A 144,179-nucleotide genomic window follows, 5' to 3' on the forward strand; every position below is an offset into this window, starting at 1 on the left:
TATTTGAATTAGAGTAAATTTTAAATTAAGTAAAATATAAATTTTGTTTAAGATAAAGTTAAACATTTAATATTAAAATTGATTTGTTTAAACAAAACTTTAATTTTTATTAAATTTATAATTTTGTAAAAAAAGTTAAACAGTCACAATGCCCATTAACTTTAACAATGGTCCATTGTAAAGTTACAATCCATTGTATTAATATTTACCAAAATAAGTTTTAGTATTTTTCCAGAATCAAATTATTTAAAAATTAAAAGTTTTAAAAATTAATAAATGCAACATGTAACCTAACCACAAGAACAATTTAAATCATCAGAACAAAAAAGTTTAAATTTAACAATTATTACTTATTTAAATATTAAACAAATTCAATTTTAAACATTTAACAATATTTCATTAAAGTTATTCATATACAAATTATAATTTAACAATAAAACTTTATTTAAACTATTGGTGTGCTAATGATAAATTTTAATTAAAGTTTAAATATTTTAGATGAAAAAGTTGGATATTAGCTTTAACAATCTTAGAGATGAGTGTGCTGTTGCTTTCTCATCATGTCTTCACAACATTCAATACTTAGAAGCAAGTTATTGTGGTTTTACTAAGGTTGGGGTAAAACTATTGAGGGAAGCAAGCAAAAAAGTTCCAAATATGGAACTGTAAGTTTTGTTTACTGTACAACATTATTTAAACATATTTACTATAGGACAAACATATTTACTATATTTAAATTTCTTTACTAGAATAAACTAAAGCTAACTACCAATAAAAGAGGTTTTTGACACTTTTAAGACTACCTTTATTTTTGTAGATTAGTTATTACATATTTTGATTTGTTACATTCTATTTTCAAATTTTTTTTTTAAATGGTTGATAATTTTTAAAGCATAAAATGTTGGGGTCACATATGTTGTCCGGTTCTAGACAAAACATAATTACACTACGGCTCTCCTGAATTCTCTCATCTGATTTACGATGCTGGAGAATTGTTACGTATGGAGAACGGTTCGTCAAAATTCTTTGCTATGGTGAACGGAATGTTGTTTTTTCTTCGTTGGCTACTAATTAGCAACAAACGTACTGCCTAATTTGAGACTTAATCGAACTTACAACTGTTTAATTAAACTATATTACACTAGAATGTAGTTATTTATAGTGGATGTATATTATTATTGCATTTTATGTTAATAATTAAACTTTTACGAGTAGAAAGAACAATGGAAATTCAACACAAAACATAATTACACTATGGCCCTCCTAAATTCTTTCCTACGGATTACGGTTTGACAGAATTTTTTCCTATGGTAAACGGCACTTTGTTTTGTCTAGAGCTGGACAAAATATGTGATCCAAATGTTGTTATATTTATACTAAAGGACCCAGTTTAAAAACTGATATTGATTGGGTCATAAGACTTTGTTTAACAATTAACATGACTGGTAATCATTAGAAATGCTTGTAGTTTTTCAAACCAAGTTCTTATTCTTTTTTAGGAACAACCGGAAGAATCACAAACTTTAGATCCATGTGAGGTTGATCCAGAAACAAGAAGAATTCGAAATGAAGGTAAGTTTTATTCTTTTTTATGATATGGAAGTGTTTTTGGTATATTTTTATCTTTGATATAAGTAGACTGACTTCACAGTCCATTCTTGCATCGAATTTAAATGTGTTTATTAAGTTGGTAATTTTAATCTGCTTATGTATTTAGTAATAGCAAAAGTGACTAAGTTTGTCACCAACAAAATAACACTTTAAGATAGATGCAGATGGAATTAAACCTTAAACCTTGTGCGGTAATACCTAAAAATATAACCACTGGTTATATCACTGTTTGATTTTTACTGTTTCCATGTCGAAGTGTTATTGAATAAGATGCTACAAGCAATTCTTTCCTATATTCAATTTTAAGTTCTTTGCTTATATTTTACAAAAACAATCTTATCCAAATAGAATCAAAAAAACAAAAATATATTGAAATAAAACTTAACATAACACTTAAGATCTTATTAACAAAGATTATGCTGTATATGGTTATGCCGGTATTTTGTATTCAATTTTTTTTAATATAATAAATGTAATATATTATTGTGTTGTAGCACAAGCAGTCTATAGAAACATTGTATTTTAACCCAATGTTATTTAAATTAAAGGTTTCATTTCAAATGAAAATGAACAACCACGATCTCCTGCTTCAATTCAGGTTTTGACTTTAAAATTGTTCTTAAGATTTTGGGATATTTACTCGAATAAAAATTAAAAACTGATATTGATTGGGTCATAAGACCTTGTTTAACAATAAATATGACTGGTAATCATTAGAAATCTTTGAAGTTACCAAAGTTTTACTGTTTTTTAAAGGAACAACCTGAAGAATTACAAACTCCAGATCCACATGAGGTTGATCCAGAAACAAGAAGAAGACAAAATGAAGGTAAGTTTTGTTTATTTTATGGAAGTGTTTGTCATATTTTTTTAAGATCCTTGCTTATCTATGGTCTGTCTATGATAATATAAATATATCATCTGGTCAATGACATTATATAATTCTAAACACTGATTTAGTTTGGGTAAAGTCACTGTAGAATTAGGCTGTAAGGTCAACTTTTAATAATGATTAAAATGTTTAATTGTCACGTTTTTAAAAGTGTAGAGTCTAAAGACGTAACGATGGAAACAGGTTTGACTGACTGGTTCTAAATTTATTACGATAGTTGTCTTCTGTAAAATCGTATCGCTTCAAGAGCGACTCTTTTACTAGGGATGGGCTGAAATCCAAATTACTCGGATTCGACGAGCCCGAGTATTTTGTCGCGATACTCGGCCGAGTCCGAGTACTCGGTTATGACGTCATTTAAACGTATATAACTGTTCACGAGAATCTTTCCCGCATAATTTTAAAACTGCAAAATTTGCCAAAAAACACGTATTTATGGATTATAAAAGGTTTAATGTTGGTAAAACTACTTACCGCTGATAGCAATATCATTTTAAGTTCGAGTACTAAAAAATGCTCGACGAGCACGAGTATTAAAATATGCTTAATACTCGGGCCGAGTACTCGGACTCGGATTCAATTGGCCCATCCCTATTTTTTACACGTTCATATTAAATGGCATCATCATTACATAACCTTGAGTATACGTTCAAGGCTTTGCTGGTCAAAAGAGCGCTGAGAGACGTAGCCCAATCTCATTTCTCCCAGCCGCTTGTCACGGCGAACCGTTCAAATCAGAGAGGGTAGCTGTCCAAATCATCTTTGTCATCTACGAAATGCGGCAGCTTTGGCCCTGGCAACTATATCTCCATTTTGTGATCCATTACGTTCTACCAACGCAATTTCTAGTTTTTTTATTTCTAATAAATGTAAATTGGCTTTTTCTTCGGCTTCTCTTGCTTCTTTTCGAGCTTTTTATTCGGCTGCTCTGGCTTCTCTCCGCTTCTCGCGTTCGCAAACTTGTTGTTCATTAACGAACGTTCGTAACTCGACTCCTTTGTAGCCTAGCATCTGTCCAGCTGCTATGTGTTTCTCCATCTCTTCGGTAACTTGCCGATAAAATACGCCTTGTATTTTTGACTTTCTGTAGCTTTCAAACAGTCTGCTCCCGGATGGGCCTCCAGATGTCACGTTTTTAAAAGTGTAGAGTCTAAAGACATAACAGTGGAAACAGGTTTGACTGGCACTACTTAAAATGTCTATAGAAGGCCTTGTAGATTTGAAGTTATAACGACACAGTTTACTTAGCAAAACACGTTTATTAAATAACGGCAATAAGTACCTCAACAATTTCAAACGCTGAATGAATCTTTTAACGGAATGTGCACAGATTTTATAAACAACAATAACAATAGCGTGGCGGGTATTTGCAAGTTTGTCCCACAATCGAACAATATGACAGTGTGATAAGGCTACAAGTCTGATATGGTCAAAGTGCGATAAATCTATTGTTCAATTTTAAAATTGTTAAAGTTGTATTATTGTTTCTACAGGAAAGGTGATTATTGATCACAATTGCAGCTGTTAAGATAAAAACGATTTGTGACACTAATTGTCACTAATCTTATTATTAACATAAAAAAATGCCGGTTGTTGTTAAATATTTATTACCATTCGAAACTAACTGTTCAGGTTTTAATGTAATTATAGGTGGGCACAGCTAACCTAAAAAGTTACTTTGTTAAATGGTTATTCGTTACACAATATATTAACTTGTTATCACTGCTTAGTTATTGATAACCATTAACATTAAAATTTAATTAAAACAAACAAGGAACAATCCTATTTTTAAAAATACAATAATTTAGACCATAGTTGATATTTTACCTAAACAAACGAAATTTTAAAAATTTCTAAAATTAACTTGATTGGCTAATGATGACGGCCAGTTGGCAGTTACATACACTATTACATCATTAAAAAAATGGCACTGTTTAAACCCGATAAACGACCGATTTATTCCACATCACTAATTTCTCAGCATTAAAATCTAATTGATTTTCTTTCACATACCTCTGCTATCGAGTTGAAATTTCACTGCACAATCATTTACTTAAAACTTTGCCATAAGCCTTTTTTCTTGGTCTGCATGTACTTGTTGCAACCACTGTTTTTTGGTTTTCATTGGTTGTTCAGGTTCAGCTGCGGCTACGTTTTTCACTGTTTTAAGAGAATGTATCTTTTTTTTAAACTTTTTTTTAAAGTGATTTCTTCCCAGACACCTTGAACAAGTTTTGCCCCAAGCAGGACAAAAAAGTTTACCCCACTTGTGTGACATTCCACAAAAATTGCAGTTTTTTATAATTTTTTCGTTCATTTCTTCCAGGGTCTTTTTCCTATAGTTTCTGCTAGATTTTGCTACTAGATTTTGCTCCAATTCTTTAATTCAATTTACAAGCTGAGACTGAGATTGCATGCTACTAGACGACAATTCGTTTGCTTGTTTTACAGACATTTCATCTGCACGACATATCTGTACGGTTTTCGTTAAATTTAAGTCCACTTTGCGAAGTAATAATTCTTGCAGTTTTCCAGTGACTGTAAATACAATTTTATCTCTTATCATTCTGTCTTTATCTTGAAAATTGCATGCTTCTGCTTTTGTACGCAATTCATTTAGAAAGGTATCAAAAGGTTCTTGGTAAGCCACATTCCAAAAGCGATATGTTTGTACCACCACAATCTGTCTAGGTGTACAATAGTTTTCTATAGCCTTTATCATTTTATTAGGATCATCTCGATCTTCAGGATCGTCAAATTCAAAATGTTTAGCAATGTCAATTACTTGAGGTCCCGCACAATGTAAAATTATAGCTGCTCGTATCTTTTTGTCTTTTGTTGAAGCTCCACTTGCCAGCATGTAAACATCTAACTGCTGTCGCCAATTTCTAAAAGCTTCCGACAAATTACTATCATTGACATTTAATATAGGCGGTAATCGAATATTAGCTTCTGCTGTCTTCTTAAATTCGAATCCGTTTAGCTGCTACCATGTTAAAAATATATCTTGATTATTCTTGTAAGTTTATTTGTAGTAGCCACGAGGTTTTCAGAACCACAACTAATAAAGTATAACATTAGGAGAAATGCATTATGGGGACAAAGACAATGCATGCGTTATGACGTTAATATAAACACTTTAATCAACAGAACCTCTAAATCTAAATCTTTTACATTTGAACCCCTTTTCTTTAACCTTTTACAATTAAACCTTTTTATCTAATATATATTTAAAGCCCTTTATGTTGACATATTTACATCTAAACCTTTTTTTTAAACCTCTTACATTTGAACTCCTTTCATTTAGCTTTTTACATTTTAAAAAATATTTTGAAATGAAGTAAATCTGTTAGATGTGTTAAAACAAGTGCAGATGTCTAGTTTAAGTTTAACCCCTGATCTGGGGACAAAAGTAAACTAAAATAAGGGTTTCTGATAGCGTATATAATATATAAATAATTCTTTCATAAGTTAGTGAAAAGAGAGTGTTACTTTGGTATGTTATTTAATTTGCTGTCAACATTTAAGTATATATTTTTGTTAAAAAATTGTTTATTTTGAATTGACCTTTTAATCTTTATTGTCTTTATCGGTTTTGTCTCAGTTTTAGTTAAGCAGAAACATTTGTTTTATTAAATTAAATGATGCTTTTAAGTAATAAAAAAGTTTTTTTTTTAAACTAAACAAGAAAATTTTAGAGATAGATTACACCTCGGCTTAACTTTAACTTTTATGAACCAAAGTTATATGGACCTGCCATGAGTTTTGGATAACAGTAAGAAGTTTATATTACTTTTAATCATACATACATGATTTAAGGCATTCTAGTAATATATTAACATGTGGACATTAAATCAACAAGCCGGCCAAATTGTTAAGATTATCTCGGCATTTATTTAGTCTAGATAAACAATAAACATCAGTGCCACGTTGTACTTAGGTTGTGGATTTAGTCCAAAGTCTTTTCCAGCATGAGTTATTGGCTTTATTTTAGTTAAACTTAAGCTTTTATTTCTTGATTTCATGTACTAAAAATGTTATTAAATGTTTTTCTTTTTTTTGATATCATATTCACTAATAAAAATTTAAATACATAACACAATATCACAACATTTGTATACAAATACTAAAAATATTATTAGTTTATTTGCAACACTAAACAGATTACAGTACAAAAAACATTTTATTAATCCCATATTTTCTTTATTCTTTTTATTTTAGTGATCCACCTATTTTTAATAATTATAAAGTTATTTTAAAAGTCCAAATTTAAATTTAAAATTGTTACACTATGAAGGGTTAAGAATAATTTTAAAACTAGTGTAATTAGAATACAACTTATGTGTATATTTTTAGGGCATGTGCTTAAAATAAACTTTTAAACATCATCTTGTTATTTATTGAAATAATTTTCTGTGTTTTCAATATTTTAAAATTTGTAGGAAGTTTTTATCATGGAGGAAACTGAATCAAATGATCCAGAGTTGCCAAACAATAATGACCCAGAGTTGCCAAACAATATTGATCCAGAGTTGCCACGCAATAATGATCCAGAGTTGCCAGACAATAATGACCCAGAGCTTCCAGACAATAATGATCCAGAGTTGCCAGACAATAATGATCCAGAGTTGCCAAACAATAATAACCCAAAGTTGCCAAACAATAATGACCCAGAGTTGCTAAACAATAATGATCCAGAGTTGCCAGACAATAATGATCCAGAGTTGCCAGACAATAATGATCCAGAGTTGCCAAACAATAATAACCCAGAGTTGCCAGACAATAATGATCCAGAGTTGCCAGACAATAATGATCCAGAGTTGCCAAACAATAATAACCCAGAGTTGCCAGACAATAATGATCCAGAGTTTGCACACAATAATGATCCAGAGTTTCCAAACAATAATAACCCAGAGTTGCCAAACAATAATGATCCAGATTTGCCAAACAATAATGATCCAGAGCTTCCAGACAATAATGATCTAGAATCGAATTTAAATACTCAGGTATTTTATTTACTTAAAGTTCCTATAAAGGTTTATAATTAAAATTTTCCCAAACCATCTAATAGTACAAGGTTACTAAATATATTTTAAAAAGGGTTAAAGTGGAACAAATTTAAAACTGTTTGGCGGTTATAATAACATTAATCTTTAAATTTTAATTTTAAGGGTTTTGATGAGGTTGTGTTACTATAGTGATGTTACATTTATTAAAATTTAAATAAATTTTACAGAACTTGCAAGCAGGACCAGTTAATTTAAATATTTCTGGCGGTGATTTTGCTGAAATTTCAAGGAATTTGCCTCCAAGTGAGTTGTTTGTTATTTTTATATGATTGGGTTTGCCTGACTATAGAAACCAGGGCTGACATTACGAAACTTGTTAAGTTAACGATCTTGTTATTATTGGCAAGTGAGAAAATGGGTATTACGAAACAAAAAATATTAAATTTCACAAATGAGATCGGACAAAATTTAGCGAGTAGAATTTACTATTCATTAACTTAGCAAGAAGTATTTTGTCTTGGTTATCACTTTACATCTAAGATATATTTTTAAGTTTATAAATATACTGTCACTTATTAAATTGTTACATATACAATTGGTGTAATAAATGCCTAACATATAATGCCTGGAAACTCTATTAAACTAACATCAGTTACTCCGACCCAGTCTCGAGTTGCTTTTAGCAGTTTGGAACATTATAGATTATAATTGCCTGATAATTATGCTGCTGATTAGGTGCTAGCTCAGCAGGAGTTCATACCGTTTATAGCGCCTTACTCAAGACCACACATGAGGTTGTAGGTTCAATCCCTACTGATCTCGTGCTGTAGTGCCCTTAAGTAAGGCGCTATAAACGGTATGAACTCCTGCTGAGCCAGCACTTACTCACATCGAGGATAAATATATACAAAAAAAAACTAACAATCCGCCATACTCAATTTAATTTAGCATTTAAACTTAAGGATTCGAAGGAAAACATTATTTCGAAATAGATGATATAACCAAACTGTTTAATCTTAAGTCATGGTTTTCTTGTGTGGGTTTCAGTTTTTTTTATAAAACAAGTATATATAAAATAACTATATTTTGTTTTGTAAATGAATGTGTTTTTTAAACATTTATCGTAGAATTGAATTACCATAAAATTTATGGACTATTGCTGGGCTATTCACTATAGCTTTAACTTTTTATTATAAAAATGACAATATAAAAGCACCCCTGTGGATAAAATGTAACATCACCGCTTTGATGTAGCCCCGAGATATCCAGTAAAAATGTAAGAATTGTCCCTTTGCGTAGCACAAAATCCTTTTTTTGTACTCTTTTTTTTAATGAACTAGGTGGTTTCGTAATACCGATTCAGTTAACGAGCAAGATAGCTCGTTAAATTTTGACACATTAGCATTTAACCTAACGAGTTTCATAATGCCGACCTAGGCCAAGTCTTAGTTTATTTATAGACTTAACAAAACATTGTTTTATGTAATATATTAGCAATGCAAATTTTATTAATAATATTAAATTAATTTTATTATAGATGCTGTGATAAACTTTTATAACCCACAAGTCAACGTAATTCGTGATTTTCATCAAAACGAGATCACTCAAAACATCACTCACCTTAAGCAATATGGTGGAGCATTCATGCCTGGGGCTTCAATATACGATTCTACATTTCCTCAAACAGATACTTTCAAGTTATTTTTACAATACAAAATTATTTTACGAAAATTGCATTTTTGATCTGATAGAAGAGTTCAAAACCTTATTTGTGCTAGTAAATTATTAAACTTATATTAAGGGGCTATAAACGATATGAACTTCTGCTAAGGGACTGTAAACAGTATGAACTTCTGCTGAGCCAGCACTTAATCAGCAGCTTAATTATTGGGCAAATATAATCTATAATATTCCAATCTCGCGCATTCGACATTCCCACATTAAGAATAAATATATTTACAAAAAAAAAAATTTGTAATTTTTACTTTCAACACAACATTAGGGGTTTCCCAACTTATTTTTATATTATAAAGTTTTTTTTAGTATTGATCATAGTCTAAAAATTAACTCTATAGTAACCCAATATTGTTTACATTAAAGGTTCCACTTCAAATGAAAATAAACAGCAAAGATCCTCCGCTTTAAATCAGGTTTGAATTTTAAAGGTTTTAATAAAATGTTGGGGTCACGTATGTTGTCCGGTTCTAGACAAAACATAATTACACTACAGCTCTCCTAAATTTTCTCATCTTATTTACGATGCTGGAGAATTCTTACGTATGGAGAATGGTTCATCAGAATTCTTTGCTATGGTGAACGGAATGTTGTTTTTTCTTTGTTGGCTACTAATTAGCAACAAACATACTGCCTAATTTGAGACTTAATCGAACTTACAACTGTTTAATTAAACTATATTACACTAGAATGTAGTAATTTATATTATTTATAGCATTTTATGTTAAATATTTACACTTTTGCAAGTAGAAAGAACACATGGAAATTCAACACAAAACATATTTACACTACAGCCCTCCTAAATTCTTTCCTACGGATTACGGTTTGAGAGAATTTTTTCCTATGGTAAACGGCACTTTGTTTTGTCTAGAGCCGGACAAAATATGTGATCCAAATGTTGTTATATTTATACTAAAGGACCCAGTTTAAAAACTGATATTAATTGGGTCATAAGACCTTGTTTAACAATTAATATGACTGGTAATCATTAGAAATGCTTGTAGTTTTTCAAACCAAGTTCTTATTCTTTTTTAGGAACAACCGGAAGAATCACAAACTTTAGATCCATGTGAGGTTGATCCAGAACCAAAAAGAAGACAAAATGAAGGTAAGTTTTATTCTTGTTTATGATATGGAAGTGTGTTTGGTATATGTTTATCTTTGATATAAGTAGACTGACTTCACAGTCCAATCTTGCATCGAATTTAAATGTGTTTATTAAAGAGATGGTTCGGTCGCAGAGTTTCTTTTTTAATTATGTTCGAATTTTTTCAACTTGCACGAGGATACCATTATTTTAAAAATTGGTCAAGTAGTTTTTGAGCTATCGGGATTTGAAAGTAAATAATGTAAATAGGGAAAGTCCCAACGCTCGCGAGTCACGTGACGCACGACGTCCGTCATCGTCGTAAGATCATGTGCTGGCAGACATAGGAAAATGACCTTATTTTGTCCTCTCTGACCCGTTTGTTGTACTTTTTTTTAAATTTTTTTGCAGAAAACAAACTTAACATAAAAAGCAATATTTAGCCATATTATATAAGACATTTTTTACCTTTAAAGTATTTTTTATTAGGTAGGCTGTATTTGAAAAATTCTAACAAATTAAGGTTATGTTGTTAATTTTGGAAATTTACAAGGCAGAAACGGCCGATATTGGCTGACAAACACTTGGCCGATATTGGCTGAAACAGACAAGTCAACTGAGTGTTACTGAAGCTAAGTTTACCTGTTAGAACAGTAAGTTTTGCTTTAAACTTAATATATCCGACAATTTTGTTGGATATCATATAAAAATAGTTCTAATCACTAAATATCACATGGGTTAAGACACATAAAGTATATAATACATCAATAGACTATAAACTAAATATTCTGGTTAACATCTTTTATAGATTAATTTATAATTCCAAATAATTTTTAATATAACGTACAATATACGTAAGTACTTGTACCCCTGGCAACAAATATGAGTGTTTGCTGCCCTTTTTAACTTTAGTTTGTGCTTTACACTTGTAACAATATACCTAAAATAATTGTTATAGTATAACCAAAATAAAAGTATATATCGTCTATATATATACGCCAATTTGAACAATTTTAAACAAAACTAAGACTGTGTTAACGGTAAACTTTGCTTTAATAAGACTTAGTTGACCTGTCTTTTTCTTGCAAGAGTTTGTAAGCGTTTTTGACTGGTAAATTTTCAAAATTAACAGCATAGCCATAATTTGTTTAAATTTTTTAAATACGGCCTACCCAATTAAAAATACTTAAAAAGTAAAAAATGTCTTATATAATATGGCTAAATATTGCTTTTTATGTTAAGTTTGTTTTCTGCAAAAAAAATTAAAAAAAGTACAACAAAGGGGTCAGAGAGGACAAAATAAGGTCATTTTCCTGTGTCTGCCAGCATATGATCTTACGACGATGACGTCGTGCGTCATGTGACTCGCAAGCGTTTGGACTTTTCCTATTTACAATATTTACCTTCAAATCCCGATATCTCAAAAACTACTTGACAAATTTTTAAATAATGGTATCCTCGTGCTAGTTGAAAAAAATCCAACAAAATTAAAAAAGAAACTCTACGACCGAACCATCTCTTTAAGTTTGGTAATTTTAATCTGCTTATGTATTTAGTAATAGCAAAAGTGACTAAGTTTGTCACCAACAAAATAACACTTTAAGATAGATGCAGATGGGATTAAACCTTAAACCTTGTGTGGTAATACCTAATAATATAACCACTGGTTATATCACTGTTTGATTTTTACTGTTTCCATGTCGAAGTGTTATTGAATAAGATGCTACAAGCAATTCTTTCCTATATTCAATTTTAAGTTCTTTGCTTATATTTTACAAAAACAATCTTATCCAAATAGAATCAAAAAAACAAAAATATATTGAAATAAAACTTAACATAACACTTAAGATCTTATTAACAAAGATTATGCTGTATATGGTTATGCCGGTATTTTGTATTCAACTTTTAATATAATAAATGTAATATATTATTGTGTTGTAACACAAACAGTCTATAGAAACATTGTGTTTTAACCCAATGTTATTTAAATTAAAGGTTTCACTCCAAATGAAAATGAACAACCACGATCTCCTGCTTCAATTCAGGTTTTGACTTTAAAATTGTTCTTAAGATTTTGGGATATTTACTCGAATAAAAATTAAAAACTGATATTGATTGGGTCATAAGACCTTGTTTAACAATAAATATGATTGGTAATCATTAGAAATCTTTGAAGTTACCAAAGTTTTACTGTTTTTTAAAGGAACAACCTGAAGAATTACAAACTCCAGATCCACATGAGGTTGATCCAGAAACAAGAAGAAGACAAAATGAAGGTAAGTTTTGTTTATTTTATATAAGTGTTTGTCATACTTTTTTAAGATCCTTGCTTGTCTATGGTCTGTCTATGATAATATAAATATATCATCTGGTCAATAACATTATATAATTCTAAACACTGATTTAGTTTGGGTAAAGTTACTGTAGAATTAGGCTGTAAAGTCAACTTTTAATAATGATTAAAATGTTTAATTGTCACGTTTTTAAAAGTGTAGAGTCTAAAGACGTAACGATGGAAACAGGTTTGACTGACTGGTTCTAAATTTATTACGATAGCCGTTTTCTGTAAAATCGTATCGCTTCAAGAGCGACTCTTTTACACGTTCATATTAAATGGCATCATCACATAACCTTGAGTATACGTTCAAGGCTTTGCTGGTCAAAAGAGCGCTGAGAGACGTAGCCCAATCTCATTTCTCCCAGCCGCTTGTCACGGCGAACTGTTCAAATCGGAGAAGGTAGCTGTCCAAATCATCTTTGTCATCTACGAAAGGCAGCAGCTTTGGCCCTGGCAACTATATCTCCATTTTGTGATCCATTACGTTCTACCAACGCAATTTCTAGTTTTTTTATTTCTAATGAATGTAAATTGGCTTTTTCTTCGGCTTCTCTTGCTTCTCTCCGCTCCTCGCGTTCGCAAGCTTGTAGTTCATTACCGAACGTTCGTGACTCGACTCCTTCGTAGCCTAGCATCTGTCCAGCTGCTATGTGTTTCTCCATCTCTTCGGTAACTTATCGATAAAATACGCCTTGTATTTTTGACTTTCTGTAGCTTTCAAACAGTCTGCTCCCGGACAAGCCTCCAGATGTCACGTTTTTAAAAGTGTAGAGTCTAAAGACGTAATGGTGGAAACAGGTTTGACTGGCACTACTTTGAATGTCTATAGAAGACCTTGTAGATTTGAAATTATAACGACACAGTTTACTTAGCAAAACACGTTTATTAAACAACGGCAATAAGTATCTCAACAATTTCAAACGCTGAATAAATCTTTTAACGGAATGTGCACAGATTTTATAAACAACAATAACAATAGCATGGCGGGTATTTGCAAGTTTGTTCCACAATCGAACAATATGACAGTGTGATAAGGCTACAAGTCTGATATGGTCAAAGTGCGATAAATCTATTGTTTAATTTTAAAATTGTTAAAGTCGTATTATTGTTTCTACGAAAAAGGCGATTATTGATCACAATTACAGCTGTTAAGATAAAAATGATTTGTGACATTAATTGTCACTAATCTTATTATTAACATAAAAAAAGCTGGTTGTTGTTAAATATTTATTACCATTCGAATCTAACTTTTCAGGTTTTAATGTAATTATAGGTGGGCACAGCTAACCTAAAAAGTAACTTTGTTAAATGGTTATTTGTTACACAATATATTAACTTGTTATCACTGCTTAGTTATTGATAACCATTAATGTTAAAATTTAATTAAAACAAACAAAAACATTTTTATTTTTATAAATACAATAGTTTAGACCTTAGTTGATATTTTAACTAAACAATCGAAATTTTAAAAAATTCTAAAGCTGACTTGATTGGCTAATACTGACGACCAACTCGATAAATGGCAATATTTAAATTAACTTATGTTTTAAATTATTGCAATATAATATCACCTGTAAGAAACATTGTTTTAATCCAATATTATTTACTTTAAAAGGTTCCACTTCTAATGAAAATGTACAACCGAGATCCTCTACTTCAAATCAGGTTTTAACTTTAAAGTTGTCAATAAATATAAGCATGTTTAAAAACAAGTTTAAATATTGTTTATAATAATTAATAAAATTTTGGACTTAGTTTGAATAAAAAATATAACTGGTAATCATTAAAAAATCTTTGTAGTTACATAACCAAAGTTTTACTGTTTATAAAGGAACAACCTGAAGAATCACAAACTCCAGATCCACATGAGGTTGTTCCAGAACCAAGAAGACAAAATGAAGGTAAATTTAAATCTTGTTTATAATATGGAAGTGTTTTTGGTATATGTTTATCTTTGATATAAGTAGACTGACTTCACAGTCTAATCTTGCATCGAATGTAAATGTCTTTATTAAGTTTGATAATTTTAATCTGCTCATGTATTTAGTAAAAGCAAAAATGACTAATTTTGTCACCAACAAAATAACACTTTAAGATAGATGCAGATGGAGTTAAACCTTAAACCTTGTGCGGTAATACCTAATAATATAACCACTGGTATCACTACATAAAGTCCTGTGTTAGATTTTTACTGTTTACATGTCGAAGTGTTATTGAATAAGATACTACAAGCAATTCTTTTCTATATTCAATATTAAGTTCTTTCCTTATATTTTACAAAAACAATCTTATCCAAATAGAATCAAAAAAACAAAACTATATTAAAATAGAACTTAACATAACACTTAAGATCTCATTACAACTAAGCCACTTACATAAAAGTTACAAAACTTACTTAAAATAAGGATAACAAACAAGTAAAAGTTGAAACTTGTTTTCGCTGTAGTAGATAACAACGGTCTATATTTGTTACAATACTCACTTCTACTTAACTAAAAATTAATCAGCTGGTTATTATAACGCAATATTATCGGGTTGAATTTTTTTTTTTTTTTTACGAAATGAAGGTAAATTTTACGAAATGAAGGTAAATTTAACAAAAAGACCAAAACAAGATATTAACAAAACTAACGATACCAAAAACTTTTGTGAAATGCGAAAATAAAGTTATATTAACTTAAACATATTTTTTACTCCTATTTATCTTGAAGTCTTAATTATAAAAAAGAAACAAAGAACAAACATGACAGCGAGTATTACACGCTGTGAAAAATAAAAATATAAAATTTGTGTCATGGCCCCTTTCCTCTTTTAAAATAATTTGTTAATTTCAAACAACACAAATTGGTATATACACAAAAACACTGTTTATAAATTTGACTTTTGTATTCTGCCCCAACATTAACAAAACCCTTTATATACTTGTACTTAATACCATAACTTTGTGAAAACTTTGACCATCGCATAACATGGTCATTAATTAATTGTTCACACTTTTCTAAACCAAGGGCTAGTGGTTCAATTTTAATGTAAATTCTACACCATACAAACTCTTTTAAATGGGCCAAATCCTGGATAAACACTATCAATTAATCGTCAAATATTTTATTACATTTATTAACTAATATGTAATTAATTATGCAAGCACACTTATTGGTCTTATACTAAGTTGTGTGTGCCTGACGTTTTGGTACACTTGTGCACTTAAATTATATTATTTCTGTTACAATGTACAATATGTAAGAACTAATCATCTATTACTACTACGATAAATCATATTAAATAAACTGATTCAGCACATTTATGCACCTGAATGGTATAAAGGGTTACGCAATGCAAGTACGGTTTGACTTTTGGGCATCGACTTGAGTACGGATCGACTAGCAACCACAATAGTTATTCTATATTAAATATTTAAAACAAATAATAATCTATAACTGTGTTGTTTTAGGTAATTTTTTATGTGAATAACTTTCCATAAAGTGTTTTGACCAAGCTAGTAGTTTTGCCAATGAATTCTGCTCTCCTGTCCAGTTAGACAAACAATTAGAATTTGTTGAGTTAGAACTTGCTCAATATTCTTCAACTGATATTAAATATCTAGATTCAGTTGATCACTTTCATACCAGAAAGAAACAATTTGAAAGAATGTCCAAGTTAACTGAACCTGACTATCACTTTGGTACAAAGATTAAAGTAAATGAGGTATTTGAATTAGCAAAAAGAAATGCTGAAGCAGCAGCTAAACGAAAATTCATTAAAACGACAAAAAATGAAGCTGACCGACTTGAATTAGACAAGAAAAAAAGAGATTTTATTAAAATACATTCTAAAGTCATGGCGCTTGTTGGGCACGCAGGGACTGGTAAATCAACTTTTATTAAAATTCTGATTCAGGAAATTTTTTCTGAAAATAGCGACTTTCTTCAGAATATAAAATTTATATTCAGCATTATTTTGCGATCAGTTGATTTTCATGAAAAAATGTCGATTTTCAGGTTTCTTGTTGCAAATTCATCTATAGATTGGAATCAACCAGAGTCTACTGATGTAGAATCATTTAATTGCATTAAAAACAGTTCTGACACTATCCTCATCTTTGATGGACTGGATGAAGCTGATAGTACTACTTTAGGGAAAGCACCTAAAAACTTGGTATCTACAAATGGCTCTGCTGAAGATTTTCTAAAAAACATTTTTACTGGAAAGTTATTTCCCAATGCTTATAAGTTTATCACTTCTCGACCAAGGCAAATGTATGAGTGGCATCCTTCTTGCAGACCTATCTTAGTGTTAAAACTACTTGGTTTCAATAAGGAAGCACAAGAAAACATTTGCGTGCAAATATGTGGGGAAAATTCACCTAAAGTCTTAACCTACTTACAAGATCATCCAGATACAATTATGTTCCTGTCAACTGTATTCTATCCATGCACTGCATCAATCAAGCAATTTTGTCTGGCTCTGAAGTTAATCTAAGAACTATGACAAATGTTATGCTTACTTCTTTAAAGCATTATATGAGATCGGATCATTTTCCTGACAACACAGACATTCTTGAAAACGAATTTAAAGGTCTAGCTTATCTTGCCTGGAATGGGTTTGAGCAGAAAAAAATTATTTTTGATCAAAAAGACATTAAAAAGGCTGGAATTACAAAAGAAATGCTTTTTATGATTCGTCAAACATGAAGTCAAGATATTAGAAGGAGACAAACGAAGCAACTTCAGTCATCTCACCTGGCAAGAACTGTTTGCTGCCATGTATTTATTCTTATGGGCAAGTCTGGATAAATTTCAAAAATGTGTTCCTAAGTTTTCCACTAGTCGATGGGAAGTAGTCACAAAATTTCTGTTTGGGTTTTACAGTTCCAAGGATTTGTCTGAATTTCAATTTGGTTCTTCAACAGCTTTTGATGAGAAACAAGCTGTTCTAGAAACATATGCTAAAGATTTGTGTAAAAAGATTGGGACTCTTTTAACAAGTAATAACCCAGAAATGAAAGCCACTGCAACCCTGGTTGAACTCAGCAATTATTTGTATGAATCCAACGATGATGACCTCAACCAGTCTGTTCTAAGTCTTCTACCTGATCATTTATACCTTGAGTTTGAGGAATCTTTGTTGCCGAGTGACTACATCCATCTTGGCTACTTGTTTGAACAATTAACCAAACCTCTTTCTTTAAAGATGCGGTTTGGAAGAAGAGTAGGTGACTATTCTCAACTGCTTAGTATCTTTAAAGGTTTAAAAGTGAAGGTAAGCAAAAACATTATTGTTATTTTGAATATGATGCCCAGGTTAAATTTAAACAGGAAATCTATTCACTAAAGTAGATAAAATCATCAAAATTTATAGATTTGTATTCAATATTATTTTAATAATTCTGTAGTTATAATAAAACTTTTTGTTTGAATAAGTAATTTGCAATTTTGTAAAAAGTAAAATGATAACAATGCTCATATTGTTTAACAATGGTTCATTGTTGAGATACAATCCCCCATTTTGTATTTTCTCCAAATTACTTTATTCAATAAATAAAAGTTTTAATTAAGTTTTGAAAGCAAAACTTAACATTCTTTACCTGAATACAAAATAAATTTAGAATAATAAATAAAAAATAATGTAAAAACTTAAACTTTTAGTATTTAGTATGCCTACTTAAAGCAGGCAGCTTTATATTACTATAAAGGTAGGTTACAAAACTACACAAGCATTTTAGGTTTACGTAACAAGTCTTATTATTTACAATTATAACAAAAAAACAGAAATCGATGTTAACTTTAAATTTGTTTCACATAAAAAACTCTCATAAAATATTGATCCAAACAAAGCTTAAAATAATTTGTTTCATAAACTAAAACATTGGGTTAAAATAATATTTACCCCCATATTATTGCTGGGGGTTTTATTATTACCCCTAAATATTTTTGTACTCACTGGGGTAACTGCAAAGTATTGTTATATAAATATCTGGGCTTAAATTATTTAAAGTTATCAAAACTAAATTTTAAATTTATTTAAACTAGCTTTAAATAAGAATTAAAATGTTGGTAATTATTATTTTAATTCAAAATGCTCATAATTACTATTTTATAAAGAATATATTTTTTAAACTTTTTCTTAGGTAATTAAATTAAAGTAATCTTTAAATTAAGTAAAATATAAATTTTGTTTTAGATAAAGTTGGACTTATCATCGAACGAAATTAGTGATGAAACTGCAACATTACTGGGTGAGGTTATTGACAAGTTTGAGGAACTTAATATTATGTATTGTCGCATCACAAAAGTTGGTGGATTGGCCATTGCTAGAGCTTGTTCAAAACTAACACATCCTGTAAGTATATTACTTTATTGCTTGGTATTTTTAAAATTAATTATTTAAACAAGCACTAGATTTAAATAACATTTATTATTAAAATTACTTTATGTAAAAACAAAACTTTTTTATTTAGTTTATAGAAATATAAACAAAAATTTATTTTCAATTTTATAACAAAAGTCACAATGCCCATTAACTTTAACAATGGGTCATTGTTAAGTTACAATTTATTGTATTATATTTAAATAAAATTATTTTTTGTATTTCCTCAGCATTAAATTATTTAAAAATTAAAAGTTTTAAAGAAATATTTAAAACAAAATTTTACTTTATTAACTTTGAGAGCAATTTTAAACTTAAAATAAACAAAAATATTTGAATTTAACAATCAATACATTATTTTTAGTGACATTAAACAAATTCAGTTTTAAACATTTAAATATTTTGGCTCATTTATTAAAAAACGATTTATAAATTAACAGTAAAATTTTATTAAAACAATAAGTCTGGAGTTATTAAAGTCGAGTTAACTTAATCCTCAGTTAACTTTTTATTTTTTTTGTGTTATTAAAGTCGAGTTAAACTCGGATTAACTAATCCTAGTTTAACTTGCGATTTTTGTTTAAAAACTGGTCTAAACCGGTTTGAAATCGCTATAGCGAATCAAAACAGCGACAACAATTTTTGTTGATTTTCGCTGTAACCAAGGACGCTTTGTTCACTTTTTTGCACGAGATTTAAGTTTTTGTAAATAATAAGCCTAAACATGATTTTGAAGGGTTTCAGTAATAATTTAACATTTTAATTTCTTTATTAAGTTACCCTTAGTTAAGATTAGTTACTGTTAGTAAACAAAAAACAGACCTTCAGCCTATTCAGGCTTAAGACTACTATCATAAAAAAATGTACTCTATACAAACTTTTTACACAAATTGTTCTTAAATATTGTCAATAGGAATAAACGATTGTTAAGTAATTTTTTATTAAAATGGATACTTTGGAAATCATTGAAATAACAAATACAAATTACGAAATTCCCAAAAACGATTAAAAGATATCACAAATCCCCTGGAAAAATATACAGAAAGAGAAATAGTCCAGCGTTACAGATTTAATAAAAATAGCATTTTACAGCTTTATAACATTATTGAAAAAGATTTAGGTTTAAAAATTAGAAGCCATGGTGTTCCAGCATTATTGCAGCTTTTGGTAACCCTTAGGTTTTATGCAACAGGGAATTTGCAACGTAGTGATGAAGACTTAGTTAGGGTACATAGATGCACGGTGTGCCTTATCGTACATTGGATTTCTAAGTGTATAGCTTCGCGCAAACACTTATTTGTAACATTTCCTCATGGATTGGCTCTGCAAACATGCATGGAGGATTTCGGGCAAGTTTCAGGGTTTCCCAACGTAGTTGGAGCAATAGATGGCACACATATCCTCATTGTTTCACCTGGTGGTGATTCTCCTAAGGTGTTCAGAAACAGAAAAGGATTTTTTTTCGTTAATGTTTAGGCCATCTGTGATGCTCACCGAGTATTTACCAACATTGTTGTGCGTTGGCCAGGATTGACTTATGACTCCCAAATTTTTAAAAATTTAAGAATTCGGGACCATTTTGAAGATTGATTTGTGTCTGGTCTGTTGTTAGGTGACAATGGTTACCCCTGTAAAAATATTTAATGACTCCTTTACTTCATCCCTTCACATTACCACAAAAAAATACAATAAAGCTCACATAAAAACAAGATCAAGAATTGAACAGTCTTTTGGCATTTTAAAACAAAGGTTTCGGGTCCTTACAATTCCACTTCGAACCTGTCTGGACAATTCAATAATTATAATAGTTGCAATTATGTGTCTTCATAATTTTGCACTAAAAACAAGGCAAGAGAAACTGGCACCTTACGATGCTGAAATCCCAGTAATTGAAACAAATAGAGAAGCTGGTCATTCATTGGCTGGGTGAGCTGTGCGAGACCAAATAATAAATAACTATTTTCAGTAATATTTAAATTTAAGAAGAAATTTTTACGTTAATATAGTTAGACTGCATAAAAATTTTTGTTTATGTGTTTTATGTAATCTTTTTGTAGCTAGGAATCAAATGAATAAAAAAAATTAGAACTTTTAACTACGATCAAAGCGAAAGAGAACTGTTGGAATTGGTAAAATCTTATCCAGTTAAAACTTCAAAATTAACAACTTCTTCTACCACAACTGCAAAAAAAAAGCTTGGGTTGATTTAACTAAAAAATTTAGTTTAATCAATACATGATGCAATAGAACACCAGAAAATTTACAAAATTCATACAAAAATATTAAAAAGAGGCCAAATCAGCTAATACAGAACAAAAAAGAGAAATTAGAAAACAGGAGGTGGCCACCACTTAATCCCATTAGCTCTTTTACGCAGAAAGTCATTTGTGAGTAACAATTATATTTTTATGATAAACCAAATAATACACAACGATAAATTTACTACAAACCTGCAAAACTTTGTTTTAAATAATAGCTTTAATTCCCAATGAAATTAATTTACTGCATAACAGTTTTGATGATGATGCCTTGCTGATTCTTGATCTTACTGGTAGCACCCCAGTCATGATCAAATTGTTACTGAATGTTCTTCAAATGGAGAAATTTTTATAGCCTGTAAAGAATGACCAGGTTAAATTTTATGTTGTGAATATTATTACCAATGAAGAGTTCTAGTTTTAAAAAAGAAGTTACAAAAATTTAATTTTAATTCATGTTGTAAAAAAGGTAATACCAGTCTGTTCATAGATGTTGTAGTACAAGATTCACCTGAGAAAAAAAAAATAGTGTCGATCAAGTACTAAGTAAGTCAATGCAAAAAAATGAATATAGTTGTTACTTTTAAGTTTATTAATTTTTGTAATGAAGTTATTTAAATAATTTTAAAGAAAAAAGGGTCTTTAAAAAGAAAAAGCGATTCTGGTGATGTAAGGGAGGCAAAAATGTTACTACTTAGGCAGGAAATAGGAAATAAAAAAGAAATTCATATACTAACCAAAAAGTTACTAATAAAGAACCAAGAAATGAAAATAAATAAACATGATTTAAAAATTAAAGAACTTGAGATAAAAATAGAGCAAACACAAAAAATTTAAAAAATTACCGAGCAGTAAAGCATGTTTAAACAACTTTTATGAAATTTAATAGTTTGCATATTTATTTGTTGTATTATTTATGTTTTTATATTTTGTTACTCAAAAAAATAGGTATCAATAAAATTTAAATGGAAGGGTTTAGTTTTTACTTCGCATGAATATAATAACAAAGCTTTTCTAGATTAAAAATATGATACCCTGTCCAAAATAGGTATTTACCGAGAGCAAAATGCTTAAAACCATCATTGCACATTTCCTTGTTTAGCCAAGCCAGGGTGGACGGTTTTTAACTTCAACGACATAAAAGTATTCTCTAAACTTTGTGACCTGCCCATTGTTAGGGATTGACAGGATGTTTGTAATTTCTAATTTCAATAACTACAATAAAGGTTAAATATATTGCCCTTGTGACAACTTAATAAAATACTACTTAATTAGTTAATTATAAATCTTTTAACTAAATTTATTTGGCAGAGCCCATATAAAACTTAGGTTGTAACTGACTATACACATTTTATATGCATTTAACAGGAGACAAAAATGAGTAAAATACCTTGCAATGATATGTCCGGTACATCACTGACGGATTGACTGACTGACAGACTGACTAAAGCCATTACAACCAGTACTATTTGAGGTTGCCAGAAGCTTCGGCCGTGAGAAGCTTCGGCCAGAAGGTTCGGCCTGCAAAAAAAGACGCGGGGGGTCGGTGACGAAATTGCCGTGTAAAAAACGTTTCTGTAATTTCGTTTTAAATATTGATAATATAAGTTTAAAATCAATGGGATGTACGCTAGCATGAATTTTTTACCTCAAAAGCGTTCGTCTTTAATGCGTTTCAGAATTACGTTTTTGAAAAAAGAATCTTTAAAAAAATAAATATTTTAAAAACTAACATATATATTTATCGTAACAACCAATTAAAATTTTTTTATATACTATATTTTTTGTCAAATTTTTTCTTTCAGTTTTGATAAAATACGGTCTTACGTTGACATCAAACGCGGGCTTTATGCCGTGGACTTCCCGCAGTTAAATGAAAAATTATGCAGGCCATAATCGCCCTTCTTTAATCCGTTTTAAAAATACATTTTTGGAACAAAAATTTAAAAAAAAATAACTATTCTAAAAACTAACATATACATTTTCCGTAACAACTTTTTAAATTTTTTTTATGTATTATACTTTTTGTCAAATTTTATTTTGAATATCGGTAAAATATGGTCTTAAACTGACATTTTACGCGGCAATTTCGTCACCGACCCCCCGCGTTTTTTTTGCAGGCCGAACCTTCTGGCCGAAGCTTCTCACAGCCAAAGCTTCTGGCAACCAATAAAATACTACTTAAATAGTTAATTATAAATCTTTTAACCAAATTTATTTGGCAGAGCCATAAAAAACTTTTGACGATTTACGGACTGACTAAAGCCATTACAACCAGTACTAACTTACTAATTATACAACTTTGCTTTGCTGTTGTATTGTTTTCCATAGGCTACCTATGAATAACCTATTGACTCTGTCCAAACGATCACAACAACTTTTAGGCCAATCTAGTTTTACTATTGGACTATTGCCATAATTTTTTTTGATAAAGTAGCTAATTAATTTTAAGTTAATCTGAGTTTAAACTACCTTAGTTTGCGGGTTAAATTTTAGCGATTTAACTCGAGTTTAATCTGCAATTACCGTTAACTCGACTTTAATTACTCCACCCTAAGTGTGATAATAAGTAAATTTTAATTAAAGTTTAAATATTTCAGATAAATCATAAGTTAGTAAAAATTAAAATTGTTCATTTCTGTGTTACTTCAAAATTTTATTTATTATTATTTTTATAAAGTGTTTTGTTAAACTGTTTTTTATCCTAGTTATTTTAATTCAAGTAATCTTCAAATTAGATAAAATATAAATTTTGTTTTAGATAAAGTTGGACTTAGCAATGAACGAAATTGGTGATGGAATTGCAACATTACTGGGTGAGGTTATTGACAAGTTTGAGGAACTTGATATTTGGAGGTGTAACATCACAGAATTTGGTGGATTGGCCATTGCTAGAGGTTGTTCAAAACTAACAAATACTGTAAGTATATTACTTTATTGCTTGGTATTTTTCAATTTTTTTATTTAAACAAGCACTAGATTTAAATAACATTTATTATTAAAATTACTTTATGTAAAAAAAAAACTTTTTTATTTAGTTTATAGAAATATAAACACAAATTTATTTTCAATTTTATTACAAGAAGTAAAAACGGTCACAATGCCCATTAACTTTAACAATGGGTCATTGTTAAGTTACAATTTATTGTATTATATTTAAATAAAATTATTTTTTGTATTTCCTCAGGATCAAATTATTTAAAAATTATAAGTTTTAAAGGAATATTTAAAACAAAATTACTTTATAAACTTTTGAAGCATTTTAAACTTAAAATGAACAAAAATAATTAAATTTAACAATTAATACATTATTTTTAGTGACATTAAACAAATTCAGTTTTAAACATTTAAATATTTTGGCTCATTTATTAAAAAACATTTATAAATTAACAGTAAAATTTTATTAAAACAATAAGGGTGATAATAAGTAAATTTTAATTAAAGTTTAAATATTCTAAATAAATAACAAGTTATTAAAAATTAAATGTTGGTCATTTTTGGGTTACTTTAAAATTTTAGTTATTATTATTTTTGTAAAGTGTTTTGTTAAACTGTTTTTTATCCTAGTTATTTTAATTAAAGTAATTTTTAATTAAGTAAAATATAAATTTTGTTTTAGATAAAGTTGGACTTATCAGTGAACAAAATCGGTGATGAAGCTGTAACATTACTGGGTGAGGTTATTGACAAGTTTGAGGAACTTAATATTAGTGATTGTCACATCACAGAAGTTGGTGGATTGGCCATTGCTAGAGCTTGTTCAAAACTAACACATCCTGTAAGTATATTACTTTATTGCTTGGTATTTAAAGATTAATCATTTAAACAAGCATCAGATTTAAATAACATTTATTATTAAAATTACTTTATGTAATAACAAAACTTTTTTATTTAGTTTATAGAAATATAAACACAAATTTATTTTCAATTTTATAACAAGAAGTAGAAACGGTCACAATGCCCATTAATTTTAACAATGGGTCATTGTTAAGTTACAATTTATTGTATTAAATTTAAATAAAATTATTTAAAAATTTAAAGTTTTAAAGAAATTAAAAAAATTACTTCATTAACTTTATAAGCAATTTAAATTTAAAATAATCAAAAATAATTAAATTTAACAATTATTACATTTTTTTAGTGACATTAAACAAATTAATTTTAAACATTTAAATATTTTGACTGATATATTAAAAAACGATTTATAAATTAACAGTAAAATTTTATAAAAACAATAAGTGTGGAGTTATTAAAGTCGAGTTAACTTAATCCTCAGTTAACTTTTTATTTTTTTTGTGTTATTAAAGTCGAGTTAAACTTGAATTAACTAATCCTAGTTTAACTTGTGATATTTGTCGAAAAACTGGTTTAAACCGGTTTGAAATCGCTATAGCGAATCAAAACAGCGAACAACAATTTTTGTTGATTTTCGCTGTAACCAAGGACGGTTTGTTCACTTTTTTGCACGAGATTTAAGTTTTTGTAAATAATAAGGCTAAACGTGAATTTGAAGGGTTTTAGTAATAATTTAACATTTTAATTTCTTTATTAAGTTAGACTTAGTTAAGATTAGTTACTGTTAGTTAAGAAAAAACAGACCTTTAGCCTATTCAGGGTTAAGATTACTATTATAAAAAAAATATGTACGCTATAGAAACTTTTTTTGCAATTTGTTATTAAATATTGTCAATAGGAATTAACAATTGTTAAGCAATTTTTTATTAAAATGAATACTTTGGAAATCGTTGAAATAACAAATACAAATTACGAAATTCCCCAAAAACGATTAAAAGATATTACAAATCCCTGGAAAAATATACAGAAAGAGAAATAGTCCAGCGTTACAGATTTAATAAAAATAGCATTTTACAGCTTTATAACATTATTGAAAAAGATTTAATCTCAAAAATTAGAAGCCATGGTGTTCCAGCATTATTGCAGCTTTTGGTAACTCGAAGATTTTATGCAACAGGAAATTTGCAACGCAGTGATGGAGACTTAGTTGGGGTACATAGATGCACGGTGTGCCTTATCGTACATCGGATTTCTAAGTGTATAGCTTGGCGCAAACACTTATTTGTAACTTTTCCTAGTAGATTGGCTCTGCAAACATGCATGGATGATTTTGGGCAAGTTTCAGGGTTTCCCAACGTAGTTGGAGCAATAGATGGCACACATATTCCTATTGTTTCACCTGGTAGTGATTCTCCTGAGGTGTTCAGAAACAGAAAAGGATTTTTTTTTGTTAATGTTTAGGCCATTTGTGATGCTCACCGAGTATTTACCAACATTGTTGTGCGTTGGCCAGGATCGACTTATGACTTCCGAATTTTTAAAAATTTAAGAATTCGGGACCATTTTGAAGATTGATTTGTGTCTGGTCTGTTGTTAGGTGACAATGGTTACCCTTGTAAAAAATATTTAATGACTTCATTACTTCATCCCTTAACATTACCACAAAAAAGTACAATAAAGCTCACATAAAAACAAGATCAAGAATTGCACAGTCTTTTTGCATTTTAAAACAAAGGTTTCAGGCCCTTACAATTCCACTTTGGACACATCTGAACAATTTAATAATTAAAATAGTTGCAATTATGTGTCTTTATAATTTTGCACTAAAAACAAGGCAAGAAGAACTGTCACCTTCTGATGCTGAAATCCCAGTAATTAAAACAAATGGAGAAGCTGGTCATTTATTGGTTGGTCGAGCTGTGCGAGACCAAATAATAAATAACTATTTTCAGTAATATTTAAATTTAAGAAGACATTTTTGCGTTAATATAGTTAGACTGCATAAAAATTTTTGTTTATGTGTTTTATGTAATCTTTTTGTAGCTAGGAATAAAATGGATAAAAAAAAATTAGAACTCTTAACTATGATCAAAGCGAAGGAGAACTGTTGGAATTGGTAAAATCTTATCCAGTTATAACTTCAAAATTAACAAATTCTTCTAACACAACTGCAAAAAAATGTTTGGGTTAATTTAACAAAAAAATTTAATTTAATCAATATATGATGCAATAGAACACCAAAAAATTTACAAAATTTATACAAAAATATTAAAAAGAAAGCCAAATCAGCTAATACAGAACAAAAAAGAGAAATTAGAAAAACAGAAGGTGGCCACCACCTAATCCCATTAGCTCTTTTACACAAAAAGTCATTTGTGAGTAACAATTATATTTTTATGATAACCAAATAACACACAACGATAAATTTACTACAAATCTGCAAAACTTTGTTTTAAATAATAACTCTTATTCCCAATGAAATCAATTCACTGCATAACAGTTTTGATGATGATGCCTTGCTGATTCTTGATCTTACTGGTAGCACCCCAGTCATGATCAAATTGTCACTGAATGTTCTTCAAATGAAGAAATTTTTATAGCATGTAAAGAATAACCAGGTTAAATTTCATGTTGTGAACATTATAACAAATTATAAGTTCTAGTTTTGAAAAAGAAGTCTTTAAAAAGAAAAAGCGATTCTGGTGAGGTAAGGGAGGCAAAAATGTTACTACTTAGGCAGGAAATAGAAAATAAAAAAGAAATTCATATACTAACCAAAAAGTTATTAATAAAGAACCAAGAAATAAAAATAAACATGATTTAAAAATGAAAGAACTTGAGATAAAAATAGAGTAAAAATAGAGCAAACAAAAAATTTAAAAAATTACAGAGGAGCATGTTTAAACAACTTTTATGAAATTTAAAAGTTTGCATATTTATTTATTGTATTATTTATGTTTTTATATTTTGTTACTCAAAAAAATAGTTATCAATAAAATTTAAATAAAAGGGTTTACTTTCCACTTTGCATGAATATAATACCAAAGCTTTTCTAGATTGAAAATATGATACTCTGTGCAAAATAGGTATTTACTGAGAGCAAAATGCTTAAAACCATCATCGCGCATTTCCTTCTTTAGCCAAGCCAGGGTGGACCGGTTTTAACTTCAACGACGTAAAAGTATTCTCTAAACTTTGTGACCTGCCCATTGTTAGGAATTGACAGGATGTTTGTAATTTCTAATTTCAATAACTACAATAAAGGTTAAATATATTGCCCTTGTGACAACTTAATAAAATACTGCTTAAATAGTTAATTATAAATCTTTTAACTAAATTTATTTGGCAGAGCCCATTTAAAACTTAGGTTGTAACTGGCTATACACATTTTATATGCATTTAATAGGATACAAAAATAGGTAAAATACTTTACAATGATATGTCCGGTACATCACTGACGATTTACAGACTGACTAAAGCCATTACAACCAGTACTAACTTACTAATTATACAACTTTGCAGTGCTGTTGTATTGTTTTCCATAGGCTACCTATGAATTACCTATTGACTCTGTCCAAACGATCACAACAACTTTTAGGCCAATCTAGTTTTACTATTAGACTATTGCCGTAATTTTCTAAACTACAAACTCAAAATGAAACATTGCTGTTCCAGCAAAGAATGCACCACACGTATTAACAAGTTACTAAACCGATTAGACCTAAAAACTAATAAACCATGAAACAACTAAAAATTTATTTTTGATAAAGTAGCTAATTAATTTTAAGTTTATCCGAGTTTAAACCACCTCAATCGGCGGGTTAACTTTTTAGCGATTTAACTCGACTTTAATTACTCCACCCTAAGTGTGATAATAAGTAAATTTTAAGTTTAAATATTTCAGATAAATAACAAGTTATTAAAAATTAAATATTGGTCATTTTCATGTTACTTCAAAATTTTAGTTATTATTATTATTTTTATAAAGTGTTTTGTTAACTATTTTTTATCTCAGTTATTTTAATTAAAGTAACTTTTAATTTAAGTAAAATATAAATTTTGTTTCAGATAAAGTTGAACTTATCAGAGAACAAAATTGGTGATGAAACTGCAATATTACTGGGTGAGGTTATTGACAAGTTTGAGGAACTTGATATTAGTCGTTGTAACATCACAGAAGTTGGTGGATTGGCCATTGCTAGAAGTTGTTTAAAACTAACAAATACTGTGAGTGTATTACTTTATTGCTTGGTATTTAAAGATTAATTATTTAAACAAGCACTAGATTTAAATAACATTTATATTAAAATTACTTTATGTAAAAACTAAACTTTTTTATTTAGTTTATAGAAATATAAACACAATTTTATATTCAATTTTATAACAAGAAGTAAAAAAGTCACAATGCCCATTAACTTTAACAATGGGTCATTGTTAAGTTACAATTTATTGTATTAAATTTAAATAAAATTATTTTTTGTTTTTCCTCAGGATCAAATTATTTAAAAATTAAAAGTTTTAAAGAAATATTTAAAACAAAATTACTTTATAAACTTTTGGAGAATTTTAAACTTAAAATAAACAAAAATAATTAAATTTATCAATTAATACATTATTTTTAGTAACATTAAACAAATTCAGTTTTAAACATTTACATATTTTGGTTGATTTATTAAAAAAAATTTATTAATTAACAATAAAATTTTATTAAAACAATAAGTGTGATAATAAGTAAATTTTAATTAAAGTTTAAATATTCTAAATATATAACAAGTTGGTAAATATTAAATGTTGGTCATTTTTGTGTTACTTCAAAATTTTAGTTATTATTATTTTTATAAAGTATTTTGTTAAACTGTTTTTTATCCTAGTTATTTTAATTAAAGTAACTTTTAATTAAGTAAAATATAAATTTTGTTTTAGATAAAGTTGAACTTATCAGTGAACAAAATTGGGGATGAAGCTGCAACATTACTGGGTGAGGTTATTGACAAGTTTGAGAAACTTAATATTACGAATTGTCGCATCACAGAAGTTGGTGGATTGGCCATTGCTAGAGGTTGTTCAAAACTAACGAATACTGTAAGTATATTACTTTATTGCTTGGTATTTAAAGATTATTTATTTAAACAAGCACTAGATTTAAATAACATTTAATATTAAAATTTCTTTATATAAAAACAAAACTTTTTTATTTAGTTTATAAAAATATAAACACAAACTTATTTTTCAATTTTATTAACAAAAAGTAAAAATCGTCACAATGCCCATAAATTTTAACAATGGGTCATTGTTAAGTTACAATCTATTAATATGTTTTTTAAAATATTTTTGTATTTTTCCTATGTTGAAATAATTAAAAATTAATAAAATGGTTATTATTAAATTTGTGGTATAATTTAAGAAAATTGATGAATTTATTTTATTAATATTATTTTTAATTTATGTTAATTAGTAGTTTAAGTTATTTTATTTAAACTTAAAGTTTAACTTCACTTACTAAAATTAACTACAACAATTAAATTTATTGTTTCGAAAATAATTGGATTAATAGTTGTTTTAAATTAATTATTTGAATTAGAATAATTTTTAAATTAAGTAAAATATAAATTTTGTTTAAGATAAAGTTGAACATTTAAAATTAAAATTGATTTGTTTAAACAAAACTTTAATTTTTATTAAATTTATAATTTTGTAAAAAAAGTTAAACAGTCACAATGCCCATTAACTTTAACAATGCTCCATTGTTAAGTTACAATCCATTGTATTAATGTTTGCTAAAATAAGTTTTAGTGTTTTTCCAGAATCAAATTATTTGAAAATTAAAAGTTTTAAAAATGAAAAAATGCAACATGTAACCTAACCACAAGAACAATTTAAATCTTTAGAAAATGTTTAAATTTAACAATAATTATTTTTTATAGTTATATTAAACAAATTTAATTTTAAACATTTAAAATATTTGAATCAATAAAATTTATCAAAAAGCAAATTATAATTTAACAATAAAACTTTATTTAAACTATTGGTGTGCTAATAACAGATTCTAATTAAAGTTTAAATGTTTCAGATGAAAATGTTGATTATTAGCTACAACAATCTTGGAGATGAGTGTGCTGTTGCTTTCTCATCATGCCTCCACAACTTTCAATGCTTATGTGCATGGGATTGTGGTTTTACTGAGGTTGGGGAACAACTATTGAGGGAAGCAAGCAAAAAAGTTCCAAATATAGATCTGTAAGTTTTGTTTACTATACAACATTATTTAAACATATTTACTATAGGACAAACATATTTACTATATTTAAACCCCTTTACAAGAATAAACTAAAACTAACTTTTAATAAAAGAGGTTTTTGACACTTTTAAGACTACCTTTATTTTTGTAGATTAGTTATTAAATATTTTGATTTGTTACATTCTATTTTCAATTTTTTTTTTAAATGGTTGATAATTTTTAAGGCATACATTTACATTTTACTACGCAAAAAGAATAACTTCAAATTTAAAAACAAATACAAACCCCTAAAACACGTTAGTTTAAACCCTCTAAAACATGTTATTTCAACTGTCGATTTGTTTTATTTAGGTATTTATAATCAACCATCTTCCAGTGACAATGTAACTAAAGCAACAAATATTGTGAGTTTTCACCTTACCATAAATATTAGTGATTTAATAAATTTTAAGTATTTGTTAAAATTATTTTTAAAAATGTTAATAATTTTACTCAATAATTAAATTAGATTTTAATAAAATTACACCCACTTTTAACTAGGTTGTGGCTCTGAAATCATGGAAGCTTTGTTCATTTTGTTTGAAAAAAAATTTAAGTTCAAGAATAATTTATTTAAGTTCAAGAATAATTTCATTGTTAAAAAATGCATTTTAATGAGGAAGTGTGCACTTGCTTTACTAATATGTAGTTTTGTGTAGTTTTTAGTAATGATCTTTAGGTTTTAATGTTGTTATTTTCTATATATATTAAATGTTGGCAGGGAACCTCTCCTAATATAAAACTTTTGCATAAATGACAATATTAAACATTATTTTACTTGTATTTTATTAACCTATAAAAACATTCAACTTCTTTAATGCTTTATATGTGCTACAATAGAGGCATATAGGGCATGGCTTTAAACTTTTCTTGTATTTGACCAGTTAAAATGAATTTTAAAGATGTATGTCAATTAGTACAAATACTATTTGAATGAAATTTTGAATCTTTTCTATTATTTGAAACCACGACATTATTTGACTTGTCACCACTGTTGTATGTTAACCTGAATCTTATGTAATTATTATAGATGTGCTTTTAAATGTTTGTATTTTATGCAAATATTAATTCTTAACCGCTTGCTAAACAATTTGTAGAAGCGATTAAAGTTCCTAGTTATTCAGTAATATTGTGTTTTATTTGTACAATGCTTATAAGATCATGTTTAAATATCCAGCAATGTTAAATATTATTTAAAGTACTTTACTGGAACAAGTACAGTCTTAACAACCCCTTCTTTTTCCCCTTTCTTTGTCCAGTTTTTTTTCTTTATTTTCCCCCTATTAATAATTATCCCACAAAATGACCTAAACCCATATTTGGACAAATAACTTAAATTTAAGAAAAGTTGCCCACAAACAATTTGTCTCCTAGTAAGTGTATAGGGTTATCTTTAAAACAAAAAATTTACTCTTGACAAGCCTTTAAATTACATTTACAAGCCTACACCTATACACTTCCTTTTTAATAATATTAATCTCTTAAAATGTTTTGAGGATAAACGTTTACGCAACAACAGATGTTTTAACAAAAAAAAGTAAACACAAAACAGCGTAAACTTTTGCTCGTACAAAATTTTGGATTTTTAGTTTTGCGAAAAATTTTACGAAATTGCACGAAATAATAAAATCAGTTTAAAAAGTTGTATTTAACTTATATATTTGGTCGTGGTCGGTGTAGTTGAAAGGTAACAATGTCGTACATGCTTCCCCATCTTACAAACGGCTGGCAAGTCGATCAATCGATCTTAAACGAGCAAGAAAAAGTTGTTGTGATTCGGTTCGGTCACGATTGGGACCCGGCCTGCATGAAAATGGACGAGGTATTTAATGATTTTAAATACAAATAAGTTCAATAATGTTTAAGTTTTGTTACGGCGTCGAATTTTAATATTTTCACGTATCAAGAAACGATATTTTAGACAAAATTTTAGGTAAACTAGGCATAAGTTTAATATTTTTTGCTGAAAAAGTGGATTTGTAATATTTTCTTAAACTTTTTTCGAAATATATTTTTTACATTTAAAGAAAGTTTAATTAAAATTAATTTATTAAAGAAAATTAAGTTTCTATAGAATAATATGCTGTGTAGTGTTAAGGTGCCATAATTTTAAAACAAATTTTAAAAAACAAAATGTTTTATTGATAAAATTAAGTTTTTTTGATCATTCTGCGAAATATTTAATTTTGACGTTTATACAACACAAATATTTTGCTTTAGAATTCTGTATGTGACATTTTAATAAATCTACAATTTTTAATCTTTAGACCTTGTATAGTATAGCTGACAAAGTGAAGAACTTTGCTGTTGTTTACTTGGTTGACATTACTGAGGTGCCAGACTTCAACAAAATGTACGAATTATACGACCCCTGCACAACTATGTTCTTCTACAGGTTGTTATTTACAGAATGTAATTTTGATGGTTTTGTTTTAGTATTGGGTATATTGTTAAGCATTAGGATGACTAACTTCTGGTTTGGGGTTCAATTCCCATTGGTTCTGTGAACCGACAACATGGGTAATGGTCAAAACACTTGGCTTCCCTACATGAGGTCCTAGGTTCAATTCATACTGCTCTCATGCTGTAGTGCTCTTGAGTAAGGAGCTATAAATGATATAAACTTCTGCTGAACCAATGAAATTTAATCAAAGCACATAAACTTTAATAATTTAACTTTATGCAAAGTATTTATATTCGGTATTTTCTACTAAAATTTGTAATTATATTTTTTTTTTGTATAAATATTAGAAAATTTTTTAAATCTTATTTTGTTTATTTTTTTAGATGCCAACATGAAAGTTGAATGGATCAAGTGTGATGTCATAGATCGTAGTAGTCTCATCTGTGCCGTACAAGGTTGTCATGTGGTTTTGCATAAGGCCAGTGTTGTCACTTACAAGGAATTAATTCCTTGCCAAAAATTTTGGAAAATAAACGTTGGAGGTAAGTATTGTGATGTCATAAGTGATGGGATTGTTATAACAGAATCTGACAACATTTGTTTAAGAACTTAAATCGTGCAGATTTTTGTTGTTAAATATATTATGATGTCATATAGGTCAGGAACAATGAATGTGTTAAAGGCTTGTTGTGCAAACAATTTCGGTTATTGTCTCTACACGAGCTCAATCGAGGCTTTTGGACAGAACTATGGAACCACTAGTGGGCGGTAGTGAAGACACTATTTACTGTTACTCTTCTGTGACATCATACAGAAGTACAAAGAAACCGCGAAGGAGCTCGTACTGGAGTGGAACGAAAAAAAAGATGAAAAATGGAAATATTTTAGGTAAAGTCACGTTTTTATATTTGTTTTTTTTTCACATTTTTATCCTCGATGTGGAAAAGTCGAACAAGTGTCCCAAACATAGAGTAACAAAATTTACCAACCCAGTTTCGAGTTGCCTGTAGCAGTTTGAGATATTATAAATAATAGTTGTCCAGTATTTATGTTGCTGATTAAGTGCTGGCACAGCATGAGTTCATACCGTTTATATCGCCTTACTCAAGGGCGGTAGGGATTGAATCCACAACCGCATGGTAATGTAGCAAGTGTTCTTACTACTTTTTTTTTATTATTGACGTCATAATGTTTTGTAGAAATTGGTCACATGTGCACTTAGAGGTTCTGGTATTTATGGCAAGAATGACAAAGTCACCAAATCGATTCTTTTGCGCCATCTTGCGACTAAAGTGATCAAATCTCTCACTCCACCAGAGGCGCTACAAACTCGAATGTACATTGAAAACGTGGCTTGGTGTCACATGATCGCGGCCACGAAAATTCAGGTAAGGTGCTATAAACAATATGAACTCTTGCTGAGCCAGCACTTAATCAGCAGCACAATTATCAGGCAATTATAAACAATAATATCTCAAACTGCCACAGGCAACTCGAGACTGGGTCGGAGTAACTGATGTTACTCTATGTTTAAGTCGTGCTTTAGACTTTTCCACATCGAGGATAAAGATAGATACAAAAAAAAAATATTCCGAACTACCAAAGGCAACTAAAGACTGGGTGGGGTAACTGATGTTGCTCATAGTTTAGGTCATGAAGTCAATCTTCCCATATCAAGAACGAATAAATACATGAAAGTTTAACAAATCAAATATTAAAATTAGGTTTAAAATATTTACAAATTATTAACTGAATAAAATTGTTTTCAGGAACAAGCACATAATGATCGATCTTGTGACGGGAAACAACAACAAGATTAACTGGCCGATGGAGGATAAACAAGAAATGATTGACATTCTAGAGACAATATTTAGGAGGGCAAGAAAGGGGATGGGGTTGGTGGTTTCCCCAAAGGATTACTAAACAAAATATCAATATTAACGAGTAGGAATATTCTAAAATTTATTGGTTTGTTGTCAGTTTAAAAAAATGAAGTTTATTTAAAACACAAGATTTTAATAATTTAATTTTATGCGTGGTATTAAGTATTTATATTCGATATTTTTTATAAAATTTTTTTTTTTTTTTTAAATCTTATTTTGTTTATTTTTTTAGATGCCAACATGAAAGTTTAATGGATTAAGTGTGACATCATAGATTGTAGTAGTCTCATGTCAGTCGTACAGGGATGTCATGTGGTTTTGCATATGGCCAGTGTCATCGATTACAAGGAATTAGTTTCTTGCCAAAAATTATGAAAAATAAAGGTTAGGTATTGTGATGTCATAAATTACGTCGTTGTTATATTAGAATTCGACAACATCGTTTATTTATTCTAGAACTTAAATGGTGGAGATTACTACAGCCTATTCTTTAATATATTATGACGTCATATAGAAACAATGAACGTGCTGGAGGCTTGTTGTGCAAACAATGTCGGTTATTGTCTCTACACGAGCTCAATCGAGGCTTTCGGACCAAATTGAACCATGGAACCACTAGTTGGTGCTAGTGAAGACACTATTTACTGTTACTCTTCTGTGACGTCATACAGAAGTACAAAGAAACCGCGAAGGAGCTTGTGCTGGAGTGGAACGAAAAAAAAGGATGAAAAATGGAAACATTTTTGGTAAAGTTACATTATTTTTATTTTTTTTTTATGTTTTTATCCTCGATGCGGGAAAGTCGAACAAGTGTCCCAAACATAGAGTAACAATAGTTAGTTCAACCCAGTCTTAAGTTGCCTGTGGTAGTTTGAGATATTATAAATAATAATTGTCCGATAATTATGCTGCTGATTAAGTGCTGGCTCAGCAGAAATTTATATTGTTTATAACACCTTACTCAAGGGCGCTACAGCATGAGAGTAAGGGGGATTGAATCCACGACCTTATGGTGGTGTACCAAGTGTTCTTACTACTACACCACGCTGTCGGTCTACTCGGCATATAATTGTCTGCTTTTGTTCTTTTTATTATTGACAGCATAATATTTTGTAGAAACTGGTCACATGTGCACTTAGAGGTTCTCATATTTATGGCGAAGATGACAACTTTACCAAATCGATTCTTTTGCGCCATCTTGCGACTAAAGTAATCCAGTCTCTTATTCCACCAGAGGCGCTACAAACTCGAATGTACGTTGGTAACGTGACTTGGTGTCACGTGATCGCGGCCACGAAAATGCAGGTAAACAAAACTTAGTTGTTCACTGCTTTATTATTGGGTTAGCGTGCAAAAGGTTTCTGGTTCGAGCACCACCACAGCCGTATATAGCTCCAGTTGTAACTAATATGTCTCCGCATGTTCTTACTGAAAATTAGGTTTTAAGTTTAGTGAAAAATATTGGTTTATATTTTGGTTATATTAAAAAATTCTAAGAAATTAACTTGTACTCTGACTATAACTTATATTGTACAGGAGTCCCCTTCTTTGGTTGGGGGAAACACCTACTTTTTGTGTGACGAAACTCCAGAATTATCTTACCTGAGATTAAATTGGAAATTCTAGAAGCATTTGGGTTTTACCTTCCACAAGAGGGAGCCATTGTTGCCGTTTTGGTTGTTTATCCTCATTTCAACGTTGGTTGTTTGGTGTTGTCAGGTGCTGGGTTGGTTTGGGATCAAAAAAGAGGTAAATATTCAGTTTATTGAGTAGTTTTTAGCTGGGTTACTGTCATAAAGGTTTTACTTAAAACATATTCGCAAAAACGCCATTTTACCAAAAACATCGACCTAAATTTTGGTTAAATGTCGTGGTCTAAAACTTATCGCTTTGAAATAAACCTCATACCTATTTGGATAATACTTTGGTTACGAGGGTCAGTATGTTAAGTTATTGCAAGTGTTAAACATTTATTTCATGTATAATACTTTTAATGACAACTATTTTGTGATTTTTAGCCCAATATTACACCAAACATGGCCAAGTTGTCCTGCACAAGATTCACCGTCTCCAATCAAAAGTTTGTGGAACATTTTGGCTACAAACCAAAGTATAGTTGGCCTGAATCGTTGAATATAATGAAGGAATATGTGAACAAGATTGTAAATGAAGTAGAAAATAATAATTTGAAAAAAATAGATTAATTTATATTTATGTGATTCAATTTTGTTGGTATGTTTGTATTAGAATTTTTGTTGTGAAATAAAATAAAGACAACGTGCAATAAACTTATAGTTTTTAGTCGAGAATAAATTATATAGATATGTTTTGCCAGTTATGACGTTGGTCGGGAATACAATATCGTAAAACGTCCTAAGAAAAAACAGATATTGAAATTTATTTAATTAGAAAGTTAATACATTTTTTGTTGTTTTAAATATGTTGATTTTGTTACATTACTTAAATTTTCTAAAATAATAAAAAGTGCTACCAATTTAAATATTTAACATAGAAAAGCGTCACAAAACGGTTACCACTATTAAAAACAACGCTATTTATTATCGTAAAACGTCCTCAGAGGAACCTTTGAAGGATAAACTGCCAAAGTTAGGAATCAACAAGAATGGACAGGAAATTTAATGTCATAAGCTAATGTTAAAATATTAAGTATTTTTTATTTAAGTTTGAGTATTGCTACTGTAGCGAATTTGTTAATTTTAAGAACTGTCCTAAGTCGTTGGTTGTTTACAAGAATTTAAAATTCCGGCTAATTCTTACGGAAATAAACTCTGAATTTAAGTTAAGTCAAAATCCATATTTATTAAGTGGCGTCCGTTCAGCAGAACGAAATTGCCTAACTGTTTTTGAAAACAAATATTGCATTTAATAAAAACGGATATAAATCGTTGAAAAAATAATTTAATACCAGAAAAATGAGATTAGAGTTTCCAGGTAAAAAGAGTTAAAATTCGATAAACAAGTTAAAGTTAAAAGCATTAAAACTTATTATTTAAATAGGGAGAAAAAATACGTCAAAGTTTGTCAGCAAATAAATAACAATTCCATTTTAAATTAACATCAAAAAAATTTTTGTTTATGAAATTTAAAGTTAGCTTATGTGGATTTATCCAGAAAAAGCTACAACACACCACAGTTTAATATATCTGTAACCTGTCTATCAGGAAAAAAAATTTAAATTGTAAAAAAAAACATTCTAACAACTAACATATGTATTTATCGTAACAATTTATCAAAACTCATATATAAATAGTATATACTTTTATTTTTTTACGCTGACATTATACATAAAATTTCAGTTTTTGCAGGCTGAATCTTATTGCTAAATCTTCTGGTCTCCCTAACAAAACCAAAAAAAACAAAAGTGTACGGAAAAAAGGAGAATTTTGACACATTTTACTTACAATAAAAATAAAATTCTATCGCTGTTGGTAGTAGTTACAGTGTAAAAAAAAATAAAAAAAATAACTACATTTCATATAACCCAGTATAGCTCTAGTAGGAAAGTAAATTGGATGTTATAAAGGGACTAACCGAAATAAACCTACCTAAAGAAAGACTGTCCCAGAATGGCCTTTTAAAATGTATTTCACATTAACTAGTGAAAGTTTACATATATATATATGGAATAAGTGAAAATAAATGATTAAAATAATTTAAGAATAACAGAAAAAGCAAGGAGATAAATTTAAAAAAAAAAAATGTAATATTAAAGTGGTGTAATGTAGTCTAAATCCTTTTTTGTTTATCTTTTAGGGAATCCACTTTAAATCCCCTTTAAACATCTGCTTGTTTTAGTGAAATGATTTTATGTGTTTTCGAATTTTTTAAACTTTTATCATGGAAGAAACTGTTGAATCAAATGATCCAGAGTTGCTAGACAACAGTAATCCAGAGTTGCCAAATCTTAATGATCCAGGGTTGCCAATTAATAATGATCCAGAGTTGCCAGATGTTAATGATCCAGAGTTGCCAGATGTTAATGATTCAGAGTTGCCAGATGTTAATGATTCAGAGTTGCCAGATGTTAATGATTCAGAGTTGCCAGATGTTAATGATCCAGAGCAGCCAGATGTTAATGATCAAGAGCCAGGTTTCAATTCCCAGGTATTTTATTTTAAAAAAAATTCTTTTTAGTTTAAACTTTTAAAGTGGGTTTAGAACCTAAATACTAGGAATGTGCCAAATTGTAAAAAGCTCGGCTCGTACGAGCATCTTAACTTTAAAAAAAGCTCGGCCGAGCAATACGAGCTTTTAAATAGCGAAAATAAATACATAAATTTTTGTTGTGGACACGATTTTTCACAAGTTTTTTTTTTAATTATTTGAATTAAATGTTATATTGCTGCAAGCTTGCTATAGATAAATAATTTAAGATTATATTGCTTTATTTAAAGAAGCGATTTAAAATCGTTAAAACGTGCAGTGAAACGCCGAACAAATTTTACTGGTTTTAAGAAAATTGAAATAGGCTGAACTTAGGTTAGTGTTGTACTTTGTATTAAAATGCGAAAATTTACTTAAGCTTACGTAAATTCACATGAAGAAATGTAAGTATTTCGACATGTTCAGGAGTTAACCGGTTACGAAGCGGGCTAGTAATACAACAATTTGAATAACAACGTCATATCTCGCGTGATATAATTAAACCATAGAGATACTAATATGTATATATTAGTATATTTATCGGTGAACCGACGAATTTTCGCAGTGTGAATTATAACACTATTGTATTTAAAAAGTTATAACACTGCACGGCGTTCGATTTGCATTATAATTTACCGAAAAGAAAAAAATTAATTTAGTTGATATTGCTCGGATAATTTAACGTGAAAGCTCAGCAAAAACCGAGCCTTTAAAAATGCCTAGGCTCGTACACGAGTACGAGCCCGAGCACTCGGCTCGACACATCCCTACTAAATACCTCTTAAAAATGTTTAACCTCTTTACATAAAACTATTAAATAAACATTGATCTTGTGGTGATCATCGTATATAGTCAATGGAGGTATTTATTGGACAGTTAAAATTTGGAGGTAATTAGTGGACAACATTCCAAATATTTTTAGGGTTGCCACTTTTTACCTATAATTTGCCAGAACATTGTCTATATCATAAGGTTTAAATAAATGTCACTTTTTTTAATCTAAATTGCCTGTAAAAAAAATACGCACTTTTAAAATTTCAAAAAAATTTGATTTTTTCGAAAATAAAGGCAAAAAGTAAGTTGTTAAAATTTACAAAATTTTTAAATTACTAAATTTTCAGATTGGCAACACTAACTAAAAATGCACTGATGTTTCTATAAGGCTCTAATTTAAGCTTCTATCTTCATCACAGTCTATACAAAATGCGTCCAATGTTTACCTCCATCCTATTATTGTAAATGGGGGTAATTATTGGACACTTTGAACACATTTTATTTGCTTTTAAAGGCAAAAAATAAGCCTTGTAGTCAATTTTAGTCACACTTATTACAAAAACATAAACATATTTTAATTTGTTAGGTTTTTGCAATAAGGTGTATTAATAATTTGGGGTAGAAATAAATTTAAAATAAAAATGCCAAGAAAATATATACCCCCCCTCTAAAGGCTTAAAAAAAGTGCAATTCAGGAATTATTAAAGGAACACAAACAAATTTATCCAAAGAATATAACATACCAAAATCAACAGTTTAATATTATCTTAGTAATGAAGGTACATTTCCCTCAGAACATGGTGTAAAGCCTGTATTTAACACCGTTCAATACAAACAATTAAAAGCTAAATTTGTTTTGGCGCTAAATTTGCTTTAACTTTAAATGATATTAAAAGTTTAGCCTGCAGGTATATAACCTACAATGAAATGGAAGACGCTAAAAAAGACTAAAATTTATGTAGGCAATTCTTTAAAAAAGGGAAATTTTTACTAGGGTAAGGCACTTAAGCAGTTTCTTAAAGATTCTGATAGTCCTACAAAAGGTTTGCGTCGAGACTGCCTGAAGTCTAAAATTATCCAAAAGACCTCTTTATCACAAAATTTTTTTTAAATGTGGCCTTGTTAACATTAGTCGACAATTACCCCCACGGTGTCCAGTAACTACCCCATTTGTGTAGGTAATTTTTGGACATTTTTAATCTAGAATTTTAGGCAAACATGTGTAGATTGAGATTTAAATAGTATTTTTTCTTAATAATGAATGATAACACTAACTTGAGAACAAAAAATATTTGATTTAAAGTTAAAATAAAAAAGTTATGACCAAGTTTGTCAAAATCGTCCAATAATTACCTCCATTGACTATACCAGAACTTTTGGACAGTGTTTAACCCGGGAAGTTTGGGTCGTATAGCCAAAGTGTAATACCAAATTTTATTAATATTTAAAAAAAAAATTTAAAGTTTAATCTATAAATAAGTTTTGATCTATATATGCTGGTTTTTAGAATATATAAATTTACTTTGATTTACGCCTCAAAATCAAAATTTAAGGAAAAAAGACCGGTGCTTTCAGTAAAAATTTGGAACTAATTGTTTTTAGCTTGCAAAATTATTAGACTACGCTTCTTAGTGTCAACCAAAGTAATGCTAGCGGGCTTTTTTTTTTTCAAAGTGCTAGTTTTTATTCCGATCTAAACTTTGTATTTCTAAAAAACTTATATATTTCTTTATTTTAACAACCGATCAAAACTTTTATATGCATAGTATTTTTTGCAAAATTTTATTTTAATATTGATAAAATATAGTCTTACATTTACACTATACATAAACTTTATATTCAGTTATTTAAATTTTGTAGTCGAAAAGTGTCTTTAATTTAAAATTTCTAGAATTTTAAAAAATTGAGGAAAAATTTGAATTTTAAAGACACTTTGTGCATTAACTAAATCATTTTTAAAAACAACTTGTACAATAAATTATTGTTTTAAAAGTGGTGTACATATAAACATGAAAAATATCATCTTTTTTATTATAAACTTTAAAGGTTGTAAATAATGTTGTGTATTATATAATATTACATCAGTAAAACTACCTGTGTAAAATATAAAACTTTTATTTACTCACCTTCTAAATTATATATTCTTTTTAACAATCTAGGCGGTTATAAATACAGTGACTTTTCGTACAAATGTCTACGAGATCAAAATCACTGATTTACTCATTTTAAAACGGTATATTTATTAAATGTTCTCCTTACATTTATTTTACAGAACTTGCAAGCAGAACCTTTTAGTTTAAATGTTTCTGGCGGCGATTTTGCTGAAATTTCAAGGAATTTGCCTCCAAGTAAGTTATTTATTAATTTTATATGATTGGGTTTGCCTAATTATAAAAACCAGACCTCTATTTATAGACTAATTTATTTATAGACTAATTTATTTATAGACTTAACAAAACATTATTCTATGCAACATATAAACAATGCAAATTTTATTATTAATATTAAATTAATTTTATTATAGATGTTGTGATAAACTTTTATAACCCACAAGTCAACGTAATTCGTGATTTTCATCAAAACGAGATCACTCAAAACATCACTCACCTTAAGCAATATGGTGGAGCATTCATGCCTGGGGCTACAATATACGATTCTACATTTCCTCAAACAGGTATTTTCAAGTTATTTTTACAATACAAAATTATATTCCGAAAATTGCATTTTTGATCTGATAGAAGAGTTTAAAAACACTTATTTGTGCTAGTAAATTATTAACCTTATATTGTTAAATTATATTTGATTTTTAAAAATTTATTAAATAATCAGAATTAAAAGATATGTAAATGGGGTTGTGTATAAAATATAAAACAATTTAAATATAAACAAGGTGTTAACTGTTATACCGCCTTTTAAATATTTCATCAAACTGATTGAATTTTTTACCTAACTAAAGAAATTTCAGTTGTTTGTGATGCAAAATTAAATGATAATTACAATCAAGACTGTTAGAATGTGCAGTTAGAGCCAGTTTGTTTCCTTTTACGATGTCTGGCTTTATTTTAAATCGGCAGCGTGGTGTACTGGTCAAAACACTTCCTACACTACATGAGGTCCTGGTTTCGGTCCTCGATGTTCTCATGCTGTAGCGCTGTTAAGTAAGGGGCTATAAACGGTATGAACTTCTGTTGAGCCAGCACTTAATCAGCAGCTTAATTATCGGGCAATCATAATCTATAAGATTCCAATCTCGCGCATTCGACCTTCCCACATTAAAAATAAAGATATTTACAAAAACAAATTGTAATTGATTTTTACTTTCAACACAACATTAGGGGTTTCCCAACTTATTTTTATATTATGAAGTTTTTTTTAGTATTAATCATAGTCTAAAAATAAACTCTATATTAACCCAATTTTATTTACATTAAAGGTTCCACTTCAAATGAAAATAAACAGCAAAGATCCTCTGCTTTAAATCAGGTTTGAATTTTAAAGTTATTAATAAAATGTTTGGGTCACGTATGTTGTCTGGTTCTAGACAAAACATAATTACACTATGGCTTTCTTAAATTCTCTTCTAATTTACGATGCTGGAGAATTCTTACGTATGGAGAACGGTTCGTCAAAATTCTTTGCTATGGTTAACGAAATGTTGTTTTCTCTTCGTTGGCTACTAATTAGCAACAAGCATACTGCCTAATTTGAGACTTAATTGAACTTACAACTGTTTAATTAAACTATATTACACTAGAATGTAGTTATTTATAGTGGATGTATATAATCTATAGCATTTTATGTTAATAATTACACTTTTACAAGTAGAAAGAACACATGAAAATTCAAATTCTTTCCTACAGATTACGGTTTGAGAGAATTCTCTCCTATGGTAAACGGCACAATATTTTGTCTAGAGCTGGACAACATCCGTGATCCAAATGTTGTTATATTTATGCTAAAGGACCCAGTTTAAAAACTGATATTGATTGGGTCATAAGACCTTGTTCAACTGCTTGTAGTTTTTCAAACTAAGTTCTTATTTTTTTTTAGGAACAACCTGAAGAATCACAAACTTTAGATCCATGTAAGGTTGATCCAGAACCAAGAAGAAGACAAAATGAAGGCAAGTTTAAATCCTGTTTATAATATGGAAGTGTTTGTGATATTTTTTAAAGATCCTTGCTTGTCTATGATAATATAAATATATCATCTGGTCAATAACATTATATAATTCTAAACACTGATTTAGTTTGGGTATAATCACTGTAGAATTAGGCTGTAAAGTCAACTTTTAACAATAATTAAAATGCTTAATTGTCACTAATCTTATTCTTAACATAAACTAACTGCTCAGGTTTTAATGTAATTATAGGTGGGCACAGTTAACCTAAAAAGTTACTTTGTTAAATGGTTATTTGTTACACAACATATTAACTTGTTATTATCGCTTAGTTATTGATAACCATTAATGTTAAAATTTAATTAAAACAAACAAAAAACAATCCTATTTTTAAAAATACAATAATTTAGACCTTAGTTTATGTAAGTTTAAAAATATTTAAAGCTGGCATGGAGGTCAGATAACAACAACCAGTTGGCAGTTACATACACTGTTACATCATTTAAAAAATGGCACTGTTTAAACCCGATAAACAACGATATTTTGCATATATTCCTCCCCTATCTTAGCATGGTTTATCAGTAAAAAAATTAGATTAATGAACTTATATTAATAAAAGCGTAATGCAACGGAGATTAATAAGTTTAATATCGATTTTCAAAGTTAACTTTGTTAATTAACAGTTAACAGATTATTGGGATTTTTAAGTATATTAAACTAGTGGACCCGCCACACTTCGTGTGGCACTTATGTTGTACAGTTGTCTACTAAGACCAGTCCAATTTTACCACGGCCTATATAAAATATTCTTTTTGGAAAATTGCTCTTATCAGTCCGCCCTATACTAATAACATTTTTATTATAAAATTTGATTAAAAATAAATTTGCCCTTATTTAAATTTAACGCACAAGTCGTCAATTATCGAACGTGGCCTGCTTTCACCTGGTAAAAGTCTGCTTTAAATAAATTTAAACTTTTAAAAAATGAGGTTTTTGCTATCTTTATTTAAGTAACTATTCAAACACGAAAGTACTAAAAAAAGATTTTGTTTTAAAAAAGCTCGGTTAAAACCGACTACAATTTAAATGAGATACAGTTAAAACGAAACTAAAGGGGCAATTCTTTAAAAAAAAGTAATTCAAATAGACACCACTTATCATAAATAAAAGTATTTTAATCAGGCATTCAAAATTTCCGGGGTTAGATCCCCTAAAAGTTCTTCCGACATTGAATTTGCTAATTCTTGAGAAAGTACCAGCAAGTTTTCATCTTTGTCTTTAATATCTATTTTCATTTTCTTTTTATTTTCATTTAAATTTTTTAATTCTTTATTTAATTTAGTGATGATGGCTTGATTTTGATTATGCTGAGATGCTATAAATCTTTTAATTGTTCCAAATTCTTCCATAACGGTTTGCAAAATTTCGTTTGAAATTTGAATGCCTGTTTCGTTTTTATTTGTTAAAAACGCAACCATGGCTCTGTTTATATCCAGTTCTAACTTATTCTTTGTTTGATTAATCCTCTGAAGCATTTCTTCCATATTCAACAATATTTTGAATGTAAATTATTTGTTAATTGATTATTTACTAAAAAAAGGATAAAAAATATTATTATTATTTGCAAAAAAATAAATACCAAATAATTGGGCACTATTTACAATAATTCGTGTCAAATCGAACAGTCCAATTAAAAAGTATTTTACATATTGAAGGTTTATTTATTTAAATATTTTCAGCAAAATTGTTTAAAAATTCATTAATCTACTAAATTTCTCGATACACAATGTTTCGTGTTGCTGTTGGGGGAAACCCAGATTTGCTTTTAATAGAAAATTTTATTTTATTTGGGTTGCCTACCCTTGTGGCAGCAACAAATAACTGCCCATGCGTAAAAACTGGTTCCTCCAACCAGATACCAATTTTTTTTAATGTTTGACCCTGACTTTTGTTTATAGTCATTGCAAAAGCAACCCTTATTGGGAATTGAGGGCGTTTCCATTGGAAAGGAAAATCGTGATCTGATGGTTGCAATGTTACTCTAGGTATAAAAACCTCTCTACCAGCATTTTCCCCTGAAGCAATTTTGGCTATTAATAAATAAGTTTTTTGAACTCCCCGTACGATTAGTTTTGTTCCAATGCATAGACCGTCTTTAGGATTAAGATTTTGTAACAAAATACCCGGCATACCTATTTTTAAATGTAATTGATGTGGTGGTAGTCCACTTATATTTAAAGAATTAAGATATTCTGTTGGAAATCTTGTACAATGATTTACTTCTTCTGTACTGTCTGCACTTGTACAAACAAACATATTGCCAGGAAATAGATTTGACACGACGAAGTTTATTTCATCAACTACAGTGTTTTTGGGAGCTAAAATTGATCTTTCTGCCATCCAGTTAAGATCATGGCAATGTTCTAAAAAATTTGGGTAAATCCATTTGATCAGTTGAAGCATTGAATTTTTTATTGTTGTTTTCGTACTATCATCATTTAAAAAGCAAAGCTCAGGGGGTAATTCTATATAATCTGTGTCTTTGAAGTAATTTATATTACCATTACCTAGTCTTAACAGCCAGTCGTCAAATTTAAGTAAAGCAGTGCTACTACTATTAAGTAACACTCTCATGTTTTTTGATAATTGGTGTACGCTGATACTTGGCCATAATTTTGATTTTTTAAATGAGGCGTTAATTATTTGTGCATGTGATCCATGTTCAACTACAGCAAGAATTTGTATATCTTGCAACGTGCGATCAAGTGCCTCTAGCAAACTTTTATTTGCCATTGGTGCCTCATCCCATATTATAACCTTTGCCATGTTTATTAGTTTAGCTGTTGAACTTTGTTTTGAAATGCAAAATGTTGAATTTGGATTGAAATGTAGAGGAGCTTTAAATCTGGAATGAAATGTCCGGCCACCAATAAGCAACGTAGCAGCGATGCCTAGAAGCGACAGCTAATGCTATACCTTTGTCTTCTCTGTTAGAGGTGCGAACTGTTGCCAACAAAGCATTAAGCATATATGTTTTTCCTGCACCTCCCCTAGCGTCAACAAAAATAGCAAGAGGCTCGTTTTTCTTTAGCGACTGTGATACTTTGCTAACAATTTTGCTTTGTTCTGGAGTAAGAGATTGTGAGCTATTTGAACAATTATTCGCAATTCGAAATAAGTGTATCCCAGTCGTAACTTAACTCCTGTTGAATAATTAACGGAAGTTGCAAATCTGTAATAGTGTTATTAAAAATGTGTGTCTTTGCTTGCTCATCCGGAGTAATTATTGGTAGTTCAAAGTCATATAAATTCTTTCCATAACTGTTAAGTCTTTTTTCAAGATCATGCAAGACCAAAACTTTTAAAAAACTTTCAGTAACTTGATCTGATCCATTCTGAAAGTCGTCTATCCAGTATAAATAATGTTTATTGAAAAGATCTGCAGGGTTTGCAGGGTTACAAAACAACAAAATCGTAACAAAAAGTTCTCTTATTTGTGTACACATATTTGTTTGTGCTGCTTTAGTAAGTAAGTTTTCCCACTCATTGTCATCCTGTAAAACACCAAGCTTTCTACACACATTTTGAAAAGTATAACATTTATAAACGATTTTCAAAGCATCAAATAATGATTTACCCTTCCAATGGCTATGATGCAATAAAATTCTTAGGCAAAATACATCCCCTGCGAGTGGGTGGTTAGTATATATTCTGCCTATGGTTGAAGAACGATTTTTTCTTTTTGTCTAAACATTTTTTCTTTTTTTTCTTTTTGCGTTCCAAGACGATTTCGGCTTTTCGGTTTGATGGTCATTAAAGCCGAAAACCCCTGTTCGCACTCCCACAATGATGAAAAAAATCAATAGCCGGTAAACAGCGTGACGTGCTAGGTTCGGATACGATGATGCCATGTTTAAACAGAAATTGATAGGACAGCATTCTTTATGTTTTATTTTTGCTGTCTCATCAGTTTGAAAGTCTATTAATTCTTCTTGTTCACCGGTCCCTACAGGCACATCATTCGGATCAGTAGAAAATGGGTTGATGGAGTAAGCACAACATGCAACATCAGGAAAGTAATTCAATAGCTCTGTCTTTAGTTGCGAAAGATGACCAATAATTTCTTTTGAAACGTCACTATCAGGATTTTTCTCAATGGAAGTAAGGCATTTATACATTCCGTAGCTTTGATTGCTAACATTCTCTGTCCAGAGGTCCAGCTTACGAATAAGTGCTCCCAACTTTGAAATGAACTCTGTTACAGTTAAATTGGGTCCTTGAAACGACAGGTTGAAAGTGTTCAGAACTTCAAAATTGTCCGATAGATATGCCAACCTAGTAAGAAAATCTTTGCTTCCCAGGTCCTTTTGAAAATATTGATTTTTCTCCTTGAAGAAATGCAGAAGCTCATCTCGCAGTTCAAACAGGCGCCTTGTTGCATTGCCACGGGAGAGTTTAAACAAGCGAGTATTCAAGGCTGATGTTTTGACGAAATTTACTAGTTTAATCACTCGGTTTAAGCATAATAACATATTCTGTGGTAACACTTTCGCGCAAAGGGCGAATCTATGAATGAAACAATGAACAAAAATCATGTTTGGTGCCACAGCTGTTACATGAGCTTTGAAGCCCGATTTATGTCCTAACGTTGATGGAGCTCCATCTGTTGTACAGCCAATCAACTTTCCCCAGTCCAGTCTATTTAGTTCGAAAAAATTGTCCAAAGCTTCGAAAATATCCTTTTCTTTTGTGGTACCGCAGAGTTCCTTGTTCATCAGTAATTCAGTTTTTACAGAATTGTCTTGTGCATAACGAACATACACAAGTAACTGTGCGTTATTTGTTACGTCTGTCGACTCGTCCAGTTGAATGGAAAAACCATACTTTGAATCTTTTACTCCTGAAATAACTTGGTCAGCAATATCGACTGACATCTCCTCCATTCGATTCTTAACCGTATTGTTGGAGAGGGAAACACTTTCTGGCTTTGCAGCCGCTTCCTCCCCAAGTACATGTTTTACTAATATCTTTGCCGCTGGCATTATGAGGGACTCTCCGATGGTATGTGCTTTTAGGTTTTTGGCTATCAGGAGAGCGACTTCATAGGATGCCTTGACAGCGCCCTTCTTTCTCTGGTAAATTGTGCCAGTCTTGTCCAAGCGCTATCTCTTCACATGCTCGCCGAGTCGCTGAAAGAAACTCTCATTTTGATCCTTTTTGTCAGGATGATTTGTGATAAGATGCCGTTGAAGTAAGCTTGGTTTTATAGCTGAATTAGCAAGAGTCTTTATGCAAACTACACATTGCAGCAAGGATTCTTCATTATGTTCAATAGCTATGAACCCGTACTTCATGTAGGCTGGACTGTACTTTCGTTTAGACATGTTCCCAATAGTTAAATTGAACAAAATTTAGTTATTGCAATATTCCAATATGATTAAAATATCATTAAACATACGACACTACTCCACTGCTGCTATCAGTTCATTACTACATACATTTAAACCAGCTGACATTTGGTGGTTAATTATCGTGAACAAGAAAAGTGTTACGTCATAAACGTGCGAAACCTAAATTAAAACTAAATAACAAATTTAATATAACATTTAACGGCGAAGTAAAACTTTTTTTTGTTATGTATAAGTCCGATTTAAAAGCTATAGGCTATGCATGAAAAAGTTTATAAAATTGCTTTATTAGAGCAAAGATCCTAATTTTTTTTCTTAGAACAAAATCTTAAAACTATACAAAATGTATACATGTTTTATGCCCAAATACTGTATACTTTTATTCACGTTTATTTAATATTATTCTTTATGCAAGTAATTATAAAATTGTTCATTGACAGTCCCATTTGTTCATTTAACTGTTCACTCAGTCTGTACTTAGCATAATGGAATAAATGCGCACTTAAAAATTGTTAAATTGCACCAGAGCACATTCCACATGTTTTTTAAATCAAAAATTTCAAATTTTTAATTTTCCTTTTTTGCATTTATTTGCAGGCGATTTTTTCTTCTCTATCGTGATATTAAAAAGTAACGGTGCGAAATTTTAAAGAGAAAAATTACATTCACTTTAGTGCATGCGATCGAAGAATAGCGCAGGCGATCGTTTTTTACATTTCTTTCGTTCTCTTTAAGATAATGGAAAGAAACGTAGCGGCAAATTAAAATATAGTTTTGCTTATTACGGCTAACTATCATAAGACATTAAAAAAGTGATAAGCCGATTCCACAAAAGGACATATATCCCAGCTATAGGCAAAAACTTGAGCCACAATTAATTGTAGTTATTCTGTAATGGAACGCACAAAATTTACCCCCTGTAAGAAACAATATTTTAATCCAATATTATTTACTTTAAAAGGGTCTACTTCTAATGAAAATGTACAACCAAGATCCTCCGCTTCAAATCAGGTTTTAACTTTAAAGTTGTCAATAAATATAAGCATGTTTAAACTAAATAACAAAGTTTAAATATTGTTTATAATAATTAATAAAATTTTGGACTTAGTTTGAATAATAAATATAACTGGTAATTATAAAAAAGTCTTTGTAGTTACCTAACCACAATTTTACTGTTTATAAAGGAACAACCTGAAGAATCACAAACCCCAGACCCACATGAGGTTGTTCCAGAACCAAGAAGAAGACAAAATGAAGGTAAATTTAAATCTTGTTTATAATATGGAAGTGTTTTTGGTTTATGTTTATCTTTGATATAACTAGACTGACTCCACAGTCTAATCTTGCATCGAATGTAAATGTCTTTATTAAGTTTGGTAATTTTAATCTGCTTATGTATTTAGTAAAAGCAAAAGTGACTAAATTTGTCACCATCAAAATAGCACTATATATGTTGAAAGCTAGTTTAGTAGTTGATTTTATAATATATATAACATCTTAAGTTTGTTTTAAAATAAAATGATTTTTTTAAACAGTATAGAAAAATTAAATACCCTTTCAAGAGACTTCAAAAAAGCTGGCCTTAGTACTGCTGTTTTTATAATTTCCAAAGCCGGGCTTTGTGAGTTTACTCACTCTTTATTTCTTTGTTCAAAAGTAATCAATGGTGGGTGCTCACAGGCATGGAATTTTTCATAAGATATCCAACTATGTTTATTTTGGATGTGATACACCAAAGAACACCACTTTTCTTTTAATAAGATTGCATCTTTATTACATGTAGAAACTGAATACCATAGGTGATTTATAATTGCTTTTGTCCACTTAATAACCATAGGATTTTTAGATTTCAGTAGTCGCTTTTTTAAATTTTTTGCAATATGCCATAGGTCAAACTGATGGTTTATATGGGAAAACTCATCTCTGAGCATCTTTTGTATTCCAGGATGCATATCAGTAGCAATGCAATTAATTTGCAAACAAGATTCCTAGTACAAAAAAAGTTAAATTAATATTTGTACTAGTAAAGGGGCAATATGTTTACTTACTTTGAGATAATTTAGTGCTTGCTTTAATCTTTCGATCTCAAGCCAATAACTATTTTTTACCTCTGCCACATGAATAGTTTTTTGTACCAATATTAAACGGGTTTCTTGATCAAGAAGGGTGTATGTCCCAAATGTAGCACTATAGCCCGGGCTATCAAATCTGCAATCTCCCGACACTACCCTCACTTTAGAAGCTATCATTGCCAGAAGGTCCATATTGTGCTTTGTCCACATTCGTTTAACAACAGGTATAATGTATAATCGCTGTAGATTGTAGCAGTTTGTTATAGACTCACATTGAATTTTTAGAGTTTGGCAAATGTTCATAAATGCAGAATAGCTGTTTCCAAGCAAAGATGAAGGTATAAGTAAATTACAAGAAAAACGTTTATTTGTAAGAGGTTGTGATCGCCATTTGTATAAATGTCTATCAACGCATTCGGTTATTACTGTCACAGCAAACCCACTATTTGTTACTTTCGGAATTTCATGTAGAGCTTTACCACAACCTTGAAAGTGGCAGGTTCTAAAAAGATCTAAAAGCAGTTGCAAATATACAAGCACTTTCACGCCAGAAAAAACATCTACAGTCTTACTCCATTCCCAAGATTCAGCTGAAGATGTGGTAGATGCTGATGCTTTTGACGGTATGTAATCACTGTGATCTGATGGGGAGGAATCATTTTGACTACTGCTTGAGGGCAAAGGAACCAGGATTTCCATCTGAATGAGGTTGTTCTTCAAACTGTTTTTTATTCTTTTGAAACCTTAGGTTGGGTATAAGATTGATGGTCTGTGTTTATTGCTGTTTCAACACATGTAACCAAATCAGTATTTGTTGAAGCATGAATTTGAGGAATAGTGGGTATTTGCCCAGTTGATAAAGTTTGTGTTGATGCATTACTAAAGGCAGGAGTTGATATTTCCTCATCCTCCTAAAATTCAAAAAAAAAAATTCACCTTTTTGGCTAGTTTAAAAAATACGGAAAAAGGAATTTCTATGAGTTGAGTTAAAGTACCTGTGGCGCATCAAAAATATCTGAATAGTGTACAGTTGACTTCTTACTTTCTAAAAACAAAATTTTTCATAAATTTTTATGTAATTGCCGATAAATGAATACATTTAAAAAAGGATTGGTATTTAATTAAAAAAGTTCCTACTGTTGATTTGGTTTGCCTCGATTTATAACGTGTACTTCGAAGATATCCCAAGCTCTTTAGAAGTTGACGGTCGATCAGATATTTTATAGTTGTATGAAGAAAAATTAAATATTGAGGGTACAGACTCAGGCTTTAACCTATTTGTATATTGAATGACAGCCTTGCCTTCTGAGTTAAATTTTAGTTTTGACACATAATCCTCTTGCACAAAATGCTCACTGCAAATCAAAGAATTTTCCCCAAGGGTTTTTGATCTTTTCATTTTGTGCAGCCAAGCCTTTAACAAAGGTTTTGTGGAAATCTATGAAAATGGACAGGTTGTTCATGATTTTTGGTATTATAAAAGGAGTTTGAACACCCTGAAGCTTCACAGAAATTGCCACTTTTTGTTAATTTTGCTTTCTTAGCTAAAATTTCGCTACTAAATTCCATATTTTTTTTACAATATAAATCTAATTAAGTAAACAAAATAATATTGTGAGATCAATGTTATAGTTTAAATTGATACATATCAGGTTTGGGTATATATTCAAATAACCACCATAATTAAAAATTATACAAATATGAAATTAAGCCTACAAAATGAATATCAGGCCATCTGCCTATCAGCCTATGCAGCTAAGATTATATGGGCTATTTTTTGAATATGCATAGTAATCTGTGTTACATTGCAATCTGGACTTTATCATATTACTTAAATTTTAACCTTCTACACTGTTTCACTATGCAGTAAGTTAAACTAGAGATATTGCTGACAGTCTGAAACCAAAATTAACGTTTTAACAGTCTCACAGCAGGGGTTAGAAAAACTGCTTTTTATTAAAAGAGACCAATTAAAAATACATTACAAAAACTATTAGTTTCTTTACATAAAACTAAACTGTAAAGTTAGTTTATCATATTGGTTTCCGCAACTGTAAATGGACACTATATCGCTGTTTCACCACCTGACTACTAGCTTAAAAACAGGCAGACGGGTGATATTTGCCATGAAATTAAAAGCTAACATTCGCCTAAAGTTTTAAACTTTTGGTTCCCATACTATACCAGTATTAGTAACAGGTATATAAGATAACATTTTTCACGTTTCTACCCAAAAAAATTAAGTTGAACTTGACATTTCACTAATTAAAAATTTATAGCGATAAGAAACAACGATAATGAAAATCGTCTTCCCTTACGATGACGTCACGTCGGTAAACACTTTTTTTTGTGAAAAAGGTAACCCCCTATAACTTTTAAACCAGAACCCCTAGAAAATCTGTTTTTCGAAATTAAATTTAAAAAAATATACTTATTTTTATAAAATAGGCCTAGTTTTGTCTTTAGTTCCCCTTTAAGATGTGCATTGGCCCCCGCACCTATCTTTCATACAGCTGCTCAAACGATAAAACCCGGTAAACTCTTGCAGCACCTCCTGAAATGCGAAAGGTAATGTGTAAAATTTAACGATGCCATTTGTTTAACTTCTACAACAAAGTCGCTTTAGCATGGACTTTACCGAACCATTAAATCTCTCCACAAGGTTATGGCTCATGGAATGATAAGGATTCTGTTTCTTCATGCATTTCGAAAAAACTTTGGTTTCCATGTCACTTAATAACTCTTTAGGTATGTCAAGTCTACACTACGTATTTACTAAAGCTTCAGCAACTCTTTCTGTGGATTTAAATCAACAACTCTCCTGAGTACCATGTTGCGTAATCTTCAAGTGTCAAGATGTACTTGTGTTCCTTGTAACTAGAAGGGTGTATCAGCCCTATTAAGTCTAGTGTTGCAAGTTTAAACAGAATTTCAAATAAAGAAACACTTGCTGCCACAAATTGTTTTTTACTCTAAGGTTTAAAACCCCTTTTCAAGTTTTTTGGTTTAAACTGCTCCGAACTTTTATTGGTTTTGGGTTTTGCTTGTTGCACTTTTTTCTGATCTCTATCTTCAGTTAAGTTGTTTTGCTTTAGGAGCACACTCTTCAAATGCTTATAATTTACAGCGCCTTGGGCCATAAAGAATAACAATGAAAGAACAAGAATAATACTGGTTATTATATATGGTTGCTAGTTAAACCATACTCCGGTTTATGTGACCTAGCAATTCATACTCGAAACAACAAGAATTTAAAAATTTTTTGCGGGAGTTTTTCACTTTGCAAACTGCCTCGCAGGCTGCTGTATCAACGAGCGATTCTACTCGAGTTATTTGTTAATATCTTGTGTCACTAAATATTATCTATGCCTATTTTTAAACCAATAAATATTGGATATATGCATTATTAAATGTGTTATATGTAATGATAAATTATTGTGTTGTTGACATCTTTTTTTATCAGTTGACTTATTTTTTAAAGTTATTGTTACACAGCAATTAACTTTTATGGTTGCCAGCTTACGCTATTTGTTACATAGTAATAGTGACTTAATTACCTCCCTGCTATGCTGACAAAAAAATCAGCACTACTAAAAAAAGAGTAATGCATTTAAGAAAAAATCGGCTTTGTGTATTTATCATCGGTTTGTTTGTGTGGTAGTGGCTCGAACACTTTCTTACCATACACCAGATCCTGGGTTCGATTCCCAGTGATCTTATGCTGTAGCGCTCTTAACCAAAAAAAAGTAAATGTAAATATTTATGATTGCTTTTATGACATTTATTACCTGTTATATAATTCCATTATAGCATTATTAGTTAGGTTTTACAATTTATTATTTAAAAAAATATCATTAATATATGTACTGTTGACAATAAATATTTTTTCAAATATAAAAAACAAATAATAATTTGAGACTTTATTATTTTAGATAATTCTTTATGTGAACAACTTTCCACAAAGTGTTTTGAGCAAGCTAGAAGTTTTGCCCATGAATTCTGCTCTCCTGTCCAGTTAGACAAACAATTAGAATTTGTTGAGTTAGAACTTGCTCAATATTCTTCCACTGATGTTAAAGATTTAGATTCGGTTGATCACTTTCATACCAGAAATGAACAATTTGAAAGAATGTCCAAGTTAACTCAACCTGGCTATCACTCTGGTACAAATATTAAAGTGAATGAGGTATTTGAATTAGCAAAAACAAATGCTGAAGCAGCAGCTGAACAAAAATTCAATAAAACGACAAAAAATGAAGCTAAACGACTTGAATTAGACAAGAAAAAAAGAGACTTTATTAAAATACATTCTAAAGTCATGGCACTTGTTGGGCACGCAGGGACTGGTAAATCAACTTTTATTAAAATTCTGATTCAGGAAATTTTTTCTGAAAATAGCGACTTCCTTCAGAATATAAAATTTATATTCTGCATTATCTTGCGATCAGTTAATTTTCGTAGGGAAATGTCAATTTTCAGGTTTCTTGTTGCAAATTCATCTATAGATTGGAATCAACCAGAGTCTACTGATGTAGAATCATTTAATTGTATTAAAAACAGTTCTGACACTATCCTCATCTTTGATGGACTCGATGAAGCTGATAGTACTACTTTAGGGAAAGCACCCAAAAACTTGGTTTCTACAAATGGCTCTGCTGAAGATTTTCTAAAAAACATTTTTACTGGAAAGTTATTTCCCAATGCTTATAAGTTTATTACTTCTCGACCAAGGCAAATGTATGAGTGGCATCCTTCTTGCAGACCTATCTTAGTGTTAAAACTACTTGGTTTCAATAAGGAAGCACAAGAAAACATTTGCAAGCAAATATGTGGGGAAAATTCACCTAAAGTCTTAACCTTCTTACAAGATCATCCAGATATTGATGCTTACAATTATGTTCCTGTCAACTGTATCCTATCCATGCACTGCATCAATCAAGCAATTTTGTCTGGCTCTGTAGTTAATCTAAAAACTATGACAAATGTTATGCTTGCTTCTTTAAAGCATTATATGAGATCGGATCATTTTCCTGACAACACAGACATTCTTGAGAATGAATTTAAAGGTCTAGCTTTTCTTGCATGGAATGGGTTTAAAAAGAAAAAAATTTGTTTTAATCAAAAAGACATTAAAAAAGCTGGAATTACAAAAGAAATGCTTAAAACTTTTCTTGACACTTTTGTTTATGATTCTTCAAACATGAAAGTCAAGATATTAGAAGGAGACAAACGAAGCACTTCAGTCATCTCACCTGGCAAGAACTGTTTGCTGCCATGTATTTATTCTTATGGGCAAGTCTGGATAAATTTCAAAAATGTGTTCCTAAGTTTTCCACTAGTCGATGGGAAGTAGTCACAAAATTTCTGTTTGGATTTTACAGTTCCAAGGATTTGTCTGAATTTCAATCTGGTTCTTCAACAGCTTATGATGAGAAACGAGCTGTTCTAGAAACATATGCTAAAGATTTGTGTAAAAATGTCAATTCTTCATCAACTATTATTGAACTCAGCAGTTATTTGCATGAATCTAACGATGATGACCTCAACCAGTCTGTTCTAAGTCTTCTACCTGATCATTTAAACCTTGAATTTGAGGAAACGTTGTTGCCGAGTGACTACATCCATCTTGGCTACTTGTTTGAACAATTGACCAAACCTCTTTCTTTAGGGATTGATTTTGTTGCAAATGACATATCTCAACTGCCTAGTATCTGTAAAGGTTTAGTAAAGGTAAGCAAAAACATTATTGTTATTTTGAATATGATGCCCAGGTTAAATTTACACAGGAAATTTATTTACTAAAGTAGATAAAATCACCAAAATTTATAGATTTGTATTCAATATTATTTTAATAATTCTGTAATTATAATAAAACTTTTTGTTTGAATTAGTAATTTGCAATTTTGTAAAAAGTAAAATGATAACAATGCTCATATTGTTTAACAATGGTTCATTGTTGACATACAATCCCCCATTTTGTACTTTACCCAAATTTCATTATTCAATAAATAAAAGTTTTAATTAATTTTTGAAAGCAAAACTTAACATTCTTTACCTGAATACAAAATAAATTTAGAATATTAAATAAAAAATAATGTAAAAACTTAAACTTTTAGTATTTAGTATGCCTACTTAAAGCAGGCAGCTTTATATTACTATAAAGGTAGGTTACAAAACTACTGGGGTTAAATTAACAAGAGGGGTAAATGTATAAAATTACATCCTTAATTTTTTTTTTTGTATTGATTAACACAGTTGATAGCAACAAACATTTTAGGTTTACGTAAAAAGTCTTATTATTTACAATTATAACAAAGAAAACAGAAATCGATGTTAACTTTAAATTTTTCTCACATAAAAAAACTCTCATAAAATATTGATCCAAACAAAGCTTAAAATAATTTGTTTCATAAACTAAAAAATTGGGTTAAAATAATATTTACCCCCATATTATTGCTGGGGGTTTTATTATTACTCCTAAATATTTTTGTACTCACTGGGTAACTGCAAAGTATTGTTATATAAATATCTGGGTTTAAAGTAATTAAAGTTATCAAAACTAAATTTTAAATTTATTTAAACTAGCTTTAAATAAGAATTAAAATGTTGGTAATTATTATTTTAATTCAAAATGCTCATAATTACTATTTTATAAAGAATATATTTTTTAAACTTTTTCTTAGGTAATTAAATTAAAGTAATCTTTAAATTAAGTAAAATATAAATTTTATTTTAGATAAAGTTGGACTTATCATTGAACAAACTTGAGGATGGAACTGCAACATTACTGGGTGAGGTTATTGACAAGTTTGAGGAACTTAATATTAGGAGGTGTAACATCACAGAAGTTGGTGGATTGGCCATTGCTAGAGGTTGTTCAAAACTAACACATCCTGTAAGTACATTACTTTATTGCTTGGTATTTAAAGATTAATTATTTAAACAAGCACTAGATTTAAATAACATTTATTATTAAAATTACTTTATGTTATAACAAAACTTTTTTATTTAGTTTATAAAAATATAAACACAAATTTATTTTCAATTTTATAACAAGAAGTAAAAACGGTCACAATGCCCATTAACTTTAACAATGGTCCATTATTAAGTTACAATTTATTGTATTATATTTAAATAAAATTATTTTTTGTATTTCCTCAGGATCAAATTATTTAAAAATCAAAAGTTTTAAAGAAATATTTAAAACAAAATTTTACAAAAATAATTAAATTTAACAATCAATACATTTTTTTTAGTGACATTAAACAAATTCAATTTTAAACATTTACATATTTTGGCTCATTTATTAAAAAACAATTTATAAATTAACAGTAAAATTTTATTAAAACAATAAGTGTGATAATAAGTAAATTTTAATTAAAGTTTAAATATTCTAAATATATAACGTTGGTAAAAATTAAATATTAGTCATTTTTGTGTTACTTCAAAATTTTATTTATTAATATTTTTAAAAGTGTTTTGTTAAACTGTTTTTATCGCAGTTATTTTAAATCAAGTAACTTTAAATTAAGTAAAATATAAATTTTATTTTAGATAAAGTTGAACTTGTCATGGAACTATGTTGGTGATGAAGCTGTAACATTACTGGGTGAGGTTATTGACAAGTTTGAGGAACTTAATATTAGGAGGTGTAACATCACAGAAGTTGGTGGATTGGCCATTGCTAGAAGTTGTTCAAAACTAACGAATACTGTGAGTATATTACTTTATTGCTTGGTATTTAAAGATTAATTATTTAAACAAGCACTAGATTTAAATAACATTTAATATTAAAATTGCTTTATGTAACAACAAAACTTTTTTATTTAGTTTATAAAAATATAAACACAAATTTATTTTCAATTTTATTACAAGAAGTAAAAACAGTCACAATGCCCATTAACTTTAACAATGGTCCATTGTTAAGTTACAATTTATTGTATTATATTTAAATAAAATGAATTTTTTGTATTTCCTCAGGATCAAATTATTTAAAAATTAAAAGTTTTAAAGAAATATTTAAAACAAAATTACTTTATAAACTTTTGAAGAATTTTAAACTTAAAATGAACAAAAATAATTAAATTTAACAATTAATACATTATTTTAGTGACATTAAACAAATTCAATTTTAAACATTTAAATATTTTGGCTCATTTATTAAAAAAAATTGATTAATTAACAATAAAATTTTATTAAAACAATAAGTGTGATAATAAGTAAATTTTAATTAAAGTTTAAATATTCTAAATATATAACAAGTTGGTAAAAATTAAATATTGGTCATTTTTATGTTACTTCAAAATTTTAGTTATTATTATTTTTATAAAGTATTTTGTTAAACTATTTTTTATCCTAGTTATTTTAATTCAAGTAATCTTTAATTAAAGTAAAATATAAATTTTGTTTTAGATAAAGTTGGACTTATCAGGGAACGAAATTGGGGATGAAGCTGTAACATTACTGGGTGAGGTTATTGGCAAGTTTGAGGAACTTGATATTAGGAAGTGTTACATCACAGAAGTTGGTGGATTGGCCATTGCTAGAGCTTGTTCAAAACTAACAAATACTGTAAGTATATTACTTTATTGCTTGGTATTTAAAGATTGTTATTTAAACAAGCACCAGATTTAAATAACATTTATATTAAAATTACTTTATGTAACAACAAAACTTTTTTATTTAGTTTATAAAAATATAAACACAAATTTATTTTCAATTTTATAACAAGAAGTAAAAACGGTCACAATGCCCATTAACTTTAACAATGGGTCATTGTTAAGTTACAATTTATTGTATTATATTTAAATAAAATAAAATTTTTGTATTTTTCCTATTTTGAAATAATTAAAATTAATAAAATGTTTTTTATCAAATTTCTGGTATAATTTAAGAAAATTGATGAATTTATTTTATTAATATTATTTTTAATTTATGTAAATTAGTAGTTTAATTTTATTTTATTTAAACTTAAAGTTTAACTTCACTTACTAAAAATAATAACAACAATTAAATTTACTGATTCAATAATTATCGGACTAATAGTTGTTTTAAATTAATTATTTGAATTCGAATAATTTTTAAATTAAGTTAAATATAAATTTTGTTTAAGATAAAGTTAAACATTTAATATTAAAATTGATTTGTTTAAACAAAACTTTAATTTTTATTAAATTTATAATTTTGTAAAAAAAGTTAAACAGTCACAATGCCCATTAACTTTAACAATGCTCCATTGTTAAGTTACAATCCATTGTATTAATATTTACTAAAATAAGTTTTAGTGTTTTTTAAGAATCAAATTATTTGAAAATTAAAAGTTTTAAAAATTAATAAATGCAACATTTAACCTAACCACAAGAACAATTTAAATCTTTAGAAAATGTTTAAATTTAACAATTATTATTTTTTGAAGTTATATTAAACAAATTTAATTTTAAACATTTATATTTTTTAAGTTAATAAAAAGCAAATTATAATTCAACAATAAAACTTTATTTAAACTATCGGTGTGCTAATGATAAATTTTAATTAAAGTTTAAATATTTCAGATGCAGAAGTTGAATATTAGGGGCAACAATCTTGGAGATGAGTGTGCTGTTGTTTTCTCATCATGCCTCCACAACATTCAATACTTAGATGTAGGGAATTGTGGTTTTACTTGGGATGGGGAACAACTATTGTGGGAAGCAAGCGAAAAAGTTCCAAATATGAAACTGTAAGTTTTGTTTACTATACAACATTATTTAAACATATTTACTATAGGACAAACATATTTACTATATTTAAATCCCTTACAAGAATAAACTAAAGCTAACTTTTAATAAAAGAGGTTTTTGACACTTTTAGAGACTACCTTTATTTTTGTAGATAAGTTATTAAATTTTTTTTTTGTTACATTCTATTTTCAAATTTTTTTTTTAAATGGTTGATAATTTTTAAGACGTACATTTACATTTTACTAGGCAAGAAGAATAACTTCAAATTTAAAAACAAATACAAACCCTAAAACACGTTAGTTTAAACCCTCTAAAACATGTTATTTCAACTGTCAATTTGTTTTTATTTAGGAATTTATAATCAACCACTTTTCAGTTATAAAGTAACTGAAGCATCGAATAAAGTAAGTTTTTAGTTTACATAAATATTAGTGATTTTATAAGGTTTATAAGTATTTGTTAAAATTATTTTTAAAAATGTTGATAATTTTACCCAATAATTAAATTAGATTTTAATAAAATTACACCCACTTATATTTAACTAGGTTGTGGCCCTGAAATCATGGAAACTTTGTTCATTTTGTTTAAAAAAAAACTTTTCTGTGCAAAAAAGTAAATTGTAAGAAAAGTGGAAAAGTTATTTTTATTCATTATTTGGTCTTTAGTATTTTTATGTTGTAAACAATGTACTCAGATAAGTGCTAATTTTTACTATATTTGATTTTGTAGAAATACTGGGAATAATTTACTTCTATTGAACTGTTTGTTTATTTAAGTTTAAGATTAATTCTATTGCTAAAAAATGCATTTTAATTAAGAAAGTTTGCACGTGCTTTACTAATATGTAGTTTTGTGTAGTTTTTAGTAGGGATCTTTAGGTTTTAATGTTGTTATTTTCTATATATATTAAATGTTGGCAGGGAACCTCTCCTAATATAAAACTTTTGCATAAATGACAATATTAAACTTTATTTTACTTGTATCTTATTAACCTATAAAAACATTTCAACTCCATTAATGCTTTATATGTGCTACAATAGAGGCATAAAGGGCATGGCTTTAAACTTTTTCTTGTATCCAACCAGTTAAAATAAATTTTAAAGATGTATGTCAATTAGTACAAATAATATTTTAATGAAATTTTGAATCTTTTCTATTATTTGGACCCAGGACATTATTTGACTTGTCACCACTGTTGTATGTTAACCTGAATCTTATGTAGTTATTGTAGATGTGCTTTTAAGTGCTTGTATGTTATGCAAATATTAATTCTTCACCGCTTGCCAAACACTTTGTAGAAGCGATTAAAATTCCTAGTTATTCAGCAATATTGTGTTTTATTTGTTACGATGCTTATAAGGTCATGTTTAAAAATCTAGCAATGTTAAATATTATTTTAAGTACTTTGCTGGAGCAAGTACAGTCTTAACAATTCTTTCTTTCCCACAAAAATACTAAGCCCATACTTGGACGAATAACTTAAATTTAAGAAAAGTTACCCATAAACAACTTGTCTCCCAGTAAGTGTATAGGGTCATCTTTAAACCAAAAAATTTACTGTTTTCTTAACAATCCTTTAAATTACCTTTACAAGCCTACACCTACACACTTATTTTTAATAATATTTATCTCTTAAAATGTTTTGAGGATAAACGTTTACGCAACAACAGATGTTTTAACAAATTCGATATACACAAAACAGCGTAAACTTTTGCTCGTACAAATTTTTGGATTTTTAGTTTTGCGAAAAATTTTACGAAATTGCACGAAATAATAAAACCAGTTTAAAAAGTTGTATTTAAATGATATATTTGGTAGTGGTTGGTGTAGTTGAAAGGTAACCATGTCGTACATGCTTCCCCATCTTACAAACGGCTGGCAAGTCGATCAATCGATCTTAAACGAGCAAGAAAAAGTTGTTGTGATTCGGTTCGGTCACGATTGGGACCCGGCCTGCATGAAAATCGACGAGGTATTTAATGATTTTAAATATAAATAAGTTCAATAAGGTTTAAGTTGGTACCGGCGTCGAATTTTAATATTTTCACGTATCAAGAAACGATATTTTAAACAAAATTTTAGATAAACTAGGCATAAGTTTAATATTTTTGCTGAAAAAGTGGATTTGTGTTATTTTCTTAGACTTTTTAGAAATATATTTTCAACGTTTAAAGAAAGTTTAATTAAAATTAATTTATTAAAGAAAATTAAGTTTCTATAGAATAATATGCTGTGTAGTGTTAAGGTGCCATAATTTTAAATTAAAAAAAGAAAATGTTTTATTGATAAAATTATTTTTTTTTGATCATTCTGCGAAATATTTAATTTGGTTGTTTATACAACACAAATATTTTGCTTTAGAATTCTGTATGTGACATTTTAATAAATTAACAATTTTTAATGTTTAGACCTTGTATAGTATAGCTGACAAAGTAAAGGTTCAATTCATACTCACGCTGTAGAGCTCTTGAGTAAGGAGCTATAAATGGTTTAAACTTCTGCTGAACCAACGAAATTTAATCAAATCACATAAACTTTAATAATTTAACTTTATGCAAAGTATTTATATTCGGTATTTTCTTTTAAAATTTGTAATTATCTTTTTTTTTGTATAAAGAGTAAAAAATGTTTTGTTTATTTTTTTAGATGCCAACATGAAAGTTTAATGGATTAAGTGTGACGTCATAGATTGTAGTAGTCTCATGTCAGTCGTACAAGGATGTCATGTGGTTTTGCATATGGCCAGTGTCATCGATTACAAGGAATTAGTTCCTTGCCAAAAATTATGGAAAATAAATGTTGGAGGTAGGTATTGTGATGTCATAAATTACGTCGTTGTTATATTAGAATTTGTCAACATAGTTTATTTATTCTAGAACTTAAATGGTGCAGATTACTACAGCCTATTCTTTAATATATTATGACGTCATATAGGAACAATGAACGTGCTGGGGGCTTGTTGTGCAAACAATGTCGGTTATTGTCTCTATACGAGCTCAATCGAGGCTTTCGGACCAAATTGAACCATGGAACCACTAGTGGGTGCTAGTGAAGACACTATTTACTGTTACTCTTCTGTGACGTCATACAGAAGTACAAAAAAAACGCGAAGGAGCTTGTGCTGGAATGGAACGAAAAAAAAGATGAAAAATGGAAACATTTTAGGTAAAGTCACATTATTTTTATTTATTTTTTAAGTCTTTATCCTCGATGCGGGAAAGTCGAACAAGTGTCCCAAACATAGAGTAACAATAGTTAGTTCAACCCAGTCTCAAGTTGCCTGTGGTAGTTTGAGATATTATAAATAATAATTGTCCGATAATTATGCTGCTGATTAAGTGCTGGCTCAGCAGAAATTTATATTGTTTATAACACCTTACTCAAGGGCGCTACAACATGAGAGTAAGGGGGATTGAATCCACAACCTTATGGTGGTGTACCAAGTGTTCTTACTACTACACCACGCTGTCGGTCTACTCGGCATATAATTGTCTGCTTTTGTTCTTTTTATTATTGACATCATAATATTTTGTAGAAACTGGTCACATGTGCACTTAGAGGTTCTCGTATTTATGGCGAAGATGACAACTTTACCAAATCGATTCTTTTGCGCCATCTTGCGACTAAAGTAATCAAGTCTCTTATTCCACCAGAGGCGCTACAAACTCGAATGTACGTTGAAAACGTGACTTGGTGTCACATGATCGCAGCCACGAAAATGCAGGTAAACAAAACTTAGTTGTTCACTGCTTTAATATTGGGTTGGTGTGCAAAAGATCTCTGGTTCGAGCACCACCACAGCCATATATAGCTCCGGTTGTAACTAATATGTCTCAGCATGTTCTTACTGAAAGATTAGGTTTTAAGTTTAGTGAAAAATATTGGTTTATGTTTAATTTAAGTTTATTAATTTCTAATAAATTAACTTGTACTCTGACTATAACTTATATTGTACAGGAGTCCCCTTCTTTGGTTGGGGGAAACACCTACTTTATGTGTGATGAAACCACAGAATAATCTTACCTGAGATTAAACTTGAAATTCTACGAGCATTTGGGTTTCACCATCCACAAGAGGGAGCCATTGTTGCAGTTTTGGTTGTTTATCCTCATTTCAACATTGGTTGTTTGGTGTTGTCAGGTGCTGGGTTGGTTTGGGGTCAAAAAAGAGGTAAATATTTAGTTTATTGAGTAGTTTTTAGCTGGGTTACTATCATAAAGGTTTTACTTAAAACATATTCGCAAAAACACCATTTTACCAAAAACATCGACCTAAATTTTGGTTAAATGTCGTGGTCTAAAACTTATCCCTTTGAAATAAACCCCATACCTATTTGGATAATACTTTGGTCACGAGGGTCAGTATGTTAAGTTATTGCAAGGGTTAAACATTTATTTCATGTATAATACTTTTAATGACAACTATTTTGTGATTTTCAGCCCAATATTACACCAAACATGGCCAAGTTGTTCTGCACAAGATTCACCGTCTCCAATCAAAAGTTTGTGGAACATTTTGACATTTTAACCAAAGTATAGTTGGCCTGAATCGTTGAATATAATGAAGGAATATGTGAACAAGATTGTAAATGAAGTAGAAAATAGTAACTTGAAAAAAATAGATTAAAAAAAACAAAATGTTTTATTGATAAAATTAAGTTTTTTTTGATCATTCTGAGAAATATTTAATTTGGACATTTATACAACACAAATATTTTGCTTTAGAATTCTGTATGTGCCATTTTAATAAATTAACAATTTTTAATGTTTAGACCTTGTATAGTATAGCTGACAAAGTGAAGAACTTTGCTGTTGTTTACTTGGTTGACATTACTGAGGTGCCAGACTTCAACAAAATGTACGAATTATACGACCCCTGCACAACTATGTTCTTCTACAGGTTGTTGTTAACATTAAGATTGTAATTTTGTCGGCACAATAATTAAGCATTAGAAAGACTAACCTGTAGTTTGCGGTTTGATTCTTATTGGTTCAGTGAGCTAGCAATAAGGTATAGTGGTCAGAACACTTGGCTACACTACATAAGGTTCTGGGTTCAATCCCAACTGCTCGTATGTTGTTGCGCCCTTGAGTAAGGCGCTATAAACGGTATAAACTCCTGCTGAGCCAGCACTTAATTAGCAGCATAATTATCGGGCAATTATAATCTATAATATCTCAAACTGCCACAGGCAACTTGAGACTGGGTTGGAGTAACTGATGTTACTCTATGTTAAGGTCGTGCTTTAGACTTTCCCACATCGAGGATAAAGATATATACAAAAAAAAAATATCCTGAACTACCAAAGGCAACTAAAGACTGGGTCAGGGTAACTGATGTTGCTCATAGTTTAGGTCATGAAGTCAATCTTCCCATATCAAGAACAAATAAATACATAAAAGTTTAACAAATCAAATATTAAAATTAGGTTTAAAATATTTACAAATTATTAACTGAATAAAATTGATTTCAGGAACAAGCACATAATGATCGATCGTGGGACGGGAAACAACAACAAGATTAACTGGCCGATGGAGGATAAACAAGAAATGATTGACATTCTAGAGACAATATTTAGGGGAGCAAGAAAGGGGACGGGGTTGGTGGTTTCCCCAAAGGATTACTAAACAAAATATCAATATTAACGAGTAGGAATATTCTAAAATTTATTGGTTTGTTGTCAGTTTAAAAAAATGAAGTTTATTTAAAACACAAAATTTTAATAATTTAATTTTATGCGTGGTATTAAGTATTTATATTCAATATTTTTTATAAAATTTTAATTTTTTTTTAATTTCTATTTGATTTATTTTTTTAGATGCCAACATGAAAGTTTAATGGATTAAGTGTGACATCATAGATTGTAGTAGTCTCATGTCAGTCGTACAAGGATGTTATGTGGTTTTGCATAAGGCCAGTGTCATCGATTACAAGGAATTAGTTCCTTGCCAAAAATTATGGAAAATAAATGTTGGAGGTAGGCATTGTGATGTCATAAATTACGTCGTTGTTATATTAGAATTCGACAACATAGTTCATTTATTCTAGAACTTAAATGGTGCAGATTACTACAGCCTATTCTTTAATATATTATGACATCATATAGGAACAATGAACGTGCTGGAGGCTTGTTGTGCAAACAATGTCGGTTATTGTCTCTACACGAGCTCAATCGAGGCTTTCGGACCAAATTGAACCATGGAACCACTAGTGGGTGCTAGTGAAGACACTATTTACTGTTACTCTTCTGTGACGTCATACAGAAGTACAAAGAAACCGCGAAGGAGCTTGTGCTGGAGTGGAACGAAAAAAAAGATGAAAAATTGAAACATTTTAGGTAAAGTCACATTATTTTTATTTATTTTTTATGTCTTTATCCTCGATGCGGGAAAGTCGAACAAGTGTCCCAAACATAGAGTAACAATAGTTAGTTCAACCCAGTCTCAAGTTGCCTGTGGTAGTTTGAGATATTATAAATAATAATTGTCCGATAATTATGCTGCTGATTAAGTGCTGGCTCAACAGAAATTTATATTGTTTATAACACCTTACTCAAGGGCGCTACAGCATGAGAGTAAGGGGGATTGAATCCACGACCTTATGGTGGTGTACCAATTGTTCTTACTACTACACCACGCTGTCGGTCTACTCGGCATATAATTGTCTGCTTTTGTTCTTTTTATTATTGACAGCATAATATTTTGTAGAAACTGGTCACATGTGCACTTAGAGGTTCTCGTATTTATGGCGAAGATGACAACTTTACCAAATCGATTCTTTTGCGCCATCTTGCGACTAAAGTAATCAAGTCTCTTATTCCACCAGAGGCGCTACAAACTCGAATGTACGTTGAAAACGTGACTTGGTGTCACATGATCGCGGCCACGAAAATGCAGGTAAACAAAACTTAGTTGTTCACTGCTTTAATATTGGGTTGGTGTGCAAAAGGTTTCTAGTTCGAGCACCACCACAGCCGTATATAGCTCAGATTGTAACTAATATGTCTCAGCATGATCTTACTGAAATATTAGGTTTAAAGTTTAGGGAAAAATATTGGTTTATGTTCAATTTAAGTTTATTAATTTCAAAGAGGTTAACTTGTACTCTGACTATAACTTATATTGTACAGGAGTCACCTTCTTTGGTTGGGGGAAACACCTACTTTCTGTGTGACGAAACCCCAGAATTATCTTACCTGAGATTTAACTTGAAATTTTAGAAGCATTTGGGTTTCACCATCCACAAGAGGGAGCCAGTGTTGCTGTTTTGGTTGTTTATCCTTATTTCAACGTTGGTTGTTTGGTGTTGTCAGGTGCTGGGTTGGTTTGGGATCAAAAAAGAGGTAAATATTTAGTTTATTGAGTAGTTTTTACCTGGGTTACTATCATAAAGGTTTTACTTAAAAACATATGCGCAAAAACACCATTTTACCAAAAACATCGACCTAAATTTTGGTTAAATGTCGTGGTCTAAAACTTATCCCTTTGAAATAAGCCTCATACCTATTTGGATAATACTTTGGTGACGAGGGTCAGTATGTTAAGTTATTGCAAGTGTTAAACATTTATTTCATGTATAATACTTTTAATGACAACTATTTCGTGATTTTTAGCCCAATATTACACCAAACATGGCCAAGTTGTCCTGCACAAGATTCACTGTCTCCAATCAAAAGTTTGTGGAACATTTTGGCTACAAACCAAAGTATAGTTGGCCTGAATCGTTGAATATAATGAAGGAATATGTGAACAAGATTGTAAATGAAATAGAAAATAATAACTTGAAAAAAATAGATTAATTTATATATATGTGATTCAATTTTGTTGGAATGTTTGTATTAGAATTTTGTTGTGAATTAAAATAAAGACAACGTGCAATAAACTTTTTTAGTCGAGGATAAATTATAGAAATATGTTTTGCCAGTTATGACGTCGGTCGTAAATACGTCATCCACTCTCTGTATATAAACAGCTGACGCACGTGCCGCGTTATTTAAAGTTGGAGGTTTTGGTTTGAAGGTTGTTCTTGTGTGAATTGCCTGGCTAGTTGCTTTACTTTAGTAAATTAAAAATCAATCTCTGTTTAAGAAAGCATTTATCCTAAATATCAGTTAAGAAAACGCGCGATTGTTAATTTCATTAACCTTATATTGCTAAAGATTTATTGAATTAGAATATTTTGGCATTTTTGAAAGTTTAATATTCGTTTAACAATATTTTTTTTAATAAATGGTTAAATTTGTTGATATTTTATTTAATTTTTATGTTTTAGCATAAAGTGAAGATTGTAGGGTATTTTATGTGCAAATCTAATGTGAGTAATTTTTGGATTCAGTTTCCAAACTTGATCTGTGGGTCAGCTGGAAGAATATTGTTTGTGTGGAGTTTTTAGACATTCGAATTTTTATTGCTTCTTGATGGTGGTGTGGATATTCTTTGCCGATATTTCAAGTAAAATAAAATAAACATTTATAAAAATATGTTGCTAATTATTAAATTATACCGTTGATTTTTGTCTAAAACAGCGGGACAGAAGCCCGTCAGAAAAAAAAATTTTTCGCGTACTAACGTACGATATTGTAGACGATTTTTTTAAACTAAAAAATGCAAAAAAACATTTTTCTTAAACAAAATTTGTTTAAAAACATGTTGTTATTTAGATACCGTGTTAATTTACACTCAAAAACTTAAGATAAAATGTATAAAGTTAGGCAACAATGCGAAGCGTGTGTTGTCGATTGGTCGTATTTCACAAAAAATGCCCTTATTCAATGCAATAATTTAAGCTAACGAAGCATAAATTGATATTTTTTTATTTATTATTGATCAAAAATATGTTGTCGTCCAATTTCCGTGTTAAATTTTAAAATTTTTGGCGCTTTTAAGCGACACTCGCACTTTCGGGCAACATCAAAGCATTTCTGCCGAAAACGTTGCTATGTACAGGTGTTATAACGCAAAATTCTTTAAATTAAGTCAGAAGGTCGTTCAGTACATCCTGACTTAATCTCACTGATTCAGGATAGTTAACAAAAACACGCCAATTTAAATTACATTTTTTACAAGTTTTAAGGGATATAGTTAAATATTAAACATGCAAAAAAAACAATTTATATTTGCAAACTATTTAGTGAAATCATTTTTATAATATGATTAATTTTTATTAAAAATTGTTTTAAATAACAACATTTAAAAAATAATAAAAACTTGCATTGCTTTTTTCACTTTAAAGTGTGCTACTTTAAATCGTTTTTTTTTTAAATTTTGTGTTATTAAGTTAAAAAGTTGACATGTGGAAATAAACAACAATAATATTTTGTAGCAATAAATAGTTATATGATGATTTATTTTCTTTAAATATTGGCCTTAAAACACGAAATACGAGACTCGCTGTTTCTCTTCTTTTTATCGCTTGAAAGCGTTCGACATTTCCTTGTTTTAGTTTATACTTTGATATAACTTGACACGGGCAAATAACTAATAACATATTTATACACATTATTTAGTAAATAAATTATAAATAGATGTTTTATTTCCTTTAAATATTGTTCAGAAAAACGGCTTTATTCCACAAAATACGTTATGGTATTACGCATTTGCTTCTGAAAACCACTTGCTTTTAAACTAACTTTTTTAATAGGATTTAGTTTGTGTAATTGTAAAATTGACGCAGGAAATGAAAGACAACATATTTTTTCACATTATTTATTAAACAAATTATCGATTCAATGCTTATTTTATTTCAAATACAATAGACAACTTTCCATGAATACGCGAGAACAAAATATTTCGCGGTAATTAAACTGCAAACGCCCCGCTGTTTTAAAACAAATCTTCGGGCTGATCAAAATGTCTGGTTACCAACAATTTTATTTACACTTATTTGCTTGTAAGTGGCCAAGATTGAAGAGTTTTTAATATTTTTGTTGCATTTTTTTGGTAAAATGGTGTTTGAAATATTTTTATGCTAAATTTTCAAAATAACATAAATTATTTATAAGTATTTTGTTAAAGATTATGGGTTAATCCTTACTTAAGTTTATGTTGATCCATTCTTAAAACTACAGGAATTTTTGCCTTGTAGACAATCTTGTAGGCCGCTATATCAATGGGTAATTCGTACTTCATTTAAATAAATTGTGAATATTGGTGGTCGCTAGCTACTACGTGCACTGGCGTCGATCCTGGGGGTGCAGGGGGTCCATTTACCCCCATTTATAATTTTAATAAGTGCTGAATATATGTGGCACCCCTAGGTTGTTTGCAAATGTTGCATTTTTTGCGTATAATTGATAGTTATTTAAGCGATTTTTTTTAATATGTTGCCAAAAAACGGCATATTCTGCGTGCCACGTTGTAGATTGTCTAAAACTGGCATTATTGCGAAACAAATACCGATTGTCCAGTGCCTTATTTCACGTAATAATTGTACTTTAGTTGGTTAAAGACTAATGTTGTCTGCTATCTTTGCGAATATTAAATTTAAGACTGTTAAGAGTTAAGTTTAATGAGCACTTTAAAACGGAATTTTTTAGCGAAGATTTTACTATTTTTTGGCACCCCTAAATTCATTTATTTATTTATTTTTGGATTGACGCCCACGACTATGTGTATATATTTTACTTTAAACAAATAGACATTAGATGTATGCAAAACTTAATATATTTAAAAACACGGTTTTAAACATTTGTAGTAATGGAAATACAAGTTTTATATATACAACAAAAATTGCGTTTTTAATAAATTTTTATTAGTTGCTTTTTAAGTTACTGTTGTCGGCGTCGCACTGTACATAAAGTATAAGTGGTAGCTTTGATGTTATAGCAATGTTTATTAGTTGATTTATTCAAGTCTTTGTAACTAGAGCAAGCATAGTGATTGGCCTTTATAATTTATATTAAGGGTAACGTCTGTATTTTGTTACTTTACTAAAGAGAAGTGACATAACTATCTAACTATATTTCTGCTCATGGGAAAAAATAGTTTCTTGCTATAAAAGAATATATTTAAGAAAAAGCGTTACTTAAATTTAACATGGTTTTGTTTTTAAACTTAACAGTTAAACTTTTTTAAACAATTTATTGACATAAAGCTAATAACACAATATGTTTTCAATTACAATAATAATTTAACGGTTTTTAGTAAATTATAAAATGATTAATAAATGATCAGATTGTAATGGCGTCTAAGTTTTGTTGGTTATTTATTTCATGTTTAAATTACAAAGGTTTGTTGAAGCTTGTAAAAGGCTTAATATAAAGTCATTTTAGTTGGCATAGCTAAATGTGTTTTTAAAATATTGCTAAAAAATTTCCCTCATGTCTGGCTTAGTATAAACCACCCCTAATCTGGAGAAAAAATTTTCTATACAAAAGGTTTATACAAATGGCTTAAATATTTCTACACAAATGGCTTGAATAGTGCAGACATGCTTTGTGTAGTTGTGATAAAATTGTAGTAATTTATTCTTAAAGTTTGGCTTATTTACTAAAGCCGGCAGTATAAACCAAGTTTCAATCTGGCACCAAAAGTAATTTTAACAAGAGGGTTGGAATTGCTAAAATTATACTACAAGCTTCAAGCTTGGGTAGTTTTTATAATATTGTAGTCATTTACTCTTCATGCTTGACTTATTTACTTAAACCAGCAGTAAATACAAAGTTTAAGAGAGATTCAAATGCGTGACCATTAACTTTTAACTTTAATTATACATACACGCTTTGTAGCATTTTAGTTAAATTTTATAAAAAAATGAAGTGTAAATATTAAAAAATATAAAAATTTATGTTGTCTACTTAAAACTCTAACAAAGTAAAATAAATTGTTTTTTTATTTTTTTTATGCTTAAATATAAATTGGCAATCTGAAATTATTAGTTATATAAAGAAAATTTTAAATTTGTTGTTACTTGTAGGCCCATTAACCAAAAAGTAATTAACTTTAAAATATGTTTATTGGTAGCATTCAATAATCAAGTAGTGAGCTTGGTGGCTGGTATCTATTTGTAATATTAACTTAATTGTTAAAGGTTTATAAATGTTAAGGATTGTGTTTGTCTTTTAATAAAAACAGAAATTAGTTTGCTGGCAATAATTAATAGTTTTTTTGTTACAAAATTTTTTTTTCACTTTTGTGCTAATAGAAAGAGTGCAGTTATTTGTGAGATTAACGTATTTTGATATTTTATTTTTATTTAGGTTTCAGCACCAATCACTTTTCTGTGTTAACAAATATTTTCTGTGACTTCGTGACTTCGGAAAACAGCCACTCCATCTTAATTGCAGCATAGAAAACACAAGGTTAATATTTTTTATTGTTGTTAATGGTTTTGTCTTTGTTTTAGTAAAACAGAAGCGTTAAAAAAAATGGAAAATTTTTTTTTTTGTCCATAGCAATTTATTTTTTAGAGGAAGATTAGACCCCAATTTTAAATTAAACAAAAACTTGTAACTTTAGCCATACATACACGATGGCATTATAATAGCACTAAAACCAACCAAGCATATTTGTTAACGTTTTGCTCTAGTCTAAAAGTTATTCTAACATGAGTTGATGACTATGTTTTAGTAAAACTTGTATATTAAACTTTTATGATTTTTAGCGCCTTAATAAAGTCATAAAAAGTTAATTAATGAATATTAAATTAATGCAACGAAATAGACAAAACCAAATTCTTATTTTGTGCAATAGAAGATTATTACTAAAGCATTATATTACAAGATTATTATTAAGGCATTATATATTAACAATTTTCAAAACCCGAATATAAAATTGCAACTACTAAAATATTTAAATTTTGCTGGAACTATGTGAGTTAAAAGCATTAAATGTATTTGTAACACTTTGTAAAAAATAATTACAAAAAATAATTTCGTAATTGATCATTTTCGTATTTTAGTTTTGTTCTATTTGCACTAATTATTAAAAAATTTTAAATTAGTTAACCAAAATATAAATTTTGTGTTTATTGTTAAGGTAATCTGCTTAATAAATTTCTAAACACTATCTCGTTATTAAATGAATTTCTGTGCTTTCTAACTTTAAAAGTTGTTCGAAGTTTTTATTATGGAGGAAACTGAATCGGATGATCCAGTGTTGCCAAACAATAATGATCCAGAGTTACCAGCCAATAATAACCTAGAGTTACCAGCCAATAATAACCTAGAGTTGCCAAACAATAATGATCCAGAGTTGCTAGACAATAATGATCCAGAGTTACCAGCCAATAATGATCCAGAGTTACCAGCCAATAATGATCCAGAGTTGCCAGACAATAATGATCCAGAGTTACCAGCCAATAATGATCCAGAGTTGCCAGACAATAATGATCCAGAGTTACCAGCCAATAATGATCCAGAGTTGCCAGACAATAATGATCCAGAATCGAATTTAAATACTCAGGTATTTTATTTACTTAAACCTAGACAAAGGTTTATAATTAAAATTTCCCTAAATCATCTAATAGTACAAGGTTGCTAAATATATTTAAAAAAGGGCTAAAGGGGAACAAATTTAAAACTTTATGGCTGTTATAAGAATATTAATCCTTAAATTTTATTATTTTATGTGTTTGGATAAGGTTGTGTTACTATAGTGATGTTACATTTATTAAAATTTAAATTTAAATAAATTTTACAGAACTTGCAAGCAGGACCAGTTAGTTTAAATATTTATGGCGGCGATTTTGCTGAAATTTCAGGGAATTTGCCTCCAAGTGAGTTTTTGTTTTTTAATTTTATATGATTGGGTTTGCCTGACTATAGAAACCAGGGACGACATTACGAAACTTGTTAAGTTAACGATCTTGTTACTTATATATCATTAGCAAGCGAAAATGTATTTAGAGAAAAAATGGGTATTACGAAACAAAAAATATCAAATTTTAAGAACAAGATCGGGCAAAATTTAGCGAGTAGAATTTACTATTCATTAACTTAGCAAGAAGTATTTTGTCTTGGTTATCACTTTACATCTAAGATATATTTTTAAGTTCATAAACATACTGTCACTTATTAATATAAATTGTTACATATACAATTGGTGTAATAAATGCTTAACATATAATGCCATGAAACTTTATTAAACTGAACAATCCGCCATACTCAATTTAATTTAGCATTTAAACATAAAGGATTCGAAGGAAAACATTATTTCGAAATAGATGATATAACCAAACTGTTTAATCTTTAGTCATGGTTTTCTTTAAGTTTTTTTTACAAACAAGTATATATAAAAAATAACTATATTTCGTTTTGTAAATAAATGTGTTTTTTAAACATTTACCATATTATCAAATTACCATACAAATGGACTATTGCTGGGCTATCCACTATAGCCTTAACTTTTCATTATAATATGACAATATAAAAGCACCCCTGTGGATAAAATTTTAACATCATCGCTTTGATGTAACCCCGAGATATCCAGTAAAAATGTAAGAATTGTTCCTTTGCGTAGCAAGAAATCCTTTTTTTTGTACTCTCTTATTTTTAATGAACTAGGTGGTTTTGTAATTAGTTAACGAGCAAGATAACTCGTTAAATTTTGAAGCATTTAACCTAACGAGTTTCATAATGCTGCTCTAGGGCAAGTCTTAGTTTATTTATAGACTTAACAAAACATTATTTTATGTAATATATTAGCAATGCAAATTTTATTATTAATATTAAATTATTTTTATTATAGATTCTGTGATAAACTTTATTAACCCACAAGTCAACGTAATTCGCGAAGTTCATCAAAACGAGATCACTCAAAACATCACCCACCATGAAAACATCACTCACCATGAAAACATCACTCACCATAAGCAATATGGTGGAGCATTCATGCCTGGGGCTTCAATATACGATTCTACATTTCCTAAAACAGGTATTTTTAAGTTATTTTCACAATACATAATTATATTCTGAAAATTGCATTTTTGATCTGATAGAAGAGTTAAAAAAACTGTGCTAGTAAATTATTAACCTTATATTGTTAAATTATGTTTGATTTTTATAAATTTATTCAATAATCAAAATTAAAAGATTATGGCTTATATAATAATGATGTACAAAATACTACATTAAATATGTAAATGGGGTTGAGCATAATAGTTTAAGCAAATATAAAACAATTTAAATATAAACGAGGTGTTAACTGCCTTTTAAATATTGCATGAAACTAGTTAAATTATTTACCTAACCCAAGAAATTTAAGTTGTTTGTGATGCAAAATTAAATAATACTTAAAATTAGGACTTTTTATATGTACAGTTAGAGTCAGTTTATTTCATTTACGATTTCGGGCTTTATTTTGAATCGGCAGCATGGTGTACCTAAACCGTATTAGGTCCTGAATTCGAATCCCGATGCTCTCATGCTGTAGCGCTGTTGAGTTAAAAGTTATAAATGGTATGAACTTCTGCTAAGCCAGCACTTAATCAGCAGCTAAATTATCGGGCAACCATAATCTATAATATTCCAAACTCGCGCATTTGACTTTCCCACATTAAGAATAAAGATATTTACAACGAAAAATTTGTAATTGATTTTTATTTTCAACACAACATTAGGAGTTTGCCAACTAATTTTTATATTTTAAATTTTTTTGTTATTTCATAGCAAGTATAAAAGTTAGCTCTAATTAATTTGTGTATCTACATCATAGGTTCCACTTCAAATGAAAATGAACAGCCAAGAACTTCTGGCTTAAATCAGGTTTTAACTTTAAAACTGTTCGATATTTACTCAAATAAAAGTTAAACACTGATATAAATTGGGTCATAAGATCTTGTTCAACAATAAATATGACTGGTAATCATTAGAAATGTTGGTAGTTACCAAAGTTTTACTTTTTTTAAAGGAGCAACCTGAAGAATCACAAACTCCAGATCCACATGAGGTTGATCCAGAACCAAGAAGAAGACAAAATGAAGGTAAGTTTTGTTTATTTTATGGAAGTGTTTGTGATATTTTTTTAAGATCCTTGCTTGTCTATGGTCTGTCTATGATAATATAAATATATCATCTGGACAATAACATTATATAATTCTAAACACTGATTTAGTTTGGGTAAAGTTACTGTAGAATTAGGCTGTAAAGTCAACTTTTAACAATGATTAAAATGTTTAATTGTCACTAATCTTATTATTAACATAAAAAATGTCGGTTGTTGTAAAATATTTATTACCATTCGAAACTAACTTCTCAGGTTTTAATGTAATTGTAGGTGGGCACAGCTAACCTAAAAAGTAACTTTGTTAAATGGTTATTTGTTACACAATATATTAACTTGTTATCACTGCTTAGTTATTGATAACCATTAACTTAAAATTTAATTAAAACAAACAAAAAACAATCCTATTTTTAAAAATACAATAATTTAGACCATAGTTGATATTTTAACTAAACAGATGTAAGTTTAAAAATATTTAAAGCTGGCATGGTATTCAGAAAACGGCAGCCAGTTGGCAGTTACATACACTGTTACATCATTTAAAAACTGGCACTGTTTAACCCCGATAAACGACGATATTTTTCATATATTCTACCCCTTCTTAGCATAGTTTACTAGTAAAAAAATTAGATTAATGAACTTATATTAAAAAAAGCAGAATGCAATGGAGATTAATAAGTTTAATATCGATTTTCAAAGTTAACTTTGTTAATTAACGATTAACAGATTATTGGGATCTTTAAGTATAATAAATGTATTATATTATTGCAATATAATACCACCTGTAAGAAACACTATTTTAATCCAATATTATTTACTTTAAAAGGTTCTACTTCTAATGAAAATGTACAACCGAGATCCTCTGCTTTAAATCAGGTTTTAACTTTAAAGTTGTCAATAAATATAAGCATGTTTAAACTAAATAACAGTGTTTAAATATTGTTTATAATTATTAATAAAATTTTGGACTTAGTTTGAATAATAAATATAACTGGTAATTATAAAAAGTCTTTGTAGTTACATAACCACAATTTTACTGTTTATAAAGGAGCAACCTGAAGAATCACAAACCCCAGACCCACATGAGGTTGTTCCAGAACCAAGAAGAAGACAAAATGAAGGTAAATTTAAATCTTGTTTATAATATGGAAGTGTTTTTGGTATATGTTTATCTTTGATATAAGTAGACTGACTCCACAGTCTAATCTTGCATCGAATGTAAATGTCTTTATTAAGTTTGGTAATTTTAATCTGCTTATGTATTTAGTAAAAGCAAAAGTGACTAAATTTGTCACCATCAAAATAGCACTATATATGTGAAAGGCTAGTTCAGTAGTTGATATTATAATATATATAACATCTTAAGTTTGTTTTAAAATAAAATGATTTTTTTAAACAGTATAGAAAAAATAAATACCCTTTCAAGAGACTTCAAAAAAGCTGGCCTTAGTACTGCTGTTTTTATAATTTCCAAAGCCGGGCTTTGTGAGTTTACCCACTCTTTATTTCTTTGTTCAAAAGTAATCAATGGTGGGTGCTCACAGGCATGGAATTTTTCATAAGATATCCAACTATGTTTGTTTTGGATGTGATACACCAAAGAACACCACTTTTCTTTTAATAAGATTGCATCTTTATTACATGTAGAAACTGAATACCATAGGTGATTTATAATTGCTTTTGTCCACTTAATAACCATAGGATTTTTAGATTTCAGTAGTCGCTTTTTTAAATTTTTTGCAATATGCCATAGGTCAAACTGATGGTTTATATGGGGAAACTCATCTCTGAGCATCTTTTGTATTCCAGGATGCATATCAGTAGCAATGCAATTAATTTGTAAACAAGATTCCTAGTACAAAAAAAGTTAAATTAATATTTGTACTAGTAAAGGGGCAATATGTTTACTTATTTTGAGATAATTTAGTGCTTGCTTTAATCCTTCGATCTCAAGCCAGTAACTATTTTTTACCTCTGCCACATGAATAGTTTTTTGTACCAATATTAAACGGGTTTCTTGATCAAGAAGGGTGTATGTCCCAAATGTAGCACTATAGCCCGGGCTATCAAATCTGCAATCTCCCGACACTACCCTCACTTTAGAAGCTATCATTGCCAGAAGGTCCATATTGTGCTTTGTCCACATTCGTTTAACAACAGGTATAATGTATAATCACTGTAGATTGTAGCAGTTTGTTATAGACTCACATTGAATTTTTAGAGTTTGGCAAATGTTCATAAATGCAGAATAGCTGTTACCGGTAACAAGCAAAGATGAAGGTATAAGTAAATTACAAGAAAAACGTTTATTTGTAAGAGGTTGTGATTGCCATTTGTATAAATGTCTATCAACGCATTCGGTTATTACTGTCACAGCAAACCCACTATTTGTTACTTTCGGAATGTTATGTAGAGCTTTACCACAACCTTGAAAGTGGCAGGTTCTGAAAAGATCTAAAAGCAGTTGCAAATATACAAGCACTTTCACGCCAGAAAAAACATCTACAGTCTTACTCCATTCCCAAGATCCAGCTGAAGATGTGGTAGATGCTGATGCTTCTGACGGTATGTAATCACTGTGATCTGATGGGGAGGAATCATTTTGACTACTGCTTGAGGGCGAAGGAACCAGGATTTCCATCTGAATATTTTCTTTAAACTGTTTTTTATTCTTTTGAAACCTTAGGTTGAGTATAAGATTGATGGTTTGTGTTTATTGCTGTTTCAACACATGTAACCAAATCAGTATTTGTTGAAGCATGAATTTGAGGAATAGTGGGTATTTGCCCAGTTGATAAAGTTTGTGTTGATGCATTACTAAAGGCAGGAGTTGATATTTCCTCATCCTCCTAAAATTCCAAAAAAAAATTTACCTTCTTGGCTAGTTAAAAAAATACGGAAAAAGGAATTTCTACGAGTTGAGTTAAAGTACCTGTGGGGCATCAAAAATATTTGAATAGTGTACAGTTGACTTCTTTAATTTCTAAAAACAAAATTTTTCATAAATTTTTATGTAATTGCCGATAAATGAATTCATTTAAAAAAGGATTGGTATTTAATTAAAAAAGTTCCTACTGTTGATTTCGTTTGCCTCGATTTATAACATGTACTTCGAGAAGATTTCCCAAGCTCTTTAGAAGTTGACGGTCGATCAGATATTTTATAGTTGTATGAAGAAAAATTAAATATTGAGGGTACAGACTCAGGCTTTAACCTATTTGTATATTGAATGACAGCCTTGCCTTCTGAGTTAAATTTTAGTTTTGACACATAATCCTCTTGCACAAAATGCTCACTGCAAATCAAAGAATTTTCCCCAAGGGTTTTGATCTTTTCATTTTGTGCAGCCAAGCCTTTAACAAAGGTTTATTGTTTTGTGGAAATCTATGAAAATGGACAGGTTGTTCACGATTTTTGGTATTATAAAAGGAGTTTGAACACCCTCGAGCCTCACAGAAATTGCCACTTTTTGTTAATTTTGATTTCTTAGCTAAAATTTCGCCACTAAATTTCATTTTTTTTACAATATAAATCTAATTAAGTAAACAAAATAATATTGTGAGATCAATGTTATAGTTTGAATTGATACATATCAGGTTTGGGTATATATTTAAATAACCACCATAATTAAAAATTATACAAATATGAAATTAAGCCTACAATATTACTATCAGGCCATCTGCCTATCAGCCTATGCAGCTAAGATTATATGGGCTATTTTTTGAATATGCATAGTAATCTATGTTACATTGCAATCTGGACTTTATCATATTACTTAAATTTTAACCTTCTACACTGTTTCACTATGCAGTAAGTTAATCTAGAGATATTGCTGACAGTCTGAAACCAAAATTAACGTTTTAACAGTCTCACAGCAGGGGTTAGAAAAACTGCTTTTTATTGAAAGAGACCAATTAAAAATACATTATAAAAACTATTAGTTTCTTTACATAAAACTAAACTGTAAAGTTAGTTTATCATATTGGTTTCCGCAACTGTAAATGGACACTATATCGCTGTTTCACCACCTGACTACTAGCTTAAAAACAGGCAGACGGGTGATATTTGCCATGAAATTAAAAGCTAACATTCGCCTAAAGTTTTAAACTTTTGGTTCCCATACTATACCAGTAACAGGTATATAAGATAGTAACAGGTATATAAGATAACATTTTTCACGTTTCTACCCAAAAAAATTAAGTTGAACTTGACATTTCACTAATTAAAAATTTATAGCCATAAGAAACAACGATAATGAAAATCGTCTTCCCTTACGATGACGTCACGTCAGTAAACACTTTTTTTTTTTTTGTGAAAAAGGTAACCCCCTATAACTTTTAAACCAGAACCCCTAGAAAATCCGTTTTTTGAAATTAAATTTAAAAAAATATACTTATTTTTATATAATAGGCCTAGTTTTGCCTTTAGTTCCCCTTTAAGATGTGCATTGGCCCCCGCACCTTTCTTTCATACAGCTGCTCAAACGATAAAACCCGGGAAACTCTTGCACCACCTCCTGAAATGCGAAAGGTAATGTCTAAAATTTAACGATGCCATTTGTTTGACTTCTACAACAAAGTCGCTTTAGCATGGACTTTACCAAACCATTAAATCTCTCCACAAGGTTATGGCTCATGGAATGATAAGGATTCTGTTTCTTCATGCATTTCGAAAAAACTTTGGTTTCCATGTCACTTAATAACTTTTTAGGTATGTCAAGTCTACACTACGTATTTACTAAAGCTTCAGCAACTCTTTCTGTGGATTTAAATCAACAACTCTCCTGAGTACCATGTTGAGTAAACTTTAAGTGTCAAGATGTACTTGTGTTCCTTGTAACTAGAAGGATGTATCAGCCCTATTAAGTCTAGTGTTGCAAGTTTAAACAGAATTTCAAATAAAGAAACACTTGCTGCCACAAATTGTTTTTTACTCTAAGGTTTAAAACCCCTTTTCAAGTTTTTTGGTTTAAACTGCTCCGAACTCTTATTGGTTTTGGGTTTTGCTTGTCGCACTTTTTTCTGATCTCTATCTTCAGTTAAGTTGTTTTGCTTTAGGAGCACACTCTTCAAATGCTTATAATTTACAGCGCCTTGGGCCATAAAGAATAACAATGAAAGAACAAGAATATTACTGGTTATTATATATGGTTGCTAGTCAAACCATACTCCGGTTTATGCGACCTAGCAATTCATACTCGAAACAACAAGAATTTAAAAAAAATTTTTGCGGGAGTTTTTCACCTTGCAAACCGTCTCGCAGGCTGCTGTATCAACGAGCGATTCTACTCGAGTTATTTGTGAATATCTTGTGTCACTAAATATTATCTATGCCTATTTTTCAACAAATAAATATTGGATATATGCATTATTAAATGTGTTATATGTAGTGATATATTATTGTGTTGTTGACATCTTTTTTTATCAGTTGACTTATTTTTTAAAGTTATTGTTACACAGCAATTAACTTTTATGGTTGCCAGCTTACGCTATTTGTTACATAGTAATAGTGACATAATTACCTCCCTGCTATGCTGACAAAAAATCAGCACTACTAAAAAAAGAGTAATGCATTTAAGAAAAAATCGGCTTTGTGTATTTATCATCGGTTTGTTTGTGTGGTAGTGGTCCGAACACTTTCTTACCATACACCAGATCCTGGGTTCGATCCCCAGTGATCTCATGTTGTAGCGCTCTTAACCAATAAAAAGTAAATGTAAATATTTATGATTGCTTTTATGACATTTATTACCTGTTATATAGTTCCATTATAGCAATATTAGTTAGGTTTTACAATTTATTATTTAAAAAAATATATTTTTGCATTAATATATGTGCTGTTAACAATAAATATTTTATTAAATATAAAAAACAAATAATAATTTGAGACTTTATTATTTTAGATAATTCTTTATGTGAACAACTTTCCACAAAGTGTTTTGAGCAAGCTAAAAGTTTTGCCCATGAATTCTGCTCTCCTGTCCAGTTACACAAACAATTAGAATTTGTTGAGTTAGAACTTGCTCAATATTCTTCCACTGATGTTAAAGATTTAGATTCAGTTGATCACTTTCATACCAGAAATGAACAATTTGAAAGAATGTCCAAGTTAACTCAACCTGGCTATCACCTTGGCACAAAGATTAAGGTGAATGAGATATTTGAATTAGCAAAAGGAAATGCTGAAGCAGCAGCTGAACAAAAATTCAACAAAGAGCCAAGAAATGAAACTGAACGACTTGAATTAGACAAGAAAAAAAGAGATTTTATTAAAATTCATTCTAAAGTCATGGCACTTGTTGGGCACGCAGGCACTGGTAAATCAACTTTTATTAAAATACTGATTCAGGAAATTTTTTCTGAAAATAGCGACTTTCTTCAGAATATAAAATTTATATTCAGCATTATTTTGCGATCAGTTGATTTTCGTAGGGAAATGTCGACTTTCAGGTTTCTTGTTGCAAATTCATCTATAGATTGGAATCAACCAGAGTCTACTGATGTAGAATCATTTAATTGCATTAAAAACAGTTCTGACACTATCCTTATCTTTGATGGACTGGATGAAGCTGATAGTACTACTTTAGGGAAAGCACCCAAAAACTTGGTATCTACAAATGGCTATGCTGAAGATTTTCTAAAAAACATTTTTACTGGAAAGTTATTTCCCAATGCTTATAAGTTTATCACTTCTCGACCAAGGCAAATGTATGAGTGGCATCCTTCTTGCAGACCTATCTTAGTGTTAAAACTACTTGGTTTCAATAAGGAAGCACAAGAAAACATTTGCGTGCAAATATGTGGGGAAAATTCACCTAAAGTCTTAACCTTCTTACAAGATCATCCAGATATTGATGCTTACAATTATGTTCCTGTCAACTGTATCCTATCCATGCACTGCATCAATCAAGCAATTTTGTCTGGTTCAGAGGTTAATCTAAAAACTATGACAAATGTTATGCTTGCTTCTTTATTGCATTATATGAGATCAGATCATTTTCCTGACATCACAGAAGTTTCTGAGAATGAATTTAAATGTCTTGCTTATCTTGCCTGGAATGGGTTTGAGAACAAAAAAATTATTTTTGATCAAAAAGACATTAAAAAGGCTGGAATTACAAAAGAAATGCTTAAAACTTTTCTTGACACTTTTGTTTATGATTCTTCAAACATGAAAGTCAAGATATTAGAAGGAGACAAACGAAGCAACTTCAGTCATCTCACCTGGCAAGAACTGTTTGCTGCCATGTATTTATTTTTATGGGCAAGTCTGATTGATTTTCAAGAATGTGTTCCACAGTTTTCCACTAGTCGATGGGAAGTAGTCACAAAGTTTCTGTTTGGATTTTACAGTTCCAAGGATTTGTCTGAATTTCAATCTGGTTCTTCAACAGCTTATGATAAGAAACAAGCTGTTCTAGAAACATATGCTAAAGATTTGTGTAAAAATGTTAATTCTTCATCAACTATTATTGAACTTAGCAGTTATTTGTATGAATCCAACGATAATGACCTCAACCAGTCTGTTCTAAGTCTTCTACCTGATCATTTATACCTTGGGTTTGAGGAAACTTTGTTGCCGAGTGACTATATCCATCTTGGCTACTTGTTTGAACACTTAACCAAACCTCTTTCTTTAAAGATGTGGTTTGGAATAGGAGTAGGTGACCATTCTCAACTGCTTAGTATCTTCAAAGGTTTAAAAGTAAAGGTAAGCAAAAATATTATTGTTATTTTGAATATAATGCCCAGGTTTAATTTACACAGGAAATTTATTTACTAAAGTAGATAAAATCATCAAAATTTATAGATTTGTATTCAATTTTATTTGAATAATTCTGTAGTTATAATAAAACTTTTTGTTTGAATAAGTAATTTGCAATTTTGTAAAAAGTAAAATTATAACAATGCTTATATTGTTTAACAATGGTTCATTGTTGAGATACAATCCCCCATTTTGTACTTTCTCCAAATTACTTTATTCAATAAATAAAAGTTTTAATTAATTTTTGAAAGCAAAACTTCACATTCTTTACCTGAATACAAAATAAATTAAAAATATTAAATAAAAAATGATGTAAAAACTTACACTTTTAGTATTTAGTATGCCTTCTTAAAATGGGCAGCTTTATATTACCATAAAGGTAGATTACAAAACTACTGGGGATAAATTAACAAGAGGGGGTAAATGTATAAAATTACATCCTTAATTTTTTTTTTTGTATTGATTAACACAGTTGATAGCAACAAACATTTTAGGTTTACGTAACAAGTCTTATTATTTACAATTATAACAAAGAAAACAGAAATCGATGTTAACTTTAAATTTGTTTCACATAAAAAAAACTCTCATAAAATATTGATCCAAACAAAGCTTAAAACAATTTGTTTCATAAACTAAAACATTGGGTTAAAATACTATTTACCCCCATATTATTGCTGGGGGTTTTATTATTACCCCTAAATATTTTTGTACTCACTGGGTTAGTTGCAAAGTATTGTTTTATAAATATCTGGGCTTAAATTACTTAAAGTTATCAAAACTAAATTTTAAATTTATTTAAACTAGCTTTAAAGAAGAATTAAAATGTTGGTAATTATTATTTTAGTTCAAAATGCTCATAATTACTATTTTATAAAGAATACATTTTTTAAACTTTTTCTTAGGTAATTAAATTAAAGTAATCTTTAAATTAAGTAAAATATAAATTTTGTTTTAGATAAAGTTGAACTTATCAAGGAACGAAATTGGGGATGGAACTGTAGCATTACTGGGTGAGGTTATTGACAAGTTTGAGGAACTTAATATTAGTTTTTGTCGCATCACAGAAGTTGGTGGATTGGCCATTGCTAGAGGTTGTTTAAAACTAACGAATACTGTGAGTATATTACTTTATTGCTTGGTATTTTTAAATTTATTATTTAAACAAGCAGCAGATTTAAATAACATTTATTATTAAAATTACTTTATGTAACAACAAAACTTTTTTATTTAGTTTATAGAAATATAAACACAAATTTATTTTCAATTTTATAACAAGAAGTAAAAACGGTCACAATGCCCATTAACTTTAACAATGGTCATTATTAAGTTACAGTCTATTGTATTATATTTAAATAAAATTATTTTTTGTGTTTTTTTAGAATCAAATTATTTAGAAATTAAAAAAAAAATAATTAAATTTAACAATTAATACATTTTTAAGTGACATTAAACAAATTCAGTTTTAAACATTTAAATATTTTGGCTCATTTATTAAAAAAAACATTTATAAATTAACAATAAAATTTTATTAAAACAATAAGTGTGATAATAAGTAAATTTCAATAAATTTTTGAAAGCAAAACTCAACATTCTTTATCTTAATACAAAATAAATTTAAAATAAAAAATAAAAAATGTTCAATAATTAAACTTTAAGTTCAACAAGTAATGTTTCTTTAAAGTAACGGTTAAGTTTGGCACAATAACATGTAGATGAAATAGATCCAATATGTCTGTTGAATTTTTCTTAATTACTTATTTTATTAACAAGTTGGATTATACAACTTAGTTCTATATTAACGTTTATGTTGTTGTTGTTGTTAAATTATATTTAAAACTTTATTAATTTTGGTGGTGTAGTTAGTCTGTTTTAAAGTTTAAACTTTTGTCTAAATATAAAGTTAAATGTTACTTATTACTTATTGAACTTATTTAAAACAAAATTCTGTAAAAAATTTCATAATAAAACATATAGATACAAATGTATTTACACACACAAAATGAAAATGATATAAGTTGGGCGCTGGTAAAAAAGTTGATCATTAAGTGATTATGCATTGGCAGGTTGATGTCATATCAATCCAATACAGAAACTGCTTAAAATAGGCGGCTCTATAATACTATAAAAGTGAATTACAAAACTATTGGGGTAAAATCAACAGCAGGGGGTAAATGTATAAAATCAACAGCAGGGGGTAAATGTATAAAATTACATCCTCACTAGGGGGCATGCTTTGTAAAATATATGGTTTATTATCCTGAACTCTGTTATAATTGTTAAGGTGTCTTATATTGTTGTTTTTTAAAATCTACAAAAATTTATTTAAATTTTTATGTATTGATTAACACAGTTGATAGCAACAAACATTTTAAGTTTACGTAAAAAGTCTTATTATTTACAATTATAACAAAGAAAACAGAAATCGATGTTAACTTTAAATTTTTCTCACATAAAAAAACTCTCATAAAATATTGATCCAAACAAAGCTTAAAATAATTTGTTTTATAAACTAAAACGTTGGGTTAAAATACTATTTACCCCCATATTATTGCTGGGGATTTTATTATTACTCCTAAATATTTTTGTACTCACTGGGTTAGTTGCAAAGTATTGTTATATAAATATCTGGGCTTAAATTCCTTGAAGTTATCAAAACTAAATTTTAAATTTATTTAAACTAGCTTTAAAGAAGAATTAAAATGTTGGTAATTATTATTTTAATTCAAAATGCTCATAATTACTATTTTATAAAGAATATATTTTTTAAAACATTTTTTAGGTAATTAAATTAAAGTAATCTTTAAATTAAGTAAAATATAAATTTTGTTTTAGATAAAGTTGGACTTATCAAGGAACTATGTTAGTGATGGAACTGTAACATTACTGGGTGAGGTTATTGACAAGTTTGAGGAACTTAATATTAGTTATTGTCGCATCACAGAAGTTGGTGGATTGGCCATTGCTAGAGGTTGTTCAAAACTAACGAATACTGTAAGTATATTACTTTATTGCTTGGTATTTAAAGATTAATTATTTAAACAAGCACTAGATTTAAATAACATTTATTACTAAAATTACTTTATGTAATAACAAAACTTTTTTATTTAGTTTATAAAAATATAAACACAAACTTATTTTTAATTTTATAACAAGACGTAAAAACGATCACAATGCCCATTAACTTTAACAATGGGTCATTGTTAAGTTACAATTTATTGTATTATATTTAAATAAAATTATTTTTTGTATTTCTCAGGATCCAATTAACTAAAAATTAAAAGTTTTAAAGAAATATTTAAAACAAAATTACTTTTGGAGAATTTTAAACTTAAAAAACTTTTGGAGAATTTTAAACTTAAAATAAACAAAAATAATTAAATTTAACAATTAACACATTATTTTAGTGACATTAAACAAATTCAATTTTAAACATTTAAATATTTTGGCGTATTTATTAAAAAACGATTTATAAATTAACAGTAAAATTTTATTAAAACAATAAGGGTGGAGTTATTAAAGTCGAGTTAACTTTTTATTTTTTAGTTGTTATTGAAGTTGAGTTAAACTCGGATTAACTAATCCTAGTTTTACTAATCCTAGCAATTTTTGTTTAAAAACTGGTCTAAACCGGTTTGAAATCGCTATAGCGAATCAAAACAGCGAACAACAATTTTTGTTGATTTTCGCTGTAACCAAGGACGTTTTGTTCACTTTTTTGCACGAGATTTAAGTTTTTGTAAATAATAAGGCTAAACGTGAATTTGAAGGGTTTTAGTAATAATTTAACATTTGACTTTCTTTATTAAGTTACCCTTAGTTAAGATTAGTAACTGTTAGTAAACAAAAAACAGAACTTCAGCCTATTCAGGCTTAAGATTACTATTATAAAAAAATGCACGCTATAGAAACTTCTTTTACAAATTGTTCTTAAATATTGTCAATAGGAATAAACGATTGTTAAGTAATTTTTTATTAAAATGGATACTTTGGAAATCGTTGAAATAACAAATAAAAAAAAATTACGAAATTCCCAAAAAACAATAAAAAGATTTCACAAATCCCTGGAAAAATATACAGAAAGAGAAATAGTCCAGCGTTACAGATTTAATAAAAATAGCATTTTACAGCTTTATAACATTATAAAAATTAGAAGCCATGGCGTTCCAGCATTGTTGCAGCTTTTGGTAACCCTTAGGTTTTATGCAAAAGGAAATTTGCAACAGAGTGATGGAGACTTAGTTGGGGTACATAGATGCACGGTGTGCCTTATCGTACACCGGATTTCTAAGGGATTTTCTAAGGGATTTACTTTGAAAATATCTGGACAATTTAATAATTATAATAGTTGCAATTATGTGTCTTCATAATTTTGCACTAAAAACAAGGCAAGAGAAACTGGCACCTTACGATGCTAAAATCCCAGTAATTGAAACAAATGGAGGAGCTGGTCATTCATTGGCTGGGTGAGCTGTGCGAGACCAAATAACAAATAACTATTTATAGTAATATTTAAATTTAAGAAGAAATTTTTACGTTAATATAGTTAGACTGCATAAAAATGTTTGTTTATCTGTTTTATGTAATCTTTTTGTAGCTAGGAATAAAATGGATAAAAAAAATTAGAACTCTTAACTACGATCAAAGCGAAGGAGAAGTACTGTTGGAATTGGTAAAATCTTATCCAGTTATAACTTCAAAATTAACAAATTCTTCTACCACAACTGCAAAAAAAAGCTTGGGTTGATTTAACTAAAAAATTTAATTTAATCAATATATGATGCAATAGAACACCAGAAAATTTACAAAATTTATACAAAAATATTAAAAAAAAGCCAAATCACAACAATAAATTTACTACAAACCTGCAAAACTTTGTTTTAAATAATAGCTCTAATTCCCAATGAAATCAATTCACTGCATAACAGTTTTGATGATGATGCCTTGCTGATTCTTGATCTTACTGGTAGCACCCCAGTCATGATCAAATTGTTACTGAATGTTCTTCAAATGGAGAAATTTTTATAGCATGTAAAGAATAACCAGGTTAAATTTCATGTTGTGGATATTATTACCAATGAAGAGTTCTAGTTTAAAAAAGGAGTTACAAAAATTTAATTTTAATTTATGTTGTAAAAAAGTAATACCAGTCTGTTCATAGATGTTGTAGTACAAGATTCACCTGAGGAAAAACAAAAAAAATAGTGTCGATCAAGTACTAAGTAAGTCAATGCAAAAAAATAAATATTGTTGTCACCTTTAAGTTTATTAATTTTTGTAATGAAGTTATTTAAATAATTTTAAAGAAAAAAAGGTCTTTAAAAAGAAAAAGCGATTCTGGTGAGGTAAGGGAGGCAAAAATGTTACTACTTAGACAGGAAATAGAAAATAAAAAAGAAATTCATAAACTAACCAAAAAGTTACTAATAAAGAACCAAGAAATGAAAATAAAAGAACACGATTTAAAAATGAAAGAACTTGAAATAAAAATAGAGCAAACAAAAAATTTAAAAAATTACCGAGCAGCATGTTTAAACAACTTTTATGAAATTTAATAGTTTGCATATTTATTTATTGTATTATTTATGTTTTTAAATTTTGTTACTCAAAAAAATAATTATCTATAAAATTTAAATAAAAGGGTTTAGTTTTTACTTCGCATGAATATAATACCAAAGCTTTACTAGATTGAAAATATGATACCCTGTCCAAAATAGGTATTTACCGAGAGCAAAATGCTTAAAACCATCATCGCGCATTTTCTTGTTTAGCCAAGCCAGGGTGGACGGTTTTTAACTTCAACGACATAAAAGTATTCTCTAAACTTTGTGACCTGCCCATTGTTAGGGATTGACAGGATGTTTGTAGTTTCTAATTTCAATAACTACAATAAAGGTTAAATATATTGCCCTTGTGACAACTTAATAAAATACTACTTAATTAGTTAATTATAAATCTTTTAACTAAATTTATTTGGCAGAGCCCATATAAAACTTAGGTTGTAACTGACTATACACATTTTATATGCATTTAACAGGAGACAAAAATGAGTAAAATACCTTGCAATGATATGTCCGGTACATCACTTACGGATTGACTGACTAAAGCCATTACAACCAGTACTATTTGGGGTTGCCAGAAGCTTCTCACAGCCAAAGCTTCTCACAGCCAAAGCTTCTGGCAACCAATAAAATACTACTTAAATAGTTAATTATAAATCTTTTAACTAAATTTATTTGGCAGAGCCATAAAAAACTTTTGACGATTTACTGACTAAAGCCATTACAACCAGTACTAACTTACTAATTATACAACTTTGCTTTGCTGTTGTATTGTTTTCCATAGGCTACCTATGAATTACCTATTGACTCTGTCCAAACGATCACAACAACTTTTAGGCCAATCTAGTTTTACTATTAGACTATTGCCGTAATTTTTTTTTGATAAAGTAGCTAATTAATTTTAAGTTAATCTGAGTTTAAACTACCTTAGTTTGCGGGTTAAATTTTAGCGATTTAACTCGAGTTTAATCTTCAATTACCGTTAACTCGACTTTAATTACTCCACCCTAAGTGTGATAATAAGTAAATTTTAATTAAAGTTTAAATATTCTAAATAAATAACAAATTAGTAAAAATTAAATAATGGTCATTTTTGTGTTACTTCAAAATTTTAGTTATTATTATTTTTATAAAGTGTTTTGTTAAACTGTTTTTATCTCAGTTATTTTAATTAAAGTAATCTTCAAATTAAGTAAAATATAAATTTTGTTTTAGATAAAGTTGGACTTATCAGGGAACAAAATCGGTGATGAAGGTGCAACATTTCTGGGTATGGTTATTGACAAGTTTAAGGAACTTAATATTAGTTGTTGTCGCATCACAGAAGTTGGTGGATTGGCCATTGCTAGAGGTTGTTTAAAACTAACGAATACTGTGAGTGTATTACTTTATTGCTTGGTATTTAAAGATTAATTATTTAAACAAGCACTAGATTTAAATAACATTTATTATTAAAATTACTTTATGTAAAAACAAAACTTTTTTATTTAGTTTATAGAAATATAAACACAAATTTATTTTCAATTTTATAACAAAAAGTAAAACGGTCACAATGCCCATTAACTTTAACAATGGGTCATAGTTAAGTTACAACTTATTGTATTATATTTAAATAAAATGAATTTTTTGTATTTCCTCAGGATCAAATTATTTAAAAATTAAAAGTTTTAAGGAAATATTTAAAACAAAATTACTTTATAAAATTTTGAAGCATTTTAAACTTAAAATGAACAAAAATAATTAAATTTAACAATTAATACATTATTTTAGTGACATTAAACAAATTCAGTTTTAAACATTTAAATATTTTGGCTCATTTATTAAAAAACATTTATAAATTAACAGTAAAATTTTATTAAAACAATAAGTGTGATAATAAGTAAATTTTAATTAAAATTTAATTATTCTAAATAAATAACAAGTTTGTGAAAATTAAATATTGGTCATTTTTGTGTTACTTCAAAATTTTATTTATTATTATTTTTATAAAGTGTTTTGTTAAACTATTTTTTATCCTAGTTATTTTAATTAAAGTAATCTTTAAATTAAGTAAAATATAAATTTTGTTTTAGATAAAGTTGGACTTATCAGGGAACAAAATCGGTGATGAAGCTGTAACATTACTGGGTGAGGTTATTGACAAGTTTGAGGAACTTGATATTAGTGACTGTAACATCACAGAAGTTGGTGGATTGGCCATTGCTAGAAGTTGTTCAAAACTAACACATCCTGTACGTATATTACTTTATTGCTTGGTATTTAAAGATTATTTATTTAAACAAGCAGCAGATTTAAATAACATTTAATATTAAAATTACTTTATGTAATAACAAACTTTTTAATCGATAAAAATATAAACACAAACTTATTTTTCAATTTTATTAACAAAAAGTAAAAATCGTCACAATGCCCATAAATTTTAACAATGGTTCATTGTTAAATGGTTCATTGTTAAGTACAATCTATTAATATTTTTTTTAAATTAAGTTTTGTATTTTTCCTATTTTGAAATAATTAAAAATTAATAAAATGTTTTTTATCAAATTTCCGGTATAACTTAAGAGTATCGATTAATTTATTTTATTTATATTATTTGTAATTTATGTTAATTAGTAGTTTAATTTATTTTATTTAAACTTAAAGTTTAACTTTACTTACTAAAATTAACTACAACAATTAAATTTATTGATTCAATAATTATCGGATTAATAGTTGTTTTAAATTAATTATTTGAATTAGAGTAATTTTTGAATTAAGTAAAATATAAATTTTGTTTTAGATAAAGTTAAACATTTAATATTAAAATTGATTTGTTTAAACAAAACTTTAATTTTTATTAAATTTATAATTTTGTAAAAAAAATTAAACAGTCACAATGCCCATTAACTTTAACAATGGTCCATTGTTAAGTTACAATCCATTGTATTAATATTTACTAAAATAAGTTTTAGTATTTTTCCAGAATCAAATTATTTGAAAATTAAAAGTTTTAAAAATTAATAAATGCAACATGTAACCTAACCACAAGAACAATTTAAATCTTTAGAAAATGTTTAAATTTAACAATTATTATTTTTTGAAATTATTTTAAACAATTTCAATTTTCCAATAAAAAAACTTTAAACATTTAAAATATCTTTTTTTAAGTTAAAAAAACAAATTATAATTTAACAATAAAAGTTTATTTAAACTATCGGTGTGCGAATGATAAATTTTAATTAAAGTTTAAATATTTCAGATGCAAAAGTTGATTATTAGCCAAAACAATCTTGGAGATGAGTGTGCTGTTGCTTTCTCATCATGCCTCCACAACATTCAATGCTTAGGTGTAAGGCGTTGTGGTTTTACTGAGGATGGGGAACAACTATTGAGGGAAGCAAGCAAAAAAGTTCCAAATATGAAACTGTAAGTTTTATTTACTATACAACATTATTTAAACATATTTACTATAGGACAAACATATTTACTATATTTAAATCCCTTTACAAGAATAAACTAAAACTAACTACCAATAAAAGAGGTTTTTGACACTTTTAAGACTATTTTTTTTTGTAGATTGGTTATTACATATTTTGATTTGTTACATTCTATTTTCGAATTTTATTTTTTTAGATTGTTGATATTTTTTTAGGCATACATTTACATTTTACTAGGCAAGAAGAATAACTTCAAATTTAAAAACAAATACAAACCCCTAAAACACGTTAGTTTAAACCCTCTAAAACATGTTATTTCAACTGTCTATTTGTTTTTATTTAGGTATTTATAATCAACCACTTTTCAGTTATAAAGTAACGGAAGCAACCAATAATGTAAGTTTTTAGTTTACATAAATATTAGTGATTTTATAAGGTTTATAATTATTTGTTAAAATTATATTTAAAAATGTTGATAATTTTACCCAATAATTAAATTAGATTTTAATAAAATTACACCCACTTATATTTAACTAGGTTGTGGCCCTGAAATCATGGAAACTTTATTCATTTTGCTTGAAAAAAAAAAACTTTTCTGTGCAAAAAAAGTAAATTTTAAGAAAATGGAAAAGTTATTTTTAAAGTTATTTTTATTCATTATTTGGTCTTTAATATTTCTGCGTTGTGTACAACGTGCTTTTTATTGTATAAGTGTTAATTTTAGTTTTTATTAATTCATTTTACAGTTTTATTTTCAATTATTAATTTTCATTCAATATTTGGTCTTTAGTATTTTTATGTTGTAAACAATGTGCTCAGATAAGTGCTAATTTTTACTATATTTGATTTTGTAGAAATATTGGAAATAATTTACTTCTATTGAACTGTTTGTTTATTTAAGTTCAAGATTAATTCCATTGTTAAAAAATGCATTTTAATGAGGAAGTGTGCATGTGCTTTACTAATATGTAGTTTTGTGTAGTTTTTAGTAAGGATCTTTAGGTTTTAATGTTGTTATTTTCTATATATATTAAATGTTGGCAGAGAACTTCTTCTAATATAAAACTTTTGCATAAATGACAATATTAAACATTATTTTACTTGTATCTTATTAACCTATAAAAACATTCAAGTTTGTATTTATTGCTTTATATGTGCTACAATAGAGGCATAAAGGGCATGGCTTTAAACTTTTTCTTGTCATGTATTCAACCAGTTAAAATGAATTTTAAAGATGTATGTCAATTAGTGCAAATAATATTTTAATGAAATTTTGAATTTTTTCTATTATTTGGACCCAGGACATTATTTGACTTGCAGCCACTGTTGTATGTTAACCTGAGTCTTATGTAGTTATTGTAGATGTGCTTTTAAGTGCTTGTATGTTATGCAAATATTAATTCTTCACCGCTTGCCAAATAATTTGTAGAAGCGATTAAAATTCCTAGTTATTCAGCAATATTGTGTTTTATTTGTTACGATGCTTATAAGATCATGTTTAAATATCCAGCAATGTTAAATACTATTTAAAGTACTTTACTGGAACAAGTACAGTCCTAACAACCTCTTCTTTGTCGGGTTTCTTTCCTTTATTTTCCCCCTATTAATAATTATCTCACAAAATGACTTAAGCCCATACTTGGACAAATAACTTAAATTTAGGAAAAGTTGCCCATAAACAACTTTTCTTTCAGTAAGTGTATAGGGTCATCTTTAAAATTTATTGTTTTTTCAACAATCCTATAAATTACCTTTACAAGCCTACACCTGCACACTTCTTTTTTAATAATATTTATCTCTTAAAATGTTTTGAGGATAAACGTTTACGCAACAACAGATGTTTTAACAAATTGAATAAACACAAAACAGCGTAAACTTTTGCTCGTACAAATTTTGGGAATTTTAGTTTTGCGAAAAATTTTACGAAATTGCACAAAATAATAAAACCAGTTTAAAAAGTTGTATTTAAATGATATATTTGGTAGTGGTTGGTCTAGTTGAAAGGTAACCATGTCGTACATGCTTCCCCATCTTACAAACGGCTGGCAAGTCGATCAATCGATCTTAAACGAGCAAGAAAAAGTTGTCGTGATTCGGTTCGGTCACGATTGGGACCCGGCCTGCATGAAAATGGACGAGGTATTTAATGATTTTAAATACAAATAAGTTCAATAATATTTAAGTTGGTACCGGCGTTGAATTTTAATATTTTCACGTATCAAGAAACGATATTTTAGACAAAATTTTAGGTAAACTAGGCATAAGTTTAATATTTTTTGCTGAAAAAGTGGATTTGTGTTATTTTTTTAGACTTTTAGAAATATGTTTTCTTGGTTTAAAGAAAGTTTAATTAAGACCTAAAATATTAAAGAAAATTAAGTTTCTATAGAATAATATGCTGTTAAGGTGCCATAATTTTAAATTAAAAAAAGAAAATGTTTTATTAATAAAATTAAAGTTTTTTTTGATCATTCTACGAGATATTTAATTTTGACGTTTATACAACACAAATATTTTGCTTTAGAATTCTGTATGTGACATTTTAATAAATTAACAATTTTTAATGTTTAGACCTTGTATAGTATAGCTGACGAAGTGAAGAACTTTGCTGTTGTTTACTTGGTTGACATTACTGAGGTGCCAGACTTCAACAAAATGTACGAATTATACGACCCCTGCACAACTATGTTCTTCTACAGGTTGTTATTTACAGAATTTAATTTTGATGGTTTTGTTTTTGTATTAGGTATATTGTTAAGCATTAGGATGACTAACTTCTGGTTTGGGGTTCAATTCCCATTGGTTCTGTGAACCGACAACATGGGTAGTGGTCAAAACACATGGCTTCCCTACATAAGGTCCTAGGTTCAATTCATACTCACGCTGTGGTGCTCTTGAGTAAGGAGCTATAAATGATTTAAACTTCTGCTGAACCAACGAAATTTAATCAAATCACATCAACTTTAATAATTTAACTTTATGCAAAGTATTTATATTCTGTATTTTCTATCAAAATTTGTAATTATCTTTTTTTGTTTTGTATAAATATTAGAAAATTTTTTAAATTTTTTTTTTAAATCTTATTTTGTTTATTTTTTTAGATGCCAACATGAAAGTTTAATGAATTGAGTGTGACGTCATAGATTGTAGTAGTCTCATCTCTGCCGTACAAGGATGTCATGTGGTTTTGCATATGGCCAGTGTTGTCACTTACAAGGAATTAGTTCCTTGCCAAAAATTTTGGAAAATAAATGTTGGAGGTAGGCATTGTGATGTCATAAGTGATGGGATTGTTATAACAGAATCTGACAACATTTGTTTTAGAACTTATATGGTACAGATTTTTGTTGTTAAATATATTATGATGTCATATAGGTCAGGAACAATGAATGTGTTAAAGGCTTGTTGTGCAAACAATCTCGCTAATTGTCTCTAATTGAGCTCAATCGAGGCTTTTGGACAGAACTATGTAACCATTAGTGGGCGGTAGTGAAGACACTATTTACTGTTACTCTTCTGTGACGTCATACGGAAGGACAAAGAAGGACGCGGAGGAGCTCGTACTTGAGTGAAACGGAAAAAAGATGAAAAATGGAGAGGTGACGTCATTATAATTGTCTGCTTTTGTTCTTTTTATTATTGACAGCATAATATTTTGTAGAAACTGGTCACGTGTGCATTTAGAGGTTCTGGTATTTATGGCGAAGATGACAACGTCACCAAATCGATTCTTTTGCGCCATCTTGCGACTAAAGTGATCAAGTCTCTTATTCCACCAGAGGCGCTACAAACTCGAATGTACGTTGAAAACGTGACTTGGTGTCACGTGATCGCGGCCACGAAAATGCAGGTAAACAAAACTTAGTTGTTCACTGCTTTAATATTGGGTTGGTGTGCAAAAGGTTTCTGGTTTGAGCACCACCACAGCCGTATATAGCTCCGGTTGTAACTAATATGTCTCTGCATGTTCTTACTGAAAGATTAGGTTTTAAGTTTAGTGAAAAATATTGGTTTATATTTTGATTATATTACAAAATTCTAAGAAATTAACTTGTACTCTGACTATAACTTATATTGTACAGGAGTCCCCTTCTTTGGTTGGGGGAAACACCTACTTTCTGTGTGACGAAACCCCAGAATTATCCTTTCTGGGATTAAACTTGAAATTCTACGAGCATTTGGGTTTCACCATCCACAAGAGGGAGCCAATTTTGGTTAAATGTCGTGGTCTAAAACTTATCCCTTTGAAATAAACCTCATACCTATTTGGATAATACTTTGGTGACGAGGGTCAATATGTTAAGCTATTGCAAGTGTTAAACATTTATTTCATGTATAATACTTTTAATGACAACTATTTTGTGATTTTTAGCCCAATATTACACCAAACATGGCCAAGTTGTCCTGCACAAGATTCACCGTCTCCAATTGAAAGTTTGTGGAACATTTTGGCTACAAACCAAAGTATAGTTGGCCTGATTCGTTGAATATAATGAAGGAATATGTGAACAAGATTGTAAATGAAGTAGAAAATAATAATTTGAAAAAAATAAATTAAAAAAAACAAAATGTTTTCTTGATAAAATTAAGTTTTTTTTGATCATTCTGAGAAATATTTAATTTGGACGTTTATACAACACAAATATTTTGCTTTAGAATTCTGTATGTGACATTTTAATAAATTAACAATTTTTAATGTTTAGACCTTGTATAGTATAGCTGACAAAGTGAAGAACTTTGCTGTTGTTTACTTGGTTGACATTACTGAGGTGCCAGACTTCAACAAAATGTACGAATTATACGACCCCTGCACAACTATGTTCTTCTACAGGTTGTTATTTACAGAATTTAATTTTGATGGTTTTGTTTTTGTATTGGGTATATTGTTAAGCATTAGGATGACTAACTTCTGGTTTGGGGTTCAATTCCCATTGGTTCTGTGAACCGACAACATGGGTAGTGGTCAAAACACTTGGCTTCCCTACATGAGGTCCTAGGCTCAATTCTTGAGTAAGGAGCTATAAATGATATAAACTTCTGCTGAACCAACGAAATTTAATCAAAGCACATAAACTTTAATAATTTAACTTTATGCAAAGTATTTATATTCGGTATTTTCTATCAAAATTTGTAATTATCTTTTTTTGTTTTGTATAAATATTAGAAAATTTTTTAAATTTTTTTTTTAAATCTTATTTTGTTTATTTTTTTAGATGCCAACATGAAAGTTTAATGAATTGAGTGTGACGTCATAGATTGTAGTAGTCTCATCTCTGCCGTACAAGGATGTCATGTGGTTTTGCATATGGCCAGTGTTGTCACTTACAAGGAATTAGTTCCTTGCCAAAAATTTTGGAAAATAAATGTTGGAGGTAGGCATTGTGATGTCATAAGTGATGGGATTGTTATAACAGAATCTGACAACATTTGTTTTAGAACTTATATGGTACAGATTTTTGTTGTTAAATATATTATGATGTCATATAGGTCAGGAACAATGAATGTGTTAAAGGCTTGTTGTGCAAACAATCTCGCTAATTGTCTCTAATTGAGCTCAATCGAGGCTTTTGGACAGAACTATGTAACCATTAGTGGGCGGTAGTGAAGACACTATTTACTGTTACTCTTCTGTGACGTCATACGGAAGGACAAAGAAGGACGCGGAGGAGCTCGTACTTGAGTGAAACGGAAAAAAGATGAAAAATGGAGAGGTGACGTCATTATAATTGTCTGCTTTTGTTCTTTTTATTATTGACAGCATAATATTTTGTAGAAACTGGTCACGTGTGCATTTAGAGGTTCTGGTATTTATGGCGAAGATGACAACGTCACCAAATCGATTCTTTTGCGCCATCTTGCGACTAAAGTGATCAAGTCTCTTATTCCACCAGAGGCGCTACAAACTCGAATGTACGTTGAAAACGTGACTTGGTGTCACGTGATCGCGGCCACGAAAATGCAGGTAAACAAAACTTAGTTGTTCACTGCTTTAATATTGGGTTGGTGTGCAAAAGGTTTCTGGTTTGAGCACCACCACAGCCGTATATAGCTCCGGTTGTAACTAATATGTCTCTGCATGTTCTTACTGAAAGATTAGGTTTTAAGTTTAGTGAAAAATATTGGTTTATATTTTGATTATATTACAAAATTCTAAGAAATTAACTTGTACTCTGACTATAACTTATATTGTACAGGAGTCCCCTTCTTTGGTTGGGGGAAACACCTACTTTCTGTGTGACGAAACCCCAGAATTATCCTTTCTGGGATTAAACTTGAAATTCTACGAGCATTTGGGTTTCACCATCCACAAGAGGGAGCCAATTTTGGTTAAATGTCGTGGTCTAAAACTTATCCCTTTGAAATAAACCTCATACCTATTTGGATAATACTTTGGTGACGAGGGTCAATATGTTAAGCTATTGCAAGTGTTAAACATTTATTTCATGTATAATACTTTTAATGACAACTATTTTGTGATTTTTAGCCCAATATTACACCAAACATGGCCAAGTTGTCCTGCACAAGATTCACCGTCTCCAATTGAAAGTTTGTGGAACATTTTGGCTACAAACCAAAGTATAGTTGGCCTGATTCGTTGAATATAATGAAGGAATATGTGAACAAGATTGTAAATGAAGTAGAAAATAATAATTTGAAAAAAATAAATTAAAAAAAACAAAATGTTTTCTTGATAAAATTAAGTTTTTTTTGATCATTCTGAGAAATATTTAATTTGGACGTTTATACAACACAAATATTTTGCTTTAGAATTCTGTATGTGACATTTTAATAAATTAACAATTTTTAATGTTTAGACCTTGTATAGTATAGCTGACAAAGTGAAGAACTTTGCTGTTGTTTACTTGGTTGACATTACTGAGGTGCCAGACTTCAACAAAATGTACGAATTATACGACCCCTGCACAACTATGTTCTTCTACAGGTTGTTATTTACAGAATTTAATTTTGATGGTTTTGTTTTTGTATTGGGTATATTGTTAAGCATTAGGATGACTAACTTCTGGTTTGGGGTTCAATTCCCATTGGTTCTGTGAACCGACAACATGGGTAGTGGTCAAAACACTTGGCTTCCCTACATGAGGTCCTAGGCTCAATTCTTGAGTAAGGAGCTATAAATGATATAAACTTCTGCTGAACCAACGAAATTTAATCAAAGCACATAAACTTTAATAATTTAACTTTATGCAAAGTATTTATATTCAGTATTTTCTATTAAAATTTGTAATTATACTTTTTTTTTGTATAAATATTAGAAATATTTTTGTTTATTTTTTTAGATGCCAACACGAAAGTTTAATGGATTAAGTGTGATGTCATAGATCATAGTAGTCTCATGTCAGTCGTACAAGGTTGTCATGTGGTTTTGCATAAGGCCAGTGTCATCGATTACAAGGAATTAATCCCCCATCAAAAATTATGGAAAATAAATGTTGGAGGTAGGCATTGTGATGTCATAAATTACGTCGTTGTTATATTAGAATTCGACAACATCGTTTATTTATTCTAGAACTTAAATGGTGCAGATTACTACAGCCTATTCTTTAATATATTATGATGTCATATAGGAACAATGAACGTGCTGGAGGCTTGTTGTGCAAACAATGTCGGTTATTGTCTCTACACGAGCTCAATCGAGGCTTTCGGACCAAATTGAACCATGGAACCACTAGTGGGTGCTAGTGAAGACACTATTTACTGTTACTCTTCTGTGACGTCATACAGAAGTACAAAGAAACCGCGAAGGAGCTTGTGCTGGAGTGGAACGAAAAAAAAGATGAAAAATGGAAACATTTTAGGTAAAGTCACATTATTTTTATTTTTTTTTTATGTCTTTATCCTCGATGCGGGAAAGTCGAACAAGTGTCTCAAACATAGAGTAACAATAGTTAGTTCAACCCAGTCACGAGTTGCCTGTGGTAGTTTGAGATATTATAAATAATAATTGTCCGATAATTATGCTGCTGATTAAGTGCTGGCTCAACAGAAATTTATATTGTTTATAACACCTTACTCAAGGGCGCTACAGCATGAGAGTAAGGGGGATTGAATCCACGACCTTATGGTGGTGTACCAAGTGTTCTTACTACTACACCACGCTGTCGGTCTACTCGGCATATAATTGTCTGCTTTTGTTCTTTTTATTATTGACAGCATAATATTTTGTAGAAACTAGTCACATGTGCACTTAGAGGTTCTCGTATTTATGGCGAAGATGACAACTTTACCAAATCGATTCTTTTGCGCCATCTTGCGCCCAAAGTAATCAAGTCTCTTATTCCACCAGAGGCGCTACAAACTCGAATGTACGTTGAAAACGTGACTTGGTGTCACATGATCGCGGCCACAAAAATGCAGGTAAACAAAACTTAGTTGTTCACTGCTTTAATATTGGGTTGGTGTGCAAAAGGTTTCTGGTTTGAGCACCACCACAGCCGTATATAAGTCCGGTTGTAACTAATATGTCTCTGCATGTTCTTAATGAAAGATTAGGTTTAGTGAAAAATATTGGTTTATATTTTGGTTATATTAAAAAATTCTAGGAAATTAACTTGTACTCTGACTATAACTTATATTGTACAGGAGTCCCCTTCTTTGGTTGGGGGAAACACCTACTTTCTGTGTGACGAAACCCCAAAATTATCCTACCTGAGATTAAACTTGAAATTCTACGAGCATTTGGGTTTCACCATCCACAAGAGGGAGCCAGTGTCGCCGTTTTTGTTGTTTATCCTCATTTCAACAGTGGTTGTTTGGTGTTGTCAGATGCTGGGTTGGTTTGGGGTCAAAAAAGAGGTAATTATTTAGTTTATTGAATAGTTTTTAGCTGGGTTACTGTCATAAAGGTTTTACTTAAAACATATTCGCAAAAACGCCATTTTACCATAAACTTCGACCTAAATTTTGGTTAAATGTTGTGGTCTTAAACTTATTCCTTTGAAATAAACCCCATACCTATTTGAATAATACTTTGGTAACGAGGGTCAGTATGTTAAGTTATTGCAAGTGTTAAACATTTATTTCATGTATAATACTTTTAATGACAACTATTTTGTGATTTTCAGCCCAATATTACACCAAACATGGCCAAGTTGTTCTGCACAAGATTTACCGTCTCCAATCAAAAGTTTGTGGAACATTTTGGCTACAAACCAAAGTATAGTTGGCCTGAATCGTTGAATATAATGAAGGAATATGTGAACAAGATTGTAAATGAAGTAGAAAATAATAATTTGAAAAAAATAAATTAATTTATATATATGTGATTCAATTTTGTTGGTATGTTTGTATTAGAATTTTTGTTGTGAAATAAAATAAAGACAACGTGCAATAAATAAACTTAAAGTTTTTAATCGAGGATAAATTATAAAATATGTTTTGTCTGTTATGACGTCGGTCGTAAATACGTCATCCACTCTCTATATAAACAGCTGACGCACGTGCCGCGTTATTTAAAGTTGGAGGTTTTGTATGGAAGGTTGTTCTTGTGTAAGTTCGTGGCTAGTGGCTTTAAATTGGTAAAATAAAAATCAGTTTCTGTTTAAGAAGCAGTTATCCTAAATAGCAGATTGGAAACTGCAGGTTTGTTATTTTTAGGCTGATTTTGCTGAAGATTTACCAAATTAAAATATTTTGGGACGTTTAACATGCTTTTTAACAGTATTTTTTTTTCTAATTGATGATTTAATTTGTGATAATCTAATTAAATTTTTATGCTTAACATAGAGTTAAACGTGTAAAACTATTATTATTATATGTTAATTTAATGTGAATAATTTCCGAATTGGTTTCAAAAAACTTAGTTTGCTGTGGGTTGGGAGAAAAGAAGTTTTGGACTGGAAGAAAATTATTTTCATAAAGTTTCTAGAGAGGCATATGCTGTATAGTTGTCGAAACTGAATACTTTCATAGTGGTGGGGAGAATTTTCTTTGCTAAAATTTTAAGTAAAATAACTTAAATTAATTTTTTTTAAATATGTTTTGTTAAATATTTCCTGTTTAAATTATAAATTTATATTTTCTAAGATTTGTAAAACACACAGGTTTAAAGTCATTTTATTATGAAGAAGTTTTTTTAAGTTTTTTTTGTTTTAACGTTGAATTAATTTTTTTTCAGGTTTTAAAGTAAAATCAAAAACTTCAACCTTCGAAAACAGTAACAATATATTTTCAGGTTTTTACTTTATGTTTAGCATATTGCTAAATATATTTTTTCTGAAACTTTTTAAGACAATTCTGTTTTTAGAAGAAACTTCTGGCAACCTGTGAGTTGTAGAAACCAAACACCTGACACTTTCTTAGGCAGCTTTTCTATGTATTTATTTACCAAAAATTTATTAAAAACTATTAGAAAAAGTCAATTTAAAATTGGTAAACTTAAATCATTAGTCATTTCTTCTAATTAAAACTATTAAAATTCTGTTGTTAAATATATAAAATTAAAATTTTGATTTATTTTAAATTGGTCTTAAAAATATGGTTTGAATATGACCCCTTATTTAGAAAAAAAAAATTAACTTTAATATTGATTAAACATTTGATTATTATTTAGGCTTCGGCACCAATCATTTTTTGGGTGAACAAATATTTTCTGTGACTACATGAATTTGGAAAACAGCCACATCATCTAAAAGCAGCCAAGAACCACAAGGTTGTTATTTTTTTATTCATAATTTGTGTGCCACGTTGTTTGGAGCAGTGGTTTTGGTGCAAAGATTATTCTACCATAAGGTAGTTAAAAATGGGTTATATAACTTCAAACATACATGATTTATGGCATTATCCACAAACCAGGCATATTTGTTAAAGTTATGACGCCATTTCTTTGGTAAACAATAAACTTTTCTGTGCCACATTGTACAAGCAGTGGCTTTATTCCAGAAGTTATTCTAGCACGAGTTAATTGCTTTGTTTTAGTAAAACTTACTTATTTAAGATATTTTTCTGTTTTAAATAAAACAATTCTTTGTGTTTGGAGCTAAACTCTTTACATAAAAAACATCTTAACCCCTTCATCTAAACCCCAATATTTAAACCTCTTTATTTAAACCCTTTATATTTAAACCTTTTTATCTAAACCCTTCTGTTATTTTAAAATGTGTAAATTTAAACCAATATTCATTTCTTTAATTAAAACTATCAAAACTATGCTGCTAATTATTTTTAAAAATTATTTTGGAGGTTTTTTAAATTGGTTCTAAAAATATGGTTTGATATGATTCTCTATCTAAGGACAAACATAAACTTTGTACATAACTGCTTAATGCAGTTGCGATAAATTTGCAGTCATTTACTTATTACACCAGGTATATTTACTTGCAGGCAGTTAACACTTGTTTGTAGTATTTTGTAATTATATGTAATTATTTGACATTGGTGAGTTCTATTTTAAGTTAACATTTTATTATTATTCAGGTTTCGGCACCAATCATTTTCCTGGGTAAACAACCACTTTCTGTGACTCTGTGACTTTGGAAAACGACCACATCATCTGATTGCAGCATAGAAAACACAAGGTCATTATTTTTTTATTTTTTTGTAAGTCATGTTGTGTAAGGTGGTTTTGGTTCAAAGTTTATTCTAGCATGAGGTAATGACTTTGCTATAGTAAAACTTAGCCTTCTTTTTAAGATACTATTAAAGTTATTTTTCTTGTTAAGGGTATTTTGTTTTTGGTGAAAAAATTTTTATTTTTTGTGTTTGTAGCACAAGAATGTTTAATATTTTTGTATAGTATTCTTTACATTTGAAACCCCTACATTTTAAGTCTTACATTTGAATCATTTCATGTAAACCCTCACACATTTCAATCTCTGACAATTTAAAATTTGTAAAAATGAACTATTAGTCATTTTTTAATTAAATCTTTTAAAATTCTGTCGCTAATTATTTAAAAAAAAAATTAATTGAAAAGTTTCTTAAATTGGTTCTAGTTAATAATTTGTGTGCCACGTTGTGTAGGAATGGTGGCTTTATTCCAGAGGTTATTTTACCGTGAGTTAGTTAGAAATGGGTTATATTACTTTAAACATACATGATTTATGGCATTATCAACAAACCAGGCATATTTGTTAAAGTTATGGCGCCATTTTCTTGGTAAACAATAAACTTTTCTGTGCCATGCTGTACAAGCAGTGGCTTTATTCCAGAGGTTATTCTAGCATAATTTAGCTAAAAATGAGTTATATTACTTATACATTGTTTCTGGCAGTGTTACCTCTAAGAAAAGCCATACCGCACAGGTGCCCAAAAACACGCACAATCTCAAAATAGGGTGCACAGGTACCCTATTTTTTAACCCACAAATGTCTCTAACATCTATTACCTACTCTTTTCAAGCTTTATAAAAATAATCATTTAATATCATTTTGTTTGTTTTATTAAAACATAATTAGATTGCTTTTTTGGTATTCCACCCTTTTGTTTTTGAACTGAACTGTACGTGCCATTTTCTTTTATTTAGTATCAAGTATTGAACCTTAATTGATAGTTTGTCATGTTTTAATGGGAATGCCTGCAGTGTGTGGAAATGCCAAAGTCACCAAATCTCACAGATTAATAAATAAGCATAAGGTTTTAGTTGTAGTATCGAATACGTTATTTTAATGAGCATGATCAAATAATCATAAAAGCGCTTAATATTAATAATCGACATTAAAACGCGGTATTTGTAGATACGTAACTTACCAAATAAAACTGCTATCATTTCTTTTTTGGGCTTACTCAATCATCTTTATTAATAAGATAACAATTCCTTTTTCGTATAATTTTTTGTGAAGAACTTTTTACTCAAATCGCGCATCTCTTGCTTTTAAAATATTTTACTACATTTTCGTGAATATTTATTACTCCGAATCCTTGAAATTTTGTTAAAATAGCGTTATTTTTTGTGCAGTCCTATAACTGCACTGCGCAGGTGCCCTGCAAAGTTGCGGGTTGTGCGCACTATTTTGTGCTTAAAAGTAACACTGGTTTATGTCATTATCTTCAAAGCTTTAAAGTTATGGCGCTATTTTTTTTGTAAACAATAAACTTTTTGTGCCACTTTGCCCAAGAGCTGTGGTTTTATTCCAGAGGTTATTTTAGCATGAGTTAATTGCTTTGTTTTGGTAAAACTTACTTATTTGAAATATGTTTTTCTGTTTTTAAATAAAAACTATTTTTCTGTGTTTGTTGCTAAACCCTTTACATTTAAACTCCATACATTTAAAGCCCTTTTCTTAAACCCTTAATCATTAAACTTCTTTATCTAAACTCCATACATTTAAAGCCCTTTACATTGACATTTTTACATCCAAACCTTTTTTTAAACCTCTTACATTTAAACTCCTTTCCTTTAACTTTTTACATTTAAAAAAATAGTTTTAAAATGAAGTAAATCTGTTAGATATGTTAAAACAAGTGCAGGTGTCTAGTTTGAGTTTAACTCCTGACCTTGGGACAAAAGTAAACTAAAATAAGGGTTTCTCATAGCGTATATAATATATAAATAAATCTTTCATAAGTTAGTAAAAAAAGAGTGTTACTTTGGTATGTTAATTAATTTGCTGACAACATTTAAGTATATATTTTTGTTAAAAAATTGTTCATTTTTCTCTAGTGCAGTAACTTGTTAGATTTGTTTATTTTGAATTAACCTTTTAATCTTTATTGTCTTTATCGGTTTTGTCTTAGTTTTAGTTAAGCAGAAACATTTGTTTTATTAGATTAAATGATGCTTTTAAGTAATAAAAAAAGTTTTTTTTAAACTAAACAAGAAAATTTTGAGATAGATTAAACCTCGACTTAGCTTTAACTTTTAACTTCTGGCAAACTGTGAGTTGTAGGAACCAAACACCTGACACATTCTTAGGCAGCTTTTTTATGTATTTATTTACTAAAAATTTTTTTAAAACTATTAGAAAAAGTCTATTTAGAATTTGTAAACTTAAACCATTAGACATTTCTTTTAATTAAAACTATTAAAATTCTGTTGTTAAATATTTAAAAATAAAATTTTGATTTTTTTAATATTGGTCTTAAAAATATGGTTTGAATATGACCCCTTATTTAAGAACAAAAGTTAACTTTTATTTTGATTAAACATTTTATTATTACTTAGGTTTCGGCACCAATCATTTTTCTGGGTAAACAACCACTTCCTGTGACTACATGAATTTGGAAAACAGCCAAATCATCTTAAAGCAGCCAAGAACCACAAGGTTGTTATTTTTTTATTAATAATTTGTGTGCCACGTTGTTTGGAGCAGTGGCTTTGGTGCAAAGATTATTCTACCATAAGGTAGTTAAAAATGGGTTATATTACTTTAAACATACATGATTTATGGCATTATCCACAAACCAGGCATATTCGTTAAAGTTATGACGCCATTTCTTTGGTAAACAATAAACTTTTCTGTGCCACATTGTACAAGCAGTGGCTTTATTCCAGAAGTTATTCTAGCACGAGTTGATTGCTTTGTTTTAGTAAAACTTACTTATTTAAGATATTTTTCTGTTTTAAATAAAACAATTCTTTGTGTTTGGAGCTAAACTCTTTACATAAAAACCATCTTAACCCCTTCATCTAAACCCCAATATTTAAACCTCTTTATTTAAACCCTATATATTTAAACCTTTTTATCTAAACCCTTCTGTTATTTTAAAATTTGTAAATTTAAACCAATATTCATTTCTTTAATTAAAACTATCAAAACTATGCTGCTAATTATTTTCAAAAATTATTTTGGAGGTTTTTTAAATTGGTTCTAAAAATATGGTTTGATATGATTCTCTATCTAAGGACAAACTTAAACTTTGTACATAACTGCTTTATGCCATTGTAATAAAATTGCAGTCATTTACTTATTACACCAGGTATATTTACTTGCAGGCAGTTAACACTTGTTTGTAGTATTTTGTAATTATATGTAATTATTTGACATTGGTGAGTTCTATTTTGATTAAACATTTTATTATTATTCAGGTTTCGACACCAATCATTTTCCTGGGTAAACAACCACTTTCTGTGACTACTTGACTTTGAAAAACGACCACATCATCTGATTGCAGCATAGAAAAGACAAGGTCATTATTTTTTTATTTTTTTGTAAGTCATGTTGTGTAAGGTGGTTTTGGTTCAAAGTTTATTCTAGCATGAGGTAATGACTTTGCTATAGTAAAACTTAGCCTTATTTTTAAGATACTATTAAAGGTATTTTTTTTGTTAAGGTTATTTTGTTTTTGGTAAAAAAAAATTTATTTTTTGTGTTTGTAGCACAAGAAAGTTTAATATTTTTGTATAGTATTCATAACACTTGAAACCCCTACAATTTAAGTATTACATTTAAATCATTTCATGTAAACCCTCACACATTTTAACCCCTGACAATTTGAAATTTGTAAAAATGAACTATTAGTCATTTTTTAATTAAATCTTTTAAAATTCTGTTGCTAATTATTTAAAAAAAAAATTAATTGAAAAGTTTCTTAAATTGGTTCTAGTTAATAATTTGTGTGCCACGTTGTGTAGGAATGGTGGCTTTATTCCAGAGGTTATTTTACCGTGAGTTAGTTAGAAATGGGTTATATTACTTTAAACATACATGATTTATGACATTATCAACAAACCAGGCATATTTGTTAAAGTTATGGCGCTATTTTATTGGTAAACAATAAACTTTTCTGTGCCATGCTGTACAAGCAGTGGCTTTATTCCAGAGGTTATTCTAGCATATTTTAGCTAAAAATGAGTTATATTACTTATACATTGTTTATGGCAGTGTTACCTCTAAGAAAAGCCATACCGCACAGGTGCCCAAAAAAGCGCACAATCTCAAAATTGGGTGCACAGGTATCCTATTTCTTAACCCACAAATGTAAAATCTATTACCTACTCTTTTCAAGCTTTATTGCCTACTCTTTCCAAGCCTAAAATCTATTACCTACTCTTTTCAAGCTTTATAAAAATAATCATTTTATATCATTTTGTGTGTTTTATTAAAACATAATTAGACTTCTTTTTTGGTATTCCACCCTTTTGTTTTTAAACTGTACTGTACGTGCCATTTTCTTTTATTCAGTATTAAGTATTGAACCTTAATTGATAGTTTGTCATGTTTTAATGGGAATGCCTGCAGTGTGTGGAAATGCCAAAGTCACCGAATCTCACAGATTAATAAATAAGCATAAGGTTTTAGTTGTAGTATCGAATACGTTATTTTAATGTAAGCATGATATCAAATAATCATAAAAGCGCTTAATATTAATAATCGACATTAAAACGCACGGTATTTGTAGATACGTAACTTAACGAATAAAACTGCTATCATTTCGTTTTTTTTTTTCGGCTTACTTAATCGTCTTTATCAATACGATAACAATTTCCTTTTTGTATTGCGTCGTTTTTTGCCTTTTTTAATTTTTTGTGAAAAACTTTTTACTCAAATCGCGCATCTCTTGTTTTTAAAATATTTTACTACATTTTTGTAAATATTGATTACACCGAATCCTTAAAATTTCGTTAAAATACTTCACTGCGCAGGTGCCCTGCAAAGTTGCGGGTTGTGTGCACTATTTTGTGCTTAAAAGTAACACTGGTGTATGACATTATCGTCAAAGCTTTAAAGTTATGGCGCTATTTCTTTTGTAAACAATAAACTTTTCGTGCCACTTTGCCCAAGAGCTGTGGTTTTATTCCAGAGGTTATTTTAGCATGAGTTAATTGCTTTGTTCTGCTAAAACTTACTTATTTAAGTTATTTTTTTTGTTTTTAAATAAAAACATTTTTTCTGTGTTTGTTGCTAAACCTTTTACATTTAAACTCCTTACAATTAAACCTCTTCTCTTAAACTCTTTACAATTAAACTCTTTATCTAAACTCCATACATTTAAATCTTTTTTTCTGTTTTGAATAAAATCATTTTTTTGTGTTTGTTGCTGAACCCTTTACATTTAAACTCCTCCATTAAACGTTTTACATTTAAATCTCTTACATTTGTGAACCCCTTACATCTAAACCTTTTTATTTGAACCTGTTAATAATCATAATATCTTGATTATTCTTGTAAGTTTATTTGTAGTAGCCACGAGGTTTTCAGAACCACAACTAATAAAGTATAACGTTAGGAAAAATGCATTATGGGAACAAAGACAATGCATGCAGTATGACGTTAATATAAACACTTTAATCGACATCCCTCTTTTTTTAGCAAAACAAAATAACTAAGTTAAAATCAAATATTACATGTTTTATATAAAGTACACTAAACTTGGCCAATATCAGTTTAAGAGTTAAGTCATACTTTTTGACAATTAGAATGAAATTAATAAAGAAACAAATGTACGAAATCATAGTACATATATATACATAACAATAACACATAATAATACAATTAATATCTTACATAATCGTTCAAATATCGGGGTGTTTTATGAGATCTACGGGGTCTGGTATTAACAACATTACCATTACGAACATCATTAGGTGTTGTTTGTGTATTACCATTAACTTGTGTATTACTTGTGCTCTGTTGCGGTGTGATTGTATGTAAATCAGGAACGTTAAAATCATAATCAAATCGGGTACCATTATCAGGTCTTATGTGTACTCTATTTCGTTTGTACGTTGCACCACCAAGGTTACGAATCACGTATGTACGTTGGGCAATTCGTTTTAGTATTTTTCCCTTTTCCCATCCACGTTTCGAAGGGTGCTGAAAATATACACGTTGGCCTTGTCTTAGATCAGCCATATCTCTTGCACTTTTGTCATATGTATTTTTCACTTGTTCTTGTCGCATTTTCCGTTTTTTAAAATTCATGTTAGCAGAGCTGGTTTTAAACATGGGTATTACTGATCTTGTTGCTCTACCAAACATTATTTGTGCAGGACTTGTGTTTGTATCTGTCTTGGCGTATTTCGCGTTTCAAGAAGTCCAAGAAATTGATCGCGGGTGTCACGCAACGATTTCTTGATAAGATTTTTAATCGCTTTTACACCGGCTTCTGCCTTGCCGTTACATTGCTGATGTCCCGGTGATGATGTAACATGATTTATTCCCCATTCTTTGGTAAACTCATTAAACTCGTATGAAGTAAATTGTCGATCACAATCTGATACCACACATTTCGGAATACCATATCTTGCAAAATGTCTCTTTAGGCAAATTATTACCTGAGAACTGGTCATTGTAGTTAGTAAATCAACTTCAATAAAATTTGACAAATAATCCACAGTGATTAAGTAGGTACGATTTTCGTATTCACATTAGTCTATTCCACCTTTTTTCCATGGTAGTGTACCTTCAATATGCTGTTGAAGTGATTCTTTCTGATTTTTAGACTTCAGTTCTTGACAAATATCACATGACTCAGCAATTTGTTTTACTTCTTGCGACATACTCAACCAAAATATAACAGAACGTGCCCCACGCATCATGCTATCATAACCAAGATGTGGGCTATGCAATCTATTTTTCATATCAGGACGAAGTGATCTTGGTATAAAGATTCTTTCTCCTTTTAAAATAATTCCATCTTGATGACTCAGCGTGTCGCAAATACAATAATATGGCTGTACTAGCATCGAAAGTTTACATCTGTTATTTGGCCAGCCACTTTTTATTACCTTTAGAAGCTGTTGCGCTTCATTATCATGTATTATAGCTTGCTTTATTTCTTGACATCTTGCGTCAGGCATTTCACTAAATACATCTATGTTCATTTTTCTTACGTCATTAGTCTCTCTTATGACGTACGCTCGACTAAAAGTATCAGCTATCACCAATTCTTTATTGTATCGATATAAACGCATCATTAGCGCTTGCAATCGCTTCGGTGCTTGACTAAGAGGATTTTGTAATATTGTCTTCAGCGGTTTATGGTCATTCTGTACATATACGAGTCTGCCATATGTGTATTGATCAAATCTTTTCAAACCGAAAACTACAGCTAGAGTCTCTTTTTCTATTTGAGCCCAGTTACGCTTTGACGACGTCAACGCACGAGACGCATACTCGATTGGTTTTCCATCTTGGGGTAACACTTCACCTAAACCGTCTTTACTGCTATCTTGGATATCTCCTTTTTTAGTTTGGTCAAAGTAGGCTAAAAGTGGCGTCGAAGAAACTTTTTCTTTAATTTCACAAAATTTTTCTTCTTGTTCTGCATCCCACTTCCATTCAACGTCTTTCCGAACTAATGTTTAAATAGGTTCAAGATCCATCGATAAATTTGGCATGAATCTCGCCAAGTACTGGATCATATCACAAAATCGTCGAACACCATTCACGTCAGTAGGGCGAGGCATCTTTAATATTGCTTCCACCTTTAAGCTATCCGCTTTTATACCATTGGCTGTTATACGGTGTCCCATAAAAGTTATTTCGGTACTTTTAACGACTGCTTTGTTTTCATTTAGCTTTATATTTCGTTCTCGACAACGATTTTTTAGGTTCTTCAGATTTATTTCATGATTAAGTTCAGCTTGCTCATCTGTTAAACCACATCCAACAACAACAATGTCATCGGCTACACAAACTCCACCTTCTAAGTCTATCAAGGCATGAACTAGCCATTTTTGAAAAATTTTGCTACTTACTTTTAAACCAAAAGGCAACCTTTTCCAGCGAAATCTACCGAAAGGCGTAATCATTGTCGTTAATTTACTGGCGTCTTTATCAAGTTTTGCATGCCAGTAAGCTTGCTTAATGTCGAGTTTACTAAATATTCTTGCCTTGTTTAAGCTAGGTAGAACATCGTCGATAGTTGGTAGTTTAAAATGTTCTCTTTTGAGTGCAACATTAAGTGGTTGAGGAACTATGCATATCCGCAAACTACCATTTGATTTCTTGACGACTGCCATTTGACTCACCCATTCTGTAGGTTGTTCCACTGGTTCCAAAATTCCCCTGGCAACCATTGAATCAATTTCTTGTTTTACATTATCCTGTAAAGCAAAAGGAATTCTTCGGCACGGAAGTGCTCTCGGAGAAACATCACGATCTACAGTTAAACTAGTCATTCCTAAATCACCAAGTGCTATATCTTCAGTTATATTTGCAATAAAGTTTTCGTCATTTACCGTTATGAGATTCATTTTTGTAATAGATTCTAGTCCCATTAAACAATTAAGATTCTCCACTACACAAAATTTAATCTTGTAGATTTTCTTATTTTTAATGTTTGTGACATCTAGTACAGCTTCACCAATAGGATGAAATACCGATTTATTCCACATCACTAATTTCTCAGCATTAAAATCTAATTGATTTTCTTTCACATACCTCTGACAAATCGTATTCAGGTCAGATACGCTATCGAGTTGAAATTTCACTGCACAATCATTTACTTGAAACTTTGCCATAAGCCTTTTTCTTGGTCTGCATGTACTTGTTGCAACCACTGTTTTTTTATTTTTCATTGGTTGTTCAGGTTCAGCTGCGGCTACGTTTATCACTGTTTTAAGAGAATGTATCTTTTTTTTAAAAAATAAAGATTTTTTTTTCTTTTTTTTCGAAAAAATATATTTTTTTTTTCGTTCATTTCTTCCAGGGTCTTTTTCCGATAGTTTCTACTAGATTTTGCTACTAGATTTTGCTCCAATTCTTTAATTCAATTTACAAGCTGAGACTGAGATTGCATGCTACTAGACGACAATTCGTTTGCTTGTTTTACAGACATTTCACTTGCACGACATATCTGTACGGTTTTTGTTAAATTTAAGTCCACTTCGCGAAGTAATAATTCTTGCAGTTTCCCAGTGACTGTAAATACAATTATATCTCTTATCATTCTGTCTTTATCTTGAAAATTGCATGCTACTGCTTTTGTACGCAATTCATTTAGAAAGGTATAAAAAGGTTTTTGATAAGCCACATTCCAAAAGCGATATGTTTGTACCACCACAATCTGTCTAAGTGTACAATAGTTTTCTATGGCCTTTAACATTTTATTAGGATCATCTCGATCTTCAGGATCGTCAAATTCAAAATGTTTAGCAATGTCAATTACTTGAGGTCCCGCACAATGTAAAATTATAGCTGCGCTTATCTTTTTGTCTTTTGTTGAAGCTCCACTTGCCAGCATGTAAACATCTAACTGCTGTCGCCGATTTCTAAAAGCTTCCGACAAATTACTATCATTGACATTTAATATAGGCGGTAATCGAATATTAGCTCCTGCCATCTTCTTAAAATCGAATCCGTTTAGCTGCTACCATGTTAATAATCATAATATCTTGATTATTCTTGTAAGTTTATTTGTAGTAGCCACGAGGTTTTCAGAACCACAACTAATAAAGTATAACATTAGGAAAAATGCATTATGGGGACAAAGACAATGCATGCGTTATGACGTTAATATAAACACTTTAATCAACAGAACCTCTAAATCTAAATCTTTTACATTTGAACCCCTTTTCTTTAACCTTTTACAATTAAACCTCTTTATCTAACATATATTTAAAGCCCTTTACATTGACATCTTTACATCTAAACCTTTTTTTTAAACCTACATTTAAACTCCTTTTATTTAACTTTTTACATTTAAAAAAATATGTTTAAAGTGAAGTAAATCTGTTAGATGTGTTAAAACAAGTGCAGATGTCTAGTTTGAGTTTAACCCCTGATCTGGGGACAAAAATAAACTAAAATAAGGGTTTCTGATAGCGTATATAATATATAAATAATTCTTTCATAAGTTAGTAAAAAATAGAGTGTTGGTATGTTAATTAATTTGCTGACAACATTTAAGTATATATTTTTGTTAAAAAATTGTTTATTTTAAATTGACCTTTTAATCTTTATTGTGTCTTTATCGGTTTTGTCTTAGTTTTAGTTTAGCGAAAACATTTGTTTTAATAAATTAAATGATACTTTTAAGTATTAAAAAATGTTAAAGTTTTTTTTAAACTAAACAAAAAAAATTTTAGAGATAGATTACACCTCAGCTTAACTTTAATTTTTTTGAACCAAAGTTATATGGACCTGCCATGAGTTTTGGATAACAGTAAAAAGTTTATATCACTTTTAATCATACACACATGATTTAAGGCATTCTAGTAAAATATTAACATGTGGACATTAAATCAACAAGCCGGCTAAATTGTTAAGATTATCTTGCTGTTTATTTAGTCTAGATAAACAATAAACATTGGTGCCATGTTGTCATTAGGTGGTGGATTTAGTCCAAAATCTGTTCCAGCATGAGTTATTGGCTTTATTTTAGTTAAACTTAAGCTTTTATTTCTTGATTTCATGTGCTAAAAATTTTATTAAATGGCTTCTTTTTTTTGATATATTATTCACTAATAAGAATTTAAAAATATAACACAATATCAAAAAATTTGTATACAAATACTAAAAATATTATTAGTTCATTTGCAGCACTAAACAGATTACAGTTCTTTTAATAACTAAAAATAAAATACAAAAATCATTTTATTAATCCCATATTTTCTTTATTCTTTTTTTTTTAGTGATCTACCTATTTTTAATAATTATAAAGTTATTTTAAAAGTCTAAATTTAAATTTAAAATTGTTACACTATGAAGGGTTAAGAATAATTTTAAAACTAGTGTAATTAGAATACAACTTATGTGTATATTTTTAGGGCATGTGCCTAAAATGAACTTTTAAACATCATCTTGTTATTTATTGAATTAATTTTCTGTGTTTTTAATATTTTATAATTTGTAGGAAGTTTTTATCATGGAGGGAACTGAATTAAATGATTCAGAGTTGCCAAACAATAATAACCCAGAGTTGCCAGACAATAATGATCCAGAGTTGCCAGACAATAATGATCTGGAGTTGCTAGACAATAATGATCCAGAGTTGCCAAGCAATAATGATCCAGAGTTTCCAGACAATAATGATGCAGAGTTGCTAGACAATAATGATCCAGAGTTTCCAAACAATAATGATCCAGAATCGAATTTAAATACTCAGGTATTTTATTTAGTTAAAGTTCCTATAAAGGTTTATAATTAAAATTTTCCCAAACCATCTAATAGTACAAGGTTACTAAATATATTTAAATTTTAAGTGTTCGGATGAGGTTGTGTTACTATATTGATGTTACATTTATTAAAATTTAAATTAAAATAAATTTTACAGAACTTGCAAGCAGGACCAGTTAGTTTAAATATTTCTGGCGGCGATTTTGTTGAAATTTCAAGGAATTTGCCTCCAAGTGAGTTTTTGTTTTTTAATTTTATATGATTGGGTTTGCCTGACTATAGAAACCAGGGCCGACATTACAAAACTCATTAAGTTAACGATCTTGTTATTATTGGCAAGTGAGAAAATGGGTATTACGAAACAAAAAATATCAAATTTCACAAATGAGATCGGACAAAATTTAGCGAGTAGAATTTACTATTCATTAACTTAGCAAGAAGTATTTTGTCTTGGTTATCACTTTACATCTAAGATATATTTTTAAGTTCATAAATATACTGTTACTTATTAATATAAATTGTTACTAGGGATAGGCCAATCGAATCCGAGTCCGAGTACTCGGCCTGAGTATTAGGAATATTTTAATACTCGTGCTCGTCGAGCATTTTTTAGTACTCGGACGCCGAGTAATAATTTGCCATTTAAGATCGTATACGATTTACTAAACATAAAAAAAGTTTTGCTTTTTTGTAATAAATTATAATCTACTCTCAAATATATCACGTTATTTAGGCAACAATTGCGCAACAAATACATTTTAAAATTATGCGGGAAAGATTCTTGTGAACAGTTATATACGTTTAAATGACGTCATAACCGAGTACTCGGACTCGGCCGAGTATCGCAACAAAATACTCGGGCTCGTCGAATCCGAGTAATTTGGATTTCAGCCCATCCCTAATTGTTACATATACAATTGGTGTAATAAATGCTTAACATATAATGCCATGAAACTTTATTAAACTGAACAATACGCCATACTCAATTTATTTTAGCATTTAAACATAAAGGATTCGAAAGAAAACACTATTTCGAAATAGATGATATACCCAAACTGTTTAATCTTTAGTCATGGTTTTCTTGTGCCGGTTAAAGTTTTTTTTAAGTATATATATAAAATAACTATATTTTGTTTTGTAATTAAATGTGTTTTTTAAACATTTATTGTAGAATTGAATTACCATACAATTTATGGACTATTGCTGGGCTATCCACTAGAGCTTTAACTTTTCATTATAAAAATGACAATATAAAAGCACCTTTGTGGATAATATGTAACATCACCGCTTTTAAAACAGATTTAGTTAATGAGCAAGATAGCTCATTCAATTTTGACACATTAGCGAGATCGTTAAATTTAACTTAATGAGTTTCATAATGTCGCCCCAGGCCAAGTCTTAGTTTATTTATAGACCTAGCAAAACATTATTCTATGCAACATATTAGCAATGCAAATTTTATTATTAATATTAAATTAATTTTATTATAGATGCTGTGGTACATTTACATATCCCACAAGTCAACGTAATTCGTGATTTTCATCAAAACGAGATCACTCAAAACATCACTCACCATCAAAACATCACTCACCATGAAAACATCACTCACCATAAGCAATATGGTGGAGCATTCATGCCTGGGGCTTCAATATACGATTCTACATTTTCTCAAACAGGTATATTCAAGTTAGTTTTACAATACAAAATTATTTTCTGAAAATTGCATTTTTGATCTGATAAGAGAGTTAAAAAACCTTATCTGTGCTAGTAAATTATTAAACTTACATTAAGAGGCTATAAACGGTATGAACTTCTGCTGAGCCAGCACTTAATTAGTAGCTTAAATTTTGGGCAATCATAATCTATAATGTTCTAAACTAACGCATTCCACATTCCCACATTAAAAATAAAGATATTTACAAAAACAAATTGTAATTGATTTTTACTTTCAACACAACATTAGGGTTTTCCCAACTTATTTTTATATTATAAAGTTTTTTTATTATGAATCATAGTCTAAAAATAAACTCTATGTTAACCCAATTTTATTTACATTAAAGGTTTCACTTCAAATGAAAATAAACAGCAAAGATCCTCTGCTTTAAATCAGGTTTGAATTTTAAAGTTATTAATAAAATGTTGGGGTCCTGTATGTTGTCTGGTTCTAGATAAAACATAATTACACTACGGCTCTCCTAAATTCTCTCATCTGATTTACGATGCTGGAGAATTCTTACGTATGGAGAACGTTCGTCAGAATTCTTTGCTATGGTTAACGGAATGTTGTTTTCTCTTCGTTGGCTACTAATTAGCAACAAGCGCACTGCCTAATTTGAGACTTAATCGAACTTACAACTGTTTAATTAAACTATATTACACTAGAATGTAGTAATTTATATTATTTATAGCATTTTATGTTAAATAGTTACACTTTTACAAGTAGAAAAAACACATGTAAATTCAACACAAAACATACTTACACCTCGGCTCTCCTAAATTCTTTCCTACTGATTACGGTTTGAGAGAATTCTCTCTTATGGTAAACGGCACTTTGTTTTGTCTAGAGCCGGACAAAATATGTGATCCAAATGTTGTTATATTTATACTAAAGGACCCAGTTTAAAAACTGATATTGATTGGGTCATAAGACCTTGTTTAACAATTAATATGACTGTTAATCATTAGAAATGCTTGTAGTTTTTCAAACCAAGTTCCTATTCTTTTTTTAGGAACAACCTGAAGAATCACAAACTCCAGATCCACATGAGGTTGATCCAGAACCAAGAAGAAGACAAAATGAAGGTAAGTTTTATTTTTGTTTATTTTATGGAAGTGTTTCTAATATTTTTTTAAGATCCTTGCTTGTCTATGGTCTGTCTATGATAATATAAATATATCATCTGGTCAATAACATTATATAATTCTAAACACTGATTTAGTTTGGGTATAGTCACTGTAGAATTAGGCTGTAAAGTCAACTTTTAATAATGATTAAAATGTTTAATTGTCACTAATCTTATTATTAACATAAAAAATGTCGGTTGTTGTAAAATATTTATTATCATTTGAAACTAACTTCTCAGGTTTTAATGTAATTATAGGTGGGCACAGCTAACCTAAAAAGTAACTTTGTTGAATGGTTATTTGTTACACAACATACTAACTTGTTATCACTGCTTAGTTATTGATAACCATTAATGTTAAAATTTAGTTAAAACAAACAAAAAACAACCCTATTTTTAAAAATACAATAATCTAGACGTTAGTTTATGTAAGTTTAAAAATATTTAAAGCTGGCATGGAGGTCAGATAACAACAACCAGTTGGCAGTTACAAAAATTAGATTAATGAACTTATATTAAAAAAAGCGTAATGCAATGGAGATTAATAAGTTTAATATAAATTTTCAAAGTTAACTTTGTTAATTAACGATTAACAGATTATTGGGATCTTTATGTATATTAAACTAGTGGACCCGCCACACTTCGTGTGGCACTTATTTTGTACAGTTATCTACTAGGACCAGTCCAATTTTACCTTGGCCTATATAAAATATTTTTTTTGGAAAATTGCTCTTATCAGTCCCCCTTATATACTAATAAAATTTGATTAAAAATAAATTTGCCCTTGCGAGTGGGTGGATAGTATATATTCTGCGTATGGTTGAAGAACGATTTTTTCTTTTTGTCTAAACATTTTTGGTATAAGTAAAGTATTCTGGGAAATTGCAGTATGTAATAGAAGTATTAGAATTTATTTTATTTTATTCAAAAAACATGACTAATTCTGTAGCTTTTGGCCCTTTTTCAGTTTTCCTTCTCATTGCCCTCTTTAAAATATATTAGTTGCTGATTTGGTAAATGAACTTGGAGCGCTTGTACAGCAGGAAAACGCTTACTCATGTGAAAAGGAAATAGTCGCCAACATGCCTCGCTTGACCCAATTGACCGCATATCTTGATATTCATCGATTTCGTTTTTTGTGTGTGTCAAGTTTTCTTTTGTTATTTTTACCATCGCTTTATCAGATCCTTCATGAATGTATTTAAAAAGATACTTAACAGCAAGGGAAGAAGAGCAAGATTTAACGTTAATATGGGCTTCATAACGCAAAGTGCAGTATGGATTAAAAGAGACCACCCAGCTATTGTTAATGATTTGCCTTTTGTATTTAACCTGTTGTCCAAATTCTTCAAAGCCCGTCTCATATACGAAGGGTAGATTGTATTCACATTCCAAACTGAACGTTGTATAAACGGTTTTGGAAATCCTTTACTACATGCACCATTTCTCATACACTGCAAATTGGTTCTAATAGAGCCACATGGGCCATGAATCATATTTTGCAAAACTATATTTTGCAAACGTTCAGTTTGTTTTTGCTCACAAGATTCATTAGAAAAAGAATTGGGATCTAGAGGAAGTTCTGCAGAAATTACATTATTGACATCGTCACATGTTCTTGATCTATCTTGTTCATCGAGTATAAGCAAAATGTGACTATGCGGAAGACCTCGTTTTTGAAATTCGATGGTAACATATATCCCAGCTATAGGCAAAAACTCGAGCCCCAACTAATTGTAGTTATTCCGTAATGGAATGCACAAAATTTAGAAATCCATATATATATATAGATGTATTATATTATTGCAAAAAAATACCACCTGTAAGAAACACTATTTTAATCCAATATTATTTACTTTAAAAGGTTTTACTTCTAATGAAAATGTACAACCAAGATCCTCTGCTTCAAATCATGAGGTTGTTCCAGAACCAAGAAGAAGACAAAATGAAGGTAAGTTTAAATCTTGTTTATAATATGGAAGTGTTTTTGGTATATGTTTATCTTTGATATAAGTAGACTGACTTCACAGTCTAATCTTGCATCGAATGTAAATGTCTTTATTAGGTTTGGTAATTTTAATCTGCTTATGTATTAAGTAATAGCAAAAGTGACTCATTTTTGCACCAACAAAATAACACTTTAAGATAGATGCAGTTGATATTAAACCTGAGACCTTAGGCAACAACACCTAATAATATAACCACTGGTATGACGTCATAAAGTCCTGTGTTTGATTCCTACTGTTTCCATGTCAAAAAGTTTTTAAATAAGATGATACAAGCAATACTGTAACATATCAATTCAATGCATATATTTTACAATAACAATTTTTCTTTTGTATATATCTTTAATGTTGATGTGGGAAGGTTGACTTCACAACCGAAACAGAGAGTAGCATCAGTTACTCCAACCTAGTCACGAGTTAATAGAGAAATAATATTGGTTATAATTGCCTAATAATTTATCTGCTGATTGCTTTTTTGGGGCTTAGTAGAAGTTTGTATTGTTTATAGTGCCTTACTTAAGGGCGCCACAGCATGGAAACATTAGGGATTGAGCCCAGATCCTCATGTAGTGTAGGAAATGTTCTGACCACTACACCACGCTGCCAATCTTTTTTAAATAGAATAAAAATCACAAAATATAAAATATAACACAGTTGTCACCAACAAAATTGCTCTTTAAGATGGATTAAATTAAATTTTTATCTTTTATGCTTTTATAATAAATTTAAACAGCACCTTGTTAAAATAACATTAAATTAAACACATAAATATCATTCTGAACAATTATTATTTAAAGTTTAAACTGATTTTTCTTTAAGCCACTTTTACGTAAAATTTATAAAATAATTTTAAATAATGCCCGAAACATTTATATTAATAAAGCAGTTGATTAATGGAAAATATTGAAATGACCAAAATATTGAAAAAGGCATTAGCATTAAGTTCATTCTTTTATCAATGTATTTTTAAATATTTATTTTAAGTTTTGTTTAATTATTTTGCAAAAAGTTTTAAAACTAACGCTATATTAATTTTATTTTATTTTTTAAAAGGTTCTACTTCTTATGAAAATGTACATCCGAGATCTTCTGCCTCAAATCAGGTTTTGACCTTGATTTGTTTTTATATTTTGTATTATTTACGTTAATGAATAATGTTTAAATATTTTTATAGTATTAACGTCACTCAAAACCCTAATTACTTATAATTTTAAAATAATTAGTTTTAAGTGAATGACAAGTTTTGTTTTAAAGGAACAACCTGAAGAATCACCAACTCCAGCAAAAAAATGTAAAAAAGATATTTCAAAACCAAGAAAAAGACAAAATGAGGGTAAATTTTCGAAAAAAAATTGTTGTTTAGCTTTTTTAATTGGAAGTTTTTATGCTGATGTTTTTATATTAAAACACGCTGAAAGTAACTTAGCGCAATTCTTTACCCGAAAATCATATGGGTTTACTCAACTCTAAATTTAAATAAAATATCACAAAGAACCAACCAATTAAAACTCATTTAAAATTTATACTTTATATTTACTAAATCCTATATAGTCCAAGTAACAAAACAATACCCCCTTCTAGATTAAAAATTTCCACTACTTTACTAACATAATCTTTTAATAAACAAAAAGCAATATGACACAAATCCCACATATATTCCATGGTCGACAATAAGAAGTTTCTTTATAAAACTTTTTTTTATTTAAAGTAAGAATTTATGAAAAAACAACATTAAAGTTCATCACCTTAAAAATACATGCATGCTATGTTAAATATATTGTTAAACATATTTCAAGCAATTAACACATTAAAGCGCAAGCAATCAAGGCATCTGCATTTAGTTTGTTTAATTTCTTTTGTTGTACTTAGAGCTTGATTTTAAAAATTAACGTCATATTAATTTAAACATTTAAATTATAGGTTCCACTTTTAGTGAAAATGTACAGCCGAGATCCTCTGCTTCAAATCAGGTTTTAACTTTAAAGTTATTAATAAAATGTTGTTATATTTATGTTAAAGGATGAAGTTTAAAGATTGTTTAAATATTTAAACTTTGAATTTATAAAGTTAATTATTTTTAAACAATTAATTTTAATAATAAATTTAATTAACTTTTAAATCATTTTTGTTTTAAAGAAACATTCTGGAAAGTCACAAACTCCGGCGAAAACTTACAAAAAAGAGTTTCCAGTACCAAGAAAAAGACAAAATAAGAGTAAGTTTAAGCAATTATCCAAACAATTTTTTTATTGTATGAGCTTATACTTTGGCATCTTTAATATGACATAGCACTGTATTTTAACTTGATATTATTTACATTAAAGGTTCCACTTCAAATGAAAATGTACAGCTGAGATCATCTGCTTCAAATCAGGTTTTAACTTTAAAGACGTCAATAAAATGTTATTCTATGAACCTTGAAGGACCAAGATTAATAATATTAATGGTATTTATTACATTATATTTTTCAGTTAAAGGAAAAATCTATAGAAATACAAACTTCAGTTTTACGTGAGGTTAATCCAGAACCAAGAAGAAGACAAAATGAAGGTAAATTTACAAAATAATCATAACTTTTATTTAACATTATCGCGCATATGTCATGTTTAAAAATAAATATTTGGGACGTAAGTTAGTTTAATATTTTAAGATTTTGAGCAACAACACAAATTGATATTTACACGAAAATATAATTAATAAAAAAAAGCTTTATGTAATCTCTCCCAACAATAACGGAACCCTTTATATATTGTACTTAATATGTTAACTTTGTAAAAACTTTGCCCATCTGATAACATGGTTGTTAATTAATTAAGCATGCTTAATAAAAATGCACAAAATCATGTCTAAACAATCCCATTCAATCGTCGAATATTTAGTCTCAGCGATTGCAAGTTTTTGCTTGCAAAACTGACAGAAAAATGCTGCTCTTCATAAAGTAACATTGCACCTCATTCGTTTGTAGCACAAACGGTCAGGAGGTTTTAATATTAGTTTGCACATAAATTATGTGTTCTAGAAAGTTGACGATGGCTTGGCTTAAACACTAAAACAGTTTCTTTAGCACTCCTGCATGATTTTTACTTAATTTGTTTGTACATTTGTCATCTAAAAAAACTTTCAACATTTTCTAACCTCATTAGCATAGGCCTGGTACTTTGGACAAAAGTTGCATCTAAAATTAGCTTCCCAAATGGTGTCTTCAGGCATTACAAAGAGCTGGTTGTCTTGTAAATATATTTTATTTGCAATGATACTTGCCAGTAACCATTTGTTATATCCAATTTCATTAAATATTTATCTTCATGAATTCTTGAAATATTTTCTCCGCTGTCACCATAGGTTCAGGATTAAACATTGTCACTTTATTTAATTTTCTTAAGTTTATACAAGTCGGATTCGTTTCTTTCTTTTTTTATGATCACTACTAGCATCTCAAATGGCAATTTAGATCTCAAAATTAAACTCAAATCAGCTTTAATTTAAATCAAAACCCATTTAGTATTGAACAAGGTTTAGACTGGATCCAAAATCAATTTTATTTTGTGCTCCACAAAGTTCATTGTACCCCGTTATCACACTTTGTTGCTTTTAACTCTGGTAACTGTTCCTCAACAACAGGCTATTATAGTTCATTTTGTTTCTATATTGTCCTATGGCAGTGAAATGAGCCACGACACTTTGCCAATCATCTACTTTAAAAGCATCTTTTCTGTTTAGATATTTTAAGGCAAATTTACCTGAAATAATTTTGTTTTATTCATTGATGTCTAGTTTATAATCACTACTACCAACTTTTCTAACTACCTAAAAACTTTGATTCAATAATTTATTAATGTAGGTAACAACACCAGAACCAATTCGCAAATTGTTGTTTTGTTTCGCAATCAAAGTATTTTTGTAGCGCATTCTTTATGGCCTTTCTTGTTTCTAACTTCCAGCTCTGAAACAAAGTTCGTCCACATCTTCTTTTAAGATGTGCATTGGCCCCCGGACCTTTCTTTCATACAGCTGCTCAAACGATAAAACCCGGTAAACTCTTGCACCACCTCCTGAAATGCGAAAGGTAATGTGTAAAATTTAACGATGCCATTTGTTTGACTTCTACAACAAAGTCGCTTTAGCATGGACTTTACCGAACCATTAAATTTCTCCACAAGGTTATGGCTTATGGAATGATAAGGATTCTGTTTCTTCATGCATTTCGAAAAAACTTTGGTTTCCATGTCACTTAATAACTCTTTAGGTATGTCAAGTCTACACTACGTATGTACTAAAGCTTCAGCAACTCTTTCTGTGGATTTTAATCAACAACTCTCCTGAGTACCATGTTGGGTAATCTTTAGGTGTCAAGATGTACTTGTGTTCCTTGTAACTAGACGGGTGTATTAGCCCTATTGAGTCTAGTGTTGCAAGTTTAAACAGAATTTCAAATAAAGAAACACTTGCTGCCACAAATTGTTTTTTACTCTAAGGTTTAAAACACCTTTTCAAGTTTTTTGGTTTAAACTGCTCCGAACTCTTATTGGTTTTGGGTTTTGCATGTCTCACTTTTTTCTGATCTCTATCTTCAGTTAAGTTGTTTTGCTTTAGGACCACACTCTTTAAATGCTTATAATTTACAGCGCCTTGGGCCATAAAGAATAACAATGAAAGAACAAGAATAATACTGGTTATTATATATGGTTGCTAGTCAAACCATACTCGGGTTTATGCGACCTAGCAATTCATACTCGAAACAACAAGAATTTAAAATTTTTTTTGCGGGAGTTTTTCACCTTGCATACCTTCTCGCAGGCTGCTGTATCAACGAGCGATTCTACTTAAGTTATTTGTGAATATCTTGTGTCACTAAATATTATCTATGCCTATTTTTCAACAAATAAATATTGGATATATGCGTTATTAAATGTGTTATATGTAGTGATAAATTATTGTGTTGTTGACATCTTTTTTTATCAGTTGACTTATTTTTTAAAGTTATTGTTACACAGCAATTAACTTTTATGGTTGCCAGCTTACGCTATTTGTTACATAGTAATAGTGACATAATTACCTCCCTGCTATGCTGACAAAAAAATCAGCACTACTAAAATAAGAGTGACGCATTTAAGAAAAAATCGGCTTCAAGTATTTATCATCAGTTTGTTTGTGTATGGTAGTGGTCCGAACACTTTCTTACCATACACCAGATCCTGGGTTCGATCCCCAGTGATCTCATGCTGTAGCGCTCTTAACCAAAAAAAAGTAAATGTAAATATTTATGATTGCTTTTATGACATTTATTACCTGTTATATAATTCCATTATAACAATATTAGTTAGGTTTTACAATTTATTATTTAAAAAAATATTAAAAAAATATACTTTTGCATTAATATATGTGCTGTTAACAATAAATATTTTATTAAATATAAAAAACAAATAATAATTTGAGACTTTATTATTTTAGATATTTCTTTATGTGAACAACTTTCCATAAAGTGTTTTGAGCAAGCTAAAAGTTTTGCCCATGAATTCTGCTCTCCTGTCCAGTTACACAAACAATTAGAATTTGTTGAGTTAGAACTTGCTCAATATTCTTCCACTGATGTTAAAGATTTAGATTCAGTTGATCACTTTCATACCAGAAAAGAACAATTTGAAAGAATGTCCAAGTTAACTCAACCTGGCTATCACTCTGGTACAAAGATTAAAGTGAATAAGGTATTTGAATTAGCAAAAAGAAATGCTGAAGCAGCAGCTGAACGAAAATTCAACAAAGAGCCAAAAAATATAGCTGAACGACTTGAATTAGACAAGAAAAAAAGAGACTTTATTAAAATACATTCTAAAGTCATGGCACTTGTTGGGCACGCAGGGACTGGCAAATCAACTTTTATTAAAATTCTGATTCAGGAAATTTTTTCTGAAAATACCGACTTTCTTCAGAATATAAAATTTATATTCTGCATTATTTTGCGATCAGTTGATTTTCGTAGGGAAATGTCGACTTTCAGGTTTCTTGTTGCAAATTCATCTATAGATTGGGATAAGCCAGAATCTACTGATGTAGAATCATTAAATTGCATTAAAAACAGTTCTGACACTATCCTCATATTTGATGGACTGGATGAAGCTGATAGTACTACCTTAGGGAAAGCACCCAAAAACTTGGTATCTACAAATGGCTCTGCTGAAGATTTTCTAAAAAACATTTTTACTGGAAAGTTATTTCCCAATGCTTATAAGTTTATTACTTCTCGACCAAGGCAAATGTATGAGTGGCATCCTTCTTGCAGACCTATCTTAGTGTTAAAACTACTTGGTTTCAATAAGGAAGCACAAGAAAACATTTGCAAGCAAATATGTGGGGAAAATTCACCTAAAGTCTTAACCTACTTACAAGATCATCCAGATATTGATGCTTATAATTATGTTCCTGTCAACTGTATCCTATCCATGCACTGCATTAATCAAGCAATTTTGTCTGGTTCAGAGGTTAATCTAAAAACTATGACAAATGTTATGCTTGCTTCTTTAAAGCATTATATGAGGTCAGATCATTTTCCTGACAACACAAAAGTTTCTGAGAACGAATTTAAATGTCTTGCTTATCTTGCCTGGAATGGGTTTGAGCAGAAAAAAATTATTTTTGATCAAAAAGACATTAAAAAGGCTGGAATTACCGAAAAAATGCTTAAAACCTTTCTTGATACTTTTGTTTATGATTCTTCAAACATGAAAGTCAAGATATTAGAAGGAGACAAACGAAGCAACTTTAGTCATCTCACCTGGCAAGAACTGTTTGCTGCCATGTATTTATTCTTATGGGCAAGTCTGGATAAATTTCAAAAATGTGTTTCTAAGTTTTCCACTAGTCGATGGGAAGTAGTCACAAAATTTCTGTTTGGGTTTTACAGTTCCAAGGATTTGTCTGAATTTCAATCTTGTTCTTCAACAGCTTATGATGAGAAACGAGCTGTTCTAGAAACATATGCAAAATATTTATGTAAAAAGATTGGGACTCTTTTAACAAGTAATAACCCAAAAATGAAAGCCACTGCAACCCTGGTTGAACTCAGCAATTATTTGTATGAATCCAACGATGATGACCTCAACCAGTCTGTTCTAAGTCTTCTACCTGATCATTTATACCTTGAGTTTGAGGAATCTTTGTTGCCGAGTGACTACATCCATCTTGGCTACTTGTTTGAACAATTGACCAAACCTCTTTATTTAAGGATTGAGTTTGGTAGAAATGACATATCTCAACTGCCTAGTATCTGTAAAGGTTTAAAAGTGAAGGTAAGCAAAAACTTTATTGTTATTTTGAATATGATGCCCAGGTTTAATTTACACAGGAAATCTATTTACTAAAGTAGATAAAATCACCAAAATTTATAGATTTGTATTCAATATTATTTTAATAATTCTGTAGTTATAATAAAACATTTTGTTTGAATAAGTAATTTGCAATTTTGTAAAAAGTAAAATGATAACAATGTTCATACTGTGTAACAATGGTTCATTGTTGAGATACAATCCCCCATTTTGTACTTTCTCTAAATTACATTATTCAATAAATAAAGTTTTAATTAATTTTTGAAAGCAAAACTTAACATTCTTTACCTTAATACAAAATAAATTTAGAATAAATAAAAATAATGAAAAAACCTAAACTTTTAGTATTTAGTATGCCTACTTAAAGCAGGCAGCTTTATATTACTATAAAGGTAGGTTACAAAACTACTGGGGTTAAATTAACAAGAGGGGGAAATGTATAAAATTACATCCTTAATTTTTTTTTTGTATTGATTAACACAGTTGATAGCAACAGACATTTTAGGTTTACGTAAAAAGTCTTATTATTTACAATTATAACAAAGAAAACAGAAATCGATGTTAACTTTAAATTTTTCTCACATAAAAAAAACTCTCATAAAATATTGATCCAAACAAAGCTTAAAATAATTTGTTCCATAAACTAAAACATTGGGTTAAAATACTATTTACCCCCATATTATTGCTGGGGGTTTTATTATTACCCCTAAATATTTTTGTACTCACTGGGTTAATTGCAAAGTATTGTTATATAAATATCTGGGCTTAAATTACTGAAAGTTATCAAAACTAAATTTTAAATTTATTTAAACTAGCTTTAAATAAGAATTAAAATGTTGGTAATTATTATTTTAATTCAAAATGCTCATAATTACTATTTTATAAAGAATATATTTTTTAAACTTTTTCTCAGGTAATTAAATTAAAGTAATCTTTAAATTAAGTAAAATATAAATTTTGTTTTAGATAAAGTTGAACTTATCATTCAACAAAATTAGTGATGAAGCTGCAACATTACTGGGTGAGGTTATTGACAAGTTTGAGGAACTTGATATTGAGGGTTGTAACATCACAGAAGTTGGTGGATTGGCCATTGCTAGAGGTTGTTCAAAACTAACGAATACTGTGAGTATATTACTTTATTGCTTGGTATTTAAAGATTAATTATTTAAACAAGCACTAGATTTAAATAACATTTATTATTAAAATTACTTTATGTAATAACAAAACTTTTTTATTTAGTTTATAGAAATATAAACACAAACTTATTTTCAATTTTATAACAAGAAGTAAAAACGGTCACAATGCCCATTAACTTTAACAATGGGTCATTGTTAATTTACAATTTATTGTATTATATTTAAATAAAATTATTTTTTGTATTTCCTCAGGATCAAATTATTTAAAAATTAAAAGTTTTAAAGAAATATTAACAGCAAAATTACCTCGTTAACTTTTGGAGAATTTTAAACTTAAAATAAACAAAAATATTTAAATTTAACAGTTAATACATTATTTGAGTAACATTAAACAAATTCAGTTTTAAACATTTAAATATTTTGGCTCATTTATTAAAAAACGATTTATAAATTAACAGTAAAATTTTATTAAAACAATAAGTGTGATAATAAGTAAATTTTAATTAAAGTTTAAATGTTTAAGATAAATAACAAGTTAGTAAAAATTAAATGTTGATCATTTTTGTGTTAATTCAAAATTTTAGTTATTATTATTTTTATAAAGTGTTTTGTTAAACAGTTTTTATCCTAGTTATTTTAATTAAAGTAATCTTCAAATTAAGTAAAATATGAATTTTGTTTTAGATAAAGTTGGACTTATCAAATAACGAAATTGGTGATGAACCTGCAATATTACTGGGTGAGGTTATTGACAAGTTTAAGGAACTTGATATTAGGAAGTGTAACATCACAGAAGTTGGTGGATTTGCCATTGCTAGAGGTTGTTCAAAATTAACGAATACTGTGAGTATATTACTTTATTGCTTGGTATTTTTGAAGTTATTTATTTAAACAAGCACTAGATTTAAATAACATTTATTATTAAAATTACTTTATGTAACAACAAAACTTTTTTATTTAGTTTATAAAAATATAAACACAAACTTATTTTCAATTTTATAACAAGAAGTAAAAACGGTCACAATGCCCATTAACTTTAACAATGGGTCATTGTTAAGTTACAATTTATTGTATTACATTTAAATAAAATATTTTTTGTATTTCCTCAGCAATAAATTATTTAAAAATTAAAAGTTTTAAAGAAATATCTAAAACAAAATTTTACTTTATTAACTTTTGGAGAATTTTAAACTTAAAAAAAACAAAAATATTTAAATTTAACAATCAATACATTATTTTTAGTGACATTCAACAAATTCAGTTTTAAACATTTAAATATTTTGGCTTATTTATTAAAAACATTTATAAATTAGCAGTAAAATTTTATTAAAACAATAAGTGTGATAATAAGTAAATTTTAATTAAAGTTTAAATATTTAAGATAAATAACAAGTTACTAAAAATTAAATATTGGTCATTTTTGTGTTACTTCAAAATTTTAGTTATTAATATTTTTATAAAGTGTTTTGTTAAACAGTTTTTATCCTAGTTATTTTAATTCAAGTAACTTTTAATTAAAGTAAAATTTAAATTTTGTTTTAGATAAAGTTGAACTTATTTGAGAACGAAATCGGTGATGAAACTGCAACATTACTGGGTGAGGTTATTGACAAGTTTGAGGAACTTGATATTGGTCGTTGTAACATCACAGAAGTTGGTGGATTGGCCATTGCTAGAGGTTGTTCAAAACTAACGAATACTGTGAGTATATTACTTTATTACTTGGTATTTAAAGATTAATTATTTAAACAAGCACTAGATTTAAATAACATTTATTAATAAAATTACTTTATGTAACAACAAAACTTTTTTATTTAGTTTATAAAAATATAAACACAAATTTATTTTCAATTTTATAACAAGAAGTAAAAACGGTCACAATGCCCATTAACTTTAACAATGGGTCATTATTAAGTTACAACTTATTGTATTATATTTAAATAAAATTATTTTTTGTATTTTTTTTAGGATCAAATTATTTAAAAATTTAAAGTTTTAAAGAAATTAAAAAAATTACTTCATTAACTTTATAAGCAATTTAAATTTAAAATAATCAAAAATAATTAAATTTAACAATTATTACATTTTTTTAGTGACATTCAACAAATTCAGTTTTAAACATTTAAATATTTTGGCTCATATATTAAAAAACGATTTATAAATTAACAGTAAAATGTTATTAAAACAATAAGTGTGGAGTTATTAAAGTCGAGTTAACTTAATCCTCAGTTAACTTTTTATTTTTTAGTTGTTATTAAAGTCGAGTTAAACTCGGATTAACTAATCCTAGTTTTACTTGCGATTTTTGTTTAAAAACTGGTTTAAACTGGTTTGAAATCGCTATAGCGAATCAAAACAGCAAACAACAATTTTGTTGATTTTCGCTGTAACCAAGGACGGTTTGTTCACTTTTTTGCACGAGATTTAAGTTTTTGTAAATATTAATGCTAAACGTGAATTTGAAGGGTAGTATATATTTTAAGTAATAATTTAACATTTAACTTTCTTTATTAAGTTAGACTTAGTTAAGATTAGTTACTGTTAGTAAACAAAGAACAGACCTTTAGCCTATTCAGGCTTAAGATTACTATTATAAAAAAATGAATGCTATAGAAACTTTTTTTACAAATTGTTCTCAAATATTGTCAATAGCAATAAACGAATGTTGAGTAATTTTTTATTAAAATGGATACTTTGGAAATCATTGAAATAACAAATACAAATAACAAAATTCCCAAAAACGATTAAAAGATATCACAAATCCTCTGGAAAAATATACAGAAAGAGAAATAGTCCAGCGTTACAGATTTAATAAAAATAGCATTTTACAGCTTTATAACATTATTGAAAAAGATTTAAGTTTAAAAAATTAGAAGCCATGGTGTTTCAGCATTGTTGCAGCTTTTGGTAACCCTTAGGTTTTATGCAACAGGAAATTAGCAATGCAGTGATGGAGACTTAGTTGGGGTACATAGATGCACGGTGTGCCTTATCGTACACTGGATTTCTAAGTGTATAGCTTCGCGCAAACACTTATTTGTAACTTTTCTTAGTGGATTGGCTCTGCAAACATGCATGGATGATTTTGGGCAAGTTTCAGGGTTTCCCAAAGTAGTTGGAGCAATAGATGGCACACATATCCCCATTGTTTCACCTGGTGGTGATTCTCCTGAGGTGTTCAGAAACAGAAAAGGTTCAGGGTTTCAGTTAATGTTTAGGCCATCTGTGATGCTCACCGAGTATTTACCAACATTGTTGTGCGTTGGCCAGGATCGACTTATGACTCCCAAATTTTTGAAAATTTAAGAATTCGGGACCATTTTGAAGATTGATTTGTGTCTGGTCTGTTGTTAGGTGACAATGGTTACCCCTGTAAGAAATATTTAATGATTTCATTACTTCATCCCTTAACATTACCACAAAAAAGTACAATAAAGCTCACATAAAAACAAGATCAAGAATTGAACAGTCTTTTGGCATTTTAAAACAAAGGTTTCGGGCCCTTACAATTCCACTTCAAACCTGTCTGGACAATTCAATAATTAAAATAGTTGCAATTATGTGTCTTCATAATTTTGCACTAAAAACAAGGCAAGAGAAACTGGCACCTTACGATGCTGAAATCCCAGTTATTGAAACAAATGGAGAAGCTGGTCATTTATTGGCTGGTCAAGCTGTGCGAGACCAAATAATAAATAACTATTTTCAGTAATATTTAAATTTAAGAAGAAATTTTTACGTTAATATAGTTAGACTGCATAAAAATTTTTGTTTATGTGTTTTATGTAATCTTTTTGTAGCTAGGAATAAAATGGATAAAAAAAATTAGAACTCTTAACTACGATCAAAGCGAAGGAGAACTGTTGGAATTGGTAAAATCTTATCCATTTATAACTTCAAAATTAACAAATTCTTCTACCACAACTGCATAAAAAAGCTTGGGTTGATTTAACTAAAAAATTTAATTTAATCAATATATGATGCAATAGAACACCAGAAAATTTACAAAATTTATACAAAAATATTAAAAAGAGGCCAAATCAGCTAATACAGAACAAAAAAAAGTTAGAAAAACAGGAGGTGGCCACCACCTAATCCCATTAGCTCTTTTACACAGAAAGTCATTTGTGAGTAACAGTTATATTTTTATGATAAACCAAATAACACACAACAATAAATTTACTACAAACCTGCAAAACTTTGTTTTAAATATAGCTCTAATTTCCAATGAAACCAATTTACTGCATAACAGTTTTGATGATGATGCCTTGCTGATTCTTGATCTTACTGGTAGCACCTCAGTCATGATCAAATTGTTACTAAATGTTCTTTAAATGGAGAAATTTTTATAGTCTGTAAACAATAACCAGGTTAAATTTCATGTTGTGAATATTATTACCAATAAAGAGTTCTAGTTTTGAAAAAGGAGACTTTAAAAAGAAAAACCGATTCTGGTGACGTAAGGGAGGCAAAAATGTTACTACTTAGGCAGGAAATAGAAAATAAAAAAGAAATTCATATACTAATCAAAAAGTTACTAATAAAGAACCAAGAAATAAAAAAAAGAACACGAATTAAAAATGAAAGAACTTGAGATAAAAATAGAGCAAACAAAAAATTAAAAAAATTACCGAGCAGCATGTTTAAACAACTTTTATGAAATTTAATAGTTTGCATATTTATTCGTTGTATTATTTATGTTTTTTTATTTTGTTACCTAAAAAAAATAGTTATCTATAAAATTTAAATAAAAGGGTTTACTTTCCACTTCGCATAAATATAATACCAAAGCTTTTCTAGATTGAAAATATGATATCCTGTCCAAAATAGGTATTTACCGAAAGCAAAATGCTTAAAACCATCATCGCGCATTTCCTTGTTTAGCCAAGCCAGGGTGGACGGTTTTGAACTTCAACGACATAAAAGTATTCTCTAAACTTTGTGACCTGCCCATTGTTAGGGATTGACAGGATGTTTGTAATTTCTAATTTCAATAACTACAATAAAGGTTAAATATATTGCCCCTGTGACAACTTAATAAAATACTACTTAAATAGTTAATTATAAATCTTTTAACTAAATTTATTTGGCAGAGCCCATATAAAACTTAGGTTGTAACTGACTATACACATTTTATATGCATTTAATAGGAGACAAAAATAGGTAAAATACCTCACAATGATATGTCCGGTACATCACTGACGATATACGGACTGACTAAAGCCATTACAACCAGTACTAACTTACTAATTATACAACTTTGCTTTGCTGTTGTATTGTTTTCCATAAGCTACCTATGAATTACTATTGACTCTGTCCAAACGATTACAACAACTTTTAGGCCAATCTAGTTTTACTGTTAGACTATTGCTGTAATTTTTTTTTGATAAATTAGCTAATTAATTTTAAGTTAATCTGAGTTTAAACTACCTTAATTCGCAAGTTAACTTTTTAGCGATTTAACTCGAGTTTATTTCGTGATTACCGTTAACTCGACTTTAATTACTCCACCCTAAGTGTGATAATAAGTAAATTTTAATTAAAGTTTAAATATTTTAGATATATAACAAAGTAGTAAAAATTAAATATTGGTCATTTTTATGTTACTTCAAAATTTTAGTTATTATTATTTTTATAAAGTGTTTTGTTAAACTGTTTTTATCTCAGTTATTTTAATTCAAGTAACCTTTAATTAAGTAAAATATAATTTTTGTTTTAGATAAAGTTGAACTTATCAGTGAACGAAATTGGTGATGAAGCTGTAACATTACTGGGTGAGGGTATTGACAAGTTTGAGGAACTTAATATTAGGAGGTGTAACATCACAAAAGTTGGTGGATTTGCCATTGCTAGAGGTTGTTCAAAACTAACGAATACTGTGAGTATATTACTTTATTGCTTGGTATTTAAAGATTAATTATTTAAACAAGCACTAGATTTAAATAACATTTATATTAAAATTACTTTATGTAACAACAAAACTTTTTTATTTAGTTTATAGAAATATAAACACAAATTTATTTTCAATTTTGTAACAAGAAGTGAAAAAGGTCACAATGCCCATTAACTTTAACAATGGGTCATTGTTAAGTTACAATCTATTAATATTTTTTTTAAATTGGGTTTTGTATTTTTCCTATTTTGAAATAATTAAAAATTAATAAAATGTTTTATTATGAAATTTCTGGTATAATTTAAGAGTATTGATGAATTTATTTTATTAATATTATTTTTAATTTATGTTAATTAGTAGTTTAATTTATTTTATTAAAACTTAAAGTTTAACTTCACTTACTAAAAATAACTACAACAATTAAATTTACTGATTCAATAATTATCGGACTAATAGTTGTTTTAAATTAAATATTTGAATTAGAATAATTTTTAAATTAAGTAAAATATAAATTTTGTTTTAGATAAATTTAAACATTTAATATTAAAACTGATTTGTTTAAACAAAACTTTAATTTTTATTAAATTTATGATTTTGTAAAAAAAGTTAAACAGTCACAATGCCCATTAACTTTAACAATGCTCCATTGTTAAGTTACAATCCATTGTAATAATATTTACTAAAATAAGTTTTAGTGTTTTTTAAGAATCAAATTCTTTAAAAATTAAAAGTTTTAAAAATTAATAAATGCAACATGTAACCTAACCACAAGAACAATTTAAATCTTTAGAAAATGTTTAAATTTAACAATAATAATTTTTTTAAGTTATATTAAACAAATTTAATTTTCAACATTTAAAATATTTCATTAAAGTTATCAAAAGCAAATTATAATTTAACAATAAAACTTTATTTAAACTATTGGTGTGCGAATGATAAATTTTAATTAAAGTTTAAATGTTTCAGATGAAAAAGTTGAATATTATGCAAAACAATCTTGGAGATGAGTGTGCTGTTGCTTTCTTATCATGTCTCCACAACTTTCAATGCTTAGATGTATGGGATTGTGGTTTTACTGGGGATGGGTGTAAACTATTAAGGGAAGCAAGCGAAAAAGTTCCAAATATGAAACTGTAAGTTTTGTTTAATATACAACATTATTTAAACATATTTACTATAGGACAAACATATTGACTATATTTAAACCCCTTTACAAGAACAAATTAAAACTAACTTTTAATAAAAGAGGTTTTTGACATTTTTGAGACAACCTTTATTTTTTTAGATTAGTTATTAAATATTTTGTTTTGTAACATTCTATTTTCAATTTTTTTTAGATTGTTGGTATTTTTTAAAACGTACAATTATATTTTACTAGGCAAAAAGTATAACTTTAAATTTAAACAAATAAAAACTCCTAAAGAACGTTATTTTCAACCCCCAAAACACAATATTTCAAAGCCCCAAAACACAATATTTTAAACCCCCTAAAACACAATATTTTAAATCTCTAAAACACAATATTTCAAACCCCCAAAACACAATATTTTAAACCCCCTAAAACACAATATTTTAAATCTCTAAAACACAATATTTTAAACCCCCAAAACACAATATTTTAAACCTTTAAAACACAATATTTTAAACCCCTAAAACAGACATGTTATTTCAATCTGTCGATTTGTTTTATTTAGTTCGGTTAACTACTTCCAGTTATAAAGTAACTGAAGCAACAAATAAAGTAAGTTTTTAATTTACATAAATATTAGTGATTTAATAAATTTTAAGTATTTGTTAAAGATATAATTGAAAATGTTGACAAATTTACCCAATAATTAAATTAGATTTTATCAAGATTACACCCACTTATACCTAACTAGGTTGTTGCCGTAAAATCAAGGAAACTTTGTTCATTTTGTTTGAAAAAAAACTTTTCTGTGCAAAAAAGTAAATTGTAAAAAAATGGAAAAGTAGAAAAGTTATTTTTAAAGTTATTTTCATTCATTTTTTGGTCTTTGGTATTTCTGTGTTGTGTACAACGTGCTCTTTATCGTATAAGTGCTAATTTTAGTTTTTATTAATTCATTTTACAGTTTTATTTTAAATATTAATTTTTATTTATTATTTGGTCTTTAGTATTTTTATGTTGTAAACAATGTGCTCAGATAAGTGCTAATTTTTACTATATTTAATTTTGTAGAAATATTGGGAATAATTTACTTCTATTGAACTGTTTGTTTATTTAAGTTTAAGATTAATTTTATTGTTAAAAAATGCATTTTAATGAGGAAGTGTGCATGTGCTATACTAATATGTAATTTTGTGTAGTTTTTAGTAAGGATCTTTAGGTTTTAATGTTGTTATTTTCTATATATATTAAATGTTGGCAGGGAACCTCTCCTAATATAAAACTTTTGCATAAATGACAATATTAGATTTTATTTTACTTGTATCTTATTAACCTATAAAAACATTTAAGTTTGTTTTTATTGCTTTATATGTGCTACAATAGAGCCATAAAGGGCATGGCTTTAAACTTTTTCTTGTCATGTATTCAACCAGTTAAAATGAATTTTAAAGATGTATGTCAATTAGTGCAAATAATATTTTAATGAAGTTTTGAATCTTTTCTATTATTTGGACCCAGGACATTATTTGACTTGTCACCACTGTTGTATGTTAACCTGAGTCTTGTGTAGTTATTGTAGATGTGCTTTTAAGTGCTTGTATGTTATGCAAATATTAATTCTTCACCGCTTGCCAAACACTTTGTAGAAGCGATTAAAATTCCTAGTTATTCAGCAATATTGTGTTTTATTTGTAACGATGCTTATAAGATCATGTTTAAATATCCAGCAATGTTAAATATTATTTAAAGTACTTTACTGGAACAAGTACAATCTTAACAATTCTTTCTTTCCCACAAAAAAACTTGAGCCCATACTTGGACAAATAACTTTTCAGTAAATTTAAGAAAAGTTGCCCATAAACAACTTGTCTTCCAGTAAGTGTATAGGGTCATCTTTAAAAAAAAAATTTACTGTTTTTTTGACAATCCTTTAAATTACATTTACAAGCCTACACCTACACACTTATTTTTTAATAATATTTATCTCTAAAAATTTTTTGAGGATAAACGTTTACGCAACAACAGATGTTTTAACAAAAAAAGTAAACACAAAACGGCGTAAACTTTTGCTCGTACAATTTTAGGTTTGCGAAAAAAAAAACCCCTCTCCTTCCTTTTTTTCCTAGTCATTCTTCCTCTTTTCATTCTCTTTTCTGTACAATTACAACATCACCCTATGTATATGTTGTTGTCCCACTCTTATTGTTTAAGTGTTTGTGTAATGTACATAACTATTTATAAATAGCCTATGTTTGCAATAAAAATAGGCTATTTATCTAATGGGCTATTCAAAAAGTAATTATTTTTACATAACTTACTTTAACTTTGAAAGCAATTTTTCCACCCATTGCACATGTTTTATCATGTAAGATCATTGGCCTTGTGATATAACAAAAACTGATTAACAAAATAACCATTTATGATAAATCTAAAAGGAACTGCAAATTGTATTAATATTAATCGATTTATCTGGTTGAGCTGCAATAAAATTAACCTTACTTTTGTTAGTGTATTCCACCCAACACGGTTTTAATATTAAACAGACAGACAGAGAAGTGCACTTAATGACTGTTGCACTTACCAAATGCTCCGTAAAATGATGTCGAACTAAGCTTTTAGCTGCAAATGCCCAAAATATTTCTTGATTACAAAAGTTTGCTGTTTAATTAACTTCTTGCATATCAAAATATGCACATTACAAAATGTCAGCGGTCTGATAAAGTTACTTAGAATGTGCCCTTTTTTGTTCAACTTTTTCATTGTGAGTTTCAACAGTTATCTAGCATCCTAATCTATGACTGAATATTTACAGTCACTAGTAAACTATGTACATTGCATGTTTTTTTTCATTGACAAACTTTATTTATGCTCTTTTGACAGGCAGGCAAACAGGCAAGCTGCTCATGAGTCTTCTTGTCAGGCAGTAAATCCATTATGATTATCTTTAAAAACTTGCCTTAATCGAAATTAAAAGCATTAATTAACATACAACTCTTTAAAAAGAATGCAAAAACTGATTTAAACTTGCTGTTTTAGCTTTAGCGAGGCTTATGAGCGACCTGTTCATCATAAATATAATGTGAGAATATACCCGAGCGAACGATTAGTATTTCAATTTTTTTTAACTTAAAAATATTATTTAAGGCCTTAAAACTTCATTAAACAATAATGCAAAACCCAGTTTACACCTATTTTATTTTATTTTTGTTTAATAGATAAACAAAAACGATAAAATTTGTTAATATACAACGTTTGAAATTGCCAAAATATTTGGCAACTCTATGGTGGTCTTAGCCCCACATTTCGATCAAAATTCTCAACCTTTTTCCAAATTTCGGAATTCTGACAGCAAAAACGGCGTTATGATATTTTGTATTTGGCAGCCCGTGGGGCTAATTTTGGTTTAGCCCTCACATGTTCACGCTACGTTTTTTGAAAATTTTTGCGTATTTCGTGGCAAAAATAGGCGCTATTTTTTAATATTTTAAATAATTTTAGCGAAAAACAGTGCAGAAAAAATAAATATTATTTAAAAAAATAAAATATAAATTAAAAAATAAAACCATTAAAAAAAGTTGGTGGTTTTAGCCCCATTAGCTCCATACACGAGCCGCCAATGGTGCCTGGTATCTATTTGTAATATTGACTTAATTGTTAAAGGTTTATAAATGTTGAGGATTGTGTTTGTCTTTTAAAAAAAACAGAAATTAGTTTGCTGGCAATAATTAATAGTTTTTTTGTTACAAAATTTTTTTTTCACTTTTGTGCTAATAGAAAGAGTGCAGTTATTTGTGAGATTAACGTATTTTGATATTTTATTTTTATTTAGGTTTCAGCACCAATCACTTTTCTGTGTTAACAAACATTTTCTGTGACTACGTGACTTTTGAAAACAGCCACATCATCTAAATTGCAGCATAGAAAACACAAGGTTAATATTTTTTATTGTTGTTAATGGTTTTGTCTTTGTTTTAGTAAAACAGAAGCGTTAAAAAAAGGGAAAATATTTTTTTTTGTCCCTAGCAATTTATTTTTTAGAGGAAGATTAGACCCCAATTTTAAATTAAACAAAAACTTGTAACTTTAGCCATACATACACGATGGCATTATAATAGCACTAAAACCAACCAAGCATATTCGTTAACGTTTTGCTCTAGTCTAAAAGTTATTCTAACATGAGTTGATGACTATGTTTTAGTAAAACTTGTATATTAAACTTTTCTGATTTTTAGCGCATTAATAAATTCATTAAAAGTTAATTAATGAATATTAAATTAATGCAACGAAATAGACAGAAGCCCGTCAAAAAAATATTTTTCGCGTAGTAACAGACGATATTGTAACAAAAAAGGCCAAAAAAACATTTCCCTTAAACAAAATTTGTGTAAAAACATGTTGTTAATTAGTTACCGTGTTAATTTACACTCAAAAACTTATGATAAAATGTATAGAGTTAGGCAACAATGCGAAACGTGAGTTGTCGATTGGTCGTATTTCGCAAAAAATGCTCTTATTCAATGCAATATTTCAAGCTAACGAACAATAAATTGATATTTTTTTCATTATTATTGATCAAAAATATGTTGTCGTCCAATTTCGGTGTTAAATTTTAACATTTTAGGCGCTTTTAAGCGACACTCACACTTTCTCGCATTTTCGGGCAACATCAAAGCATTTCTGCCGAAAACGTTGCTATGAGCAACTGTTATAACGCGAAATTCTTTAAATTAAGTCAGAAGGTCGTTCAGTACATCCTGACTTAATCTCACTGATTCAGGATAGTTAATAAAAACACGCCAGTTTAAATTACATTTTTTCAAGTTTTAAGGGATATATTTAAATATTAAACACGCAAAAAAAAATTATATTTGCAAATTATTTAGTGCAAACATTTTTATAATATAATTGATTTTTATCAAATATTGTTTTAAATAACGAGATTTAAAAATTGATTAAAACTTGCATTGCTTTTTGTAACTTTAAAGTGCGCTACTTTAAATCGTTATTTTTTAATAATTTTGTGTTATTAAGTTATAAAGTTAACATAGGAAATAAATAACAATAATGTTTTGCTAATTTTGTAGCAATAAATAGTTTTATGATGATTTATTTTCTTTAAATATTGGCCTTAAAACACGAAATACGAGACTCGCTGTTTCTCTTCTTTTTATCGCTTGAAAGCGTTCGACATTTCCTTGTTTTAGTTTATACTTTGATATAACTTGACACGGGCAAATAACTAATAACATATTTATACACATTATTTGGTAAATAAATTATAAATTGATGTTTTATTTCCTTTAAATATTGTTCAGAAAAGCGGCTTTATTCCACAAAATACGTTATGGTATTACGTATTTGCTTCTGAAAACCACTTGCTTTTAAACTAATTTTTTATAGGATTTAGTTATCGTAATTGTAAAATTGACGCAGGAAATGAAAGACAACATATTTTTTCACATTAATTATTAAACAAATTATCGATTCAATGCTTATTTTATTTCAAATACAAAAGACAACTTTCCATGAATACGCGAGAACAAAATATGTCGCGGTAATTGAAATGCAAACGCCCCGCTTTTTAAAACAAATCTTCGGGCTGATCAAAATGTCTGGTTACCAACAATTTAATTTACACTTATTTGCTTGTAAGTGGCCAAAATTGGAAAGTTTTTAATATTTTTGTTGCATTTTTTTGGTAAAATGGTGTTTGAAATATTTTTATGTTAAAGTTTCAAAATAACATAAATTATTTAAAAGTATTTTGTTAAAGATTATGGGTTAATCTTTACTTAGGTTTATGTTACAACGAAAGTTTGATCGTCTCGTAATTTAGCCTAACGTTTAGGTGGCGATATAATAGGGGTTCTAATAATATATAACCCTCACCCTAACTGTTTATTGGGACGAGACGATCTCTCTAATTTAGTAAAACCTAGGATACCCCGCTTTAACGGTTCACCGTAAAAACCAAGTTGGCTAACTCTGTTATTTATATTAACATGTACGGTAATAATCAATAAAAACTACTAAAACAATACTTGCAATAAAAACATAAGAGTAATAAAACAGTATAAAAACAATACGACTACACCTAACCACACCCAAGTCAGAACTAACCTTTTGGTAGGCGCTACATACAACATTCGGCGCTACATTTACGTTTAAGGCAAGAAATCCCGATAAGGTTAATTAATTAGATATACTAGGGCATATACAGACTATCAGGTGTCAGGAGCCACCGACGCATGACAAAACATATATGTTACATTTATGTTGATCCATTTTCAAAACTACAGGAA

General features: G+C 29.0%; 10 protein-coding genes, 1 long non-coding RNA gene and 2 pseudogenes across 16 annotated transcripts; 11 read left to right on the forward strand and 2 right to left on the reverse strand.

Annotated features, from left to right (window-relative positions):
* The first annotated feature begins 602 nt into the window (after positions 1-602).
* LOC145755064 (uncharacterized) lies at positions 603-10,332 on the forward strand. Of its 2 annotated transcripts, XM_082571266.1 has the most exons (9): positions 973-1,034; positions 1,216-1,310; positions 1,500-1,572; positions 2,160-2,209; positions 2,368-2,440; positions 6,946-7,509; positions 7,740-7,815; positions 9,050-9,662; positions 10,282-10,332. In XM_082571266.1, exons 3-8 carry the CDS (start codon positions 1,567-1,569, stop codon positions 9,253-9,255), a joined length of 975 nt encoding a protein of 324 aa, XP_082427392.1. In that variant the 5' UTR covers positions 973-1,034; positions 1,216-1,310; positions 1,500-1,566; the 3' UTR covers positions 9,256-9,662; positions 10,282-10,332. The 2 variants fall into 2 exon arrangements, with proteins under 2 accessions (XP_082427390.1, XP_082427392.1); XM_082571264.1 differs by lacking the exons at positions 973-1,034; positions 1,216-1,310 and adding an exon at positions 603-665.
* A 3,972-nt stretch (positions 10,333-14,304) lies between these two features.
* Positions 14,305-32,397, forward strand: LOC145755870 (NACHT, LRR and PYD domains-containing protein 12-like). Its single transcript, XM_082572104.1, is given in 14 exon segments — positions 14,305-14,336; positions 14,472-14,572; positions 16,168-16,536; positions 16,696-17,090; positions 17,186-17,358; positions 17,360-17,930; positions 18,852-19,010; positions 24,057-24,215; positions 24,915-25,073; positions 29,159-29,317; positions 30,014-30,172; positions 31,161-31,327; positions 31,680-31,732; positions 31,869-32,397. Coding segments are annotated over 13 exon segments (2,613 nt in total). The 3' UTR covers positions 31,690-31,732; positions 31,869-32,397.
* Positions 32,398-33,060: 663 nt separating this feature from the next.
* On the forward strand, positions 33,061-36,940 carry LOC145754605 (thioredoxin-like protein 4A). The gene is made up of 6 exons (XM_082570685.1): positions 33,061-33,189; positions 33,635-33,762; positions 35,541-35,715; positions 35,887-36,038; positions 36,111-36,400; positions 36,771-36,940. The coding sequence occupies exons 1-3, from the start codon at positions 33,061-33,063 to the stop codon at positions 35,692-35,694; spliced, it is 411 nt and encodes a 136-aa protein (XP_082426811.1). The 3' UTR covers positions 35,695-35,715; positions 35,887-36,038; positions 36,111-36,400; positions 36,771-36,940.
* On the forward strand, positions 34,192-35,153 carry LOC145754606 (uncharacterized). The gene is made up of 3 exons (XR_014284147.1): positions 34,192-34,313; positions 34,429-34,659; positions 34,971-35,153. It is a non-coding gene; the product is annotated as an uncharacterized LOC145754606 (long non-coding RNA).
* A 2,492-nt stretch (positions 36,941-39,432) lies between the features above and the next one.
* LOC145755871 (uncharacterized) lies at positions 39,433-44,738 on the forward strand. Its single transcript, XM_082572105.1, has 5 exons — positions 39,433-39,779; positions 42,865-42,940; positions 43,117-43,266; positions 44,453-44,559; positions 44,643-44,738. Exons 1-5 carry the CDS (start codon positions 39,513-39,515, stop codon positions 44,736-44,738), a joined length of 696 nt encoding a protein of 231 aa, XP_082428231.1. The 5' UTR covers positions 39,433-39,512.
* Positions 44,739-46,479: 1,741 nt separating this feature from the next.
* LOC145755872 (uncharacterized) lies at positions 46,480-47,538 on the reverse strand. Its single transcript, XM_082572107.1, has one exon. It carries the CDS (start codon positions 47,536-47,538, stop codon positions 46,480-46,482), a length of 1,059 nt encoding a protein of 352 aa, XP_082428233.1.
* Positions 47,539-48,427: 889 nt separating this feature from the next.
* On the reverse strand, positions 48,428-50,096 carry LOC145755873 (zinc finger BED domain-containing protein 5-like; annotated as a pseudogene).
* Positions 50,097-55,796: 5,700 nt separating this feature from the next.
* Positions 55,797-63,129, forward strand: LOC145755874 (NACHT, LRR and PYD domains-containing protein 12-like; annotated as a pseudogene). Its single transcript, XR_014284227.1, has 9 exons — positions 55,797-55,836; positions 56,125-56,538; positions 56,698-57,922; positions 58,929-59,087; positions 59,747-59,905; positions 60,605-60,763; positions 61,744-61,910; positions 62,263-62,315; positions 62,457-63,129. The product of XR_014284227.1 is annotated as an NACHT, LRR and PYD domains-containing protein 12-like (transcript).
* Positions 63,130-63,754: 625 nt separating this feature from the next.
* Positions 63,755-67,538, forward strand: LOC145754679 (thioredoxin-like protein 4A). Its single transcript, XM_082570780.1, has 3 exons — positions 63,755-63,883; positions 66,683-66,810; positions 67,385-67,538. Exons 1-3 carry the CDS (start codon positions 63,755-63,757, stop codon positions 67,536-67,538), a joined length of 411 nt encoding a protein of 136 aa, XP_082426906.1.
* Positions 67,539-70,187: 2,649 nt separating this feature from the next.
* LOC145755875 (NACHT, LRR and PYD domains-containing protein 12-like) lies at positions 70,188-96,080 on the forward strand. Its single transcript, XM_082572108.1, has 17 exons — positions 70,188-70,361; positions 74,108-74,209; positions 74,958-75,311; positions 75,549-75,624; positions 76,596-76,781; positions 77,562-77,611; positions 77,757-77,829; positions 78,676-78,725; positions 78,898-78,970; positions 83,752-85,559; positions 86,569-86,727; positions 88,446-88,604; positions 92,387-92,545; positions 93,244-93,402; positions 94,410-94,576; positions 94,931-94,983; positions 95,125-96,080. The coding sequence occupies exons 3-16, from the start codon at positions 74,976-74,978 to the stop codon at positions 94,938-94,940; spliced, it is 3,465 nt and encodes a 1,154-aa protein (XP_082428234.1). The 5' UTR covers positions 70,188-70,361; positions 74,108-74,209; positions 74,958-74,975; the 3' UTR covers positions 94,941-94,983; positions 95,125-96,080.
* A 440-nt stretch (positions 96,081-96,520) lies between these two features.
* Positions 96,521-102,027, forward strand: LOC145754997 (thioredoxin-like protein 4A). Of its 3 annotated transcripts, XM_082571184.1 has the most exons (7): positions 96,521-96,726; positions 99,291-99,418; positions 99,801-99,959; positions 100,075-100,298; positions 100,361-100,549; positions 100,782-101,530; positions 101,886-102,027. In XM_082571184.1, the coding sequence occupies exons 1-3, from the start codon at positions 96,598-96,600 to the stop codon at positions 99,826-99,828; spliced, it is 285 nt and encodes a 94-aa protein (XP_082427310.1). In that variant the 5' UTR covers positions 96,521-96,597; the 3' UTR covers positions 99,829-99,959; positions 100,075-100,298; positions 100,361-100,549; positions 100,782-101,530; positions 101,886-102,027. The 3 variants fall into 3 exon arrangements, with proteins under 3 accessions (XP_082427310.1, XP_082427309.1, XP_082427308.1); XM_082571183.1 differs by lacking the exons at positions 96,521-96,726; positions 99,291-99,418 and having other exon boundaries at positions 99,819-99,959; positions 100,782-100,989; positions 101,072-101,530; XM_082571182.1 differs by lacking the exons at positions 96,521-96,726; positions 99,291-99,418 and having other exon boundaries at positions 99,819-99,959.
* Positions 97,157-99,412, forward strand: LOC145754995 (3 beta-hydroxysteroid dehydrogenase type 7-like). Of its 2 annotated transcripts, XM_082571181.1 has the most exons (6): positions 97,157-97,286; positions 97,689-97,847; positions 97,963-98,186; positions 98,249-98,437; positions 98,670-98,877; positions 98,960-99,412. In XM_082571181.1, exons 3-5 carry the CDS (start codon positions 98,172-98,174, stop codon positions 98,838-98,840), a joined length of 375 nt encoding a protein of 124 aa, XP_082427307.1. In that variant the 5' UTR covers positions 97,157-97,286; positions 97,689-97,847; positions 97,963-98,171; the 3' UTR covers positions 98,841-98,877; positions 98,960-99,412. The 2 variants fall into 2 exon arrangements, with proteins under 2 accessions (XP_082427307.1, XP_082427306.1); XM_082571180.1 differs by having other exon boundaries at positions 98,670-99,412.
* A 930-nt stretch (positions 102,028-102,957) lies between the features above and the next one.
* On the forward strand, positions 102,958-103,856 carry LOC145755876 (3 beta-hydroxysteroid dehydrogenase type 7-like). The gene is made up of 3 exons (XM_082572109.1): positions 102,958-102,963; positions 103,189-103,401; positions 103,671-103,856. Exons 1-3 carry the CDS (start codon positions 102,958-102,960, stop codon positions 103,854-103,856), a joined length of 405 nt encoding a protein of 134 aa, XP_082428235.1.
* The last annotated feature ends 40,323 nt before the right edge of the window (positions 103,857-144,179 follow it).

Source organism: Corella eumyota, chromosome 6 (genome assembly GCF_963082875.1).
Source record: "Corella eumyota chromosome 6, kaCorEumy4.1, whole genome shotgun sequence".
Lineage (NCBI taxonomy): Eukaryota > Metazoa > Chordata > Ascidiacea > Phlebobranchia > Corellidae > Corella > Corella eumyota.

Bases quoted from the DNA above. Each gene is read 5' to 3' on its own strand.
- LOC145754679 (XM_082570780.1), top strand. From the start codon at position 63,755: ATGTCGTACATGCTTCCCCATCTTACAAACGGCTGGCAAGTCGATCAA. The intron at 63,884-66,682 runs GTATTTAATGAT...TTTAATGTTTAG, and splicing joins CCTGCATGAAAATCGACGAG to ACCTTGTATAGTATAGCTGA. The intron at 66,811-67,384 runs GTTGTTGTTAAC...AATTGATTTCAG, and splicing joins ACAACTATGTTCTTCTACAG to GAACAAGCACATAATGATCG.
- LOC145755876 (XM_082572109.1), top strand. The intron at 103,402-103,670 runs GTAATTATTTAG...TGTGATTTTCAG, and splicing joins GGTTTGGGGTCAAAAAAGAG to CCCAATATTACACCAAACAT.
- LOC145754997 (XM_082571182.1), top strand. The intron at 100,550-100,781 runs GTAAACAAAACT...TATATTGTACAG, and splicing joins TCGCGGCCACGAAAATGCAG to GAGTCCCCTTCTTTGGTTGG.
- LOC145755871 (XM_082572105.1), top strand. From the start codon at position 39,513: ATGGAAGAAACTGTTGAATCAAATGATCCAGAGTTGCTAGACAACAGT. The intron at 42,941-43,116 runs GTAAGTTATTTA...ATTTTATTATAG, and splicing joins TTCAAGGAATTTGCCTCCAA to ATGTTGTGATAAACTTTTAT. The intron at 43,267-44,452 runs GTATTTTCAAGT...TCTTTCCTACAG, and splicing joins TTCTACATTTCCTCAAACAG to ATTACGGTTTGAGAGAATTC.
- LOC145755875 (XM_082572108.1), top strand. From the start codon at position 74,976: ATGGAGGAAACTGAATCGGATGATCCAGTGTTGCCAAACAATAATGAT. The intron at 77,612-77,756 runs GTTTTAACTTTA...CTTTTTTTAAAG, and splicing joins GAACTTCTGGCTTAAATCAG to GAGCAACCTGAAGAATCACA. The intron at 78,971-83,751 runs GTAAATTTAAAT...TTATTATTTTAG, and splicing joins AAGAAGAAGACAAAATGAAG to ATAATTCTTTATGTGAACAA.
- LOC145755064 (XM_082571264.1), top strand. The intron at 2,441-6,945 runs GTAAGTTTTGTT...TAAAATTTGTAG, and splicing joins AAGAAGAAGACAAAATGAAG to GAAGTTTTTATCATGGAGGA. The intron at 7,510-7,739 runs GTATTTTATTTA...TAAATTTTACAG, and splicing joins AATCGAATTTAAATACTCAG to AACTTGCAAGCAGGACCAGT.
- LOC145754995 (XM_082571180.1), top strand. The intron at 98,438-98,669 runs GTAAACAAAACT...TATATTGTACAG, and splicing joins TCGCGGCCACGAAAATGCAG to GAGTCCCCTTCTTTGGTTGG.
- LOC145754605 (XM_082570685.1), top strand. From the start codon at position 33,061: ATGTCGTACATGCTTCCCCATCTTACAAACGGCTGGCAAGTCGATCAA. The intron at 33,190-33,634 runs GTATTTAATGAT...TTTAATCTTTAG, and splicing joins CCTGCATGAAAATGGACGAG to ACCTTGTATAGTATAGCTGA. The intron at 33,763-35,540 runs GTTGTTATTTAC...AATTGTTTTCAG, and splicing joins ACAACTATGTTCTTCTACAG to GAACAAGCACATAATGATCG.
- LOC145755872 (XM_082572107.1), bottom strand. From the start codon at position 47,538: ATGGCAAAGGTTATAATATGGGATGAGGCACCAATGGCAAATAAAAGT.